This window comes from Cyphomyrmex costatus, unplaced genomic scaffold (genome assembly GCF_001594065.2).
Source record: "Cyphomyrmex costatus isolate MS0001 unplaced genomic scaffold, Ccosl1.0 scaffold193, whole genome shotgun sequence".
NCBI lineage: Eukaryota > Metazoa > Arthropoda > Insecta > Hymenoptera > Formicidae > Cyphomyrmex > Cyphomyrmex costatus.
Window position 1 is genome coordinate 1,642,756 of NW_017275965.1, and position 123,813 is coordinate 1,766,568.

Below are 123,813 nucleotides of genomic sequence, written 5' to 3' on the forward strand. Positions count from 1 at the left end.
TAATAAGTAACGCGACGTGTCACTTATGCAAATGTCAGTCTCCTCCTAAGCAGCAGCGATATTATCCACTAAATACGCAAATAAAATGAAAAATTTAAGTACAGGAAACAAATTTAAAATAAGATAAAAGAGAATAAGGTAAAAATGTAATGTAGGTACAACAACTCTGGATTACCGATCGTTATAGGTTTTTCTTCTCACGTCTTTGTGAGGATGTCTCTTCGCGCGTTTTGCGTTAATAATTCTGAATGAAATAAGAGTTAATAACTTAAACTGTAGATTTAGTCGTTATTCCTCTATCGCTTATTCTCTCGCTTATACTCTCACGCTCGATTAACGTGGAATCCAAGTTTCTCGGTTGAGATTCCGAGATATCCGGCGGATGCTGGACGACCTTCCTCTCGTGCTCGTGAACTCGACCGACCAATTATTGTTTATTGCCGGACGAACGACAAGCGTTCTTACGCGCTACCTACCGTGAGGATCGTGGTTAATCGCTGTGCTCGAACAACACCAATTAAGTTAATACCCCATTTAAGAATCCGGAGACTAATGGTCGAGCCTCGATACATCTCACGCAGGATGAGGATATGGCGAAATGTTCCGTGACCTACATGTCAAGTTCTTTATTGTCGTAACACTGTTGATAAAAACTGTAGTTACGATTCGACAAAATGACATATAAAACGCTTCACTACAAAGGACTTTGCTGAATTCTTCGACAGACTTGAAATTCACGTTTCAAGATTCATGGAAGCTATATCGGCAACTTTCGCAGAACAAAGTGAAACATATTGCGTGAATCTGACGTTTCAGTTTGTATTGTGGCGTTTTTTTGCTTTAATAACTACAACTATTGATCTAATCTAATTATAAAACTATTGAAAATAAAGTTCTCAATAATTAACAAAAGCTAATTAATGAGTCCGACGAAATAATACGCCGGTTTCACACCTACAGCAATCTGTGTTGTTCTTGCGTCAAGTAAGAAAATGTGAACGCGAGATGCGTGCCAAATCAAGAAAAGGAGAAGAAAAAAAAAAGAAAGAGCCACAAGAGGAGAGGACGTTGTTGCGCAACGTTGTGCAATCGGCTAACGAGCAGCGAACGCAACTGGAACGAATTTCTCCGTTGGTAGTAACGCTAAGTTCACCGTCGCACTCGTTGCACAATGGATTTGCATTCAAGAGATAAACAGAAAGAAGAGGGTACAGAGGAGAGGAGAGAGCAGCAGCAGCAGGCAGGAACGCGCCGATGAGATGGTGACGTCGTTCCTCTCCGTGCCTTAGATATCCGCTAATTTCTTTAATTACCGCCGTGGTCGGGCGTAATTAATGGCGGCCGGGGAGTAAGTCGCTCCGGTTTCCGCGTTGCGGACTATGTAATAAGGTAAACTCTCTTCCATCGACTATTTGCTGCTCGAGGCTGAGAGCTGCTCGAGAACTGAAGCAGGCTGACGCGGAAATTGCGAGCCTCGCGCGCAAAGAGACGAGCGTGTACCTCGGTTGTTTTCTCAGCGAGACGCGCGTTCGATAACGAGGATCCATGTAACAATGTGTCCCGCGGCCTATGCTCCACAGTATTAGGAGCAATCGTTCCGGAGCGAGCGATTCCGCGCGGCATGGAATTATTAATGAACACTGGGCGTTGCAATCGTGACGTCTCGACGGCAGCCTCGTTAAATCGCGAGTTGTACCGCGGTAATTACCGTGGCCGCGCGAACTTGTCTATTTGTACAATTTATTTTATATGCACGCTCATGATTAGAAGTTGTCCGATATTATCTTGTGCGAGGTGCGTGCCGAGAGCGCGCTTCTAACTGCGACGACCCAGGAAACACAGCGGTCGCGTACAATGTCGCCCGGTGTGCGAATGTCGATGACCCTCGAAGAAGGAAGAAGTGAGGAGGTGGATGGCAGGAGCGCCAGGTAGAGAACGGGAGAGAAAGAGAAAGAAAGAAAATACAAGAGAAGATGAAGTGAGAGAGAGAGAGAGAGAGAGAGAGCGATGATGCTTAGAGGAAGGAGCGAATTCTCTCTGAAGTAGGAGACAGAGAAGGAAGAAGGTTTCTGGTCGTACGAGTGGCGTCGTCGGACCAACCGACTGGCATATTTAGGCACTTAGAAGGTCTAATGGATGAATCCTTAAAGGACGATGAGACAACGATGGCGCCGGCGGCAGTTGTCTATCTCGTGTGTAACGCCGGTGTCAGCGCCGATTTCCTGGCGCGCCTCCGCACTGCAGGGCAACCAGCAGTTAATGCGCCACGGGCCCCCGCACGCCTGACCCTTGAGGGGTCGTTGATCCGCACTACGTGGTACACGTAGTTTTAATGGGCCCGCGGGGAGATTTGAGAGACGCTCCACGCTCCGTAAAACCGCGCGTTCGTGAGAACGGGACTTTCTTTCCCGGACGAAATTACAGATACACGTATATACGCGAGCGAGAAACGTTGCCACAACGATAATTCGCGATAATTAGATGCAATGACAGAAAATTCAATATTCGGAGCTGACGTCCAAAGTAACCTATAGGGGTCTGTAAGATTTATTTAATTCACAAACAGTCATTTTATTAAAATTTAATATTTTTTCCTTATTATATTGTATGTATTAATTATTATTAATTTTAAAAATATCAATTAATCACAAAGAACTAAAACGACATAATTTGTACAGAAAAGAATAAATACCTATACTAAGTATATTTTAAAAAGAATAATCCCTGCGGATATAACATAAAGAAGATTAAAGAGTGACATTTTTGACAAATAGATTTATAATTGAATCAGTCCATAATAGACCCCGTCAGCTGTGGAGGATTAATTCAGGAATTCGGTGGACATTACCAATCTCATCAACGCCGCGAGTAGAATGTAATTTAGCTTTGCGCTGAGTCGCTGCGTTAAAGCAATTTCTGCTCGAGCCATCAGATAATTCTGAACCGTTCATTGTGTCGGGCGTAGCTGCGGTCTATAATTCTTACCGCCCGGAGACATGTCAGAATTTCTACGATAACACGTGTATGTACATACTACGCTTTCTTGTATCTTAATTACGTTTCGACAATAAAATCGGTTGGTGTTTCCCAGGAACTGTCCGAGCTGATTTTTGTCCCCGCGACGTTAGACGCGCGAGAAAGAAAGGCGAGAGAGGAGATCGCGCGCAAGATAGCGAGAGCCAAGGAGCGCGCACATAGTTGTTGCACCTGTGACCGTGCAACGTATATACATGTGAATGCAGCGACATAATCTCTCCGGAGAGACGCTTTAATATGCGCGTCTCAAGTCATACGCACCCATACGAAGCACTCGCGCGAGAGACGCTACGGAGAAAGTATGTACTTTCTACAGCATCCGCGGGACTACCGCGTTAAGTCGTTGTCAAGACGCTTCCGTTTACGCGATCCCAAAAGATTCGTCGCACAAGAGTCAAGCTGTACGCCGCGTATTCTCGACGAAATAAAAATTGATTTCCCCTAATGGATATATCGATGATTTAATAGCCACGCGCGCGCGCGATACTGTTCAATTATTTTTTGCAGCGAATCAACATCGAGTCGTGATATGGGCTTAAGATTTGCACTGACACGAAAAATATCGGTGAGAAACGGTACTCGCAAATAATAACTACCGTGCCGCTGCTTAAGAGAAGCAAACATCGTGAAAGTATTGTTGTGTCACTAAATATTAAGCAAGTAAGGTACTTGTAGTCGGGCGCGCACAGTCAGTGGTAGAACGAAAGTAAGCGATTAAGGGCCCATGTTCCCTCCGACAGGAAGATCGATCTGGGTCGATTTAGGTCGGTGCCGCGAACAAGGTAAACAGGAAAAAGGGTCAGTCGAATCGGAAAGTCGTACGAGAGAGTCTCTATATACATCCCGCTCAAAATTCTCCGATGCGCAGATCCGTTAAAATGAAATCGGATAGAAACAGATTTTTTTTAGTATTAGACTGTTCACTTCGTCGCCGTGTCGAGCAATGCCTCCGCGATATAAGTGAAGCTCCTATCTCCACTCACATACATATATAAATCCAGAGTTGCCACAATACTTAGAAAATATATATCAGGGAAATTAATTTTAAAGAAGTTTCATCACATCCACGCAGTTTTGACATACGTGTGTATCATATAGGTGGACCAAAAACAAGAACAATTCAGAATCACTTATGTCTTTCTGTCACATGCAAAATAATCGAAGTTAGTAGTTATAGTATGTTATAGAAGTCTGTGTGGTAGAAGTCTGTGACATGCAATTCGCCGCGAGTCAAATACACCCGCCAGATGTTCCGCGGAAACGGGAAACGGCAACGAGTTTCTTTGATCGCGGAAGCACGGCAACGGAACGATCGAGCTTCCTTCGGTGACGACTCTTTGTGGTTCAGAGAGCTCGTAAAGCGCTCGATGGTTTCTGCGGAAGGAAGAAACTGCGAGAGGAGAGAGGAGGAGAGGAGGAGGAAGTACGCCGCGGTGCTAGGTCGTTTTGATTCCTGGGGCGTAAAATTAGGCCTTCGCCATTGTGGACACGAACGGTGGTTCCTCTCCTTCTCCTCCGGATTTCCTTTCCCTTCTCGGAAAGCCTCGAGCTTCCTGGGGGTCGTAAGCGCGCGCGCGGATCGGACCTCCTCGGAGAGGCCACTTTCTTGCCGCGTGCAGGTATGCCGGCGGACGCTTGATGATGTTAACATCGCAAAAAGGGCCCCGACTTGCTAGAGATCCATCTTCGCTTCTTACGGAAGTCACGGGACGTCGTTAAAAATCGGTAGATGCGCGGTAAATATAGTAGCGCGGAATGATGCGGCGACTTCTCGAGAGATAGGGACTCCGTAGAAGCACGCGAGCGATTCAGAGGGGGGAGATTAACTCTGTTTCTTGATCTCCCACATTCTGAACTCAATCCAGTTTTGTACCTGAGTAACTCCCTTACCACGATACGGATCCACCTTGGATAAGGTATCCACCTTGCAATTCACAACGTACGCCCATTCTACAATTGCGTAAGCGTAGTTGTAAGTGGTCGTAGTTGTAAGAATTGACCAATCACATACAGAGAAGAATATGTGGTTGGATTAGTCACGAGTCTGATTGGAAATGGACAAATCAAAATTTTATGGTTAAATCTACTAGAATTCTAGTTACTGGAATTCTGATTGATATAATCAGAATTTTCTGGTTGGTCCATTTTTAACCAGACGATTTTCTCAGTGTACAGTTGAATGTTCTTCTCATAATCAGCTATGATTGGTAAATCTTTACAATTACAACTACGCTTACGCAATTGTAGAAAATGGATTTTACATAAATAGCTCTCGTACAACTGTTAATCTCGCAAGTGTTGTAAGCGCAATTTTCGCAACCGTCAATGAATTTTAATGAAACGTAAACCGTTGCTTTTCGGAAAGAAACCGTAAACCGTAGGATGTTCGCAACATCGAGCGGTCGACCCGGCAAATCGATGGTAATGATAGACGCTAGAGAAGCGCGAAGACGAAAGGGAAGTCGGTAGTCGTGATGATGTTTTGCTAGCCGGGGGTCATCCTTAAAAGCGAGGGCTCTCATCCTTAAAGACGCCGGGCTTAAACGCGTTCATGGCTACCGCTCAGTAACGCTCCTTACACGGACAAGCGGCGGAGATGAGGGGGCGTTTCGAGCTCGTGAAAAGCGCTCTTGGAGGATCACGGGTGCCATTAGCTACGCGGTAGTCTTTAAGCCGCCGCCGATCGGCTGGCACGGCGATCGACACATCAAAGAAGGGAATTTGCTAAATTAAAGACTTACCGACTATCGAACACTATGTTCTATGCTGCGTTTTTCGCGCACTTTGAGAAGTCACACCGTTGTACGATCTTTGATCCACGGCGGTAAATTCTTTCGTGAGCTTAGTTAGCCGTGCCCTCAGTCGTTTCCGTTAATTTTGCTTCAGTCGATACACCCGTTGACGAACCACCATGCTCGCGGAATCGCAAGCTCGCTTCAACGATAATGCATTCTGGAATCCGTTCCTTATATACCGCATCTTCTCGTTGGTTAATGAGCTGCTTTAGTCAGGATCGGAATGAGAAGATACGATAGCTCGTGTATCCTTTCTTATTCGAGAATATCTCTTATTATATGCATTATTTATTCCGCAATAGTCCGTTAATTACGGCGAGTAACATAATTATCGTTGCAAATATCGTCTTTCTGTTCCGCAAGCAAAGTGATTTGCGAAAGTATTATGTATAAGATTCAATTTCTTGTATGGTGCACGTTGCATACAAAATCGATAAATTGTATTAAGAATTAGAGACAGTTGAAATATTGCACTTCTTCGTTTTGTTGCGAACGAGAAATTGCGGACGACGATTTCTCCGTGGAAATGCAAAGTAACGTTGCGAGCAGGTAGCGGAGCCGTATTAATTCCCGCATCGGGCAGAACCCTGCGGGAATATTCCGCGAGTTCGCGAGTGTTCGAAATAGCGCTCGATAAACTCGTAACATGGGAAAACATCGCGCTCTCGTGGAGAAGCACATGTCCCCGATAAGATCTACAGTATACCCGGGTTGATTGAAATTACATTCCCCGGAATGAAATGCTCGCTGTAGCGGAAAGTAATAAAATTTTTCCTAGCTCCTCAAAGTGCTCGACGATGTACAGCGATGATACGTTGCTGCATGATGTGTATTCCGCGCGTTATCAAAGATATTCCTAAAGATCTATCTCGCAATCTGCGATCTGTAATTCGTCGAATCGAAAATTGTCGACTATTCCTGGACTAAGCTTACTCTTAATAGGTCTGGTTCTTTAGCTTAACTAGTGTATACTTTTTTACACTTAACCTTTAAGTAGATAGATGATTTAAAGATGCGGTAAGGCAAAAGTACTCAGAACACTCTAAAAACAACTTTCATTTTGCAGTTAATATTTTTTATTAGGATATTATGTTATAGTTATTAAAAAAAATTACATTAGTTATATTTTTATAAGATTAAAGAAAAACAATGAATTTTAAGATCGACTATGAACGATGCTTTTTATTTTTCTCGTCACTTAAAGTGTCACTTAAAATTTATCTACTCGCTTAAAGATTGAAATGAAATTGATATTACGCTTGATATTTGGGACAAGTGAGAAGGAAAGTTCCGGAGCAAGTCCATTTCAGCAATAGAAAACAAACTTAATGAGAGGAGTCTGAAGAAGCTCACGCGTGACTACCTTCGTGGGATTTCTCCGTGATGGCGCGAAGCGGCGACGATATACTTGGTCAAGGTTAATGACGCTTGCGTATTTAGCCATGACCTTGGTAAAGGATCGAGATGGAAACCTCGACCCGTCCGATCGTACTCTCAAGCCCTCGGCGTATCCTCCTGCCTGTCACGACCGTGACTTTCCTCGGATTTCACCCGTCCGAGCCCGCAAAGTGGTCGTCGCATGTGGAGAACTAAGCGAAGGCTAATGACGACGGGAGTGTTGCATTGCGAGTTGCAACACTCCCCACGGGAAAGATGCCGTGGAAAGAAATCAGGTTAACCTCTCGAGCCTCTCGTCGTGCTTGCACCTGTAATAGATCACGAGAATTTTCACTCTGGCAGATGCAGCTTAATGAGAGAAAGAGAGAGAGAGAGAGCGGCTAGAACCTCTCTGGGAACCTTTCGAGATCCACGACGCATGTTGATAAATAGTTTGAAATAGTTTGCCCGTGATTAACCCTCGACTATAGCAACGGATCATCTGAAGCCAAAGAGAAAATTTTAGTTGATTATACAATCTATACGATTAGTACTGTAGTTCTACGTAAATTATAGATAGAAAAACTTGGAACCTGTCTCTATCAGTTGCTGTAAAGCGGAGGTTCTCTTACACAGTCTGTACTTCAAACAGGACGCTTTAGAACGCTTAGGTGTAATAATCATATCAGTTGTAAGTGAGGGTTAAGTCTATATCTTGAAGGTAGGCAAAAATTTGCCTGAATTCTTTTATTTTATATAATAAATTATTATCTACATATTAAGGGGAACCCCCCCTTTATATAAATCGTGAAAGTTAGCATTAAATCGACCTTAACGCCGATTGCAATAAAGTGGCTCGCCAATTAATAGATTGGTACTTAACACCAATCGTAACCAGGCGTTATTACTCGCACGCGAACGTAATCTTGCAACGTTCAATCGGGTTATTGGCCGCGGTAACGAGATACAATCTTAATCTCGCTCGAACGGATTATGCGTTGACCCTATTAATGACACGAATAGCCGATGATATCGAAGGTCTTTAGTTTGAATCGGCTGCAGCTAGCCTGGCGTTAAATTACATCTGCAGATTGCACGAGAGACGTATGTAAACGCTAATAGAAGTCGTAATCTTTTGCTAACCGGCCACTCTCGGTCACATTATGTCGAATTTATATTTGCGTTCGATACTGCTGATTAGACTTTCCTAAGAGCGCTTTTGCATATCTCGTTTCGCTCCGGAAAAAGTTTCGAAATTTTAAGGGAATAACGATCATACTTCGCGAGTCATTCGAGAAACACGTTTCTTCAAGCCGAAGTCGTCATGGAGAGTTTCCATGCGTGGCAACAAAGGGCTTCATTACCGCGTCTCATCTTCGCCGATCTCGTCATTACGTACCACTCGGCTCTGAAGCCGGCGAAGGCAACGCGATGACGAGGACGTTCCCGCGAGGTCGATGCCGCAGCGCGCAAAAAAAAGGGAAATCGTTTTTCAATTTCCACGTTAGACCGTGAGCTAATGCAACGCGGATTTCCGTTTAACTGTCCGAATTGATTATCTGTTAACAGAATAATATGAGAAACTTGAGAGAAATGGAAGTTTAAAACATTTGTCCGACCTCACTTTGTTTTTTATTCAAAAGAGAGATTTCTTTATATTTTGAAAACACACCACTTGGTAAATCATTTAAACTTTTTGTTTGTCATTTTGAAAGCAGCGTTTACTGTATAAATGCGGTTGGACGATCTAAAGTTTCCGCAGCTAACACCTGCGTACCTGTGAGAGGAATTTTGTAAGCGCAAGAGTCACAGTAGATAGTCGGGTGACAGCTGCAAAGGACAGGTGGAGGAGTCGAATCGCAATTTCAAAATTTATGCAATCCGAACCCGACCAACTTCTACTCGCTAGATTAGTGCTATTGCCGCCTTGCAGATGCGGCCGTCGCGGCATAAAAAATCCAATAATTTAAGTAATATCAAAAAATTTACACCTGTCGTTTCATTAGAGAAGCTATACTTGGAATCGTTATCTCATTATAGATTTTATAAACGAAATAATATGATGTACATGTAGAATTAAACCGGATGGCAAATAGCTTCGCGATCGTTCGAATTCTTGCATATACAGAAACGGGTTTAAATTATAAATTTCAAACTAATGAGTTACAATATTCCTGGAAATAAATACAAGCGGATGATACGTTGGCAAACGGACTCGTTGCGTGCGAAACGAATGGCAATTAACAGCTCTCTTCGCTGTCAACGAAATCATATTCAGATGTTGTTTCTTGCGAGCTCGCGACAATTTCCTTCGCCGCCGTCTCGATTCGATTGCTTCGCGCAAGCAGCAGAGATTCCGTCTTTAATCGAAGCGGCGAGAAGAAGCGAGAAGAAACTTGTCTTCGGCGAACGAATTACGGGAGATCGTAATAATCGGTGGTTTTAACCCAGGCTCCCGTTCGCCGCGGAGTGCTAATCTCCAGGTGCGACGGAGCCATTAGGCGACGCTACTACGATAATAATAATCCCCGTCGTTGTCAACATTGCGATGCCGGATTTACAGTTGTGGTCATTAAACGGCGACGGAAATTACGAGCGATCCTTCTTCCCAGAATGCTGCAGTTTCTTATCCACCGCCGATGATATCCCGATTCGCTACAGCTTATCACTCGCTGATGCGACAGCTTTTCGCGGAAGTGAATCTCGCGCCCACCACTTTTATTCTCTCTTCCCAAGGGCTGGAGGAGGGGAGACTTTGATGGGACGACTCAAGGCCGTCGTTCGTGTGGAGTTTAGCGACTTCTCTTTCGCGTCATCGTGATTATGCCTTTCGCGACGTGCGAGGAGTTGCGATACGTGATACGATCGCCGGATATAACGGTTCCCGAACGTGTTTTCCCGATTAAACGCGTGTATATGTATATACACATATATATATATCATATATGTATCTATGATGTGGAAACTGGTATAGATAGCTCGACGAGCTCGCTTAGCGATGAAATCGATACGATCTCCGCAGTCTTCTCTCACGAATGGAACGCGGTAATATTTTCAGATATCCGTTTTGCCTTTCAACTATGTTACTTTCAAAAATTCTGCCTAATTACATTCCTCTTAACGCGCTAAATTGCATATATCGTGAAATGTGCATGAGTCGCAGTTAGCGTCCCTCCGAGCAGAGAAGTCGTCGCGTGGAACGAGAAAAAAAAACTTGCGATGTCTGTCAGAGATTAGATCGCTAATTGATCAGAGAGGAAATCTTGAAATCGCGAGACGATCGTTGACCCGCATCTTATATCGTGCTCGATAATCAGCATGATCATGAAAACGACTATGTTGCGGCGCGTGTTCTACTCATCTTTGTTCATCCAGGGAGACACGTTAACTTTGCCTCTGTATAACAACCAATAATTAGAACGAGATAACAACCCCGATAAAAGACGATTATTTGCTCTTAGTCGCGCTTACATTTACCAACCTACATATCAATAAGATAAATATAAATAAATTAATAAGAAAGGTATGATCAGTTTTATACATATTATTATTATTGATTAATAATTAGTAACATTATAAAAGAAACTAGTATCTTTGTGAAACTTTATTTTGTAGATGATCGAAAAATATTGATAAAATCCCGTGACTGCTTCCTCTGCCTCTGCCGTTGTCTTAAAATCTCCGAGAAACATTAGAAATTCATCAAGAAACTCTATGAGCGGCAAAAATGAGTGCAATTTTTTTACAAGAAATCTTTAGTTTTTAATGTTAATTCTAAACTTAATTTTATACATAACGATTTCTTACTTTTGCGCAAAACACGCGGTAGCATCGCTTAAGTAAAAAGAGTGTGAGAAGGGTTATATAGTATATTATATTGACGCGCGACTTCCATCCCATTCCCCATCATTGCGCTCTGTGGGATACCGCCGGATGATACAATGGCCACTAATGATGCTTACTTTGATGGCTGTCGAGCGGTCCTTTCGTGCCATCTATCCCTTGACCCGGTGACCATCTCTCACCGTCGCCTTTAACGGACCTCCGAAAAATATTTTTCCTCGCACGAGTGCCGCGTCCCTTTCTCTTTGTCCCTTAAGCGAACACACTTTCCCATTTTTGGACATAATGGATCGACGCTTCCCAGCAGGCAAGCGTTTTGTCTTGTACGCGCATTGATTTCCCTTTCGGTCGCTGTATCTACATTTATCATGTCGCCAATCCTTCCTGTAGGTTACGCATCAAGAATTAGACGTGGGAACGAATAATCGTCTCGCTTGAGAACGGTGACATATACTCGTACGTTACACGCTGTATCAGTCTTATGAAATAAGATTCAGAAATAGGAAAATGGGTGTCGCGTTCTCTCGTGTCTCGTGTCGACGCCAAAGCTCTCCGTTTCCGAGGAATGCGCGCGGGGCACTTCCTCGAGCGCGCGGCAAGCTCTTTATGTAATAATACGCACAAGTGCTTTCACTACCGCTGCTCGAATTTAGGCCCGTGAGCATATAGGTGCATTGCCCTAGCGAGTTCACTTTCTAGTGGTTGTTAGATCGTCGGATTACAGCGGGCTCGCGCTCGCGTGGGATAGCACTTCGCGCGCGCGTGCCCGATTCTCACACATTTCGATGCTCGCCAAACATTTATTCGTATCAACGAAGAAAGCGCCTCGAAGATACTTCGGTAACTCTGTTATCTAACGGCTGCACTTATAAACACAATATAATTTGCGAATTGCGCGAATTGTATACACGTAACTCTTTCGGAGCTTATGCAATCTTGTGACATCAAAGTTGATAACGGCATTATTACGAGCATACCGCTCGTATTGTTACGCGTGAAAATATCGTTCCGTGGAAAAAATGTATAGCTGGTCTGCACTGTGTTACATTTCGTGTCACTACGATTTAATCTATCGTATTTCTTATTATAGATATACACTCGATACATATAGCATACATTTTGTATGTAGGACGTCCTCGCTCTCCACGTAATTGGTGGTATAAAGTTTTGCAATCAAATCGATATCCCCGTTACGTTACGCGGAAACGTTTAATTTCACAAATCAATCTCCAATTCTCGATCGCAGTTTGTTGCCATTCTATTTGAATTTATGATAGCGATACGTTGAAAAAATTGAAAGTTTCGAGACTTCATTGTGATATTACATGTCGTGTTGCTTCGCGCGTTTTGCTTCGTTCTTTGGTGGATTGTGCGACACGAATGTGCAACCACCGTAATGTTTTAACGCGGCAGAATGAAAAAGAGGTGATTTTTCCGCGAAGAAAATCATTCGGCGTGCCTCGTTCTCTGTAATCAGGAAAGCATAAGGGAGGAACGAAGCGCGTTATTAACGGAAAAAGTGAAAGCTACGGATTATTTTGTGTGGGTGTCCGACTTCCTCGTATGATATTGTGTTATTTGCTCTTGCCTTTTCTAACGTCTTTATTAGCGATGCCGGCCGGTGGAAACGAATTACAGCAATCGCTGATGGTGCGGACATACGCCAATCGTCCATAAAGTCTCGTGATTACACCTAAAGTTATGAAACTTAATTATTCGCTCAGCGAGACTGGAACATTTATACTTCGCGCAATTAACGTTTTAAGGCTTCTGTTCACTCATACATAACTATTTCAGGTTATGACATCAGAAGCGAGAAAATACAATAAATATTTTTGTAAATTACGTTTGAATAGAAATATTTTTCGATAAAACAATAAATTTGTACTCGATAAATATCGATAACTTCTTGTTTTATATTTATGTTTTGAAAAGATATTAAATCAAGATTTATTTCTATATTATTGGATATTAATTTAACAATTTGTTAAACTTATTTCATTTTTATACATAATTTATTTCAGTATATACGAAAGGAGAGTTTTCAATATATATATATATATTTTACAAGTTGATTCTATCGATTGTAAGTGTCGTTTTATTGAAATATTTTAAATTTTGATATTAACCTATTTTGCTAGAATTTTTATTGTGTATGTTCTCATTTCTGAGGTTACAATCTTGCATAAAAATGGTGAGAGAATGAAGTCTTAATGAACGATCGCGCGAATGAATACGGTTGCAGACTGGTCGAATTATAAAAATTTAGTACAGTCATTCACTTCTGAAAGATTTCGATTTAGAATTACAAATGTGCTTATAAATACTGCCATTGTATTTTATATGTCTATTATATGTTACGTTTTGCTTCTCGGGTTCTTCGCTAGTATATCTTGTTTTGATTTTTTGTATGCGACGTGATATTAAGATTAATGTACGATGTATTTCTTCCTCAGAGGTAAATACGCAACGGTGAGGAGATGCCGCGAGAGATCCAGCGGCAGGCAGTGGGCTGCCAAGTTTCTGAGGAAGCGACGGCGGGCCCAGGAGCTCAGAGCGGAAGCGCTTCACGAGGTCGCCGTGCTGGATGCCGCGGCCCATTGTTCTCGTCTCGTCTCCCTTCATCAGGTCTTTGAGACCAACACCGAGATGGTGCTCGTCCTCGAGCTGTAAGTACAAGGACGTTTCTCAATCGCTTGTGTGTAGTTTCTCTCGTTGGATCATGTTGAACGTATCCTTCGAATACAAAATAACGTTTATCGTTTGTCGTGAATAGTAAAAGAGAGGTAGTCTATATGTGCATGAAGTTAGCACCGCCATTTTGAAAAAAAATAAAATAAATAAAATTTGTGCTGAATTGTGCTAGATTTGTGCTACATTGTGCCGCAAGAATTAATGACATAACTCAAAAAACAAAGCGTTAAATTGAAAAAAAAAACGTTTTTTTCGCCAGCACTCAGATATACTGTATCGATCACATGAAAGCACTACAAACCCGATTATGGCAGAAATTTATGGGCAAAAAACCGAACACGGAGGGAAAAACTATTTTTAGTCATAACTTTTGGTGTTATGAAAGAACGGCTGAAATCTTTGCGGCACAATGTAGCACAAATCGAGCACAACTCCGCACAATGTTTATTTTGCCGATTAAACAAAATGGCGGTGCTGGCGAAAAAAACGTTTTTTTCAATTTAACGCTTTGTTTTTTGAGTTATGTGACATAACTTATGTCATTAATTCTTGCGGCACAATGTAGCACAAATCTAGCACAATTCAGCACAAATTTTATTTTATTTTTTTTTCAAAATGGCGGTGCTAACTTCACGCACATATAGTCTATTGTTTAGATTGGTGATTCGCAACCTGAGGTCTACCGATTCAAAGCTGAAAGTATAAGAAAAATTTTTCCTATTTATTACATAAACATTAACGCGACCAGCAAGAGTAATAGTAATGTAATCGAACTATATAAATTTTCAGTATATATCGAAACACGGTCGTACTTAAAGATTTAAAAAGATTGAGTATCACTGATTTAGATAGATTATTTATTTGTGCCGTGACGAAAATCGAAATAAAATTATATGATGGACACCGACAATACGGTAACTTTCTATATATGTCGTAACAACTGTTAATTGCTCCAAAGTAGGACAGAAGTGTAAATTTGTGATTTAAGCGTACGTCGCTAGCGGTATCAGTCATAAAAATACGTTGCGCTGATTCGCCCAACACGTAGCGTGCTGTGTAAATTTGAATGAATTTATGGAACAAACCGACGCGTGAAAAAGTATATTTACATGCTAAGCGTAAATATTGTGCAAGTTGTCCGAGACAGGTAATGTTTATTGTGACAGGGCTCCTGGCGGCGAATTACAAATGATACTCGACCGAGACGAAGTTCCAGAGGAACGGCAGGTCGCCAGATTACTGAAGCAGATTTTGGACGGGATAGCCTTTCTGCATTCCCTGAACGTGGCTCACCTCGACATCAAGGTAAGTGTTTTCAAACACTCGAAACTACGTTTATATGGTAAAGGCGGGCCTAACGCCGACCGGCTGGCCAAGGTGTGGCTGTTAACATCCAAAATTGCATTCGTGTCAAAGGGATATAAATATATCCAGCGTATCGCGATTTCTTTCTGAGAAGAGAAAAGTTATTTAATTATAGTATTAATTTTACTGTTTTTTTTTTTTTTTAAATAACGCTTGCAATTCTCAATAATGTTGAATAATAACTTCCTTGTCCGACTTTGAACGTGGATTGAAAAATGATCCCGGACGAGTGTTTTGTGCAGGATTTCATCAGTGTTTCATTATAGTCTTATACGCACTGTTAAACATCAAAGGAGCAATGGTAATCCAATTCTGTGAATTAAATAGCATTTTGTTATTTTTAACTTATTCAAAAATATAAATCAATCCATTTTGTGGTTGAATTACTTAATTTCAAAGCAAACGTTTATATATTAACTCTCTAGAAATAAATCAGTGACTTTAGTACTATGTTTATAACTGATGTAGCACACACACACACACACAAATATTTACTCTTTTTCAATAACATACTGAGTAACGTACTACAGTTAGTAACACATCATACTGATTCATTTTTAGAGATTATGATTTTCTACAAATTTAATCTACAGAAAATCATAAAAGTGAATCATTATTACTGAAAAGACAGTAAATATTTGCTTAATTACATCAGTTATAAGTGTAGCAGTAAAATCAGTGATAATACACTTTTAGAGAGTATAATTTTAGTAAATAATGAACTGATTAATTTGAGTCTTTAATACATTTTCTTAAGTACAATTATTTAACTCCACTGTTTTAGTTAAATTAATGACATGTTGATGAGCAGTGGCTATCTATAGAATAAATGATTAAAAAAGTAACACAAATTGTGGGTATAATTGACCTTTTGAATTTAACAGTGTATGTCAGAGTTTTATCAGCGATAATAAATTCCTCCGGGTAACGTTCACTTTTGCGACGACTGCAAGATTGGGGAATAACCCGTAAAAACGCGAGCGAGATACTCGCCGTGATTCGCCTCTTCGGTATATCTCTAGACGTTAAAAATAACAAGCCAGGCACGATAACGGACGAAGATTGTCGCTCGTGCAAATAATTCTTATCTCGTTTTTCCGGCAGAGGAGCGCAAAGAGAACAGAATGCTTCACCTGAGGCGTCTTTTGGCGCGCGGCAGGTAACTGCAAATTATCACGATGGAAACAATAATATGAAAGAGTTGGCGATTTGTTCGATGCGATAAAGATAATTTTTATGAAGAACGATATCTCGAAAAAGACGAGGTGCACTTCTGAGTTTTATCAGTGAAATTATCGCGGCGAAGAGGAAGAAGAAACGGTTTACCACCGGTTTTCTCTCTTCCTCTCTCTTTTATCTTTGCAAAAAGTTTACGAATCGCGACCAAATACGCGTTCGGGGCGTCTTTATCGCGCTGAATCTCGCCGAGCTGTCGCTAGAAAGAAACTCTCTGGCAAGAGATCGACGACATTTCGGGCGCCTCTGGCAATTTCTCAGCTGCGGAGCTATGCACGTTCCGTATCGCAGTCTTCACGATCGACCTAGATCGTTATGTAAACGTATGCGTGCACGGCGGTTCTCTCTGCCAAATCGGCTGATCGGGAACGATTCCTGTACACCGACAGTATACAACCTTGCGTGACACGCACTACGTTTCGCAAGGCAGATAAACTTCTCAGCGTTTTCTGCGAGGTTGACATTCTCCTTGATATTGCCATGTATCTTATTACATTTTCGCGGAAATATGCACTTGTATATCGGCTGAAAAACAAGGCAGTGAACAGTGTGTACGTGTATATACATATAATATATATTTTATTATTTTTTGAATACACAAAACGTATATTTTGTAAAAAATAAGAAGTTCCTTTTTTTTGCGTATATATCTTGAGACGATCAATTAATTAATGGCCGGAAATATATACTTGTATTCAAAATAGATTTTTAATTTGGTTTACAAAATAATATATAATAAAACGAAATAAAAAAACTATATATTCGTACATATTAAATGTCCAATGGAGAAAGTTCTTTTTTATTAATTTATGAATAATTATCTGTAGTAAATTTTTGCATCTTAGCGGCTAAAAATTGAAGTTATTTTCTTTGCTGAAAAAAATCCTCTTTTACTTTCTTCTGATCTAGGAATTTATTTTTTATTCATATATTTTTTAAAAAGTATTAAAGTAACTCTATGTATAATACTGATCTCAAATGCTAATAAATTGTAGAACAATCAATAATGTACAATATAATTAATGACTTCTAATTGGAGTGTAAAAGCAGCTCAGGTCGTTTATGTAAAAAAAATAGTCGATTATACATAGTTAATCTTAGTCGGCAAACGTAATTCTATCAGTAGAGCTGTATATGGACATTTTTTCACGCAAGCATTTTTGCACGTCTACACTTTTACACGTGCACACACGCGAATCTCACCAAGAGACATAAAAGCGATAGAAAGAGCATTTAAAATCGGTCTTGCCGTCCACGCCGTTATGTCACCTGACACTTTGTGGTGGAAGAAATGAAAATAGATCGGGCGTGCATGCTTCTCTATGATTCATCTAATCCCACGCGCCTCTCCCTTCGACGTTCCTGAATCTCGTCGTAATCATCTAACCTGCGCGACTCACGCTGGCATAACTTCTTTTTTCGCAATTCGGCGGGCACACCGCATTCTATTAAAGAATCGATGACACGGGCGCGAGCACGTGCGTGGCCTACGAAACGAACAGCGCACAGCGATGGAATTCCACCACGAAATGGGCGCGAATGGCACGTTTCTGTCCCACGAAATATTTTTGTATGCGGCGTCGAGGGCGTCTGTACGAAAATAGCCTCTCGTATTTCGCCGCCGTATTATGCTCGCATCGTGACGTTTCGCGTCAAGTTCCCGGATTACTCCCAGTATTTTCCGTGAGACTAAAAATAATTTTTCGTCGCAGGCAGAACTCCATTCAAGCGGCGTGATGTTTCATAAAAGTCGCGTAATAGAGCCGCGGGGTGTCTTCCTTAATCTCAGGCGGGTGGATTTGGGAACCAGGAATAGCGCTGTGTAGGAACCCTATATAACTGGCCACTTTTGTCAAAACAAGAGTGAGGAAGAAGGCTATATACTGTCCCTTTTTATATGTATACGCTAATTTATACTATCTTATTCATTCTAATTTACTGACAAAAACAACGGGCTGATCAAAAGTTTGTCATCTCAGACTCTGTTATAGGAGGTCTCTAGAAATAACTGATTCAACGCAACGTCGAGAGCACCGAACGGAGATCCATAAAGAACATAATTGAGCCGAAGAGAGCCGTTAATATTTTCAAACGGGCGATCCTTGCGGGGCTAAAAATAGCTTGTTTATCACGCCGGGCTGCCATTGTGGCGATCATCAGAAATAAATCCCATTTTAACTTTCATACGCCTCGTTATCTGATTATTGCGTGTCGCGTGTCGCCCGCTGAAAATAAGAAAGCGACGCGAGAGCAGCTTTGATTTTTTTTTTTCTCCCATCGCATCGGCGCGGAGCGATCGAATTTGCGAGGGAGGGTTGTAACGACGACGATGAAGTTTTATGCGAGCGTGTCACGGCGAGAGCGCGAGAGACGTCGTCCCAACTGACAACCAGTCTTTCCTATTTAGCGGCGAAGATTTGCAATTTGCGATTTGCACACCGCACTCGCGTGCGCGCGTAGGTATATGAAGTACGTGTTTATCGATTATCGAGGTGATCGATATGGGTGAGCCAAGGCGAGCGAGTTGTATTAATAATGTTCCGACGGGGCGACACGCACATGTCAGGCTCTCGCACGCGTTTCAGACTTCCACTTCTTGGTCCTGAATCTCCTTTTTAACGTATCTCGCATAACGACGACGTTAGTTATACAATCCAATTACTTGGCTTTCGCGAATTCGCGTTAATCATATTGATTTATCATTAACCAATAAATACACGTCATCATTCGTCGTTTTGCGCGGTTTGCAAAAGATTTATTGGAACGTAACTATAAGTGTCATCAATTATTTCGTAATCGAAATCTTTTCCGCTGCGGTAATCACGCTGAAACATATCGCGTGTTTCTATCGACCTTTACGGTGTCTTATCGATCCTATGCCGCTGTGATAAAACCGATGATTACGCGGAACGAAGTTATTCTGATAGCTCAATGTTTTCTAACCGATAAGATAATTTCGCGCGTGAATGATACGGCGTTATTGCGGTACAACTACGCAATTTCAGCAATTCTAATTTGTTCTTCTAAAGAATTACTGGCTGTTTTCCAGCTAAGACACGCTGTGTTACATTGTGTAAAGTAATTGTTGGAACACTACTTAGTTCAACAGTGTATAACATCAGAGTTTATTACAGTCCTTCATTTTTATTTTTAAGAGTAATTATTAAATGAACAAATTTTTTAATTTAGACTTAAATTATATATAAATACATGTATTTTAGGATTAACGATTTTTGATAATTTTATTTAAAAAAAAAAAAGCATGATTACCAAATAATTGTTTAAAAAGTTGGTAACACTTGTATTTTACACGCTCGTACTTAGCTTTTTGCAGCGTCGAGCAGTGTAACATTGTGTCACAAGTTAGAACACTGTGTTATACACTGTCATCGTCTATCTTGATGGAAAACAGCCATTGTTATAATTCCAGATTTTCCCATGAGACTCAAAGAATCAAGCGAAAGTGATATTTTTGGATCGCGAATTTCATAAGCGACGGCGATTAATTAGCTCAAACGGATAATAATAATACAGTCTGCTCTCTCGGCGGCTAGCAGTGAATCATCGTTATTCAGATGTGCTCCGCAACATTTTCGATTCATTGACCTGCGAGAGCGCATGGCGTTTATTTTTCGCGCGGCCATTCAAGAACGCCGAGAAAAATAAGCCGATGAAGACTTCGACGATCGATATGTCTTGGAAGGCGGCCAGCGTCGGCTTTGCATATTGCGAAAATACATGTCGCGATGAATCGCATGCCTTTTGTCCATATCGACGTGTGACGGCGCATCAAAGCGGATGCACGACGGAATTCTTTTAGACGTACGTTGCACCGTTGGTACACAGCAAATATACAATGAGATGGATGGTAGGTTTTTGTGTGCGTGCAACTTTGACGCGATATTTATCCTTGTTTGTCCACGAGCTCGCACAGCTGATGCAATATTCTTGTTCTCGTAACGAGATGCAATAGGATGGAATTTTCATGACAAGAATACACGGAGAAAAAATTTCTACATGAAAACGAAGACGAACCACAAGAGAGAATCTGATCACATCAATTAGCACTCTAGTCGAGATGTCCAATTGTGATTTTAATTCTATTTGAGAATTCTAATTGATGGGTATTTTATAGCTATTGTGAAACGAATATTTGAATGATTTTTTTTAAATTTCTATTATCATTTATCGACGTTATCTAAATACAGTTGGAAAATTTGTATTAAATTTAACATACTTTACCAAACGGTTCACCTAAATTTTTTTGTTAACACAATATAAACATATAAATAACATAAATATTAGATAAAAAATTAACGTAAAATATGTTACAGTGTCACAATTCATTAGTACAATGTGGAATATATTTTTTTAACAAAATTAACATTTATAATATATGAAATTGACACATTTTATCATTTTATCTTAGAATTCACATACTATATATTAAATTTAAAATATCTTTTTACTTATTTATGAATTGATTATTTTAACATTATGAAATATTGAATATCTCTCAATTTAGCGCAAAACAAATAACAATTGTTAAATAAATACTTGGATATTAAAAATTTAATAGAAGAATTTTAACAAGGGCCGATTTCAACACAATACAAAATGTTATAACAACGATTATTATATTATAGAATAATCGTTTTCGCGCGATCTCAATGCCGTTTGGTGGAAATTTTTTCTGAAAGCGAATCCTGCGTTTAAGGAGAAAAGATTTAACGTTAATCTTATTATCGTGCACGAAACGTAAGACGCGCGGCTACTGTGCGCCGACCGAGAAAGGCAATTGGCCGACGAATAAGTTAACGAGCGCATTCGGGTTCATCCTAAAAATAACGCCGTGCCACGAATTCGCGCGATATGCCGCGGCTAAATATAGATTTCGCGGTTATGAATGGAAAAATGCACGCGAATTCCTTGGCCGATGTCCAAAGCGGCCTTCTTGGCCAACGGCCACGAACTTTCGGGCGCCGGTGTTCTAAAGCCGGCCTCACACCGTGCTAGTTCACCGTGCTCGAAACGGAGCAGCTATATCCGTCGACGCGCGACGCGCCGCGCCGGAGAGAAGTCGCGCGAGCGCTGAGAACACCGTCGCCGCGTGCGACGAAATAACTCGGCGTCCGCCGGCCGTGCAAATTCGAGAATTTGCACGACGAAGTCGTGTTAATTGCGGTCTTTCCATGTGTCCTCGTGCTTTCCCAGAGCCGCGAACCGATCCTAATGCTCCGTTTTGCATTCCGCCGCGATGAGTTGGCACCAAACGTTACTCACGCACATCCATCATTTAGGGAACGTTGGCAAATATTAATTAGGAGGACGAACACTCACGCTGTAGACAAATGAAACGAGAGATCTGTCTATGAATCGTGCATGTTTTTTTTTATTACATAATTTTATTTTTATAGAGACAAAAAAGTAACTGTGAGAAACTCTTTGTATTTATGTTAGCTGAACCGGTTCCTGTTAAAATTTGTGTGTTGATGTCTCAACACACCCGAGTGTTAATTTAAAATAATGTGATTGTATTATTTGAATATATTTTGTGTTCAATTATTATTTTTCATTTCCTATTACTAAAATAGGACAATTTATGAATAAATAAACAAGTATTCTGAAAACAATGTAGTTTAGAACATGAATTCTAAGATAAATGTTATTTTTACGTATTTCAAATGTTAATTTTACTGAAGAAATATATTTTCACAATTTGATTGCAAATTGTGTCAAAGTGTTACATTCTTATATTAATTTTATAACATGCGGATTTTTAATTTGATTAGGGGAAGAAGACTTAAGGATTACAGTTTAAAATACCCTGACGATTTTTTTAAAGATTTTCTCTAGTTTTCGAGAGAATTGCGCATTTGTGGGGAAATCGTCATTCCCGTTATCCGGCTTCGCGATCCATTCTGCGGCTTATCCTTTGCGGGCGGCCGTTTCTAGCCGCGGAATGCTTGGCCGTTGATTCGAGAATAGACAAGAGCGGTCAGTTCGCGCTGAGGGCACGCTCTATCAAACGGGCAGTTTGCAAAAATAGGAAATATGACTCGTGCATTTGCCCGTGAAATCTATACGATGGCGATCGTAAAACGTCGATAAAAGTTCCGTACCGCATGCTGCAAACTGGAATTTCTAGTTACTCTGTCAGAATACGGAAGCCTTCCTTTTCACGTGGCTACCAACCAAGTCGACTCGGTCCTTATTCGCGATCTTTAATTGTTGTATCACGGAAGATACTGAATGAAGGAATACAACGAACCGTGAAAAAGGATGCATCTGAATGGTTGATAACGCAATATAAGTTTTCGAGATTCCTCAAGAATTCTCAGCAGCATATCTGAAACAACGTTGAACGTTGAACGATTAAAATCAAAAGAAATAATCGTGTATTCACCTCGCTTAAAGCAGCTCTTTGTTAAATACTCTCGACGACACGGTATTTTTCTCTTGGTCGCAACCGTCAATTAGGTCGTTTGCTCTTTAATTCACTTGGTAGATCGGAGCAGCGCCTACGACAATCTTGGTCGTGCGATATTTTGTAGATGCAGATATATATCGCTACGGATTTAATGCGCCGGCGACTTGTTTATTCGAGCAACAAATCGCTGGGGCGATGATAAACGTGGGCAAGTCGCGTGTCGGGCCACGCATATTACTGCCCGCTAATAATAGACGCGCGTAATAATATCGGCGATAAAATCGGCACCGAATAGTAGGCTGCGCCAAGTTCGCGTCAAAAGAGCCACACACTATTATATATACATATGATACATATATATATATATATATAATCACATATATAAATATAATTAAAATTATGTATATTAATTTATACATATGTATAATTTTATATTTATGTATAAAATTATTTTACATATATGTATAATATTTGTTGCTTTCACCTGGTGTCATGTAGGTGTCACGAGTCAAAAATCAGCGTTCCCTTCGAATCTTACATCTCGAAATCGCCTTGCAGTCTGCCAAGGACTCTCAATTAGCGTTCTTTAACGAGCAGCTAATCCTTTCACCGCGTGACAGACCAAGACTTTGGAGCATTTACTCGTATCTTTTTTTGTCGCTTATCGTCACACTTCTCGGTCAATTAGTAGCTTTTTACGTGTCGCAAGATGAAAACTTGGTTGGCCAAGAGCGACAACCGGTAAGGCGGCAGAGGCTAATCTTAAACGACGAGTCTCTTTCTTTCTCTCCGAATCTAATCATCCGAGCAATATGCCATGCAATTAGCATGTGTCTACAGAATGTTATTAGCATCAATATTTCGTTGTGAACATAGTGAGTAATGTCGTTTCACTTTGTTGCGCAGTAGAAACTATAAAGACGAAACCGACGAATGAAATTATTTCTAAGGTATTCATATCATATTTGATTTTATTCAAATTATTACCAGCAGTATTTATTGTTTCTGTATTTTTTTTTTAGTATAATTGAGTAACCCCCCCAATATGCAAAAGATTACGAATTAAATGTCCAAAAAAATCTTCAAATCCATACTGCTACAAATTCAACTGTATTTATCAGTCGTATTTAATAAAAATGGTAAATGCTTTGTTCTAAAATCAGCTAAATTTCTTTTCCCAGCAAAACCAGTCAAGTGCATTTTATTTTAATAAATAGAAATTTGTGTTTCTCATGTTATATAATACACATTTTGTTAATGTAAACAAAGAATTTTTTTTAATTAAAAATATTTTATTGATAACTTGAATAAGAAAAATTATATAAGCTTCTTCTTTCGTCCAAACAATTTCAAGTGGAGAAACCGACTTTTTGTTAATGAGTTACTTAATTATAACAATATGAATTCTTGTTTTTTATGGTATACTATTTTTGGTTATCTATACGGATCTATGTCTAACTTGTACTATCTGACTGAAAATCAAGTTGATGGCCTGGAGGAGATAGAATAGTACGCGCTCCGAAATTTCGACATCCACGCTTGTTTGTTCCGACGAGACACATTTGGAACAATGAAGAAAATCATACGAAGCGCGCGCGCGCGCAACAAAAGCGAATGGCGTTCCCGTAACGAAGTGCTGTCTAAGTAATTGCAACATGTTTTACTGTGCTTGTCGCAGTTTCACGTGCTTGCTTTCGCTAACAGCAGCAACAGCATGCACTGCCGAGTATAACAGAGCGGAGAAGGTAATAATCGTTTGTGCCACGTAAAGCGATATTACATCACACGACCGAGTCCTCTGCGGCGACGACAATCCGACGATCACGTCGGTGATCTTTGCAGTTGACGAAGTCGAAATGTGAAGCTGAATTGTGTGCAATATCGACTCGGTTTCACGTAACAACGGAAATAAATAGTAGCTTCTCTGCGTTTTGTACGATTAAAAACGAAAATGATTGTAAGTCGAGACGCGTGCGTCGCGTCAACGTCTTTCTATGCATGCACGATGTCATTTATTTCTCTTTGTCGTACATCGAGTGATTAATAACAGAGTCAAGAAAATATATTGCTATACATATTTCTATTTTAATCCTCGGCTATATGTAAAATCTTGTACCTTTCGTCATCAATTTGGACCTTTAAGCTTTAGTACAGATTTTTATATTGTTCCGAACTGTATAAAAAGAAGATCTCAAAAAATTCATGTTAAAACTTTGACAACGAGAATTAGTATTTTAAAAATCGCATTATATTTTACTTACTTCTTACAGATTTATTGTATCTACTAGAATTTGCAATCAGTACACAGAATAGTTTTGCTGAAATTACTTCCACATAAAGATTATGCCTTCAAAATTTAATCTGGCCGGTGGTGGGCAAGAATATCGTCTGCTCGTTGGACTCGTGTAATAACAATTCTCACTTCTTCTGCGTTCGCAGCATCTACTTGAGCGCACTGGTGCCATAAAATCGTGCCCGCGGAGTTCGCTGAATCTATGGGGTGGCACTCGGGCATGCCATTAAAAGCTCGGTGAATCGATTTCATCGAATGCACTGCCGCGCCGTGCCTAATGAACAGACGGCGATATACACATATATTTAGATCTCTTTCAACCGAGCTCTCCATCGTGAGATGTATTTAGGTTCCTAGTAAAAGTTCTATGAGGCCAACGAGAGATTCATTGATGAATCTCGCGAGTGGGGTCAACTGCCTCTTTTCCTTGGAAAATCCGATGAAAAGCGACGGATGTTCGATTTGCTTTAATTAGGCAATTCGCGTTTAATCGTCCGTGGAATTGGAGAGACCGAGCGACTGGTTCGTCGAATGAATTCCTGCAAATTATCGTTTGTCATCATATTTCTGCGTAATGCGAGCCAATCAATTACACGAGGAATTAATTACCTATTCGTAATGTAATGAATATATTATGTAGTCTCCGGGTGGATAAAATCCAATACTATTGATAATTTAAAGAAATTATATTCGGAAGATACTGCAAGATGTCTTCATTCGCATTTATTAGGCTATTAAGACGCGAATTAATGCGTACTTCACGCATCACGAATACAATGGCCAACGAGTTTGCTGAGAACGAACAAGCCGCGTATTCTGCTTTATTACCATAACGCGGAGATAAAACGTGCGTGTCGTCGCGATATATGTTATCAACCGGCGTATTTATCAATTATTACCACACATATTCATTTACGCATGCAGCGGACACAGCGCAAATAACTGCTTAACATAAAGTCTATTCATTCAGTTGTTCATTAGGATAATTAAAGGTAATGAAAAACGATATATAACCTTTTATATTTTATTATTTATGAAAGTACGTTTTCTTCTACTTAATTTTTTTTTACTTTATTCCTTTTGATCTAAGATTGTATGCAATAACAGCGTTATAAATAGTATACGGAACGCATAGTTTTGCTAAAGTATATCTAAAAATTAAATACAGATCCGAAAAAGGATTTTGTTGAACTATCAAAGTAATTATGTGGGACGCATGATGAGCATTCGGTTACATACATATCTGAAAACAATTTTGTTGGATCATTAAAAAACTTGGATGTTCAAACTGATTGTTAAAGTGTCAAAACTTTTTACAATATTGCTTGAAATCATCCTGCTTGAGCATCATGCTTGAGAAAAACGCTTGAGATTCCTACTCTCTAAAACTTTTAGAATGAATTATTCTTAAGAGTGAAATCTCATTCTTAAAGATTGAAAATTAAGCCACTCTTTTGAGACTGACTCAATCTTCACTTTTTAGAGTAAGATTTCACTTCAAAGAATTTAGAGAGTATGTAATTATTTTGATGGTCTCTCTCTCTCTCTACAATATAATTTTCAGATTTGTTAAATTTTTTGTCTAGCTAGGTATTTCAACAAAATCTTTTTCTTGTATGTATTATTTTTTTTATTAAGGAATCCCATTCAGGGAAAAAATCTCGGGTTGAGCAAACGGGAAATTCCATTGAGTGCAGAGTCTGAAAACTAAGGAATGGCAACGTAGGATTTTTGGAAGGAAACAAATTAACGCGTGAAAGGAGGCAACGAACCGTCTACGGGGGCCCAACGCTTTTTAACCGACGGATTTATGAGGATACGTCTCTCGTTCATTGAAACTTCCGGTGGCCGAGAAAAGGGGAAGGCGGGCAGACCGCGCGTGCGAAACTGTTGCGTGCGCGTATGCGTGCCCCGGCATATTAGGCACGCAATCGAGTTCGAACAAACAAGAGAGAGAAAGAAAGAAAGAGCGAGAGGGACACAGGCGGCGGAGGGCTCGAGCAGTTATCGCTCGGCGAAAGGATTGGTTTGTGCGTAATGAAAGTACCGAGACGCGGATATTGATCGTTCGTGCACGAACTCGCCCGACGCGACGCGTATTTTAACAGCTGCACTTTACCTCATGCGAGAAGTAAAGAAAGACGTTGTCGTTGGAAGGTGCGTGTTCTAATTATGCTCTAGTCAATTATCGCGGTCTCAATTGTTTCCGAGATAGAACGTCTTCTAAGGTTGAACCATCCTCATTTTTTCTCTTTTTCACCGTTCTTTTAAAAGTGTGTATATCCGGATTTACAACAATAAACTTTAAGTTGTAAGAAATTCATCAATATCGCAGTCGAATGAGGAGAATAATTGACTATGATTTGTCAATTTTTTACAGCTTAAAGTTTATCTATCTACACTTATTCGAAACTTTGCTCTAAGTGAACTAACAATTAGATGTAAAATAATTATTCGTTGTTTGGATGAATTTTCCTTACATTTTTGTACATGTCCGGAGCACGAGTAAAATATCTGAGTTTTTTAAATTGTAAATTATATAGTTTAGATCGAAGTGGCGGACTTGCGCTCGCGGTGAAAAGCGGGTAAAGCGACCAGGTCGTCTACCTTTTTCGTAAGCTCACGCTTCTAATTGTCGTTTGCTCACGTACACGAGCCGGCTCACGAAGTGTCACACATTGTTAAGCGGATCGGCGGGCTAATTACGAATCACATGCGCTCATTGACACGCCTAATGAGTGCGAGATGCGCCAGCGTAACTACACAAAGGTTCCCCTTTCCCGGCCCCCCCGCCTTCTTCCTGGTGTTGCGCTGATTGAATATCTCTCGCCCGACTTTTCGTGCACGCGATGTCGCATTGTGCACTGAAAAGGAAACACATTTGAAAGACGGAAGACACACCGTTATTCCGCGGATGATTTCTTACGTTTTGCGGGGACAATGTACTCTTTGCCGGATAATGACGTGAAGATTTGCCCCGTTAACTCCCCGTGAAATCTCGCTTTCGCCATTTCGATAGGCACGGGCGTGTAGAATTTAATTGCACAAAATGTATCTAAAGTAATTCTCTGACAAGATATTTAGATATTAAAAGAACAATGGTAATTTAATACTCATAAGTTAAATGACTTTGTTATAAGTTTGTTATTTTTAACTTTCATGTGCCTCAAAATGTAAATCCATTTCTATGGTTAGTTCTGAATTATACAATGTCCATATTAACGTAAGCAAATATTATAATAAACTAAATTTGAGTCAAATACACTTCTCAAGTTAAATTGTATTTAACTCCATTGTTTTAATTAACGACATACTGAGGACGAATAATGGCGATTTGTAGAAACGATTAAAAATAATTCAAATTGACTATAATTTGACATTACATGAATTCAATGCCTTTTGCCTATTTCTATCAAAGTAAATTTTAATTTTAATCTAGATTTAATTTACTTTATATTTTTTTTCTAAGAATGGGATAAAGAGTAAATTAAAATGAGATTAAAGTTAAATTACCTTGGTAGAAATGGATATTAATCACATGGCGACACAGTTAAAATCTCATATGGACGGCCGTGAGAATTGTCGCGAGTTGTGATTTTTTGTACAGACGCAAGATGAATAACGTCGGCTTCGATTTAATGACGCGCATCCTTCCTGCAAATCGTTTTTGCGCGGGTCGTGGCACTTAAGCGTTAACATCCGACAGAGATGCCCGCTGCGAGGCGCAGGAACACCTGTTACAATTCGCAAGGGTGCATTCGATCGATATTTATGTCAGGCACGCCGCGCCAAATAGTCTAGAAGTTGTGCAAGACCGCGTAAGAACGGTAAAATAGATAGCGTGTTGCAGTCGTTGCAGGAAGCGTGCCTATTGCGAAAAAAGAAAGATGATTGATTTGATCCAGTCACGCTTTATTTTCGTCCGGGGATCTCGCTCGATGGTAGTAATCAAACGAAAGCTAGTATATATTTCCGAATTTTATATATTTTTATTACGACCGAGACTGTTTTTACGCATCTAGGAAGCTGTTGACATTGTTGTTAGGGAAATGCTGAGTTCAAATCGATTAAAGATGAGTAGTGATGTACAATTAGATATATTCAAAAATATAAATAGCTATTGGAGAATTCTTGGATTTTTAATTACGAATTGAACATTTAAAATATGTGTTGAAACAGCATCTTACCTGATGAAATAAAAAGAGGAAAGTGAATCTGATTGCAAGAGAAGTTAAATCCCTGCTTTTGTAGAGAGAGAAAAGTACATAAGAAGTAAAATGCCTACTGTTGCAATGCAGTCATGTTTAATAAAACAGTCAGCCACTTTGATCCGAAATCAGCTAAAATCCTTTCTCCATCTGCAAAACCAGTGAAGTGCTTTCTATTTTAATAAATAGAAATTGTATTTCTCGTGCTATACTTACGTTTTGTTGAAACAATGGATTTTTCTTAATTAAAAAATCTTATTAATATCTTGAATGAGAAAAGTTATAAATTTTTTGCTGTCGCTGTATAAAGATTTTAAATGGATATATAATGACTTTTGCCAATAGATTACTCAGATACGAAGTTTCGAGCGACGAGTTGGCGAGCACCTTGTATTGAAATACGCGGGGAATCTACGTCGCGCATCTCGCGCTGTTAATTAAAAGCGAAGTAAGTCTGAAGGAGACACGCGGATCTGTGCTTTCGCGATGAGGAAAAAAATTTCGAAGCAGCCTCGCATCGGTCTATAAGATAGGAAAAAGAGCGAACCGACGACGCACACTCGCGTCACGATTAATTACCTCGATTACGTGACGAGTGCGCTCCGTCGGAATCATCGTCGTTTATTGAACGCGTTAAATTAAGTGGCGCGAGATTGCCGTCGAGCGTGTAATGGACGCCGAGACCGACGTGTGTCCCCTCGAAAAATGCATACCGATGCGCGAGGTGCCATGTAGGCTGCATCGAGCCTGTCATTACCGAGAACACGCTCGTCGAAGGCTTTCCGAACACGCTCTGTGTCGGAAATTTTACATGAAAGGGATCTTTTGGATTTTTTTTTTGCAAAATCATTAATGGTCTTGCGAAAGTATCCAAAAATTTAATTAGATTTGAATATTTTGTATCATGAAAATATAATTATGTAGAACAAGCTCAAGTTTGCTGCTAGAAAAATCATCAAGACTTTCTACAGCATTAATTATCGTGCTCGAGTCTCTTATATAATTACTTTAATGACCCGACAAAATTATTTTTAGGTCCGTATTTATAAGTTGAACTTTTAAATATTTCAGCAAAGTCACTTTTTCCGTGTATGTAACGCGCCCGTGCGTCACTTTCGCGCAAACTAAACAGGATTTGAATTGCTATTCAAATGACGACATTGACGACCGATTCATTTGCGTGTTCATGTAACACGCTTTCGCACGTAACGAGATGAATAATTGAAGATCGACAATTAAAGTTGGGTTTAAATTTGGTACGCGCAGCAAAATTTGGAGTGAAGATTTACCGGACAGCGAGCGTCTCGCGTTTGTAAAAGGATGTGGATGGAACAAAGGCACTCGACACGCTCGAGGATTCAGTTTGTGTGTTACGTTTCGTTAAATCAAGTTACGAGTCGAACGTGACCGGGATTCATCATGCGCTACTTGACGTACGACGAATAATGCGATTCAAAAACGGCTCTGTAACGCCATGAGATTGCAGGTTGGTTTTCTTTGTGTCAGGTTTTGCCTTTGTTTCGAAATTTCAACTCGAACGACGTTATCTTTGGCTGAAAAAACGCCATCGTCCTAATTTCTCAATTTTTGTGCGTCCCGTCGTTTTTACAATTTATGCGCTTATTCTTATTCCACTTACTGCATCCTTTATACTTTCAAAGAGGGAATGCTTAATTAAGATTTGTATCTGAGAATGTTAAAATTAATAAAATATCCGTTGATCTCTATACGGAAACAATAAATCTAAGTTTTGCTGATAAAGTATCTAAAAAAATTCAGCTATAATAGATACAGGTCTGAAATATTATAATTTTGTTGAATTATTAAAATAATTATGTTGAACGGTTAAAACGTTGATGACGCACTACTGCAAAATGTTTGAACACTCTAGCAACTAGTTTGAGCATCCTATATAATTATTTTGATGGTTAAATAATATTATTTTCAAATTTGTGTCTAGCTAAATTAGATACTTCAGCCAAACCGTACTTTCCGTGTATATTTTTATTAATATGCCATTTACTCGTAAGATTAGTGGTATAGTAAGTTGGTTATAGCAAATTCTCACTACGCTGTTACGAGATTTCGCCGTCTGGCTTCCGGATAATCGACACGACTAATAATTTCTCTGGAAACCGGAAAATAAGAGTCATTCATGGCTCCGTCGCGTTCTCCTTTCGATGTATGCATGCAGGTTGCGTAGGAATCAATCTCGAGCTCAGGCTTCGAGTTCAGGAAGTGTCTCTAATAAGGAACAAAGACATTTCCATAATTAACTATTACGCGCAAAGTTTGCAGCCGGGTTTCTCGAGCGTCGACGTCGGTTCTCGGCGTTGTGATTGGACGTGGGCGAGTCGATCGATTACCATGAAAATTGTCCTCGATCGCATCTCGTATGCATCGTGCACCAGCACGATGTTCTCCGACTTCGATTCCGGCAAGTCTCTGCGCTGTCACGTGTGTCAAAAATTCTGCATCGTGGACTTTATTTAAATTTATCGACTTGGCGTCAGAGAGAAGGAATAAGTCATGAGAGGCTGGGCATGAATTGCAATTTCTTGCGTTCGATTCAACAAAAATAGTATCATCGATCACGCGAATTCTACATCACCCGCGATAAGGATAATGATCTTATTTGAATTTGTCGTTAAGTCTTCAATCTTTATTAACCGCAATTCTTAATGGACGTTTATAAATCAAATAAGGATCAGTATGATCGAGGCTAGATCTTGGTGTAATACTATACTATGGAAATTTTAATTGTACATATAGTGATATGTAATTGTTGATTTGAAAATTTTAAATACATTTTTCAGATATGTAACTGCGCGCCGCTTACTATTGGACTTGTAACGCAATCATAAACTGAAGCTGAAGTAATAACAGATGTCACAAATTAAAATGATCGTCGATTTAATAATGATGTTAATAAGCGCATTTTTAAATATTAAATACAACAAAACTTATTACAAAAAATATACCCCAGCCAGTTTGAATCTTTCGATTATCCGGAGCGAGCTTTTTTTCGAATTCAATCACTGCGGAATGATAATATTTATTATAATCCGTGTTATATTCAACGTATCATTGCTTTCCTGTAATGTGGCAATTTATATTATAAAAAAATTATATTAATATCAGTTATGAGCTTTCGATAATTATCATCTCGCTTGTCAAGTCGCAAGATATGTAAGAACATAAAGTGGCGTTTTACTTAAAATAAATTATTCACAGATTTACGCTGGTTGTAAATCGTAATAATATACTTATACTTTTGATAATCATTATCCTGTTTGTCGATTCGTGAAACGTATAAAAGCATAAAAACAAAAGTAATCTTTTACTTAAAATTGGTTATTCACGGATCGATGGTTGTCGGCTTATAATAATATTTATTGTACTTATTATATACTTATCTTACAGAAATACCGTGTTTCGATATTTCCAGTTTTTCAAGTTGCGTGCTGTTGATACAAATCGCACAATATTAACAATACGATAATAAACGAAAGTTGAATAGGCCTACATTTATCCTCACGACCGTCTCACCCTAATCGAGGTAACTTTTTAACTCCTTTTTTCTGTGACTAGTAGGGCCGACAACTTTCATCACTCCCATGAGCGTAATTGTGTCTCGCACTCTTTCATTAGGCCCTTCGCGAGCTGCATGGCAAACATCTGCGCATAAACATTCGAGTGAAACGGAGTTGTAGTCGGCTATTTTCTGTCCCCAACGGCTTCCTTTCTTTCGCGCGTATCGAAAGGAGCAAGTGACGTGATAAAACGTGATCGCACTAAAAAAATGGTGTAATATCGGCACGATTTTAATTAAAAATAACTTTGTTAATTTAGTAACACTATTAATGAAATCTTGTTTTAATAAAAGTTTATTCGTTTCATTAATGTCGTTGTTAAATCAACATTACTTTCAATTAAAATAATGCCATTGTTACATTTTTTCAGTGCAAGTGATTTTACTACCGTATATTTACCTTAATAAAGCGCACCGATAATAACTTTCTTCAGGAACCGCGACCTAATACTGAAGATATAATTCTCGAACAATCTAAACCAACCATGGAGCATTGACGATGAATCGGCAACGAGCTTCCTCTCGTTTTTCGTTTTTCTCGTACGATTCCGGGCCTCTATTCGCAGCAGTTTCGGCATTGTTCGGCTATGTGAAGTTGGCCCCCCCACTATTGCAAATCTAAAAATGACCATTACCATTCGTTTGGTGGTCGTTTGGTGATGTTTGGTAGTCCATTACGGACGTTTGGTAGTCAAAGATATATTGAAAAATGTCAAAAAAAGAAGAACGCGCGTGAAGTTAGCCCCCCCATATCTAAAACTCGGCTTTGCAGACTGCAAATGCAATAATGACCGTAAGCATTCGTTTGGTGGTCGCTTACTGACGTTTGGTAGTCCATTCCCGACGATTGGTAGTCGAAATTATAATCGGAAATATTAACAAAATGATATACGCGCGTGAAGTTAGCCCCCCCCATATCTAAAACTCGGCTTTGCAGACTGCAAATGGAATAATGGCTGTAAGCATTTGTTTGGTGGTCGCTTACTGACGTTTGGTAGTCCATTCCCGACGATTGGTAGTCGAAATTATAGCAGGAAATATAAAAAAAAAGGATATATGCGTGTGAAGTTAGCCCCCCCCATTTCTAAAACTCGGCTTACGGCAAACGAATGCTTACGGTCATTATTGCATTTGCAGTCTGCAAAGCCGAGTTTTAGAAATGGGGGGGCTAACTTCACGCGCGTTCTTCTTTTTTTGACATTTCTCATTATATCTTTGACTACCAAACGTCCTGAATGGACTACCAAACGTCAGTAAGCGACCACCAAACGAATGCTTATAGCCATTATTGCATTTGCATTCTGCAAAGCCGAGTTTTAAAAATGGGGGGGCTAACTTCACGCGCGTTCTTCTTTTTTTGACATTTCTCATTATATCTTTGACTACCAAACGTCCGGAATGGACTACCAAACACCACCAAACGACCACCAAACGAATGGTCATGGTCATTTTTAGATTTGCAATAGTGGGGGGGCCAACTTCACATAGCCGCATTGTTCGGTTATTTTTCGAGAAAAGAGTTGGTGCGAAATGTGAGAGGAAGAACCGATGTCATGTGGATAACGAGAGTTGTACCTAAGCCACGGCGACGACCTTTCTTATCGCGGAATCGTTTACGTCCAGGCATTATACTTCGCGCGAGACGCCTACCTGGACTCATGTTATTGTTGTAATGTGGACGTTCGTTGTCTTTCTTCCACCTGATCGTCAAAAAAAAGCATGCCTGGTGCGTTACGTATGTTCCGTCTTTTCCTTTCTCCGCCTCGCCCTTTCTGATGATTAATCATTCACCAGCGTCCCGGCAAAAATCTCATCGCGCGTAGTCGACGCGGAAGTTATTATTTTTCAGAACTCTTATTCCAAGTGGCGGTGTATCGGACGGTCTTTCGATAATTAGGACGTGTATTAAAATTCCGCCGAGATGTGAGATCGGCTCGAGGCCGCGCCGGCTACAATTAAACCGCAAGTCGTGAACTAACGATATCGCATGAACGTATTTCTCTACTCCTTAAAGGTGGTTACATGGCTTATAATTATACCCATAATTATAAGTCGTGTAATTCACTGCTATATTTACACGGTGGCGCCGAAATTCCTGAGATGTTGTACGATGTAGAAAAAGTGTCTCGATCCGCTTGCGTGCTTCTGATAATTGACCGAGACCACGAAAACACCTGGGGCTGCTTTGTCCGTATTAACGGCCAACGGAGAGAGAATATACCAGAGAGCAATCATCATGCGACCGTCCTGAAAGGAAGCTTTACTTTCTCCATATTATCTCGCGGCAGGAAATTGGCATTGTCGCGCGGACATTACCGCGAGATAAAACCTGCTCGCTCCTTTTTCTTTTCGCTCGCGTTTTACAAGGCTACACCTTGGACCGCCTTTAAGCAAATTTTGAGAAATTACAAACGCATGATATATATATATATATATAAACGTATGGCTAAAACAGTCACGATCTACTCTGCCTGCGGCAATCTTATTTTAATAACAGCCTTTTTTCCGTCAATAACGTCGAATCGCTCTTTATCTCTTGCCTTTTTTGATGTTTCAGCCACAGAATTTGGTACTTACTGGAGAATTTCCGGATTGCGACGTGAAGCTATGCGACTTTGGCATATCGCGGTACATCAGTCACGGAGCGGACATTCGAGAAATTTTGGGCACGCCTGATTATGTCGGTGAGTACTTTATTCTAGAAATCCTCATATAAAAAATTGACTAGTCCGTTATAAAAAATAGAATGTGAGATATCCATGCTTCTTATTCTCCATTTTATATCTTATTCTATCTTTAAGACTCCTGGATATGATAAATTAAAAATTGTCTAAATGGTGGCCAATCTTTTACTTGAGTATCTTTACTTTTCTTTACCCTATACGTCTTTCACAAACGCAATTTTATTTTGTTCTACTTGAGTAATAAATGTCAAATATGTCGCTCGTGAAAAACCGTAAAACGCGCGGACGGTGAGATTCTCGCACCAGTGATAAATACTCGGGAGTTCGCACAAGAATCGTTCGACACCTGCGCGTTTCTCTAGCTTTTTGGAGCTGTGCGTGTCACTGAGGATAACAGACCACAACCCTGATAAAGCGAATCCGTTTCGACGCGACGCCTTATACAGACGGAGAATGTGTGCGTGTCGGTGGTTTCCGGCCTCGAAGTGCGACGGGGTCGCACCTTCGTGCATTCCACGTTTGTGATCTGTTTGATGCTAAGAAATCGCCGTGTTGTGTAGTTCCATTAGGGAAACAGGCATGTTGCATAATTGGACAGAACAAGTTACTCCGCGCTTAATTGTATTAAGTTAGAAAACCGCACGTGGTCAGTTTTGTACACTCGATTGGCCATTAGGATCCTTTTACGATCCTCGTAATCGATTACATTGCACTATCTAACAGTCATGTCCTAAGTGGACGAAAGTGTTAAGCAATATCAAGACAAGATAATATTCTCTCACGGAGAAGATCGAAGAGTCTGTTCTTCGACATTTACAAAATAAAATTGTCCTGAAAAAAAAAAATAGGAATTATTGCTTCACGAAGATTTAAAGAGTAATTTTAAAATCGTACACTGATGGAAAAGTTTCTGACAACTGTGACTATAATTACATCGCTAAAACAAATAGTATTCTGTAATTCTCATCCTTCCTGTACTAACATTATAGCAACAATAACCGTAAAAATGGAGCTCTTAACAATAATTATGTTACCACGTAATTATAATCGCAAATACCAAAAACGTTTCTTTCAGTGCATATCGAATAAAAAAAAAAAAATGAGATCAGCTTTAATTGAACCGATCGTTATTTCCTCGCCGGTGAGATTTAATCGGTTAATTAGCATCAGCTCTGAGATCATTCGCAGGAATTAGTGAAACCGTTCGCACGATAAAAAAAACAGCTCGTGGATCTTTATAGCGATTAAGTTGGACGGATAATGCCGAGGGCGTGGAAAAACTGTAGCGTGATTCGGTCGGAACAAAGCCGATACAAAGTGGCCGATCCGAGCGCGCGACTGTTACGCGATGAACGAGCCAACCGCGTTTCCGCATCGTCGGTGATTACCTAGTTCGCGCTCGGGGCCTAATACATCCGTAGTTACAATTATTATTATCCCGTTGAGGAACACGCGTGGCTCCATTAAGCAAGCGGTCGCGACGACGTAATGGCAGAAAAGCCGGGGGAAAGAAGAGGCGTTATCTCCTTTTTTTTTCGAATTTAATTACCGAGATTTACGCGCGCGCGCGCGCGCGCGAGCACACACACACATATCTCGCGAGCATTAGGGTTCGATGTACCACGGAATCTCGCCACGTTATAATAACGGCTCATCTGCCGTGTGTGTCTCAGCCCCGGAGGTTCTGAATTACGAGCCGATCAGCCTGGCGACCGACATGTGGTCCGTTGGCGTGCTGCTCTACGTGCTGCTAACGGGATGCTCGCCGTTCGGAGGAGACACCAAGCAGGAGACGTTCTGCAACATCAGCCGATGTCGCCTGGACTTCCCGGACGATCTCTTCGAGGACGTCTCCGAAGAAGCGCGCGATCTTATGCGCAAACTTATGGTCAAGGATCCGAAGTAAGTAATAAAGAAATTTCTCAGCTCTAATCATAATTGTTACTATATGGATATTAACCTAATTGTGTTATTTTAATGTGAAATTGAAACACTTCATTATAATATGTAATTTTCATGTACACGTATATAACGGGTTTGCTGCAAAGTTTAACTAGATATATACGGATTCAAAAATAATTGAATTCCTCGAATCTGTCTTTTCTCGTTTACTTCAACTTCCGCATTGATACGCGGAAAGAACGGTTTTGCTGAAGTATATAAAACTTTATCTATAGATACAGATCTAAAAATGAGAATTAAATTCCTCGAACCTGTCTTTTCTCGTTTACTTTGACTTCCGCATTGATATCCAGAAAGAACGGTTTTGCTGAAGTGTCTAAAAATTCAGCTAGATACATATCTGAAAATAATTTTGTTCAACTATCGGAATAATGATGTGGCACGCAACTCAAACTGGTTGCTCGAATGTTATAAAACACTTTTTGCATTATCATTAATGCTTAAGCGTTCTACTCGATTATTTTGATGACCTAACACAATTATTTTCAAATCTATATATCTAGTTAAATTTTTTAATACTCGAGCAACACCGTTCTTTCCATCTACATGAATGCGGAAGTCGAAGTAAACAAGAAAAGATAGACTCGAGGAATTTAATTCTCGGATGCGATTAGAACACAGGCCGTGAAATATGCTCGTAACGTCCGCGCGGCGACGCAAATTCACAGCGAGATTCATTGATCATCATGGCGAGCTACTCGCCATTTATCTTCATATACTCCACTTGATTCGACGGAAAGATTTCCATTCGTTGTCCCGCTGTGATCGAGACGTCGTCGCCGTAATTTATATATTGTACGTTACGCACCCACATCATAATTCCCGCACTCGGTATCGCTCGGTCGATCGACATTAGTTGCCTATCCGGTTCGCCGAGGCGGGTGTCGGCGAGCGCCCGTTACCGAAGAACCGGCGCGAGCATTCCTGGACCGGTGAAAACAATTCTTTCGCGGAAGACTGCGGCGATCTACCGAGAATGCCCGGCGCTTGCTTCGAAGCGAAAGAAGATAGCCCGTGAAACGCGGCGCGTCGATTACATTGTTAGTTATGTCGGTATGTCGGCCGATTTCCTAGAACGAAAACAATCGTGTCACGTAGACGTATCGTTGCGCAGGCGGCGCGGCGCGGCGCGGCGCGACATTCCGTGCTGTAACCGAGATGATGACATCGCGCGACGGTAACGATTCATCGGGGATCGTTACCGCCGTTAGGAGCGATTCGGTATCAGTGGGTCAACGCTGTCCATTGATAGTTGCATTCGGGGGAAAACCATTCGCTTGCGAGAAATTCGCAACTCTTGCTTTGCGTAATTCCCTACCCGAAGACGCGTTTCCTGTTTGTCGCCTTTTATTTCTATTAATTTTATTCTATTTAATTAACAAGATTTACGTATCAATTAAGTGTTGTTATTTTTGGATCTATCAAATAATATCGATTCTAAAATCATTACATATTTACTATTGAAAAAGGAATATCTTACTTTTAAATCAAAAATGTTCTATTTTAGAATGAATGATACAGATCTGCAGGTTAAAAAAAGATTTATTCTATAAACGCGTAAAAACATATAATAAACTTAAGTTTATATATACGTGTCACTCTTGTTTCTATTACAGTAAATCGATCTTGTTTAATTCGAAGGAGAAAATTTTCATTTAATTTTAATATTATTTTATTTTTATATTACGTAAGATTGTGCAGCAATAAGATATTAAGTACTTCAAGAGAATATTTTTTGTTTCGATATTAGAAATTCTTTCTGAGACAGTATCAATATATTATAGATTAATTTTAATCTCGATTTAATTCACTCTTTTTTATCTTTCTCTAGTGCCTATTGTTAGATAAAAATAAAAAGTAAATTAAAAACCGAGATTAAAGTTATAATTTATATTGATAGAAATGAACGTTAGATTCTTAGCCTCATCTTTTATCGTATGGATTTCTAGGAGCGAGACACATCCCGTAGCCTCGGGTTTAACTTTCATCGTGTTATTGCAATGGTTTCGTCTTTCATTCAATTATACGAGACGTAATATGAAAGCGAATAAAAATCGCGAGCGTACATTTAATAAATCAAACGGATGTACGCGCAAATTAATGCGTTTCGGATTAAATTCTGTACGTCAATTCCCGGTTTTAATCGTGCGATGTCTTCTTCGAATCGTGAAGGTCCATCTCGCTGTTTTCTTTTAATAATTCACGTATTAGCCGTGCACAATGGCGACATTGTGATTCCATTGAGATGCATTTATTAGCTCGTTTATTCAGGAATAAAAACTATCATCGGTCAATTATCGAGCTCATCGTCGGTCGCGAGTAACATGAGCGGGAGAAAAACGATCGGCGCCACGTCGCTTCGTGAGGTGGACTTTCTTCGAAGCGGGAAGAGCGACGTCGAGGAAGGCGAGTTCCGCTGTAAAAAAGAAAGACTAAGAGACCTCGTAGGTTTCCTTATCGCGCGGACAGCTGAGAGGAAGTTGCTATCCGGAATTATTCGCGTCCTTTTCCTCTCCGGCAAACATAGGGGGTCTTATCGCGCAGAACCCGCATGACTTATCGTCATGTCCTACGAAGTTGAATAGCAGTCTTCATCGCTGATCTGCAAATTAGCATATTTCGTCTCGAGGAGACTGCGAACACGCATCGCTGAAAGAAAACTTTGCAGTTGAATTTATGTTTGTTTATGCGTCATGTCATTTGCAATGCGTTAAAATTAATGTATCTTAATCATGCTCGTGCATTTTACGCGTTTAAACTATGCAAACGATCGCGGAATTAATTAACGTTATTACGTTAATGATTAACAAACGTGATCTGTACACAATAAAAACCTGTGTCCGGTTCTTGTTGAAATTTTTGTGTTGAATTTATCGGAGTGTTAATTTAATATTATAACGTGAAGTTGATGTTTCACATTTCTTAATGTTAAAATCATTTATGAATAACAAAATAAATATCAGAAAAATCATGTAATTTTATAACATAAATTCTAAGACAAAAAATTAAGCTACGTGTTAATTTGATATATAAATATTAATTTTACTGAAGAAATGAACTTTTACAATCTATTTCCAAATTATGTCAAAGTGTTAAATTTTTTATATCGATTTTTATATAATGTTTGTATCACATTCTAATATATTCATCTCGTATTATTATAAATCAATATTAATAAAAATTTGGGTGAGTCGTTTGAGATATATTAAATGTATTAAATAAAACACAAATTTTTTAGTTGTATAAATCTACTCGCTGTAATCACGATTTAATCGTTACGTAAACTTCATCAATAACTTACGTATTTTGCCATTTTTTTAAATTAATTAATCTATTCAATGAAAAATTTCGTCTAATATTTTGTTGTTTGTTTTTATGCGCGATTGGAATGTGCGATAATATAAATGCGCGAATAACATGGAGGAGTTAATAACTCCTTTATATGAATATTTTTTGTTCGGGACTTTTTTATGGTCTCAGAATTAAGGGGGGTCACCTCCTAAAGTACTTTAGTATCTGTTACATGGAGCGGCATTCCACGGCGTTTACGTGTTACGCAATTCTTTGCTCCATTATTGAAGATATCCTGCGTCGTTCTGCATGCCGGAAGTCGGCCGATACGTCAGCTAACATAATGGTTTTTGCGCAGACCGTGCGATACGCGGATGGCATACACGCAGCATGAAACAGCCACGTGAAAACGTCCCGGCGGGACCGCCACGATGATGGCCACCGTCGATAAATGCTCCGATCCGCCTAGCGGAGGTCGTTTATGCGACGGGTCTCTTAACCCTTTGACTCTGTCGCTCCTCGAGTTAACGAGGACGACGAGAACATAGTTGTTCGCGGAACGAGCTTGTTGTTAGGATATATTTGTTCAAGAGCACCGCGTGTACTAAAGTAACCAATATAATCGCGTCAAGTCTCTTATCTTCAGCGTTCTAACGGGAAATCTTTAGAAATACGACATCGAATTGAAAGCTTAACCCTTCGATGCCTTTGAACGGTTTGTCAACGCACTGCGTTTCCGCAAAATTATCGCGTAAAAATAAATATATTAACAGAGTATTTAATTCCTAAATAAATATGGAATTTTCAGGAGATTTTTTATCGGTACTCGAAAAAATTTTTTTAATTTTATTTTTAAATTTAAATTCAGTCTTTTTCTCTGAAAATATTCTTTCTTTGATTATTTTTTCCCCGATGATAATATAAAACGTTGACAATCAGCATACAACATACATATATTCACATACATTCTCGTTATTATATCAAAGTTGTAATTGAAGTGAAAGAAAACTATATATGCCATAATGAGAATGGTATCGTAAGGTTAATTCTAAAACAATCTTGAAAAATTCACGAGAATATTGGAAACGATTTTCTTCAAGCAAGCGACTCTTTTCTTGTTCACAGTGAACGTTTGACGGTGACCGAATGTCTCCAGCATCCCTGGTTCAACATGTTCGAGCAGCCGTTGGCGCCCTTGACGACGTGCCCCTCGTCGGACGACAGTCCTGCTGCTGTTCTCGACTCGTCGACGATACCCCCGAAAGAAGACAGCGCCTCGTCGGAGCTGCCGATCGCCAACCAAGGTCAGGTTTCGTCTACGCCGAAGAACGACGGCGAGAAGCAGCAACGGTCCTCCACGACCGGTCTATGCCATAGTGCGGAAATTTCCAAACCAGCAGCTAGCGCTCGCGCCGTATCCTCGCATACGGAGAACCTCTACTCGGCTTCGAGATCGTTGCCCAAGCCCATCAGATTCGGGCTGAGTCCGGACCGTAGGGATACTTTCAAGAGAAATATGGACTCACTGGCGCGAAAGTTCTCCGGCAGTGTTCTGCCGGAAATCGTCATCATCGAGTCATCATCGTCAAATGCCAGCGGTAGTATTCAGCAACGTCGCGCCACTGCTACCCACACGATGCCAGCTGGCGGCGGCGAAGTGTTCAAGTGCACGCCCGTATTTATCCTCGGCGAGATCGAGCAACAGTGCAGTGATAGCGGTAGCGATACCGTGTCCGAGATCTCGACCGACAGCTCGAGCGATCGCAGTAGCATCTATTCGGACGACTCTCTCGATTTTATTCTATATGGTAAGAGTCAAGGTAGAGCGAGTTACCCGTTCACTGCCTCCGACGCGACCGCCGACAGATGGGAACAGAGGCATCATCATCATCACCGTGCCACCAGAGTATGGCCACGCGAATGCAGCGGCGTCGTCAGCAAGGCGCTCAGCCGTTTCACGTCCGAAACCTCGTCTGGTGTGAAGATCGCGAAAATCCCAACGACGACGCCACCGACGGTGACGGCGTTGCGTGGTGGCAGTGGCAACAAAGCCGGTCTTGAGGCGCTCCGCGAACGAGGCGGCAACTTGGTAGTTATTAGGGAACCCGTACGTGCTGGCAGATACACCAGGTACAGCGAGGTACAATGCGAGTCAGTGCAAGCGCGGATTCGGCGGTTCCAGGTGCACGAGGCCTCGTAAAATTGTACCGTCCAGCTGTGCGTCGACAGGTGTCGGCGTTGAATTATATTCGTGCACAGGTGGACGGGCATCTCTGGCAGTCTCCTCGAGGAATTGCCGAGGGATCGGAAGATCGAAAGTTGTACATATCGCGTAATATATCGTGTGTACAGTGACGCGAAGAGTATTGAAGGGAGGTTTTGAGTAACGAGGCGTGCCCGAGAGATGTACGAACGAAGGATAAGGTGGGACGAGACGGGCGAAGTTCCTCGAGATTTGCGAAGGCTGTGACGTCAGAGAAGGTTCTTAGGAAGGTTCAGGATTGCGCGTCTTTCTATAAGGACTATGAGCTTTGTGAAAAATATATTCAAATTCGCGAATCTTTTGATTCTAGAATGATAAAGAGCAACATCGACGTCATGCGACAGTTGTATGTAAAAGAAAGGGATTACTTCTGAATTTATTTTTCGTGAAGTACATAATGCTGTGATAGCGTCAGGGGAACGTGAAATGATAGCATGAGAAATGCGGTGTGTTCTTATATTATTTTTGCCGAAATTCGGTAAAGGCGACGTGTCGTTAATACGGACAAAAGATTTTGCAATGCGGCATCCTGTAACTCAATCGCGATATGTATATTATTAAGCAGTATTTCGTAGCGAGAACAAAAAGTTACGCGTATCACACCAAGCCTGATCTCCAGAATCCTTGAACAGCCTCTCGAACAGCTCCTGTCCTAACTTTCGCTGGTCTTCTCGGGAACCCGAGACCGATTGTAAAAAGTGTGCGCACGGTTACGCGGATCGTACGACGTAGCGGCGTGTGATGCATGTCGCACGCGGAATCCTACGTGTACAATGCCTTTCTACATACGCGTGCCTTTGCGAAGGTGCCGACGAGAGATCGTAGCTTGTATCATATCAAAGCGAACAAACGGCTGTTGTAAATACTGTAAGAGAGCATGTGAATGCGTCTAGGAATGTATGCGTGCGTGCGTGCATGTATGCAATGACTCTTCACGGAAGCGATCGGCTTCGAAGAGGGTGGTCTTGATGTACATATTCGAGTAATTAAAGAATGTACTAAGCGATAAAACAAATCGCGAGTGTGCGTGGCTTGCGAAAAGGTGCTCGCGGTTGCAGTTGCGATGCTGACATAAGATAGTCTCGCACCGAGGTGACGACGGCGGAGATCCGAAGGAAAGATCGTACGGAGTCATCACGACATCCAGCGTTAGATTCTAGCTATGAGTGGAACGCATTCCGCCATATATACGAGAGATAGTCAATCCATCGAGACTCCATGGCGATTTTTCGTCAATCCTGACGGATTTCGCCGTCACTGCCCGACGAGGCGTAAAAGAGAAGGAAAAGAGAAGGCGTTCGAAATCAAGAACTAGAGCGAAGTTCGAGGCGAAGTTGGCTCTTCCTAGACTGCCGTTATCGATAGACTGATCAACCGTCCTTTTGAGCTAAAGAAAACTCGAACTGTACCGCGTGCGCATGCACCGAGACGCGGCGTGTTACACATTTATCCGTAACATCATTGTAATTCCGAGAGGCCTACTTTTGAAATATGATTTTTAGAAACAGACACTCTCTTATCAATAATAGATCAATAAAAGTTGTGTTAGTTTTAAAAATGTTGGTAATTCGAGCGGCCGAGTAAGTTGATCACGGGAAAAATTCTGTAATCGCCTACAATATTGTATCTCGGTGCATCGCACGCGATTCCGTCGAAACGAATGGCCATATCAATCGGTTGTTGAATTTAACAACGACCAACGACAATCCAAATAAATACATTTCGGTGCCTTCTTTAAAGAAAATCACGATGCGTGTGCGCTAATATAATGCATGTCGTCAGTGCCTATGTTTACTCGTCCGATACACGCGACAAGGCTTTTCGAGTCACGAGACAATGATGCACAGCAGGGAGAGATCGTACGTCTGAAGTGTGAAGAGTGCCTTAATAGCGCGCAGCTTCGCGAGAAATCAAAATTGAAAGCCTAGACAAGCCTTCTAGGCGTCTCTAATTCTGGTTAACTCGAGAATACGGCCTCGATGGAGGAAATTAACAATTCAGGATCGAGCTCTTCAGATGTCAGTGAACTCGAAAACTCTCGGCTCTCATTACACGTTACAAAGAAGGGACCATTTTTCTATGAGCGGTATATATCATGTATATATACATTTTCCCTATTGTTAAATATTTTTTCAATCATGCTATTAATATACTTTATGAATCTTCCTTTTCTTTCGTTACTTTAAAATTGTTCATTGTTCGTCACGCGCGAATAGACAAAGAAAAAGAGAATCAAGACGATCGACCTCGTCTGCTTTCTGGACTCTCGTGGACGCGCAAATCATAATTGTACATACAAACTTATTTATCCACAGAATTCATCATTGCGGCACAAATTGAAACGCGTGAGTCGCTCGCTCACTCGCTCGCGTAGCGCAACGAATGCTAGTCATAAACACGTTCCGTCCTCTTTCTCACGCTCGCTCCCCCTTTTTTCGCGCTTCTAATTTTCGTTCATTTCGCCGCAGACACACGCTCGTTGGCGAGACGCTAACGAGCGACCTGTGTCTTCGCCGAGCGAGACGAGAAAGAAGAGCGGACGAGAGAACGCTGCAAAAATGACGGACTTGGTTGGCAAGCCTCGGCTTCGAGCAGCACGAGAGGCTCGTCCAACCGTAAATTTGTACCATCTCTTTGTACACAAATCCACGGGATATTCGAAGTCCTGGCACTTGCCAGTTAAATATATAACTGATGTTTTTTAACGCAACGAAATTTTTAGCAATATTCCCGAATTTCTTTCTGTATTGCAAACAGAATCGATGTAATACGGTTTTTGGTGGTTCTCTTCGAAGTTAAAGAACACACTTTTGATACGTTGACTATTTCGAGGACTTGTACCGTTTAGACTATGAAAATATAAATTTTTCGCCGAATCTTAGTTCATCAGAGATGTGAAAGTAACACCCTTGGAATAACTCATGAAGCGAAAATCTCGTGATGTTTAAGTCTTCCCTTCGACGGCTACTTCAATCATCGCGCGTGGAATTAAATCGAATCGGAATCGCGAGAAACACTTTTGATCTCGTGGATCCAGGCGATTGTTTTCAACCTCTCCGACTATGGTGGTCTGGTGGTCTGATCTATTGATACCACCGGATGTTCGTTAACAGCGAACATCGGACATGTAAAGCATAATGCATCGAAGCGCAGACGAACAGGCCGCGTACACGCACAATTTTAACGCATTTTCTCTCGAGATACATAAATGTGGTTCAGAATGCGTCTCCGAGAATCAAAGAGCGGAATAAAAATGTGTAAAATATAATTTTGCTACGACGGGCGAGGGTGGCGCGACCCGGGAAGGGTCGACTTAGCTTCTGTCGCGGTGAATTCGCAGTTATTTATTTTTTTCTTTGTGATATCATTAATCAGAATTAATCAATTTTCGCTTCATTTTTTCGCGTTAATTAAAATCCGTGGTAAAAAGTGTCGGCTCTTGCCTTCCGTGCGACTCGGACGCGCCGCGCTGCCTGATATATTCTTTATTATTATTATTATTATTATTATTATTATATTATTATATTATTATTATTATATTATATTCTATAGAATTATTATTATATTATGCTATTATATTACTACACAATTAATAATAATTAATCGCGAAGATTGCGATCGCGTATGTAGCTGCTAAAAACCTCCTGTAAATACTTCTGTCATTGTATTAATTTTAATAATACAGTACGAAATAAACGCAACAATACATTCAAACCCACGTGTAAGTTTCTTTCTCTCACCTCTCTTTTTGACAATGCTGAGCGATCCGTTTTTTATAGCTTAACTATAGTATACACTGTTTGTATTTAATTTAAATAAAATATAGATGTGTGTTCGAAGTTTGTTTAAAGCAAGAACGAATGTTCTAATTCTAATTTAGTGCAACAATAAAAAACAAAACCTTTCAATGACATTCTCGCTTTGCGTGTTAAATGTCAATCTCTTGACGTGCAATGATGCTGAACGGGTTGCCTAGTCAAAGGCTACTTTCATACATTACTTTGGAATTACACGTATCGTAATACGAGAGAAAAAGATTTACACTCAAGAAGCATTCGCTTATGCATTTCGTGCCGTTTAATTTTCAATTCCCGTTTTATCAATTATTCCACTTTTATTTACAGGCGCAACATCCATTGTATGCTGCGCCACTTAAAGTTACTCGGACTGAAGATAAGGGAAACGTTCTCTCACGACAAGGATAAATTACGCGCTGAATTTGCATTCTGCCGTAAATAACACGCGGAGCAAGACTTCCCGAGACGTCCTAGCGTTACGTGCGTGGTCAACGCACCCGGAGCAAGAAACAGGGAATCCGTTTCGCGCATTAATGCCGTCGGTTGTTCCTACCGGCGTTATTATAAATAATTCAACGTCTTCTCTCGCGGACCACGCGGGACGACCACGGGGTGGAATAGCGATGCGATCTCAAGTTGGGATGCCGTGGAAAATCTCCGTCTGCGTTGCACGCGTGTTTGTTGGTCAGTCGATTAAAATCACGACACATAGCGAAGACACGATGGAAGGAGAGAGAGCCCTGATTTCACGTTTGCTTACCGATATGGTGAATGGAACACTTTTTCCGAGAACGTCGTCACTTATCCTATAAATAGGCGTACATTAGCAACGGCACAGCTGCCACGATGATTCATCTTTAAGGAGTTTTCTGCAAGATCTGGAAAATGTCTCGACTTTCGGAGAGGATTGTAAGATAGTTTACTTTATAAAATAGACCAATTCTTAGACAATTCTTAGTGCTAAGATATAATGTATGAGTGAGTAAACACAATTAACTTAAAAATAATATATTTGATTAGCCGATAAAGTGTCTATATCTAAAAATTATAAAAATACAAGATGTTGCAATCCTTAGATTCTTTATCTCCCAAAACAAAACGTATAATAGAAATAATAGAACTTATAAATATAATAATATCGCAAGAACATTATTATGCTCTTAATTTTAAGATAAATAAAATGTATTAATTTAACATATTACGAATGTTAATTGCGTTGAAGAAGTATGTTTCCATAATTTGCTTACAAATTATAACACTGTTACATTTTTGCATAAATTTTTTAACACTTATGTTAATTATTAACATATTTATTTTCTGTTGAATTAATACAAAAATTAGGTGGATCGTTTGAGACAAGTGTGTTAAATTTAACATAAATTTTCCAACTGTATACGTTTTCACGCCCCATGAATCTCTTTCCTTCTCACTGCGAGGCAATGCAACAATCGCTTCGTTTCAACTCGCGGTCTATTTGCCGAAATAACATCGGCAATAATCATGAGACGAACGGAGAAGCCGCAGCTGTACATTAATGCGATTGTGTCACCGAGAGACTACGTAATCGGTCGATACAGCGAGATACTGCCATTTTAATAGATAATCACAGTGCGCTCGCTATAATCGCGCGTTTTGCAATTGAATGAAACGTGATATAATCGCGCTCAAAACCGCGCGGCTTCACCTTGAGATGCCCACGCGTCTGCATATTCAAGAAATTCAGAAATTAACCGCGTGTAGCAAACTCCGATCTTCCGTCATGAAATGGAAACAAAATTGTTGTGAACCTTGAATTATATTCGCATTTCATTAAAGCTTTTGTAAATAATATCAGAATAATATCTCGCGCAAAACGTAAACTGCAAATAGTTTTGCGTGGTGAAAAAATATTAACGTAATTTGTTAAATCTGTGAGAAAATTGTCGTTAATTATCGACAAAGAAATTTTCCTCACAATATTCGCTGAGTCGGTTAGTAATACAAGGTATACAATTGTGATTTCCCACGCTTTCATACATGTCGCGTCGAATTTGGCAGGAAAACGAGAGACGACGACAACGGTGGTGGCGACGACAACGGAGGCTGCATGTCTCTTTCCACTTTATCCGCCGTGACGACGGCCTTCGCGAACTCTCAGCCTCTCGGTACGCCGATAATGGAAATTGCCGGGGGCGACGAGCGATTACTTGGCGATTCGTGGCGCCTAGAAATTGCTAAATCAACGCCAGCGTGCTGTTCGTAACACCTGGCGCGACCAAATAAAGTCGCGCCGCCGCCGCCACCGTTGTCGAATGATAATTCGTTAATTAGCGCGCGGGTCAGGGTGCGAGTTGCCCCAACGCGATGCATGCTGTGCGACTACCTAGAAAAGAAAGGAAGAGAAATTGAAAAAGATAAAGACAGAGAGAGGGAGAAGGAAGAGGATTTAATGCACGCGGAATCACTCGAAACGGACGGCATGAGTGTATATCTAAGGCAGACCGATTTTCTTCTTGACGAATTTAAAGCCGATTCTCAACGTATATGCCGCATTATTAATGCAACGATTAAAGTTGTTTCTAATCTCTCTTGATAATTAAAATAATCTGATTATCGTAAAACTCGAGAGATTAAGAGATTCTAGATATCGCTGAATTTAGCTAAACATATAGATCTAAAAATAATTATATTGAATCATTAAAATAATTGCGTAGAAGTATCTAACAATGTGATTAATGCAGCAAAATTCAAGGCAATGTTTTGACATTCTAACGATTTGACTGTCCTACGTAATTATTTTGATAGTCGAATAAATTTATTTTCAGATCTGTATGTACCTTTAATAAAATCGTTCTTTTTGTGTAAAATTGTAACATTGAATTTTAAAAGAATAGTAACCTCCATGAAGAAAGATCTAGTGTCACAGGATTCATAGAAAGTTAGTTTGAAAATCAATACTAATTATGTACTAATAATGAAATTCAAGTAAAGCAAAACTGCAAACTCGATGTTAATTTATAAAAAGATACCCTAAAATCGAGTTTTATGTTAATTAAATTATTAAAAAAATTCTATCCGCTATATATTAGTCAATCATTTTGAATTTTTCATTTTTGATTCGAATAAAGTATTATAAATGGAGCGAGCAATTTACAAAGTAAAAAGGGATGGCTGATTGCCTGTTCACAAAGAGTTAAAATTCAAGAAACACAAATTAAGAGCAAGTCAAAACGACTTTATTCGATGACATCATAAAAGTCAAAATGATGATTCTTGTTACAAAATTTGACTATTTATTGACGTTGAAAATCAAAATAAAGAGATTTCTTGACTTTTATGTGTTCCTTGGGAAACGGCACATACTTGCAATCGCAATGCAGAATTTGCGAGCAACGCTCGCATTGGTACAAGCGTGTCGAGCGTCAAGTCCCGTCCCGTATACGGCGTCAAGCCACGATTATTAGACGCGAGAGTCGTTTCTATTGTGTCTAATTCTAAGATCGTAAATCGTGGAGAACCCGCACGTGCATGCAACACACGCACGTAGTGCATTTACGCGCTTAGTGTAAACAACCGTGCCGCTTTTCCTTAACAGTAGTCAACAATTTGCATTCCTCGCAATCACCGCTGTCCCCTACGTTGTGCAAATAACATTCGGGCCTTGGGATTCACGAATTCAATGCTCGTGCTTTTGCCGAACTTGGTATATTCCGTCTTAACAAAGATAATATACGACACTCGTATATAAAAAGTAAAAGTTTCTTTTTCAACAAAATTCTTTAATTCGTGCCAACATTTCAGCGAGGATGATTCAGATTATTTATAGCTGTCGCTCGTTGACCACTCGGTATAAGCCTGCACTTCGCCGGGCCTTATCGTTCTGAGATTCTAATTTTACTCGTGTGCGATAAAAGTGTCGACGTTCAAAAGGAGCCACGTGTTCCGTGCTTGAAACGGAAGGCGCCCGAAGCTCTCTCTTTCTCGCCGGTCGGCCGGCCGGTCGCGCGTCAAGCTCGTAAATCGCCGATAAGATTTTTCCCCCGAGGCAGCCGTGCCGGAAGACTTCTTGAGGTCGTCGGCGCCGGCTTTCCGTTCCCGTTCCGTCCCGTCTCGCTGCGTCGCGACGCAACTCGGCGCTGATGCGATACGAAAGTGAGACGTACCGATTTTATTGCGCGCGAAGACGTCAACGTATCGTGCCGAGGACAGTGCCGCAAATAACGAGCCATCAAAGTCAACAATGACGCGCGGCACGAATTTATCGCATCTGCCGCTCGCGCGTGATGAAGGTAGGCCTATAAACAGAAATCATTAAGCGCGCCGACCCGCGCTTGATACACCATCCCCGGGATAATTGATTTCGAACGGCACACGATAGAGCCGACCTCGCAGAGTCACGTCCTGTCTCTCTTTTCCTCTGCAAATGGCACAGCTTTTCCGAGTTATCCGATCGATCAGCCGCGATCGGCCGCTGGAAAGTGGCGATTTGACCTTTCGGACACCGCGAGGTGAACGTGTATACGCGCGCAAATGCGGGGGATTTGTGCAGAATTAACCGCGTAACGCTGTAGTCCACTGCCGTGAAAAAGAAAGAGAGAGAGAGAGAGAGAGAGAGTTCGATTAACGAGACAAGCCGATCTTCGGACACTCGCGCTTCTACGGATTAGATTAGCGTTTTGCGATCTTTTTCAATCCGTGAGACATTAAATTAAGGCTATTACTTTTGACAACTTGAAAGATCAGAAGCTTTAATGTGAAAAAATTCGAATTTTCGAAATTAATTTCGAACTTTTAAGGTGAAGGAACTTTTAAGGTGCCTCAAAGCTTCGAAATCTTCGAAACACGTTTTGAAGCATGTTAAACTTGAAAGTTTGGAGTTAATTGTTAAAATTTGTTCTTTTAAAGCTTAGAATTTCAAAGATATCAAAAATAATAGCCCTAATTGACATTTTTTCGCCTTTGGGGTGAAAAATGACTTCCCGGGTTAAGATGAGGAAAACGAAATATATATATAATAAAAATTTTATTCAATAATGAACAATAAAAATGTATATGTTTCGACCCTTATTCGGATCCTCTTCAATACAAAAGAAAATAAATTAAATATAAAAGTCAAACTTGTAAAAATAAAGTACGAAATAACATGATGGTAATGCGCTAATTCAAGTCAAATGATTATTAAACTTATTTGATGACAAGATTTGATTTGAATTATGACATTACCACCACGTTATTTTGTACTTTATTTTTACAAGTTTGACTTTTATAAACAAATAAGAAGAAAGAAACTAATAACGGTCAAAGCTGGATCACAAATGCTTATTAAAATTATGTGTGAATTTTATATACTGCGTATGTAGTCCCCTTAATCGCGTACCGAAATTTTTTCAGACTTACAACGCAACACTGAACAACTACCGCAGTAATATCACTTTTAGTTAAATTGACAAGCAATCTAACAACTTTTGTAGCATCTTATTGGATCTTAATAATATGTTGAAAGACATATTAAAATTTAACGATGTAATGTTAAAGTAATGATAAATCAAAATCTGTGAAAATAAGATTGCGAAGAATATCACGTAATTTTTGGCGTTTCGTCCCGTATCGTAGACGCCTGTTTAAGTTATTAAATCGAGATTCTATATATACAGATATACGCGTATCTCAGCACTTGCGAGAAATTTTGCGAATATCGATAGATCTCTGATGGCGGGTCGACGTAGTAATATTCTTCGCAATATTTATCTAAAGTATAGTAATAACGTCTTTTTTCAGGCTGCGTAATTTAACAAATACTAAATTATTACTGCTCAATTTGAACCGTTTTTCTTTATACTTTGCATTGCAAAAAACGAGTGAAATCCAATTATTAAAATATACAATTTAGATAATTTCCAAAATATAATTTTTAGAAACTTTTAGAAATTTTCAAGAACAAATTTTTTAATATTTTTTATTTTTCACCTCACTTATTTTTACTAATTTAGAAAATTTTTACATTTTGAAATCTCCTTTGTGACACTCCGGTTGAAGAACTCTGGATTAGATGGAACTCCCTTTAGACTGAACTTTCGAGTGCAAAACTGCGTTATTCGCGCCTCTCCTCTCCGGCGTGCTCTTGATGACAGTGACAAGCGCTGACGTCCAACATCGCGAAATAGAATCTGCGTCGGCTAAAGTCTTCCCCTCGCTTTAATACCTGCCGGCATCCGTGAAAGCTTCATGAATAATATTACCGGTGCGTATCAATGTAGGTCTTCTCGCCTCCTCTCGGACATATATGTACATTGGAAAACGAGAATTTAGATTTTAAAGACCGATCCGACTACTCTCTCGAAGCCATTTCTCAGGTGGGACAAGCAAAATGTAATTTGTCCACAGCACTTGTCAGCAACGTGAGATAGATCGTGGATATTTTAAATATGGTCGTGAAAGCTCTCCGATGAGGTTTCTCCCGGTAAAATGATTAGGCTCGGCAACTGTTGGGCATTTTCTTCTTTGAGATTAGGGTTGTCAAAATTTTCCAAACCAGAACTTACTAAAAATTTTGAACACTAAAAATGCGTGTAAGTCAGTAAAATTAACAGTACAATTGTTGTATTAATTTAAAAGATTCCCTAAAACCCTGGATGCTCATAATTATCCTGGACACCTTCAGAAATTTTCCCTGAACATCCCCGAATGTCCTAAAAAGAAGTGTCTAGGAAAAAAAAGGTAAATGGCAAGCCTAGCTGAGATAAATATAGATGACTATTTGTTTATAGATCTAAAAGTATCCAATCAGTGCACTGAAAAAAATTCTGATTGAAAATGAACGAACCGCAGAATATTCTAATCATACCAATCAGAATTCTGATTATCTCAAATAAAATTATAATGGAATCGACCAAAAAATTTTGATTTGTCTATTTTCAATCTGAATTAATGCAGCCACACTTTTTTAGTGCAAAGAAAAGTGTGAAAAATATTCTTGTAAAACAAACATTCTGCTTAACGCAGTCAGTTACAACATTCTTTTTCCGAGAACGCATGAAAATGTTAGGGTAAAATGTTAAATTTGCGCGAGGATCATTTCGCAATAAGTTCCCAGAGATCGCTTAAGCCGATTTCCTCCTAAATCAATATCGCGACATTGGGATTCCGTGAAGACGAAGGCGATCTCCGTGGGATCTCAGTCGTGTGATTATCCGAGTGTCTCGTGTCCGGAGAAATAAATCGCCGAGGACCTCGGCAGAGAGCGACAAAGTGGCAACGGCCTCCGCTTTCGCGCTCGCGCGTGAACGTTTCGCGTATCGCGCGCGTAAAGACCCATGAGACACCGTCTGTGCAAACTTTCGCGGAATGTTCTTTGTCGGTCCTTTGTCGGAATCGACAGTCATCGTGTCGCTTATGCGACGTGCCTCGTATCCCCAAGAGTATTCGGTGTCGTACGTAGAAGCGAATACGTGCGAGTATCCCGGCACCGCGACGAGTGCGGTGACAAGCAATTAGTACCGGCAATTAGCACCAAGCGAGATCGCCACCGCTGGCGCGGATCGTGCCAAGGATATGGGTAGCCACTCGTCTATTCCCGATTCAAACCTACCTTTGGCGACCAGCTCGAACCAGTTCTTTTTTCCTTTCCTTTCAGCACACCTCAACTCGCGCGAATGACGCGCGTCTGCCATTTACGCCAGCATAGATTTTCGCCCCGATAATCATGAGAGCCTTATTCGACGCAAAATATAAAGGATAAAGTTAATTCCTCAATTAAGAAAAATTTATTTCAATTTATATACGGATAAGCGGAAAGAGAAAGAGAGAGGAGAGAGATATATACATTATATAATAGTTTTATATTTTATCGAGAGTCGTTAATGATTCGGGTATCGAATTCACAAAGTACACACATCGGTGTACTTGATACAAGGCTTTAGAGCATTGGTTCAGTCTTGCAGCATCGACGGCAAATTCCGTTGTAAACAGGCGTGGATGTTCCTCTCGATCATGAGCATCCGCAAATACAGCGGCACTTTCTCCTCAACGTCTTCTGTACATCCAGAGGTCCAACCTAATTACCATTAGTCCCACGCGATGCATGGCGTTGAACTCAGCTCCACTTTTCCATGACGTTATGAAGAAAACTGCACTTTCGGCATTCTTGACGAACGGCCTAACCGGTTGTTCCAGAGATAGCCTGCGAGATATTAAAGCAATTTCGGGTATAGTTAACATAATTGTACTAAAATAAGTTATAATAACCATTCTTATGCTAAAAAATGACAAATTCGGAGACATTTAAAGAAAACAGGAGACTTTCCGGGGACACAGAAACAGGACACATTACGTCTAATAATCTTATTCTAGTGGCTTAAATAGTGGGAAAAAATAAATTGAAAATGAACAATAAGTAACAGAAAGAATGACCTATCTGTTTCAATATTGAACTTCTTATAGTTTTCAAGCAAAATGATAAAATTTTTTAATTTTTATATTGTAATAAATTTTTGTAAAAAAATCATATTTTTAAAAATATCAAACCTATAATCAACTATAACAATATGAAGTATCTGTTGTAACAAAATTCATATTTATACTTCACTGAAACTAAAATCAAATAGTTTTTTGTTACTAATTGATAAACAAAAAGATTTGAAAAATTTGACGTGATTCGAGCACCATTTGCGAAATAAATGAATTTTGTCGATTCAATTATTTCGAAGTATTTGCGATAATCCACGCATTCCATAACGAGCGACAATCGAATTCATTGTCAGATCGACACCTCAGGTACATTTCCGGGAAGTGATGAAAACTTCGAAGGTGAGGCCTCCTCGCGCGTTCATTAACACATTGACGCTTTTACAAGCGCGCTTATCTCTCGCGTCCGGCATAAAGAGCGAAAATGTTTGCGCCAAACGCGAAAAATCGGCCGGCCTCCGTTCTCCGACGGCGCCGAGAACCGTGCGTGTTTGTTTCTCTCATCCGCAGTGGTGCGGGAATGCAGGAGTTGATTCACAAAAAGATTGAATTGAGCTGATTCTTTGCGACATCAGCGAAGACTTTTCTCTCGACTTTTGCACCTTTTTCACGTGCTTGAAGAGCGGAGTGGATTATTCCGGATTATCCTCAGCGATCCTGCGATTATCCGGATAAACCCATCGCCGGAAAGACACTTGTATATCCATTTCTATGTACATAACTTTAACCTCGGTTCAACTTACTCTCTTCATCCTTATCTATTTTTAGAACTAGAAAAAGATAGAGAGTTAATTGAACCGAGATTAAAATTAAACTGCATTCATAGGAACAAACATTAGTGCTCCCGACGCCAATGTGGACGCATTTTTGTTGGCGCGCTCTCGAGAGCGCTCTCGTGACCCACCATGCGCGACGACACGGTAATTTCCAATTACTCGGCCCTTCGAACAGCCTCCATTATTGTAACAAGAGAAGTTAAAGGTCGATCCGGTTACACGGATCTCTTCCTGAAACGGGCAGAACTCCTCCTCCGGTGGAGACGCGAATAAAAAGATGATCTATTCCACCTCTGGCGAGATATTTAATCTCGTTACAAACCAATATCTTTTGATTGTCACGAATATCATTTTAAACAAATATCAATAATCAAATTGAATTTTTAACTAAAGAGATAGGAGAATATAATTTGAGCTCTTGTTTCAATATATAAAAATATAGTACAAAATTTTGAATAGACCGAACGTTGTTGAATCTGAAACTTGAACTTTAAAGAATTTATAATTGTGGCTAGAACTTTTAGAAAAATACTTTTTTCATAATGAAGCTTATCAGATTATATATAGAAAATTTAATTTGTAACTTCTCAGCATTTGAAACAAAAAGTTTTGGACGATTATACTATCTTTATGATACCCGTGTGAAGCTGGCCCCCCAAAACATAATTTTCGTATATCTTTTGAACTAAGGGTGAGCAAACGAAAATTTCAACTGAGCATTCGTGAGCAAACGATGAGCAAACGAATGCATGAAGAAATAAATCGTTTTTTTAATATTGGGGGGCCAGCTTCACACGGGTCTTTATGATTGATAATTATATTCTAAATATAATTTAAATTGTAACGAAACTTTTTCTTCTTCTTCCATTTCTTCCTGAAGTGGATACGAATTGTCGTCATTGTTGTTACTGCTCCTTTTAGTTGCACTCGCAGCGTCATTTCTGACAGTGCAAGTGTAGTAGTGATGACGGTGACGCTGTGGAGTGTCTTCTCTGACGTAGGTGGAACTCAGTCGTACAGTGATCGGTAGCACAGATGTCCGGACGCGAGTCCATTAGGCATGTGCATAAGTTGCACCTTCAGGAGAGTACAGGGAGAAGAAAAAGAATTTCTGACACGCAGCGAACCGCTTCCTTTCTAGGTCTCACGCCGAAATGACTCCTGCATGCGCGTCGATTGTAACGCGATCGAGGATGCTTCTTTATGCTGACACTTCCGTGAATGCCTAGTTGTAATATTCTTGGTGTCTTGGATTCGGTCGACTTGCGAACGTCGCGGCTTGATAATTCCCGACAATCATAAACTGTTCGAAGAATCAGCCAAGCGGAAATATCGCGTAGGTATAGACGTCTAATTAAACACTGTTCATTTTTAAGGTGTCGCGAATAACGCAAGCTCGGAAAAGTAGGACGTTTCGAGATGAGTGGGCAGTGGGACACGCTATTTAAAAGTAACGCATATTATACAATAGTTGGCTCTTATTCTACGAATGGTCGTTAGTCCGATTGAATAGATCCTCAGCTCCAAGCTACTTGAAATGTAGCGCGTAAAAGTTCGACCGAGGGATTCGATCATAAAAACTTACAGTCTCGGCGCTTTCACTTTATGACCTCTACTCTCTATATGAAATCATTTTTAATATTTTGTATTATATATAATATAAGTATGTAATATTAGATTTGTTTTTTTACTCTTGCACTAGATTACACTAGAATTTTCTTTCCCGCTTTTGCCAAATATCAAACATACCTGTCTCACTTTGAGTTCCAAAAGTGTACACTATTTCAACCACAGAAAACAGATCTGTTGTATTTAATTATAATACAATAACAACAGATAATTTCACTGCACGAATTATATACCTATATATCTGCAATTGGCAGTTAAATTGCAATCGTCAAACCACGAGTCGCGCGTCTCTTTCTTTCGCGCGAGAGAAACAATGAGTCCCGCTACCTTATTTACATATTGAAGCGCTATTTCATGTTCACCTATAATTACGAAGTTAGACCGCGAGGAGGATTTCAAGCTGACTCTGCTGGAGAAGGAGAGTCGCGGCCGAATACGGGAGGATACGGGAGGATCGAGGGGAGATTCAAAGAGACGGCCGGAGTGTCGGTGTCAGTGTCGGACTCACAGCGTGCTCTTCGACGCGCGAAGAAGGAAGAGAACGAGTCGGAGAGGAGTGCGCGGAAGGAGATTCGTGCTCTCGTTGACTCCGGTTCAGCAGCGGCCAGTTTCAGACTCGGCGCTGGACCGTGAGCCACGCGATCTCTGTCTCTCTTCTCTTTCTCCCTCTCTCTCTCTCTCTCTCTCTCTCTCTTAACGCGCGCGGCTGCAAGATGTGAAGATCGACATCGATCGCACAACGAGATAGAGTCGTTGCCTTCTCGATGATAGAATGACACCGCGCGCTTCGGCTCGCTTCGTGTGCGTGGCCGACCGAGAGGAGATCGAACGCGGAGAGTGCAGGCCGTAAGATCGAGAGCGAGAGTGCGGATCGAGATCGCGGGTCTGCGAGTCCGACGGAGAGCTTGGACGTCGGAGTGGCACGGTTGGATAGATTGCGCTTGGATAGATCACTCGAAGTTTGCGAAAATTTGCGAGAAAGAGAGAACCGCGAGTGCGCCAAGCGTTGAAGTCTCCGCTGCGTATATTGCATATATATATATATATATATATACGCGTGTCTTAATACACGATACCAAGTCCACGATCCAGCTGCCATGATCTATCAGTCGAGTCATCAAGCGCCCACAATGTCATCCATGAGGAAGACGTCGCCCGGACCGCAACGTCGTAGTTTGCAAGCATCCCCAGCGAAATGCGCGAAGACGAAGCGGACGAATGATCGAGCGACCAACGAGGAAAGATGCAGAGGAAGATGCAGAGTGCAGTGGAGTGAGAAACACGTGAAGGAGGGATTGGTCCTTGTCCAGGAGGCGCAGTTAGCCAGGGTGGTCAAGACGGGACCTATTACAGAGCATTACGAGATCGATCCGAAACCGTTCGCGAGGTAAGTTGGTTCGCGATACGATTCTCAGTACGACTCTTCGGAGTCGTGAAAACTGCGAGATTTTATCTAATATGTGTTTATAAAATACTGCTGATTGAAAAACGTATAGTATATGTAACTGTTAATATTTCTTTACATTTATAATATATAGACTAAAAAGAAATGACCTCTTTGAAGCTAACGTATAAAAATCTGTAACATAATTATCGATGCTGAGTTTCCAATTAATTTATGCTAATTAAGAGACACCGATTAATTTTAAGGAACCAAAATATTCAATAGGAATTAATTTTCTCTTTTGAAGAATCTTATAAAATTTTTTCAAAAAAGAACTTTTATGTAATAAGTAAATCAAATTTGTTTTAATTTAATAATCTTGAATTTTGCAAAAACAATCTTAATTAAAATTAACGTACTAGATTTTAGAAAATATGAATAAATTTATTGCTTGTGATGAACCTAAATTCGTGGACATATGAATTTTGGAAATGCCTTAAACAAGTAATTAACGTTTTAATACGGAATGTATTTTTCTGTGTGCACCAAATTAGTTCCAAAGGGTTAATAATAAATTCGGAATGCGCTGAATTTCCAAATGAACTTTCCACAAAAATCGGCTGACGGTTTCGCGAGTCGCGCTTTATTTACTCGCGACGCTCTTCGTCGCGGCTCGCATCGCATGCAACGAGCCACGCACAATGATTAATCGCCCTCGGATGCGACGCGTAATTTGTCAAAGCTTTACGCACGGTAGCAATATACGCAACGATACGTGACGCGCGTCGCGCATTAATCATATTTATTGCATCGCCGCTAATCGCCACGCGAATTAGGCTCGTAATGATCGCCGACGATCAGTAGTGACGGGGCGTCTGTAATAGGGCAACAATTGTCCAACCTGCAATTTCTCTCGCGCTAATAATTTAATTTAGAGTCGCACGAAATGCGCCTGTTGCACGCACACAGGCGTTTACGGGTGGAACGCCGTTCGTGACTTACTCGCGTGTCGTTATCCTGTCGTCGCGCTTTCGTTTTTATAAAATTGATTGATTTAATGACTCCCGCGTATGCAACGAATATTTTCTGAATAATAATGTCGAATTTGTCTTAACTCTCCGAAGCTGACAGTGGATCTATCAGATCATTATAAATCTCTTCCAAATTCGGCTGTGGTAATATATATATTTTTCGCAAAAATCCTTAATAAATGTTTTAAAGATGCTCATTAAAGTAATCATATTAAATTGCTTATGAATTTAATTTGTACATGATATTATATACGTCAGTTTAGGACTGTGTTTCAAGATCGATAAATGATTGGTACGCAATTTGCTTGAACTGGAAATTCTCACAAAAAAAAATCATTGAACAGCAACACTCGCAACACTCGCTTTAACCAAATTTGGTCTTCGCTTATTTGTATAAATCTCTTTGTTAAAAATGTCAAGCAATTTAATTTTTCTGTATTACATGAGCAAATTTAGATTATTCTTGTTAAAATATATTTAGTATTCATTCTTTGTTGTACAAATTATGTTATTTTAGTTTTTTGAAAATAAAATTATTGTCTTTTAAGTAATATGAATTAAATAAATAAAGCTTAACAGATCCAGCGTCAGTAACCGCGTTACAGATTTTGACGTCGGTGGATTAAGCTTCGAAATGTAAAGTGCCGATTATTATCATTATTTGAAAACTTTAAGTGTGTCAGAGCAGATTCAGACTCAAAGCAGTTCGCTCAGATCGTCGTCGCGTTTGCACGTCAGTATGTCTCAACGAAGTGAATAAATAAATAAATCAATAAATATGGGGATACAACGTCATAAAGAGACAGTACCGGTTTCTCGGCGGGGTATTGATTAATCGGGACGGTATCGATAGCACGGTTATTAACCGAAACCGATACAGTGGCCTCCCTTTCGAGGTGTGACAAGAGAACGCGCGAGCGAGAGGCGCGAGAACTCACTCGTGTGGACTTTAAGACTTTTCATATTCATGGGTATGTTAATGCGTCGTTTTAATTTCTAGTTAGCGTCGGTGTGTGTGCACTGATAACTCCATGCCCGATATCAGCGGTCGCGATTTTCTTGCAGCGCGTTTGCATCGCTAATGAAGCTGATTTACCTGTTGCTGCAGCAAGCACAAAGGCGTCTCGCATAATACGTATATAAATAGCCGCTGGACCGAGTTACGGACATAATCGCGATGTTTGCGGAGATATTTGTGTGTGGATTTGTTGCGATTATATCTACGTCTTACGTGTCGGCCGTATGAATTCCTTTTCCCTTCCTCTGTATTCTTTTTATGTGTATAATTAATAATAAAAATTGACACTTCTGTTGATTAATCCTAAAACGTTATCGATATTGAGTGATAGTATTACTATTGATATGTAAATCTTACTTTCGAGGAAATAAGCCACTCTTAATTAACACACACGGAAAAAAAATAGTTTTCCTGAAGTGTCTAAAAGTTTAGCTAAATACAGATTTGAAAAATCATTTTGTTTGGACCATCAAAATAATTATATACTCTCTAAATTCTTTGAAGTGACAATTCACTCTAAAAGTTTTAGAACAGGCCGCTCAAATTGGTTACTAGAATGGATTTAATTTAGGTTTAAAATATCAGCAACTCGAAACAATTCTCGGCGACTAAGAAACTTTTTATCATACATCTACGTTTACAATTGGCCGAAGCGAAAATTAAAACTGCCTTTCGGGGGCAATAAATTTTCATAAATTATTTAGCCGCATGTCCCCGCTTGATTTTCAACACTTCCTTCATCGCCGGTCATTACACGAGCAATCGCTAAAATCCAATTTTCTATGATTACTGCCCGTACCGATCTTTAATAATAACGAATGCTTTAATCGTTGTGCCGTATACAGCGAGTATTATCCTGGCAGCTAGGCGTGTCGATTCAACTTTCGGTGTATATGTGTGAGCACGCGTTCTTTGATACCCACTCTGTACCCGCGGTAATTACTTTTGGAAACGAGCCTTGAGCCCCGAGGTAAAGGGCAGGAAAAATTACGGCGTATATTCGCCCTCTCCGTCTGGCGTCGCTTCCTTTGTTCCTCCGTCTTGCGCTTTTACATCGAATATCTCTCCGGGATCCGGGAGGGGTGGAGAAATTCAGGGTACACCGGCGCGCAGCCTTAAAATTGGAATCGATTAAAGTTAATTGCGCGGCGCGCTATCAGATGCTCATTATCCTTATCTTCGCGACCGCGAAAGGACGCGAATATTGCCGCGGCGATGAGTCGCCGTCAATTTGCACGCGAGGCATGTTTCACGTGGCAATTTTCTGGGCGCGACCCCAACTTCCGGCTCTCGATCTCACAATTAAACCCGATAAAATAACCCTTCCTCTCCTTTAATTTAATGATTTTAATTAATCTGTTATACAAACAAAAAATATAAAAAATGTAACCATAAATAAGTTTCTCAAAGAATTCTCGTTTGTCCACTTTTATAAACGGATAAAAAAAATAGAACATCAAGATATTTATGACTTCAATGTAGAAAGTTAATGGTATAACCGTCTATGATTTTATCTTACGGACTCACCGTCGTTTATGTAACACACTCTCCCGTGGATGAAGGCGCTTGCTTACTTGAACACGGGTGAAAACGTGAGGTACGCATTACGGGCACAGCCTTGCCAGGCGCCGCTGTGTCGACCTTGCCGAAGAGACGACCGGAATCCTCGACGGCGAGTGCGAAATTCTTAGCACGATGAAGAACGCGCCCGCGATTGTAAATAATATGGATCATTCCGTGATAGAGCACTGCGAATAGAACATTGTCAAAATAGCGAGATGAAGTCGTCGAGATAGCAAACAAAATTTTCATGAAATGAAAAGAAAACATCAAAAGGTACCCGCGATGGACGTCGAATGGAAAATAAAATTAATTTAGGATTCCGCAGAAAATATTCTGTACAGCAAATTGGCGATAAAAAACTGAAAGTCTTCTGTGAAAATAGAGCGTTTTCGGAAAGTACGAAATCGCGAAGAAAAGAATACGCGAATGGAAGAAAAGGAGAAGAGACGTCACGGAGAGAAAAGTATTCGAGTAACGAAGGATGCCAGAGAGGAGAAGGTGGCAACGTTCGGGCATCGACTTACTTTTCAAGGATAGAATGAATTCATCGTGAAAACGCAAAGCCAATCGATGTTAAATGTTGAAGCTGCATCGGAACATCCGATCGAACGAGCAACAGACAATTGCAAATATATAAACTGTACCGTCACTCTCCATCATTTCACGCTTTATTTTTATCCTCGCACGTGCGCGCATCGTTTCATATCTTATACAATTTATCTCCGGTGATTTTTCAACTGTTGATTTGAGATTAAAATATATGGAATATCGCAGGATTACATTTTGCTGGGGAGGGTCTACATTTTTTTCACTTTCTTTTCTTCTCGTATAAATATTAACAAAGGATATGTTATATTTAACAGTGGTCAGTGGGCGAGAGTCTACCGCTGCAGGTCGCGATCGACCGGCACACTTTACGCAGCCAAGTACTCGTCCAGGAACCGATTCAACGCCGATTGTAGCGCGGAACTGAGACACGAGATCGCTCTATTGTCTCTATGCTCGCAATCGCCACGTGTCGTTAGGCTACACGATGTCTACGAGACGCCGAAGGAAATTATCTTAGTCATGGAATAGTAAGTACTGCGTTTTCATTCCTTTCTACTAGAATAGATTTGGTATACACAAATAGTTACATACATAATAGGCGATATTAATTATTATTATTGTTAGAGGAACAGCCCTATGAAGTAGGAATATAATATAACGATCACTCTTTGCTTAGTGATTTCAGCATCAAGTATCATCCATCGCTGACATTACTCTAAGGAACGACGATTTCTTTTTCAGTGCGCCCGGAGGCGATCTGCAGACGCTCATCGACGGCGATTTGGTGCCCCTTGAAGGTGACGTCGTACACTTTGTGCGGCAACTAGTGGAAGGACTCGCCTACCTCCACGAGAGAAATATCGCCCATTTGGACATCAAGGTAAGTTCGACCCATAAAAGGTCGACGCGAACTTGTCACGTTTCTCTCATGTATCCGGATCCCGGAATCGATTGAGCCGCCAGAAATTTCCTGTTTTCTTTCCGTGCTTGCACACAACGAGGAAGCACGAGGAAAATGCTGGGAAATTTCATAAATAACTCGATCCATATGTGATTTCTCGAATTGTCGTACTGTTCCACTTGACATGATATCATTGACTAATTTTAATAATCAAATAGTTATCGTGTTGACAGTTATTTGAGAAAGATAGAATTCAAGCTACGTCACAACTCTGTCTATATCGACAATGACTACTTCAGGAGAATATGTAGTCCTGTTCTTATTATGTCTATTATGTCCGATTTTAGATAAAACGGACATTCTGTAAAAGCAATATACTCAGCACGGCGATGGAGGAGAGTTTCAATTGCGATCGGTCACGTTATCGATCGTGCAGAATGACGAACGATAAACTCTTGGAAACGATTGCCATTTATTGCTATGTACAGAGAAAGGTACACGTACAGTCGATATCGATCATAGGGCCTCCTCGATCGCGATTCAACGAAGAGAAAGAAAGAAAATCACCACTCGAGCACAAACGAAATCGAATACACGGGCGACTTCGCCTCGTTTTCAATTTATTGCAAATGCGACGGGTTGTTTCGATGGAAATCGAACTTACTTTTACAGGTTCTATAAAAAAAAAATAAAAAAAGAATGCGCTGTCATGTTCGCTACGACGAACGAGGATGGAAAACGGAGCTGAACAAACTCTCGAAACTTGAGACACCTCCTCGAGCAATGTTTTGCTCCGAGTCGACGGTGTTGATTTCATTCGCTGTTCATCAGCGAAAAGAAGCCTGCGTTTCTATGTATCCATATAAAGACATATCGTGATTTCAGCATAACGTTTTCATTGATGTTATAACATGAATTAATCTGATATTCTTCTTATAGTAAATTCGGTCATTCACACTACACTGGATTACTATCTATTAAAGACTTCTTTGTATAAAGTATCTACACAGAAATAACGGTTTTGCTCAAGTATTTAAAAATTTAGCTAGATCTAAAAATAATTTTGTTTTGAACATACAAAATAATTATATAGAATGCTTAAACTGGTTGCTAAAATGTCGAAATTTTTTACAGCATTGTGTGTCTCAGGCTTTACACAGATTTTATTTTATCGTTAACTTACTAATCAAAGAACACGATGATCAACACCGAGCCGGATTAGCATTGCGAGGTGAACGTGTGCCAGGTTATAAAATCATGCGGATATTCGCGGGAAAAAAATAAGCTGTCGACAACAACATGCTGTGAGATGCAGAAGCTTCATACCGTAAAGTGCATTTTGATTCGACGAGGTCGTCGGAATCGCTCGTTACGGATAGGAAGATACCTTCTCGTTATCCTCGCGCGAATGGCTCGCGAGGGAGAGAGAAAGAGAAAGAGAAGGCGAGACAAAGAATGAGATCGTCGAGCCTTTAGCAGCTCGAGCGACATCCTCGAGTAAAGTAGCGAGATACTCGGCGTCGTTCACCAACGTCCGCCTTGTAATTTTTTTTATTTGCGATCTTCGTGCGCAAGTATAAGGTCGATTTGCATTACACCAAGCCGAGAGTTCGATTACTCTCGTGCGAAACAAAGAGTCCCGGTCGACCAAGGGTCGACCGATGCGATTAATTCAAAGAGCGAAATTAATCGCACGAATCAGTTGTGGGTCGATTGGCGTTTATCGCGCGAAGGGGGTGACGCAATAAATTAACTTTGACCTACTATGAGCTGCTCGTTGCTCAAGTTCCCGACGAATGGGTACCACCTGATTTATTTCGTAAGCGCTTCGGTGGAGTGTACGTACGTACGCGTCGTTGCGTACGACGTGAACATTATTCCCGCGCACCATAAACACGCCGCTGCCGTATTTGGCGGTGCGGCATATATAGCACGTGAGAGGAAAAGAGAGAAAAGGAGCTCCGCTGTTGAGTGCTCTCGCATGAACTCTGAACGAACCGTGCTCCACGTGCGCGATTTCTTCTCTAGACTTGCGAACCGTTCCGAGAGAAACGGAGATCCTCGAAAATAAAAATCGGAACGTAAATCGAATGTACTCTCTAAAATCTTTGGAATAGAATGTTTTCAATTCTAGAAAGTGTGACAAAAAAGTAACAATTGAGCCATTGGTGAAAAAGAGCGGCTCAATTTTTAAGAATTAAATTTCACTCCAAAGATTAGAGAGTAAATAGAAGATGAGAAACGAAGCTTTCAGAAGGTGAAAGTTGAGATAACGAAAATTCGAAGCGTTTACTCTTCTTTTGTGTTTCGTTGTCTCAATTTTTGCCTCCTGCTTTATTCACCTACTTCTGTTACTTTCCTCTTACATTGGACTTTTACGCTTCAATTTTTATTTTCGTCAGAGAAGCCATTTAACCTATATTATAGAACTATTCGAAATGGGATATCCGATCACATTTATTTCTTAAATTAATTTTTACTGAAATCCATTCTAAATAATTTCATAAAGAATTAAAACCGATTATTAGAACAGATGGTTGGATTTACATCTTAAGGTCATCTGCTCTTTTCAGTTGAACTTTTTATACCGTTAATTTTTCTCGTTTTCTCTCCAACATTCATCTTTCTTCTTGTTTTGCAACGTGGAGAGAAAAAGAGACAAGATGAAGTTGAAGAGTTCAGTTTGAAAGAACAGACCATTGATCTCGTGTCGGATCATCGCGGGATGCCACTTGAGTCTGATATCGCCCACACTGCGACGTCCACGGGAGCGCGCCGCAGAGATATTGCACCGAGCGAGAGATCGCTGCGAAAGATCGCGAAGAGTCTCGCGACGCGGAGGAGAGGTAAAAAAAGGCAGAGAAAAAAACGGAGCGCGCGACGCCGCTTCTCGCACTACTGCAGTGAACGACGACCACGCCCTGCTCCTTCGTCGGTTGTGCACACACTCTCGGTGATTCACCACCTGGTTTCTTACCTTCTCCGTGAGATACCCGTGTCTGGCCTGCCATAACCGGAGCAACTCCCGATAACTCGACATTTCGCGCGCGAGGAAATCGCACAATCGCACGCAACGCGGCGCGGCGCAGCGGACCGAGAGTTCGGATAAACCCCTATAACGCAGAGTGTCTGGCCACAAACACTTTTGTCAAAACAAGAGTGAGAAAGAATATGTACCGACCCTTTTCATGATCTCTCATTTTAATTTATATTATATTATCTTACTCATTCTAACTTACTCTGTAGGGGTGAGCTTTAAAACTCAATTCTGTCAATCTGAGTATCATTTTATTGTTGTTATTCTGCGAATGTTGAACAAGGTAATAAAAGATACTCGGAGTTGATAGAGTTAAGTTTTGAAACGCTTCTCTGAAGTTGACAAAAATAATGGACCGCAATCAAAAGTTTATTATCTCGTGGCTAGACTATTATACGTATAGAGTCTCTAGACTTGGATACATTGACGGGTATTTTTACGTCTGCAGTAACACCTGATGGCATACAGTTTTATATCTGAAATATATTAGCATGCATAGATCTTTCGACCAATTTGGTCCAGCCAGGTGCAATATATTGACTTATTTCACGCAGGGCAAATGGTTTCGATTGAACGATCAGACTTTGACGTATCGCTTGAGCCCACGCGTCTGTTTGATCAACGCGAAAAGATTTCGTCGCTCAATCTGTGTGGGATTGCCGATCGTATCTTTCTGGAGAGTGCAGAGAGCTGATCATCGGACCAATGTCATAACGCTAAAAGAAATTGATTAACAAAACGCTCGAGGCGATCGTTGAGATCAGACTCCGTATCCAGTTCGTTTTTAGCAATTTGCGAAATTTATATAGATGTGTGATTAATTAAAGAGTCAAAATGTATAGTTTCAATTTGTATATATGAAATACATGTTCATGTTTTTTTTTATGTTAGCGTCATACGATATTTTTATTATAAATTGAAGAGCTTATTGCAACAGTGGGCTAATCTACATTTTTACAAAAGTATAACTTACCAATGTCATAACGCTAAAAGAAATTGATTAACAAAACGCTCGAGGCGATCGTTGAGATCAGACTCCGTATCCAGTTCGTTTTTAGCAATTTGCGAAATTTATATAGATGTGTGATTAATTAAAGAGTCAAAATGTATAGTTTCAATTTGTATATATGAAATACATGTTCATGTTTTTTTTTATGTTAGCGTCATACGATATTTTTATTATAAATTGAAGAGCTTATTGCAACAGTGGGCTAATCTACATTTTTACAAAAGTATGTATTTATTTAAATTTGTTCCAAAAAATTAAATATAAATTTAATTCCAAGAATAAAATCTTTTCTATGGATTCAATATCGTAGTGTAAATATTTGATTATTATTTCTGGGGCATGAAGAACATTGTATAAATCACCTTTCCTATTTTCATCGCAAATTGGATTCGCGTACAACGCGCCACATTCGAGTTTTTGATCGCGTCATCCGATCTCTCTGAGTTCGCAAGCAGCAGGCCAGCCTGAATGAGAATTACTTCGCACTATCTACTTAATCGACAGTTGTTTCACGGAAAAACGCGAGATCTGTGGCGGAAAATAAATCTCTTGAAAAAGGCCACGAAGCGAGAGGACTGAGAACGGCAGACGAAGATGGGTGGCATTTGCCGTTTTGATTAGCGAGCGCGATTGCGAGTCGCGCATTATTCTTTATAGTCTTCTCATTAGTGTGGTCTGCTTGTCATTCGGTTGCACGTATTTGCGAAGCTTCTGTGCGATATTATTGCGTTCATGCAAGCCCAACGTGCAGAGAGCACGGCCGCGTAATATTCCCGCCACGTAATGGCCCCGCTGAGGGAATTACGTATCTCCGAGGGCCGGCGAGATTTATTTTTATGTCTTTTGTCATTATTTATTAGTCGCACGCGTGGCCAAGAGAAACTTTGAATATTCAGGCGCGCCTACGTGAAAATGCCCAAGGCTCCTCCCGGTAAAGTGACGATGATGCTGAACGCCGACGACGCTCGAAAAAGGGTCGTCCTCCGTCGCGCTTTGTCTTCAGACGAGCTGAATGTTCGATAAGCACGCTCCTATTTACCATGAAAAAAGAAAACGATCTGATCTTTATACATCGACACCTACAGATGGCTAATTGCCGTCCGTTATCGTCTTGCTCAATCGAGTTGTTGCTCCATTTGCGAATATATGCAATGTACCTACATGTACTGCTTAGCTCGTTCGCTGGAAAAAAGTGTTTGATGTTTGTAACTGTAATTGCATGATAAAATAATTATAGTTATAGGAATTTTATTTTTATAGTTATTACTCTGCTATAACGTTACTAATAATTCCAATTAATTGAACCAAACATTTTTCTTCGTGTACAAATTTATTCAGTAACATTGACATTTATTTCTTAAAGTAAAGGCCATCATGTTCAATAATTAATTATTTGCCACTATGACCAAATCCGGCAGCTAACAGACTAGTGGTGAATGATTATTGAACATAATTATTTTTATTTTGAGGAATAATTGTCGTTGTTTCTGAGTAAATTTGTACGTAAAAGTTGTTTTTCGTAAAAATCGAAGGGTGATATTCGCAACTTTTTTGATAACTTTATAATTATACAGTTGATATCGAAAATTACCGTTTGAATTGTAGTTATATTTTTTGGGTATAAAAAATTATAAATACAATATAATTCGAGTGAAAGATGAATGATTTAGAATTTTAGTCAAATTTACTAGAATTTTATAGATTTAATCAGAAATCTACTAGTAAACTTAACCAGAATTCCCCCCAGTTAATTCAACCAAATATTTTTCTCCGTGTATGTAAAAACCAAAGGGTGATTTAGAACTCTTTTACAACTAATATTTTTTTATATATAAAATTATAAAATATAATTATTATTGCTAACATTATAGCAATAAAATTATAAAAAATGGAATTTCTAATTGTAATTATTCTACAATTATTTTTAATGTAGTTTTTAGTGTTATAAATAGCAAAAGCCATAGTTACAAATACCGAACATTTTTCTTTTAATATTTGATCAAACGAATTTAACGATTAGTGAAAGCCACGATATCAGTCGATACCATAGATTATAAAATATGTCAAATCGAGATTGTTCTAGATTATGTCAGCAATTATAATAATGCAGCCTTCGGTAGTCAGCGACCTTCGTTACACGCCGGTTACTACTGACGATTTATGGTAATTGGATTGCCGGCGTGTCTTTGAACAGTACGATCCGCCGCAAATCGTTAGCGCAGTAGTTCGCATGTTTCTTACCCTTCACGCCTGATACGTTTTTATAAATTATCTCGGGATAATACTGTGTCAGCCCGATGTCTTTTGCGACTAATTATTTCCCTCGTTCACGACTGATTTGGTCGCACGATGAATATAGCAACCCGGTTGTAACTGACATCGAGATAGGATTTATATTGACAGACAGAGAGACGCCTATTTACTAGAACGTTGCAAGAACGGCACATCTAAAGATCCTTTGATAAAAGTCTGGACATGAGCTGCAGTTTTATGTACGCAGAGTAATCATTTTAACAAAAATCTGTGAGAGAGAAGAACATACATTTACTATTCCTTTCTCTATATTATTCTGTTCTTCTATCTTTCTCTATTTCTTTCTCTTTGTTATTCTATCTATTTATCTCTTTCTTTTTCTCAGGATTTGGTAAAATTTAGCAAACCAATCAAAAGTAGTTTCAGACTTTTATTAAAGGACCTGTAGGCGTATTAAAGGCAACCAGCAGGGTTCCGTTGAGTCGCGCACTGTACTCATTGAACTCTCCTCTGTTTCTCTCTGTCGCAAAATATATCAGAGTCATTTCCGAAACGAACATGGAATTCAAAGTAAAGGACGATAACCGGATGCGGAAGAATGCACTATGTATCTTCGTGCGCATCTCAGAAACGATCGTCGAAGCGCGGTCACAGCATCGCGATTCCGTAATCTAAACGACACGCAATACACTGAAATTCCATTCAACAGCGGAACCTGCAACGATATCAGGCGTTCTGTAATGTAATATAGAAATCGCTTCCTCACACCGTTAAAATGCTCGCGCGCCCTTATCTACGTGAGCATGCGGAAGACCGATCGCATCCCTTTGGTTACGACCGCAATAAAACGGGCGACAGACAGTGAACTGCGAATGCGAGCCTCACAAAACTACGTATCTGTTTCGCGAGATAAGGCATAGGTGATTTAATTGCACGATGAGGCAGTTAATAGTTTAGCTTGTCAGAAGTTAAACAGATCAACTTTGTAAAGTAGAAAAGTAAGGAAGTTAAAAAAAAATTAAAGAAGTTGTATTAATATATTAATTTCACATATCTATGTAAATACATAGCGTTTACTACCTGGAAATTGCAAGAGGTATCTTTCTCATCTTCAAAAATTAAAGATTTTGGAATTTTATCGATACTCTGCATCACCAGGAAAATTTTTGGAATTTTAAATTTAAATTCTATGTTCTTTTATAACATTATTTCTATTATCTTTTGTTTTTATAATACAAAATGTTAACAATTGGTTAGCAACAAGCTTGATATACACGATTCCACACATTCCTATTTTTCTCATATACGTGCGTACGAGAAAGTGAGAAAGAGAGAGAGATAATTTTCTTAATTTATATATATTTACAGCCTCAAAATTTGGTCATGATGGGCTCCTTCCCGGATTGCGACGTTAAGTTATGCGACTTCGAGATTTCGAGAGTGATCCTCGAGGGCACTGAGGTCCGAGAGATTCTTGGTACGCCTGATTATGTAGGTGAGTGATCAGCCTTCTAAAATTCTTAATACTTACTATCTCATTTATTTACACATTGATGGGAAGTTTAACTTTTTTTAAATGGCACACATAAGTTATCGGTTCGAATGTATTTTATAAAAAAAATTTATACAGAGTGTTCCATCTTAATTTACCTCCAAATTTTTTTAAATTTTTGGTTGTAGAAAAAATACTCTAAACAAAACTGATGTATGAAAAGAAGCAAACGATGGTAAAATCAATTTTCGAACAAAATTAATTTTATAAGATTATGAAGGTTATCGAATTATGATTATACCGAGTAAGAATATAACCTTTTATATTCTACTGCGACGTATTAAATGTTGATACTAATGTCATTTAAGATTTTGAAAATTTAACACGGTTTATAACTCTTTTTCAAGCGCACAACAATTCGAGTTACTCGGTTAAGAGATCGCATTGAGATCAGTGCTGATAACGGCTTGACAAACTCCCTTAATCAAAAATATAAAAATATAAATTGCTACATTATGGTTGTCGAGAGATAGCATGCATCAGACATTATTCGATGCCAAGGAGTCACCGTGACGTCGTTTTGAAGGGGAACTCGTCCAGGTGGTACGTCCGCGCTCTTTGCTCTTTGCCGCGCGGCTTAATTGCTACCGATCATTATCTGGGTCCGCTAATTGACGATCACCGTAGCGAGATCGCAAATATAATCGATATTAATTGACACGTTAGCCTCATTGCTCACAGACGTGCGCCCTTAATAAAGCTTGGGGGCCCCGTTACGCACACGCACACAGCGATAGCCCTCTCGACCCCTCTTTCCCTTCTGCTATAATTGACGTCGGTCTCTTCAAATCATGCCGTTTCCAGGCAAGGTAATCGACGCGTCGTGGCCTTTACGTCGCGGAACGAAATAAATAACAAAGTCAGACGGTCGATTTAACGTTCTTCCTTTGTGTGAGATCTTTCCTTTTCTCTCCTTATCTTCGTCTCTCTTTCGTGAAAATTGAGATCTCGCGGGAACAATACTTCTTCGTCGGGTCCGTCATAAGTCCAAATACGATTTGCAATTTAAAGTGACGCGTTCCTTCGGACTCGCCGAAAATTATTTACCGATTAATCATTGCCGGTGTCGACTTCAATCGGTTTCGCCCGCCCACTTATCTCATTTTCTCACTCGTTATATAGCGAAATGTCAAGCGGCGAGATATCGGAGGTGGTCACCGTTACGACAGAGTGCTCCAAATCCGTCTATTTAACAGGTAGAACCGGTAGACACTATACTCGCCGTGTGATTTAATTTATGCGTGTCGCCACCGCGCACGATCGCATACTGTCTACGAAATAATAGAATCAGCGAAGTCGACAGTGGGTAGTTCAAGATTGTATTATCAGCTGTGGCAATCGGTCTGCCAATCTGATGGCGATAGACTGAAACAGTTATTACAATCGTGTCTCCTTTATTCAAAGCATTTTGCTCCTGTTAAAGTTTTACGGGGGTTTTACGCAGAATGAGATAGCTATAATGATAATGTTATAGCGAATTTGATTGGATGCACAAATGCGCGCGCTCAGTACATGTTAAAATCATTGTACACAAATCGACGTACACAGATATAAATAAGTTTAATATAAACGGACAATGATGCCTTTTCGGCATCGCTAATTATTTCAATATTTTTCCTTTTGTATTAAATACATACTGTCAGAATATATTGAAAGTATATGAATTTAATACGAATAATTTTCTAATGCAATAATATACAAATAATATCAAAATAAATTTTCGTTAATCGGAAACAAGGATAGGGAATTACAATTAGCACACTTGCGCAGTTTTAGCGGGATAACATTGGCGATTTTAATGTTAAATTGCAAAATCTTTAATATATTTTATTATACTATTTGGTAAAATATATATTATATAAACATTTTATTATTAGAGATACTTCACTTTTGACATTCGAATTTGATCAGTGTACAATAATTTTAATATACATACTAATGCGTCCAACTAAATTCGCGATTAAGCGATAAAACGCCGAAACCCTGAAAGTCCAGTACGTAGAATCACCGTTACAGCATTATCCCAAACGCGGTTCGTCCCAATTCTCATCTGGTCTTCGCTCATCAGCCCACGATTTTCATATGTAAATAAAAATTATTCTTGCGAATCCACGTAACGTCACGATCGAGGTCATTGGACACGAAATAAGTGTGGACGTTGAGGAGAAACCTCGGCACGTGAATCCGATGAATGCTATTGTTCGTACATTTCCATACATTTAATCATGTTTACATTTCTCTTTCAGCACCTGAAATACTGCATTATGAGCCGATCACGTTGGCAGCCGATATGTGGTAAGACCAAATGCGGTGTGTTTCGTTACCCTTTTCGTACGGATGCCTTCGAAAACGTCCTTTTTTCCAGGTCACTCGGTGTCACAACCTACGTATTGTTGACGGGTTTCTCGCCCTTCGGCGGAGAGACCGATCAGGAGACTTTCCAAAATATATCTTTAGGAGAAGTGGATTTCCCTGAAGAGCTGTTCGAGGATGTTTCGGTGCAGGCGAAGGACTTCGTCGCGAAGCTTTTGGTGCTAGACCCAAGGTAATCACTACATAATCGACGAACGTTTGAATCCTTCTTTCGAGAGAGTTCAAACAATTTTGTCATGTAAAAACTCGAATCGCATTCTTTTCATTATTAAAAATGATCAATTCTGAAGAATCTTGAAAGTTTGAGATATATCTCGAAACAACGGAACGGTTTATTACGTTGCAAGATAACTGCACTCAATATAGCTTAGTAACCAACATAGCCTACTTATTGTTTATAAATTATCTACATGAATAGTTATAATTCTGTCCTTTTATGTTTCAATTTATCATTATCTTTATGACTGATGATGACTAAGTTAATTTTTTTATTTTCTAAGTGCACGGATGACCGCGAAGCAATGCCTGCGCCATGACTGGTTGCGTGGTGCTCCAACCCAGGCGTCGCCGCATCTACGAAGGTATCTATCAAAGTCGCGGGAGGTTCTTTTAGAGCGCGTAGTCAGTCGTGAGAATCTGAGGAGGGCCGCGCTGATGAGCCAGACAAGTCTCTGCCAGGGGGATGTGCAAAGCGATCAGAATTATCAACAGCATCGTCAACAGGGCTTACAAGACTGCATGCTTAGTCAAAGCGAAATGTGCCTGAGCCATCGCCTAACTGGAAGTCACTCGAGTTTAATAGGTAGCGAGGGATTCGCCAGCCCGGCGGATTCTCAGGCAAGCTTGAACTCTTCCAGGACTAGCTTGAGCTGCGCAAGCCAAAGCTGTCTGCTGAACCAAGAACAAACTCAAGGACTGTTGAATAAAGCTCAGAGCCGATCTCAAGCTAATTTAAATCACGGTCTGAGTCGCGGTATACTATCGAAGATACGCAGTCTGAATCGCGTTCAGTCTCAGGCATGTCTACTGAACAGATCTTCGGTGATCAACTGCGAGCGAGCCGGTGCTGTTGCTACGATGAATCTTGTAATTAGTAAATCTCGCGAGAAACTGTATGGCTTGAGATCCTTGTCGAAGTCTCAGGGTGTCTTGGATATCTATAGAAGTCTAGAATGTTTGAAACGGCGAAGAAAGAGCTATCATCGTGCGAGAACCGAGGACATGTTGCCGATTTTCAAGCAACTCGACGTCGAGATTGCGTCTTCTATACTCACACCCTCGATCAGTGACGATCATTTCATCGTCGATGTAAAATCGAGTATTGATTTAACATCCGATAAGATCGAGCGAAAAATTAACCAAAGTATGCCAATCATTTCGTCGACAGAAGTAAAAATACCAAATGATTTCAGCAGTAATGATCGAAATCGCGTCAAGTCTAGTAATGATTTACAACCAGCAAAGAACATAGAATCGCAAACTTCGAAGAAACTTACCTCGGAATCCGAGGAGAATCTAGATTCTCTCAAGTCCGTCGAGTCGGATACTTTGACTGAGGATTCAGACGAGATGCCGTTGTGTCGCAACGTGATACCCGTCAATGCAAACAAACGTCCTTGCGAACGTCAACATTCTGACGTATCCAGTCGTTCCAATAACTCGGCGGCGTCCGACGATAAAGAAGACCGTTCAACGGAGTCAGAGAACGAGGAGCCAAAGTATACGGTAGCGCAATTAGTCTCTGCTTTCAACAAGCATCAGGAGGTGGCCACGAAGACAAGTCTGAGGGCAATCATGTCCGAGAGGCGGATCAACGAGATGACATTCCCGACCGGCACGAAAGCATTGCGTCTGTTTATCCCGGACATCAACATCACTGAGAGCAAGATCGTCAGGCGAAAAACGAGTTACAAGCCGCGAAAAAATTGGGAGGAGCTTAGAAAGCGCAACGAGAAAAATGAGGGTATCTTGAAGAGTTTCGATAACGATTCTGGCAACGAGGACGATGACAATGAGGACGAGACTCACGACAATACGAAGAACGATCCCACGAAAAATGATAGAGATTCTATGGAGAGTGTTACCAATGTTTCACAAAACTTGATTCAAAATGAAGACACAAATTTATCCTTGGGTCGATGGTCGCTCTTGCGACCTGAGGAGAGTAACGAACAAAGCATCTTCATCGATAACGTGGATACTCAAAACAGCCTCGATACTACAATAAACGAGAAATACAAGCAATGCGTGAAAGGTGCTATGTCTGGCAAGATGGAAACGTTTGAGAAAGTGAACAGAAATGAAGAAAAAATAAAAAATGAAGAGAAATATCCGAAACTATTAGAAGTGCAACCGAGGATTACCGTTTCAGTACAAAAGGAAAGATTACCTAATTACATATATTCGGACATAAATGTCGCAACCAAATATGACAATCGTAAAACGCCGAAAAAAAGTATTATCACTACTAATAAAAAACCCGGACCTAAAATATCTAAGGTAGGAGGAACCAAATCGAATTTTGGTACTGATCCCGCAAATGTAAATCTCAAGGATATTCTGCAGCGAGTGGACAATTCCCAGAGTACCTCCAAAGAAAATCTAGAAAATTTAAGAAAAAGGACATCGATTGCAAAGATCATTTTAAACGACAATCTCATCCATGACAATCAAGGTAATAGTCCTGGAGACTGCAGGACGAATTCTCGCGCGAAAAGCGAGCCACTCTCGAATGACAGTCAATCGGAGGAGCAAATGAAGCTGATAGTACCACCGTCTTTCATTCGATCCTCCTCCTTGTCCAGCGACAGCAGTTGCCCCACGCCATCCAGCGTGCAATCTGACGTAAATATATCGTGGGAGGATGTCCAAGTCGCTACGGGCTCCAGCACGTCTCTGGAGAAAGAGGATGTATGTAGAGTCACAAAGAAGAGCGACATCCAACGAACATGTAGCGAAGGAAGAAACAGGCAATGCTCGGAAGACCGGAAAGTCTGGGGACGAATCTGTACCGGCTCTTACACCAGGGCAATGGAAAAGTTTAATGGCAAAAATATAGACGCCGCGAAGAAGTCGTTGAGTTCAACGAATCACATGCAACAGATGGAAAAGACTAGAAGAAAAAGTAGCCCTGCAATGCCGCAATATATAAATCCTTAAGAATCTTAATTTTTAGACTTTAGACTATTTAAAATAAATGCTGCAATATAATTTGAATAAGAAATCTGAGATCATAAATGTATTCACTTAATGTTTCTAAAGGAATAGCGAATTCGAAGCGATAGAGTGCAGTAGCGCGGAATCCAACAAGGTAAAAGAGAGATAATGCTCTTGCAACCTTGGTAGATGACCGTGAATACGAACCTTGAGCGATTCACGGGCATTAGAAATTCCATTGCAATACCACACTCCGACATCTTTGATCAAAGCATATCGATGTGGTTTAATGACGTGGAGACACGTGTCAGCGATTCTATCGTCTGTTATTAACATCCCACTCGATTGTCGAGTATATAATCGATGAGCGTTACCCTTTAGCTTAATCGCCATATTAAGGGAACACTTATCTTTATTCACGTTTGCGCACATACATACACCACCAGGGTGGTGTCAATAAATGTGGTGAATATTTTCAGAAAAACAAAGGCATAGTGGATAAAATAGTGTAGTTACTTCAAGATTCTGACATATATCGTCTCAGTTACGCATTATGTTTCTTTTTTAATATTGACAAAATATTCTTGAACTTTCTTTAATGTTTTTTACAAGTTCCAAAGCTTTGATAATTTTAAAATTACACATATAGATATTGAATTATTTCTTTTTTTTAATAAAAATGTATGTATCGTATTTTCTATACATGTGTAAATTGTTATAATAATAAATTGAGATTTAAAAATAAAAACACCGTTCTTTTTTTTAGCGTAATTACCGGAAGGATAACCACGATCACTTTTGCAAGATGTAATTAGGGGTACAAATTTGAAAGGATTGCTGCAAATACACGATCATGGCCACGGCTCTTTATGGGATAATTATGGAGTGATTCACTCTAAGCAAATTGCGTACGCGCACTTTTAAAGATGCGATTACAGATCGATACAGGAACTGCACGCAGTCTGTCCGTAAAATTGCAGTAAAATAAGAGTAACAAACAAATAAGGTTATAAGCTAGGATCGGATCAATTGGATTGATGATTAGATATCAGACACGAGTTTGGAATAGCGATAGCGTTTTCACACAAATTGGTAAAATTAAATTTTATTGTAATATAAAACAAGTTTCAGTTCATTATCGTTTCGTTATAATGTATATACTTGCTATATAATATGCACAAATAATAATACACTAACTTGATCATTCCCACCGACTTTTTCGCACTCTTTTACGCTCCAGTCCCGAGGAATTGGAAGCTTCGTTTTCTTCGGTTGCAGGTTTCGGTGGCGGAACAGTTGGTGGAGGCGGCATTATCACGGAAGGTGGAGTAATCGTTTGTTCCCAGGTGTGATCTGATGACGCTCGGAACTAGTGAATCAAGGTTATATTAGAAACATTTTTATCTCTAAATTTAACTTTATGAAATATATTTTATGAAAGTAACTACACGTATCTCACCTGGGAATTATATTGACTTCGAAAAGCAGCTTTCATGGCAGAGAGCCTATCGCTACCAGGTCCATGTCTTTCTAACTTTTTAACTACCTCGCTGATATCTTTGGATGCCTGCGACGTTGATCCACCCTAAAATACAATTATTCCAATTTTTCTAGAATATAGATAATCAATTATATAAATTATTGTTGTGATACATACCGAATTCGACGAATTGGGTCTGCCTCTGAAACCAAGTCCCGCTCCACCAACATTTAAACTTTTTCCTTTTCCACCTTTAAACCTTGATTTTCTGAACCATGCGCTTTGCATAGCCAAATCCATCAAGCTCTTTGGCACTTCCTGATTTGCTCCCTCTAAATTTCTCACTAAATGTCCAGCAAACTCCTTATCTTTTTCCACCACAAGAGTATATGCCGTACCCTTTTCACCGGCTCGTCCTGTTCTTCCTATTCTGTGTGTATGTGTATCGATATCTCGTGCTACGTCGTAATTTACGACAGTCTTGATATGTGGAATGTCCAAGCCTCGCGCTGAAACATCATAAAATGAGAATTTCGCATATACATATATATATATATATATTTAATAATTACCTGCTACATCAGTAGCGATCAAGGTACTGACTTCCTTCTTCTTAAAAGCCGTAATCACTTTATTTCTTTCAATCTGATCCATATCACCATGCAAAAGTAATACATCAAACTCTTTCAGTTTGAGATTGTTGGCAAGTTCTTCCGCGTTCAGCTGATGTAAGGGAAAAACATTAGATTACACATCCCTTTCATTGTACTACAATTATAGGGTGCTTAATTTTCGCACCTTCTTAGTGACAAAAATTAAAAGACTGCCAGCACTTAGAAATTCAATCAAGTTCTGTAACAGCCAGTTCCATTTACCACTAGGATTGTTATGGAACATAATAACATGTTGTGTCACGTCGGTGTTTGCTTCACCAACATCTCCTTGCACTATCCTAATGGGATCTGTTAAAACGTCTCTAGCAAGCTTTTCCACTTTCTTTTTGAATGTTGCGCTAAACAATAATGTTTGTCTGTCAGGTCTCACATGATTACATATAGATCGTACTTGCGGTTCTATAAAAAAAAAGGAAAAATAGATTTGACAGTTCGATATTCTTTCACAAAGAAACTTTGTGTCAAATTCTGATTTTAAAAATAAAAACTTTGAATTTTAAAAATACATATTTAGGCTTATAAATTTACATAATAAACACATTTAGAAAATGTTAGTTGGTGCAAAACAATTTTAAGAAGTGAATATATAAGTAAAACGATTTTTTATTAATCTCCTTTTTTTTCCATTAATCTCAAAAATTATCTAAGATATACAAAATGTTCTACAAATGTTTTATAATAAAATTATCTCTATTTATCCATGTTAATTTTAAAAAAAGTAATTATTTTCAAAATTATTTTTCTAAATAAATATATTATTGAATTTGACACTCTCCGCATTTTTCTATTAGTTTATATTATAGTATGCGTTTTCTCACCAAATCCCATGTCAAACATTCTATCAGCTTCATCCAGAACTAGAAATGTAACTCTAGTTACATTCGTTGCTTTCATTTTAACTAGATCGATCATTCTACCAGGGGTAGCAACTACAATTTCTGCGCCGCTTTCTAATGCCTTGCTCTGTTCCCACTTGCTGCCACCTCCGTAACAGCAACATACTTGAATATTGTAAACTTTTCCAAATTTCTTTGCTTCTTGGTAAATCTAAAAAAAAAAAAACGTTCACACATGGTAAACTCTTTGAACATTTTCTTCTATAAAAGAAAATAAGAATATGATACCTGTTGAGACAATTCTCTCGTTGGTGCCAAAATCAGACCGATTGGACCATCTCCAGCTTTCAATTCACGTTGATCCATAATATGTACTAACATCGGCCAGATAAATGCCGCTGTTTTACCGCTACCAGTTTTTGCTATACCTATTATATCCCGCCCGCTTAAGGCAGCAGGAATCGCCTGTGCCTGAATAGGCGTGGGCTGTGTGTATTCGTTTTTACGGATAGCTTTAATCAAAGCATCGTCAAAACCAAAATGACCGAAACTCGTTACCGGATTCGATGGAGATGGTCCAGATACTTTTATACCCAGAGTTTTTTTTAAATCATCAATCTGCTGTTTACTTAAACTTGCAATTTCTTCATGCACATTGTAAAAATTTTTCTCGAACGGTTCATATTCTATTTCACTATGATCAATCGGAGGTAATGGATCGATCTCCTTCTTTTTTGGTGGCGCAATGGGATTGCCGTCTTCATCATATTCAATTTCTTGATCGGATTCTTCTTGTTGCAAGCCAGCAGTTGGATTTTCTTCCATATACCTTAAGGAGCAAAACAAAGACAAATTGTATATTTTATCAGAATTTTACGTTTAATATGCGATTGATAATCTCTAATAAACTTATACCTGTAGTAACTTTCCTCATCGTCTTCTCCATCAATATCTGCCCGAAATCCTTTAGATTTATCTTCTTTACGATTATCACCCTGCTGAGCCGTGTTACTATTCCGCTTCACTTCTGCATCAATACCTACCATGAAAGCATCCAGAGTATCTTCCTCGCTGTCGCTGTCATCCTTTGTTACCGATTTCTTCATCAAGTCATATGTGGGAGAACCAGGCGCCGGTATATATTCCAACGATGAAGTTGGAGGATCATCATCATCCTCAAAGTATCTGAATTTAAATAGAGATCATAATACTTAATATAGATAATCATTTTATAACATTGATTGCGCTCAAAAGACAAACGTGTTTAGGAGAAAAAGGTTTTGCACAACTATTGTAGGAATTTTTTAATATAATCGATCTATATCTAGTATAAAACTAGGTACAAGAATCACTTATATAATCTTATAATTATAAAGCTGCTTTTTTTTGCAAATATGTTATTTAAATATGAATTATACTAACTCTTCCTCGGTCTTGCTACGCTTCTTAGGCATACCCCAACATGCTGACAAGGCATTTTCTGTAATGGCATTCATCGTGTGATAGCCTTGTTTGCTCAGGGTAGAGTTTGGTGGAGGTGGAGGTATATTGGTACCGCTTCTTTTTGTTCCAGACATTTGGAAACCACTAAAGCCAAAACCTTTTGGCTTGTTACCATTTCCTCGATGATAACTCATTGTTTTGGCTTTAATAAAATAAATGATAATAGAAGCTAATTAATACTTTACCTATTGCTATTGTAATTGAGTTATCTAATAAAGAATACTTTCCAGCCAGAGACAATGATAATACAATGTAATACAGTAAATCATTTATCTTTATTTAATATTGACAAACAAGGATATAACAAAATATATTTTTTATCTCTACAATAGACTGTGCTAGATATTTTTCTTTTCTAATTATTTACATGTATATTTAAATGTCACACTGAAGATGATACAATAAAGGTGTCGAAATGTTTGTAATTAATTTTATTTAATTCAGAAAGATTATATAATAATTTAGCAAAAACATTCAGCATTGGTTTTTTATGCTTTTAGTATCAAAATTGATTTTCTTTTCCACTTTTGAAAATATCAAAACATACCTAGGTATTATAATTTAAATTCCAAAAGTATATACTAGTTCCGCTATACAAAACAGACTTATGATACAACACAGTTGATACAATTCTATCTTTCTTGGCATTTAATGAATAATAAAAAAAATGATATTAGTGCCAACTGTTGGTGCATTCAAGAAAACATTAGTGCTATTTTTGTCATTCTATCTTTGTTGTTTGTTAGATATAAAACAAGGATAGAATAACAATAATAGCATCTTCCCAAACACACCTAGTATCTCCTAAAGGAAAAACAACTTGTGTTACACTGTCATCTGTCTCTTATGTCTCATATGATGGTTCAGTCAGAGTGGATGTTTTTGCTTCAATTTGAGTATCATATGATCTATAAACTTTCGTAAGTTTCCGACTCAGTTAATTTATGCATTTGTACTTTATCCTTTTATATGGTTATACAGTAAAACATTAGAGATAAAGAAAAGTGGTTGATCTCAAATTCCGAGTTTGAAAATAGGGTCATCCAATTAGAGAAGACAAATAATCTGCGTCTCTTGGTGGAAAACACCCATAAATAGCCATTCGGATAAACAGGTAATCTCTGTCGTGCGATAAGACAATATTAAAATTGTTGTAGAAAACAAATTGTAAGCGGCAATGTTCATTTTGCATTTCATCTAAAATATTCGAACGATTAATACATGAAATAAATACAATAACAGACTAAACATCTCATGAGAGGTAATTAATTCGAAGATTAAAGGTTAGGAGTTCTGGAGCACCATTATCGTCGCGGAGTCCATTTTAGTTGGTTTCTCTCCGCTTTATTTACGATGTGTGATTGTAGAAATCTTAACTAGACAATAACTACCTGTCGCACAACGAATTCACGAATCCATTCGCAAAACTTATTTCACTGCCAAACTAGCCGAAGAATACGATTTTCTGTCACGCAAAAAAGCGGGTCACGAACTATACGACGTCATTACTGGCCATTACGTCGCGTCGACTCGTCGAGGGGGCCTTTTCGAACTGAAGCATAAAACTTCTCTCTCCTTTGGTAGATGGTGTTGCTGTAGACAGCCGAATCGATCAGTTCGTAGTTGTGCCGCACGATGGCGTTCCAGGTGGCGCGCGCAACATGGCGGCGCGCGTCGTCGCCGATGAAGGCGCTTAGGCTCTTTCATTTTGTCTGATGCCTTCGTCGAACTCTTATCGAACAGCTCGAACACTTTAAACGTGTAGATTCGAACCGAGGAAACTCTCCTATCTTGGGGCAGCACGAGCGGGCCGTAGAAAAATCGAGAAGGAGAAAGTCTTTGAAGGGCTCGGTTCGCAGGCGGTAGAGGGGTTGTGGAGGGGTTAAACTGTAAACGCCTTTAGACGTATATACGGTGTCGTCCAGTCATCGTCGGTGTTGTTTCGTGTCGCAAGAGAGCACGTCAAATCACGTCGCAAGACGCGAACGGTGCGCTTCCTGTAAGAACGTTACTTCGTTATTTTCGACCCGCCCTATACGTGCTTGTGTGTCGTGCGCGCGCGCGTGGTGTGTGTGTGTGTGTGTGTGGCGAGTGCGTCGCGTGTATGTATGTATGTGTGTGTGCGTGTATGTGTGTGTGTGTGTATATATATATTTCTGTGCGCGATTCGTGGAGGGCTACGATGGAATACGTGCAGATAAAGGATATCCGTGCGGGGCAGAAGAACATCAACGTAGTGTTTATCGTTTTGGAGGTTAGCCACCCTACCATAACCAAAGAGAACCGCGAAGTTCGAACGTTCAAAGTGGCCGATAGCACCGCCTGCATGAACGTCTCCATCTGGGACGAACCTGGGCAGCTCCTGATGCCGGGTGACATTGTACGGCTGACCAAGGGTTACGCGTCCATCTGGAGGCAATGCCTGACCCTTTATTCGGGTAAGAATGGTGACATCCAGAAGATTGGCGAATTTTGTATGGTGATCAACGAGCAAGTGAACATGAGTGAGCCGAATCCGATGCTGGTGCAACAGCTTGTTAACCGGGATCAGAGTGGCTCGGGCCCGCCCAGCAGCAACGTCAACAACAGCATCACCAACAACGGCAATGCCAACAGTATCTCGGGTCAACCAGGACGGCAGCCTTTGGTACATAACTCATTAAGAACCGTGACGATTCCGTCGGCGAGTCAGCGCGGCACTGCGCGGCACGAATTTTTGTAATTATTTATTTCGCTTTCGGTTGAGTTCTTTTCATTGTCCTCGTATTAAATTATACTCGGGACACATCGGTGTTTTTATATAATAATTTACGATGTTTATAGAGACAAGAAAAATGATACAGAGCGATCACCTTGACACTGAATGATGAACGCAGAACGATGTTTTGCACAGCCTTTTTATAGCTACTTTTTAAAAGGCAATGCTGGAAATTAACATTTAATGTTCTTATTTTACATACACTAAAAGTTATTTAGATATGTATTTAGATAGCAACATCAAATGTGAAGTCTAAAGCCTATCTACAATGTACTTTTTGTTTCCCATTTCTTGCTATTTTTTATATCTTGTCTTTTTGCTTCTCTTATTCTGTTTTTCATTTTCTGTCGCTCGAAATAAAAATAAACGAACTTTGGAAGAAACGGGAAACATATAGCAAGAAATATAATTGTCAATAAAACGATCACAAAGATAAAAAAAAAATAGATAAAAAAGCAAGAAACAGGAAACAAAGAACACATTGTAGAATAATCCATAAAAATACTTTAATCCATATTAAAGAACAGCGTCACTACCTATCATGGAACAAAGTCGGAATGGATTCCGATCGGAATTATTCCACGCGTTTTCTCAAAAAAACAATAGAAATCTAGGGAACAATTCCGAACGGAATCCATTCTGACTTTTGTTCCATAATAAGTACCCAGATCGCTTATTCGTAGCGCTTTTGTTTAATCATTTTAATAATTTCAAGCTTTGCACTTAGAACTGTCTAATCGGTGTCTATTGTAGGTAGATGACTTTAATAAACGTAAATTAAAAACGTAAATTATTAGGTCACACTTTTATCTCCTTATGTGGAGCATAGGACGTCTATAGGCCTCTTCCTCTTTGTCCGAGGTCTATATTCGTTTCTCGAATCAGATTGTTTTTCGGATTTGTAGGTGATTGATCCACAGAATCCTCAGTCAGATATTAGAGACAAATATCTATAACTGATATGTATACTGATGTATAGGACCTACCAGTTTAACGCCGAATCCGAACGGCGCTGATGATCATAGATCTTTTGATCACCAGGTGGAGCCATTTTTTGGCTCATTAAACGCTAAAAATCCCGTTTGGGCGCACGTGGGATTGAACTCGGGTCTACAGATCGCGAGTTAATCACACCGAGCGGTGAGCCACTCGACGCCACAAGCCACTTATAATATATATTAAAATTTTTTTATAATTCTGTTTTGTTTTGTTTAACAACTTGCGATTATTTTTTCTGTGACATTGTTAATGACCTAATGTCCTAATAGAAACGTCGAAACGTTTGTTGTCTAATTAAACTACGAAATTTTAACCAAATGACAATTTTTATTTACTAACAATTGTATATTTTAACGAAGAATTTTTTGGCTCGTAGTCCTTTTTCTTTTTCATTATTTAAATATATATCTAAGCCACTTATAACATATATTAATAATTGAAGAATTAAAGGACTCTTTTTATAAACAATAATTAATACGTTGAAAATGGCGAATAAGAGTCAATCTACAAATAGAGTCACTACAATACCTTACTGATGAGTCCAGTAGTGGAAGCCGGGACGAAACGCCAAACATTACGTGATATTCTTCGCAATATAGAATATTAGAATATATTATCAAATTTAGATTGACTCTTATTCGCCATTTTCAACGTATTAATTATTGAACATATATTAAAATTTTTAAAAAATATTAAATTCACAGAAACTCAAAAAATAGCGGAATTGAAAATAGAGATTTTAAGCTTTAAAATTTTTTAATTTAAATTTTGTTCATTTTTAACGAAGTTACGGCTGCGATCAACGATAATATGGCAAAGGACATTTTATACTTAATGACCTAACATTTTTCAGATATGAATATACAATTGTTGGTTAAAAATACAACGATAAAAACGAAACTGCGTTCTTAAATTCAATATCCGGAGAGATCGTTCTGTATCCCTCACCTTTGCTAATTGTAAATTATTTTATGAAAGTGCTGATGTGTCTTGAGCTAATTTGATACGAGAATAACGAATCATTATTAATTTTATTATGTAATTAATATTTTTTAGAGAGTTTATTTAAAACATTTATTTTACAAATTATATTTCTTTTAGTTACCAATTTTATTGTTTACTAAAAAACTAACACGCTAATTATGTAATAGAAAAAACACACCATATAAATTAGGCCTAAATATTATATCGAATCTAATTCATGGAACATATGAAAGAATGTAACTTGAATATCTCGCCATCTCAATAACACCGAGCACAGTTTATTGCAATGAAGTAAAATACATGTAATTTGTCGTAGGCAAGTCAAAGTAACACAACAACTCCTGGTAGCGGATCCGCGGCAAGTTCGACGACCGCAAAGAGCGGAAACGGCGGTAGTGGAAGCAGCGGCAACGGCGGCAACACCACCAGCAGCGGTGGAAGCAGCGGCGGCAGCAGCGGCGGCGGTTCAGGACTATCCGGTACCTCGGTGCGATACTCCTCGTCGGACTCGACGACGAAGTCGGCGCCGACGACCAAGAGCAACTCGCGCGGACGCGGCAGCTACAGGAACGGCGGTCGTAGCGACCGGAGATAACACACGAGAAGGAAGCGGGTGATCATATGCGTGTAAACGAGGGAACGAACGAATAAAGCGCGCGACAGATCTGTTTGACTTGTTATACACAGTTTTTCTGTTTTTTTTTTTTTTAATTTTAGGTTTTGATGCGCGTTTTTTAAATCAGGAAGTTACTTACATGTTAGTAGCAGCGGCTGATTGTCATATATTTCGCTTAATAGCGAATATCGCGAAGTTTTGTTTGTTTTAGTAGTGATGTGCATTTGATTCTATCATCGAGCGATTCTGCTATTGTGGTTTTTTGTATTGTTTTATAGGCATATCATTTGAATCCTTCCAGAATTAAATAAAAAGCTTTTATTTAAAAAATGATAATCTTAACAATGCAAAAAGTTTTGAATTTTTCGAAAACTTTGAAAGACATGAACGAGATTAAAATCTCTTGTGAAACAGAAGTACATACTACATATTGATATAAGTATTGCATATAGTATATATTATTTTTTGAAATTTAAATTAAGTTATAGAAAACTTTATATAGTTAATGTGTTTTATTAAAAGTGTTATATTCAAAATGTTATATTGTATTATATTTAAAATTTTAAATATTGTTTATTTTTAAAACATTTAAGAAATATATTAAGTATTTTTTGAAATGTTCTAAAATAAAATTCTTCAAGATTTTAATAATTGTTAAGATTGTTATAACTTAATTATTTTCAATATTCACAGAATATATTCCCGATATTGTATAATATTTTCGAACAGTATGTTAATAAACTATTAACATCATCACTAATTCATTGATGGTTTGAAATTACAGATTATTTTTATAATTGAAAGTGTCTCATGCTTCTAGCAGATTTTTTCAACACATGTATATTGGATAAAAAAAATCTTTGTGCTCGTGATATCTTTGAATGTAGGGTGATGCTTAATTACATACAACAAGCAAAGTATATTCTAAACAAATGTCTTAAAAATTAAGATACATTAATGTATGCAAATTATTTAGTATATTTTGTATCAAAGATAAAATATATGTCAATGAGAATAGAAATTACTTTATTATTAGTAATTATTTTGTATTAATAATGGGATCAAATTAATTACTATAAAGGAAAGACTTTCTTGTAAAGAAAGAGAGAAGAAGAGAGAGAGAGAGAGAGAAAGAGAGGTCATACAATGAAACTAAAATTTATTCGGATCAACATACAGATTCTAGTCATACATCATTTATAATAGTTCCTTATTTTAAGCGATTATTCCTATTAGGAAAAAAAATAAGTCTTGTAAGAAATGCTGTTACAGCTAGATATTTAGGAAAAATTATTATTTTTGAAATGTTGCATATTATGCATTTATTTAATGTGTATTGTATGTGATTAAAAATCACCTCTATTTTATATATATATATATATATACACACACATATATGATATGTTTTATATGATCTGTCGCGCGAATGTTTGTACTCGAATGTATCGAATACTTCAATTTCATTCATGATCAATCATTAAATCTTAAATGACGCGAATCAATTATTCATTATCAGTAGTTCATACATACAGTCGGGACCGGTAAGTTATTACAACACACTGTATAATAATAATAAAAAATTGTATGATGAAAATAAAAAATCAAAAACTCTGAATTTGTAAATTCCTTTTTATTTGTCTGACAATTAATTTGTTTAATAGCAACTGATTTATTAAAATAAGAAAAAATTATGTATGTGAAGATAAACTAAGAGTTTAAGAGTTTTTTTTTTACCCTTCTCTACTTTTTAACTAAAATATCCTGAGTACGCCTATGTAAATGCTTATAAAAAATTACGAATTATTAAATATTTCAAGATCATAACAGTTCAAGTGTTCTATAACGAGTAAATTTTGTTGTTAATTTTTTATTTCTTATTATTTTAAATTATTTCGATATCCTACAGAACAGACCATGATCAGACTGACGACCTAATAAATATAATAAGTTATCCACTGAGAATATGTGGGTATAGCAGAAACTCGCACTGTATCCATTTTTGGCGCTATGATTTTATCGACAAGGTCATAAAATGAGTGTGCTACGTAATGCACATTTTTTAAATCGATATAATGGCGGTAGTGTACGTGCAGGAGATTTCGTCGGAAAAAAAAGGTTAGGATGTCCTATTGTCCTATTGTCAAGCGTTGTCAGATTTCTGCATTCTATGCATTTTATGCGTTTGATACAAGAATCATTAGTTTAAAAACGTAAAAGTTTGCACAACTTTGCGCATATATAATAATCAAAATGGAGCAGGTATTACAGCATGTATATAAACTACGTTCAATATGTGACATGTTCATATATTATAAATTTTTAAAGACAATTTGTGCATTGTTAAATAAAATTGTGCTATTACTAAAGCACATGTCTTGCAGACTAATGCTTTTTTATTTGTTAATTACATGTTTCACTCTATATATTATATGTCGATAATTACGTCTTTCTAATTTATAAAAATGTATAGTTAGCTCTGTATTCTTTCCAGATTTTTGTAACGTAGTTATATTCGTAGTGTTTCTGATACCTCAACATTACATCTCAATTTTTATTTTTTTTATTGATGATTTGTAGTTAAAAATAAAGATTAATATTATTTTATATATCCTTTAGACAAATACAAATTTTTTCTTAATTGTGAAATTTGTGTTAAATATTATAATGTGTATAAATAACATCCATACATTTAACAAATTTGTAAGGTTAATTAAGTTATTTTGAGTAGCTCACACGAGTAATGAAAGATTAAGAATGTAATAATTGAATTGCTGTTAATTTCAGCAATTTTACTTCTATTAACCCTTAGCTGGCACACTTCTTTAGAATCGCATAACTGGTACAGTGGGGCGTAACTCAATAATAAAATTGCTTGCTGCAAGTAGGCTATTTGTGATATTTTGACTTGACAAAAATTCAGGATATTCTTAAAATATTACTTTAACAAATGCTAAAGATTATTTTAGTAAAATTTAATTTTAACACACAGCATTACAAGTTTTTAGTAAAATTTAATTTTAACAGACTGCATTAAAAGTCCCATTCTCTAACAATAAAGAGCCTTTAATTTAGAGTTGACATATGCTGGGGTGTCTAGTACCCCATGGTGCCAGTTAAAGGTTAAAGTTAGGAATTATAAAAGCTGTTAATTATGCTGCTAAGTTACATATTTAGAATATTTAATTATTTGCTTCTAATTGTTATGTCTGTTTATTTAGGACTTAAAAGCTAAGATTGATCATGCTTGTCGTACTGCAGAAGACTTCACAAAGTTGTATTATGAATCTTTAGACAAGCGGAGATATGTAAGTAATAATAATCAGAATAACATTGTCAAATGTATTCATTCTGGATTATGTTATATTAATATAATAATCATACAAATATATTTTAGCTGATTTCAAGAATGTATATGGATACTGCTACTCTGATATGGAATGGAAATGGTTTAACAGGCAAAGAAACTATACAGAAATTCTGGACAGATTTACCACCTTCAGAACATACTGTTCTTACTCTTGATGCTCAACCAATCACAGGTAAGATTTTCAATAACTGCACTGTGATTAAATAAATTATAATAAACTTGTATTTTTTTACTGTAAAGGTATCAAAGAAATACAAGTTTATAAATATTAAATAATATCGTACATTAATGTATCTTAATTTTTATAACTTAAATTTTGATAGAAGTTATAAATAAATTCTCAATCGCATCTAAATAAATTCTCTTATTATAATTGCACATTTATTTCATCATATAAATATTTATCTTAATAATGCGCAAAATCAAAATTTTCTATTGTTATGTTTGTACTATGTTAACAATAGGTCCAGAGATAGCCGACCAATTAACATTTCTTGTCAAGATCGGTGGTCAAGTAAAGTACGACGAGAAGAATTCAAAGCCATTCAATCAAACCTTTTTAATTACGGCTATAGGCGATAAATGGAAAATTGTAAGCGACTGTTTTCGAGCACAAGATTTATTTGATAACAGTACAAGTTAGATAAATTAAGTAGGTGCATTAAGATAATAAACTGATTTTATACTATAAAACAGTTCAATACTTTAAGAAATTTCACTCCTGTAATATGTATAATATATGATGCATTTAAATACATATATATATATGTACATAGCTATATAATATATATGTATATTTACATACATATATATAATAAATTCACAATATATGTATGTATTTATTTATCTGACAACATAATAGCGAAGCTACAATTAGACAAGTGCATTGCTATGAAAGATAAAACTGAACAAAACTTAATTGAAAAAATTTGATAATTTTTTTTGTAATTTTGTATTAACGTATAAAAGAGAGAGAAGAATGTAATATTAAAGTTTTGTATTAATGAATTGATATGTTGGTTGATTTTATGAAAAAGATTATAAAAATACAAGACACAATATACACAATTAAAATTATTATAGCAAAGGAAAAATAATAGAAGATCGAATGAAAGATAAAAATCGAATTTTTTTTTATTGTACAGAATAGAATTTTCTATTTTCAAAAATGTATTTACACAAAGAAAAATAAGTTGCTGATTTTATTTCTATGACCTATTAAATGTTTACGAATTTATTGTGATATTTGAAACATTGTTAAGAACCGAGTATAAAAATCATTAAGGTCAAAAACAATCGTCAGATATAATTTGTCTTTTGTTTCGTACGCAATGAGTTATCTTAATATCGAAGGGAACATCTGTTGATCGTAAGCTCATCAAATCTGTAAAAAGAAAAAATTGAAAGATAATATTAAAATTATTCAATTGCTTTTAATTTTCTTGTATTTTTTAATTTTTTGATACAGTACTATATATCGAGTGTTGTATACGTTCTTTTAATTCTGATAGTGCATTATCACTACGTACGGTACAAGCAGGCAGATAATTTTACATTCCAGTGCGGTACGTATTTCTTTTCTAAAATATTCCATAAATTGATTGTTAAGTTTGAGCACATGCAACAATTTGCTAAAGAATGATATCATGGATTTATGCTTATAGAAAAAATATTTTATTATCAATATTATTTGTATAATATTTTGATAAAAATTATCTCAAATTTACAAACTACTATGTATGTTATTTAGAATTGAGCAGTTTATAAAAAGAATATCACATATTTTAAGTAAATATATATTCGATTAAAATTGCTTTCCCATACACATTATTAGCGCCACTATCAATTAATGTCAACCATGTAAAATTGAATATATCGTAATTATCTATTTTATTAAAAATAAATAATTTTTATGTGTATTATAGGATATTTATATCTTTTAAAAATGGAGTACAAAATTCTTTTCTTATCGTCTTTTAATGTTTTATACAAAAATAAAATTTAGATCTTGTCCTTTATTTTTCAAAAATTAATAACAAAATGTTGTAGATATATGTTTATGTAATTGTTTGAATTAAATTGTTTATTAATTTACTTGGCTCGTTGCCTTCTTTATATTTACACTGTGATATTACAAAGTATTTTATATATTCAATAATTATATTTGAGTTTTAAATTTGTAATTATTTAGTTAATTTAAATAGATATTCCAAATTGCACATTTCTTGAATGATATATTCATTGCCATAAAAATGTCAACGCTATACATAGATTAATTTTTATCTCCGTTCAATTTACTTCTTATCTTTTTCTGATTGTGAAAATTAGAAAGAAGTAAGCAGTAAATTTAACTGAGATTAAAGTTAATCTTATATTGGTGGGACCAAGCTTTAATCATACTGAATATATATGAACCAATGATAAAAATTCTTCAGTATTATCGAACAAGTAGATATTGATATGTTGTAGAAACTCAAAAGAAATGCTATTAAATATGACGCGGGCCAGAGTTTTTATTCGCGAAGTCAACAGTCTGCGTTTTCCATTAAAAATGCAGTTCCGCACAAGATCGATCAGAAATTATCCGACAGAATCTAATGAAATAGGAGACACGAGTATTAACTTGCGACCGACCGAGGATATTCCTGGTCCAAAAGCATTACCTTTGATTGGCAATTTATTCAGATTTATGCCTTATATAGGTGAGTTATTTTACTGATGCCTAATATAATGAAATCTCGTTAATTATTATTATTGAAATTCAAATTTGTATCTAAAATATGGAAGTAAAATCGAATGACATACAATTTCGTATATAGATAATAAATAATGAGATCTTCAGATTAGTTATTAATTAATAAGCAAATATGAGCTAAATATATAATTCTAAGTATCGGTACAATATTTTATTTTTATTATTATATATTGTTTTTATTTTAATGTCCTTTAAACGCATAAAGGTTTAGATAAATATTACCAGAATGATATAAGTTAAATAAATAATGACAAATAATCATAACAGATAACAAATAGATTCGAGTCACTTTATATATTTAAACTTTTATTTGTTATTTAATATACGTAAACTTTTATAAAAAGAAATATTCAGTCAGAATGGATTTTAATGCCTAATAATATTTTTGTGAGAATTCATGTATATTTTCCAGTTTATACAAACTATATATACTGATTATTTGTCAATTTTGAATATATAAGTTTATGAAGAAATATTATTATCTAGTTAATTAAGATTTATTTTAATCGAGAGAATAAGACACTTTCCGGTTATTAATGTTATTTACATATCCTTTTCACTTATTATTAAATATTCTGAATGTCTATATATTACATCATTCATCTACATTTTCTGGTTTATTATTAATTCTTAGTTTAAAAATTTTTTTTAATATTGAATTATTTTTAATGGAAGATATATTTAACAAAATATAAATAAGATATTCAAGATTGACAAATAATCAATGTATAGTTTGTATAAACTGGAAAATGTACATAAATTCTCGCAGAAATATTATTAGGTACTAAAATCCGCTCTGACCGAATATTCCTTTTTATAAAACGTGTATTAGATAATCTATTGTTATAGATTTGTTATCTTATTATGCATGAAACAAATGTATTCAGTATTTAAATATATTTTTTCTTTCTCTTGATCTTTTTTATTTATATAAATCATAATTATTTGTATAAATTATATAGGTGAATACTATAATGTGAATGTTCTGACACTTATGCGGATGCTGCATGAAAAGTACGGCAATATCGTCAAACTTGACGGTTTAAAGAAACAACCAACTATTTTTTTATTCTGTCCAGAATTATGTAAAAGTATGTATCAGTTGCAAGGCAAAATTCCAATACGAATTGCCATGGAGCCCTTGCACAACTATCGTAAAAATAGAGAAGACATTTACAAAGGACAGTATGGTCTCACAACAAGGTCAGTAGATCATGGAAAAGAATATAAGTAATCAAACTTCTGTATATATATAATATATATATATATATGTATATATGTATGTGTGTATATTTTTAACACATCTATGTCCAACAAAAGCTCTATTTTTAAATACTTTTTTCTTTTATTTCTTTCTTTTACTCTCGCATATCTTAACAAATTGCCTAATGTCAGCCTATAAATTAAGTAATTTTCTTTTCTGTTAATAAAAATGACTTTCTGCTTTTAGTCAAGGAGAACTGTGGAAGGAGTTTCGGTCAAAAGTTGGTCCACATATGATGCGACCAAAAATAGTGAAAATGCATGTTGCACAAATTCACGATATAACTAACGAGTTCGTGGATAAAATATCAACACTGCTAGATCCTAAAACGCTGGAATTGCCAGATGACTTTATGAACGAATTATACAAATGGAGTGTAGAATGTAAGTATGTATACATGTATGTGAGATAATTGCAACATATTTAAGCCGTCAATGTTTTAATAATTCTCTTTGAAAGCGAAGCACTGAAAAAAAATAATATGAAAAATATTAATCATAGTTAATAACTTATTTTCTATATATTTTTTACAGCGATGTGTTCAATAGCATTAAATTACCGAATGGGGTGCTTAAAGTCTAATCTTGCCATAGACTCAGATGCGCAAATAATGATTAATTGTGTAAAGGAAATGTTCGATCTTACGTATCGTATAGAAAATGTACCATCTCTATTAGAAATAAATAATAGACGGAATTATCAAAAGCTGTTCAATGCATTAGATAAAATTAATGGGTAAGTATAAAAATTTATATTAATTATACTATATTAAAGGACGTACTATACTTGCAAACATTTTACGAATTTATTACTTATTACTTTTATCTTCATCTTCTTACATATACTTCTTCACAGGGAATGGAAGAGTTACTTTTACAGTTATCATTACAGTCATAAAAAATTGCAACATTGTTATAAAAAGTAACTGCAAAAGTAATTATAAAAGTAACTCTTCCATTCCCTGCTTCTTCAACATCTTTGTATAACTGTAACTGTGAATAGTTGTTATAAAGAAACGCTTATATTCTATTTTTTTTATTGTTAGAATGCTAACTGATGTTTTATTTTTACAACTTATCATTGTCATAATTAGTAATGCTTCTGCCAGTCATAGTTTACTTTTATTTATAATATAATTTATATTATGATTTCCTTTAGAATTTCCGCGAAATACATCGAGAATGCTAAAAATAATATTTTGAAGACTGCAGACGCGGATAGAGACTATAGTATACTGGAAAAACTTTTGTGCATTGATGAACAAACGGCTCTTGTAATGGCTTTGGATATACTAATGAGCACTGATACGGTAAAAAACGTTGACTTTAATCCAATTTTTATTTGTGAATTATATAGAAATTGTACAATATTTTTTATAAATAAAATTAATCTCTCAGTACATAAAAATATTCCGGCAAATAATAAAATAATATAAATAATAGTTACAAAATTTTCATAACAATTGTTCTAAACAATATGTACATATAATATATATATATATATATAAATATGTATATATATTTATTTATGTGTATACACAAACACAGGATATAACATGATGTGTATACTTAGAAATTTGCAATGTATAATATAGAATTAAAAAACCTTATTTAGCAAAAATAATAAAATTATTAAAATATAATTAAGATTGAATAACATTTTTATAGACAAGCAATGCGGCTGGTGCTTTGCTATATCATATCGCAAATAATAAGGAGAAACAGGAAAAATTGCGAAAAGAAGTAATGTCTGTATTACCTGACAAAACAACACCTATTACACCTGATGTTTTGGAAAAGATACCGTATGTTAAGGGCTGTATCAAAGAATCTATGCGACTGTTTCCCATCACCAATGGTATTCTAAGAAATATGCCAAAAGATGTTTCTTTGGGAGGATACTTCATACCAAAAGGAGTATGTCGTCTTTTAGTATTTTTCTAAATTATATAGATTAAGTGTGTGCGTGCGTGCGTGGGTACGTGGGGGTGTGTGTGTGTGTTTTTGTTAATGGCTTAGAATATATATCAATTAAAGCATATTTCAAGATTTTTAACCCATTTTTTTGCTCTAGATTGAAAATTTGCAGGGAATGGTCTTCTTACAGTTAATTCATAATCATATATGTATAATAGTTTCTTATTTTAAAAATTATTTTATAATTCTTTATTTCACAAAACATAAGTGAAATTTTATATGTTATGAAAAATAATGAAATAAGATCGCATTTTTCATGATTTCTTTCTTCATATCATTAGACAAATGTGATAGCTTGTCACGCAGTCCTTTCGATGGATCCTAAGTATTTTGCGTGTCCTATGGAATATATTCCCGAAAGATGGATACGGGATAGTCCTGAATTTTCATCACATAAAAGTATACATACCTACGTATACATGCCTTTCGGTTATGGTGTTCGCGCTTGTATTGGACAAAGATTCGCTGAGATGGAGCTCGAGATATTACTCTTGAAAGTTCGTAAACTTTTACTTTTTTTATAATTTCTAACATCAAATAGCATCTTAATGATTGTGAATCCTCAAGACTAAACAAATCTCCCCAATTTTCGTTTAGTTGTTACGTCCACAAAGAATTCATAAGTACATTTTTCTATATTCTATAATAGTTACACACGTATATGTATGTAATAATTTAAAATGAACATGATTACATGTTATATCTTTTCATATTTTCTTTTAAATATTAATTTTATAATTTTTATTCTAACAATAATAAGCTAAACGTTTAATTTGTTAACACAATTTTTTGTACAGAATTTAATGATCATTGTTTCAATAGGAATCATGAGCTGAGGAATTATTTTTAAATAAATTTCATTAATTTTCGAGATAATTCTCATGCAGATCAATTGCAAGAATATTATCCATATTATATTTTTCAATTATTTTTGTTATACATTGTAAATGGAAAGAACATATAAAGGTATATTTGTTTCATATATAGGTCATACGAAATTTTCGGATTGAATGGCATTATGGACCACTTGAACACGAGAGCCAAATTGTAAATACGGTGAAATCACCGTTGCGATTCAAGCTCATCGATTTGTAGACTCAGATATTATTTCCACAGCTCAATCATCGTCCCATCAATACCGAATTGTACTAACAATGTTTTTTCTAATAAAATATTTAATCTAATAATACATTTTAAAAAAATAATTTTTTTTAAATATGTTATTAGAAAAAACATATTAAAAAAAAATAATTTTTTTAAATATGTAGTATATAGTATACATATATATGTACGTATGCTATATTACATGTTCTTGATGTTACATACAGGGTATTTATTATTACATATCTATATATAACTATATACCTTTTAAAGATAGAAAAAAGTGAATTAAATTATAATAAAAATCCTATATATCTGGCTTTGCGATTTACGTGATAATTAATGAGAAATTATAATTAATAACAAAGATCTGCGAATGTGTGTGTGTATGTGTGCGTGCGTGCGTGCGTGCGTGCGTGCGTGCGTGCGTGCGTGCGTGCGTGCGTGCGTGCGTGCGTGCGTGTGATGTGTGTGTGTGTGTGTGTGTGTGTGTGTGTGTGTGTGGATATTTGCGAAATTTAGTGAGAAAAGGCAATGGCTGCGTTCAGCAGAGAAAGCAGCTTTGCAACTGTTGTAAAATTCTTTAATATGATTGGTCTTGCCCTTATTTCCTCATTAGATCTAAATGTATAAGCCAATCATATTCAAAAATTTTACAGCAGTTGCAAAGCTGCTTCTTTTGCTGAACGTAGCCAATGTTATATGTCGTTTGCTAAAGGGATGAATGTATGTTGATTTGCATTTATTAATAAGTTTCTCATTAATTATTACAAAAATTGAAAATAATACAAAAAATTTGTCTAATTATCCACTTTATTTGCCCATAAGAGGACGAGTTATGTGTATTTATTAGACAATAGATACCCTGTATGAAAATATATATATGACAATTAATATACTATAAGACAATATAATACTATACAATATAAGACAATGGGTGCATCCAGAAGCACGACCGCTCATTGACTGCTCAGTGAGCTCTTGTACCTGTTTAGTTTATATTTTTAAACCTAATGGAATATGCCAATCAGATAAAAAAGCTCTGTTTTGATGCTGAAAATGAGCGTTGAACATCAGCATGAAGAGCCAACTTTAGTGATTATCACCTGCCAAATTTGTGGCTCATTGAACGCTTAGTAAGCGGTCGTGCTTCTGGATGCACCTAATATATGTGTACTATATAATATAAATAAAATACACATATATAAATATAACATTTTATACTTTTATACTGTAATTGTAATTTTTAATTATTTTGACAAGATAATGATACGAATTATACATTGACGATGATATATTTTATTATAGATCTTATTGCGATGCTAAAAAATGTAAGTAAAGTGCAGATTTGTATTTTGTATTAGTAAATATTTTTATATTTTGAGAAATAAACATTTGTATGCAAAAAATTATAATTGTTTATGTTAATTTCCTATAATTTAATTATTATATGTTAATATAATCAAGAGAGATACGATATAATGTCTTTTGGCGCTAAGACATATTTCAAATGCTTATTTTTCGTGTACTTATATATACTACGCAATTGTTTAAATTGCAGTTTCGCGCCTCTTCTGCATCTGTATGCGTTCGTTCCGAAACTCATCAGGAAGAAACATCGTTTCAACAATCGGCATTTTCCGCCGTCGGGCGTATCATATGCATGGTCGTGGGGGTCGTGGGTGCGGGGTGCGGGTGCGTAAATATATATACTATTGTTGTGCGGCGTGGCCGCTACGTAATTTCCGAGCAGGTGTAGAATGTGAGAACGTTGGTGCGAATTGACGCGGACGCCGCGAGATTTCAGAATTAGAGTTAGCTTCACAAATTTGGTAGGTGATAATCACTAAAGTTGGCTCTTCATGCTGACGTTCAACGCTCATTTTCAGCGTCAAAACAGATCACATGATCATGTAATCTGTTTTGATGCTGAAAATGAGCGTCGAGCATCAGCATGAAAAGCCACCTTAAAGAGTGGTAATCGCGACGGTGAAGAGACATAAAGAGAGAGAGAGAAAGAGAGAGTGGGCGGTTCGCGTCTCATGTCTCATCTACAGGTCAATGGGCGTCTTGATTTGACAACGAGGATCCAGGATGCTGAGGTTCCTGTCGCGACGGAGGGCGCGTGGTGTCAGCGGTCAGACCACTTCGTCACAGATCAAGAATCAGAGACTACCCAGCAACAAAAATGTTGTCCAGTGCAGGGTGGTATTGCTGGATGGCACGGATCTACCTATAGAATTGTCGGTAAGTTTTTTCTTCTGTTTCTTTTACCTTTAATTGTTGTCATAGTCCTTCTAATGTTTTTTTTATCTTCATATAATTGTCATAAAGATAAAGAAAAAAAGCATGAGACTAGAAAAGAATCTATAAATCAGACTAGAAACTAAAAAATGCTTTTTACATATAATAGTTGCACTAAATATTATATCATTTAACACATTTAATTATCCAATTTCCAGGCTTTATAATTAATATTAATTTTGTAATTTTGTTAAATGTTATTATATAGCAAATGTGTAACATTTTGTGCTCCATTCTGTAAATTCTGTCTATATATACATGTGTTATTTTGTAATTGTTGGTCTTCTTTTGCAGAAAAAAGCATTGGCTAGTGACTTATATGAACAAGTATTTTATAGCCTTGATTTAATTGAGAAGGATTACTTTGGACTCCAATACACAGACAGTAATAATGTCCAACACTGGCTAGATCCAACAAAACCAATCAAGAAGCAAGTTAAAAGTATGTATGTTTTCTAAATTCTTTCAAAAGCAGACAAACATAAGACTTACATAATTTTTTATTTAGTTGGACCTCCGTACACACTTAGATTAAAAGTAAAATTCTATTCTTCGGAGCCAAACACTCTACGTGAGGAGCTGACGCGGTACCAGTTCTTTTTGCAATTGAAGCAAGATGTTCTGGAAGGCAAACTTCACTGTCCTCATCAAGTTGCGGTTCAGTTAGCTGCTCTGTCTCTTCAATGTGAGTTTATTCAAACAGTATTTCTAATCACTTTGTTGTTATTATTATTAGCTATAATAAAATTGTAGCTGTTATTGTGTGACAAATGATGTACCATTAAAAGGTAGAAATCTTATTCTAGCTGAATTAGGAGATTATGATTCTGCTATGCATACTGCTGCGACTGTGTCAGAATTTCGCTTTGTACCAGGCCAAACAGAACAGATGGAATTGGAAATACTGGAAGAGTACATTAAATGTTCTGGTCTCACCCCAGCCCAAGCAGAATCCGCATACCTTAGCAAGGCCAAATGGCTAGATATGTATGGCGTTGACATGCACATTGTTCTTGGCAAAGATGCCTGCGAGTATTCTCTGGGCTTGACTCCGACTGGCATCCTGGTTTTCGAAAGCACGCAAAAGATAGGCTTGTTCTTCTGGCCGAAGATTGGTCGTTTGGACTTCAAGAAAAAAAAGCTGACACTAGTAGTCGTAGAAGAGGACGATGAAGGCAGAGGCGAGCAGGAGCATACTTTTGTGTTCAGATTGGTGAACGAGAAGGCTTGCAAGCATCTATGGAAGTGCGCGGTCGAGCATCATGCTTTCTTCCGTCTACGCGCACCGGTCAAGGGCACCAGTGGTCGCCAGAATTTTTTCCGTATGGGTTCGCGTTTCCGTTACAGCGGCAAAACAGAATTTCAGACAACGCAACTGAATCGGGCACGCCGCACCGTACAGTTCGAGCGACGACCGAGTCAGAGATATGCGCGACGACAAAGTCACGTTCTTCGCGAAAGGCAGCGTCAACAGCAACAGGTAGAGCAGCCACAACCATCTCCACCTCCAGGTGAGCTGAAATATACGTTAGCATAATAATTGGCAATCTTATATATTTCGAAATCTAATATTTTATCATTAAACCTTGTTTATTTAAAAAAAAAGAATTTTTTACAAGCCGCTTAAAAATGCGAATAGACAATAAAATATTGTATTTTAATTTATTTGAACTAAATTATATATATTTTGAAAAAAATGTTTTATCAAAATATTTTTTAAATATTTTTTAGATCTTGATAAGACAAATGTGATATTCATAATTAAATTTTGACACATAAAAGATAATATAAATTATTAAGAATTTTCTAATCGAGTCGATCCAGTACAAAATCTTCGAATTCCTCGAGTGTTCAGGGCACGTCATCGCCTTTGGTAGATTCTTTGTTGAAGTCTCTCGCCAAAGATCAACAACCACTGGAGGCCAGGAACCAAACGACGGTCGGCAGTAGCGAGAAAGAGTCAGAACCAATGAAGACCAGTTTGACGGTTGAAACTATCGCCAATCAAGTGCAGCTAGTGCCTAATAATCAAGTGGGTGGAACGTCGTCGTTACCTCCTCGAACACCGATCCCACCGGAGTCCCTAAAGTGTAACATACTGAAGGCTACTCTTGAGCAGGGGAAAAACTCGAATTTGGTCTCCATCACGTCCACAGAAAGTTCTGGAGTGATTGCAAAGAAAAATCAACACTCAGATGCAGCAACTATCGTTTCTGTGGTGAGCATCGTTATCACTTTCATTTATAATTTTTCCTATTTTTATAGTTTTGTCCTGCTTGAATCATTTACCTTATACGCCTTTTGTGTATATGATCATATTTTTTTATATTTTATAATTTTTAAAATTTGAGGTATCTTTGCTTAGTAATATTTAACGTATTTTTTGCATTTTTAATTTTGTCAAGATTATTCTGTTGCTGTTTATGTTTATATTTATTGTGTCTGCTTTTTGTTAGACGCGAGCTATAATGTGTTTGCTTTCTTGCTTTCTTCATCAAATAGGGTGGTGACAAATTGACTCTCTCTGTGAGTGGTGCTACGACAGCAGTAAATCCTTCTATGGACGATGCTGTTACTGTAACGCATTTTTCATTGGATAGTTGGGGACAGATCGAACAAAAAACTACACCGTTAAGCCCAAAAGTATCGAATCAGTCGCAAAATCCTTTCAATCCGTTCACTAATGATAGCATCGACACATCTAATACGCCCGAAACTTCCGAGGAGGAAGCGAAACCGGAAGACGACAAGAAAAAGAACACCAATCCGTTCATAGACTCGAATCCCTTCTTGGGTATTCTCAATCCTTTCAAAGATTTACAACCGGTTACAACAGAGAAAAAAGTCGAGGCGGATACAGAAAAAGTCGGAGCACGAGTTGTTAAAACTGAGGAGATACAAACGACCACTACAACACTTACACACAAGGTCAGTCACATTTTTTACGCTTGCAGTCCAGCGTCTCGTCTATTATGTAAACACTCTTCAGTTTCACCAAGAATGGAAAACTTACTTTTAGAATAAGTCTAAGAAACTTATCATTTAGCGCTAATCGTAAAATAAAAGTAAGATTTTATTCTGTGAGAGTAAGTTCAATCTGTTGGTAAAAGCGTAATAAGAATTTGCTTTGTGTTTCACGTGAAAATTGTCCCTCTGTGTGTATGTGAATAGTAAAGTGTATTAAATATTCTTTGAGTTCATAATTTGAACCATTAAAATTTGACTATTATAAAGATAGTTAACATAAATAATCAAAATTATTAATATTCTGTAAAATAAAAATTTTTTTTAATAATTATTATCAATCGATAAAAATTAATTTAGAATAAAGTATTAAAATACGTGTTTTGCAGGATGAGAGTCAAGCGGCATCAGACATTAGTCCTTGGCTAGTAGCGGATCCGTCGCAAAGTCCAGCACCTGATCAAACACCAACTAAGCATACAATAATTACGAGAAAGACGGTAATTACCACACAGTTATAAAATATTTATTAAATATTATAAGGGGAGAAAAATAATGTCGATGTACAACGCGCGAGAAAGTAGCATCAACGTACGACTATATATATTTACTTTGGTCTTCCTCGGACTGCCTATAGCTTTCTTTTTTTACTTGCTTTACAAAGTGCGTGATGTTAGTCATGACAATTACGATAATCGTAACAATTAAAAAGCATGTAAAAAAACTACATGTTAAAAAATAATTATGAAAAGATTTTATAAGTTGTACTTAGACATAAAAAGCAGAGTACCATTTTGGGAAGGCATTGCTTAAGTCACTGTTAGAATATTTTTCAATTAATAGAATAGTCGTTTTATGCCGACTAAGAATTTGCATAATGAGATAAGCTTTCTGTTTATAGCATCATGAACATTTCTTAATTGTACAATGCATTTATCTTAAGCTTATTTGTTGATGAAACAAGTGTCCTTATAACCTGCCAACATGTATTATAAAATACATATACAAGGTCTATTCGCGTTAAAGACATTTTTTACGTTTATTTTTTGCATTTTATGTTTTTTTTCTATTTGCAAAGAATAAATGTACTTTATTTAACTTTAATTTGGAGTGCAGCTAAAATGAACAGACCTACGTATTTCGTGAGGCAATATGTATTGCTTCACGTCTAAATATGCATTTATAAGATAGCATTTTTGTATTAACAGCCATTGTGCCTTCGAATTTAACGTACGATGGACAAATATGCAATTATGCGAATATTAAAAACGAAAAAATCATATTCGCTATGACTGATTAAAAATATAAGTATTACATTCCCGTTATATATACAATAATATATAAATTATATAAATAATTGTGCTATATAAGTAGAGTTGACCAAAACTTTTGAGAACAATTTTGTCAATAAAAAATTTTAGATTTGATGTAATTAATCAGGTCAACTAATAATGTTGATTCCATCTACTCTTTTTAGATTTGTGAATAATGTATTTATGTATTATAATAAATAAAAGAGACAATAATCGATAGATAAATAAAAAAAATTAATACGTGAATCATCGCCAGTCTTAGGTAAAGCACAACTTGTGCCTCATACACATGCAGCTATAAAGATATTTATATCTATTATTTTATGCCTACGAAACTATTCAATCAAATTTTTATGTATATATATATATATATATATAGTATATATGTCTTATAATATTATTAGCCTGAGATTTTTTTCGTAATTTGTTCCTTTTTATCTCGTATATTTTCTTTTCTACATGCCATAATTTTGATACGCATTAAAATAGATATATCACCATGCTATGTCATTATTTTATATATGTATAGAGGATGTTCCGGTTTTTTAATTTAAACCTGTATGATTGTAACATTCCATTATCTGATACAACAAGGACATAGCTGCCGCTTTGACGTGATATACCACTCTCTCTCTCTCTCTCTCTCTCTTTTACGTAATACTTATTGCAAACAATGCATTTAATTACAAGTGGAACTATCCTTGTATTTAATTTGCAAATATTTGTTATAATGTAGAGAGGAAGCATTTGTCCTCCTTAATTGGTTCAATTTTATACACTACGTTTCTCTCTCCGTTGATCTAAATGTATTGTATACAGTATTTAATATTATATTGCAATATATTGTATTTGATCGAATATATTTTATTATATTTAATGTCAAGTAATGAGTGACGTGTGTATATATTTATATACACTATATTTTCAAATTAATATATCTATCAATCATATAATATATATATGTATAGATATGTGTATATGTAATATATATGCATATGTATATACATATTTACAATATTATAATGAATGATTAATACCCTGATGTATTCCGTCCTAAAGTGTCCTAAATATTTAATGTTATGTAATTGCAATTTTTGCCTTTAATAAAACAAATTTATTATTAATACATTGTTTACGTTTCTCTGTAATTAGTAATATATCATAAATCGATAAAGACACAAATATACCAAAATTAATAAAGAAATATTAAAACGGCGAATACTTTTCGATTAATTAAGTGTCCATACTGCACACAATATTCTAATAAAATTCATTGTAAAAACTTTTTGCTATGGAAATAAATATTAAAGTAATATATAAATAAAAATTTCCGTTTGTATAAATTATTTTGAGACATTTTGTATTTTTTGTTTGATAAAATTATAGGTATAATTCTATAAATTATACTAGATATGTAGTCTAATTAACAATCATGTCGTTTAAATGATTTCTTCTTTAAAATATTCCCTTCTGTATTTATTTTAAGTCACCTATATTTGCACTGGCATTACGAATTGACTCAAATTGATTACCGGGAACAAGGTACTTTGGTATATACTGTACATCGGGAAATATTCCTCATTTCCCACGTTCCATCACGTTTCAGTACTAATTCAGTATAAAAAGGAAAATGTCAATAAATATTTGCATTAGTAAATGCATTGATTAATATTTACACGGAATGTCGCATCGGCATCATATATCTTGAGATCGTTTGGCTAAACTAAGGATTGTTACACGACTTGCGCGAGAAGGCATCATTCGTTCTCCAAACCACTAAGCAGATGAACACGTTTAACATTGTAGCTATAAAAAATTTGCTCGTTACATCATTCGTTATTTACATAAAAGAGATATCTTATCGCGATGCTTATCATCAAAATAGAATTACATCGCATAAGTTTGCTCAACAGATGCCAGTCATCTTCATCACATTGGTATCTACATCAAATAAACATACAATGCGCAGAATTATCGCGTGTTATCGCGTGTTATTATATAGAAGATGACAGGTGTCAGACAGGCGTCTCTGTGTCGTCCCACGTCTTGACGTTATGCCGAGATTGCGATTGAGCGTTCGAGGACTCGTGTATCACAAGACTCACAGTATCAGAGTAATCTAGGTTCATCCGACGTTCTCCATCCCGTGGTAGACTCCTGTTCGATGACGGCGAACTGCTATTCTCTGCGCTGCAGTCATGTTTAAACACGCTGTCCGATTGGGAATGCGTAGGTGTGGATATTTCAGATACTAGTGGCGTGGATTCGTCATCGCTCTCGCCACCGAGTGCCGGGGATCCCGCTGTCGGCGCGGTACCAATTAAACGGTCCTTTAACCTTGACAACTTCTCCAGGCTGGAAGTAGGCACCGATATCACCACTTCATCATTAAACGTCGAAGATGAGCGTCTCTTGATGGATACCGATGATGGCATGGTCTTCTGAGATATGTTATTTCCCATACACTTCTCGTCGGTTGACTTCGATCTAATCGCAGGCTTCGGCGATGAAGGCGGGGAAACAAATAGCGAAGACGGTCTAGTGCTAATGTTGCTGCCGCTTCTTTTTAGGGTCTTATGTGAGCAAGCGGATCTCGTACTACGTTGAGATGTAATGCTGCGCTGGGAGTTGGTACGTTGAAGGAACATGGTAGAGTCGTCATCCGAGCTGCCCGGCTCGTCGCTAATTGGTATCCAGTGAAACAGCGGACTGGCTTGAAGCAGTACATACTCCGTATCGTGTACCGAAATGACAGGTCCTAAAACAGAAGCTCATATAATATCTGCTTATCATGTGTTCTGATCAACTATAATATACATTATATGAAGCCATTTAATTCCAAATCATAAAATAGATATATTCCTTACAAAGGTTTTATGTAAAAATTTATCAAGTTATCGAAAAAGATATTTATGAAAATAAATATTTGTTTTTCAATTTTTTAAATAACTTTCTTATTTATAAATTTTCGTTCTTTAAAACGCTTGGTCATGATTGATAACGATAATTGAAGACTTTTAGACGCAAGTTACAAAGAAGGTAATATCAGATATGGTTTCCAAGAAAGTTTTATTGCCACTTGCTCTCGTAATAACATAATACTGTTCATAACATAGTGCTAATAATCTAGCAATAATGTTCATAGTGTACACATAGTACAGGAAATAACGTAGACCGGAATAATGGGACGCAATTTTTAATTTTATCGCCAAATACCATCATTTTACATACAACAGTTTTAAAAATATAATACATTGTTACACGTCGTCTCGGTTAGCATAAACATTTTCCATATGAGATATTTTGTCAACAATGCGTTATCACAGTCTTTTGTACATGAATTGTTCACAGAAAACACCAAACGATTAGCTTTGAGAGTAGTGCCTCTGGTATTTTTTAAATATCATATCATATTATATTATTATAATAATGCTTACAAATGCAGTAGAGTATGTTCGTATATAATATTACCGACTAGGTTTTTTTTTATAATGTAATCCTTTTTTGTTCAATATGGCATTATATATATCGACATTAAACTACACTGTTAGAAATTTCGTAATAAATTTAAGTAACATGTAACAGAAGTTTACTGTTACGAAATAACTGAAAAGTAATAAATGATTTAACTGTAAACTAAGTTACAGTAGTCCTAAAAGTGTATTAAATTTTATGTAAATCCACATAAAATATTATTAATATTTTATATTATGGAAAGTACATTAAATTTCATAAAATTTGATTAAATACATTTCACGTACATGTATACAAATACACTTTTCAGTTACAAATACATTAAATTTAATTAATTACATTAAATTTAATGTAATGAAATTAATTTTAATTTATGTAAGTTAACAATGTAAATTTCATGATATTTTTAACAGTGTAGCTTATAAAATGAGCATCATGTTAAACTAAAAATCCTACAAGTACGCATACAATAGTGATCTTATTACAATCATTAAATGGCTTTCATTTTGTTTTTCTTTTGTGCGATATGTATCATTGGTTTCTCGCATTGGCACGTGAGTACTTTAAGAAAATCTGTACATGTTTCTACAGAGAATAGCCTTTCATTTTATAAGTTACAAATGGCCTTATATTAACAATATATTTGTATTTTATTTGGTTTGTCGACTGCTATTGCGACTATATACATCTTTTGTTGCTAATACTGTCAAGTATTGTTCTACGGACATACAGACGTATAAATAAAACTATAAATAAGATGAAGTATGTCCTTTTAATCTTTTTTTCTTTTAACATCACAAAATGGTAAGCACCGTCCTTGAATGCAGTGATAATGATGCCTAGTCGTTGCACATTTCGATAGAAGTCACGCCGGAAAAATCTCTGCTTTTGTCATATGCGCAACGTGAGCGATTTATTTGATGGACATATACATCATCCTATAGTCATCTTATTTCAGATTTGACTAAACGTTAACACTGTATTCGGCGGAGGTGTCACTGTTTTGGTCAGGCTGCGGTGGCTCTTGCACTATTACCAGAGGCAGTGTAAGTGGTAGGGGAGTAGGCTCACCTGAAGAAAGTGAGTCTGTCGTTGGTGCCACCGCTGGCGATGGCACATCTAAAACATCCTCGCAAGCTTCCTCATTTAAGGTCTGCAGTGCTCCGCAAATCATTTGCTCCTCTAATGTTACCTGAAACGTATAAGATTATATGCATGTTCACAACAGTATTTTTTATGTTGCATATATAGATAAATAAAATTAAAAATTTTTTTATTTCTCTCTCAAAGTAACTACAACAGCTTACCTGGAACTGATACCGAGTGCGTATGTAAATAAACGAAAATGTATAATATTTTATAAGTTTTCAGTTATAATATCAATTTGTAAATTTATTTATGATTATTTTTTATAAACGCATTTAATAATATCTCATACCTGTTTTTCCATAATAGATTGCTTATTTTGATCACGACGAGTTGATCCATCTGTTCTCGATGTTCCTTTCTCTTTCTCCACGTGAGTAGACACACGTATGGAATTATTTGGCAAGGCGTGATCTATATAATGAATAAATGATCCACTAGTTGAATCAAATAAGATATGAGAGATAAGCAGATAAAAGAAAAAGATCGAACGTACCTTTGCGTAAAACTTGTTCAGATCCTACGGTAAATCGAACACTTCGACCTTCCTCGTATGTAAACGACGAGAGTTCCATTTCCCGTAATGATACAATTACCATGCGAAATAATTCCCAATCTCCAAAAGTCATTTTAAATACCTAAAAAATATTTAAAAATATATATCTGTACTTAAAACTTTTTTTTAAAATGTAAAAATGTAATACTCCAAAGGTTACTTTTTTCAATTCTTGCAAATCGCAGTGTAATAAAACTCGTCCATTAATATTATTCTCTTTGATAGCTTGCTTATATATCGGTGCTTGTACCGAATTAAGACTTTCAATTTTGTCGATCAGATCACAAACTCCGTTCATTGATAAGGACGATAGTTTTATTTCCAAAATTTCGGACTGCAAATAAAAATAAAGCAATAAGTCATATCTTTTTAACAGCAAGAAGTATTCGTACAATTAATTTATAATGTACCGGTAACGTAGTCGTTACGGAAAGTGGTTTTGCCATTGGTTCCATGAAAGGCATTTGCATCCAAGTTGGCGGAGCTTGCCATTCGAAACTTGGCTGATAACCCCACGATGGCGTTGGTGGCACGGATCCCTGCAAACTCGATTGCTTGACAAGTTTCGCATGTCGATTCGCAGACATGTTTTTTTGCGGAGCCCACTCAAATGGAACACCGTGACCGTGCCAAGTACCACTTTGTTTATGAAATAGATTCGTGTCTTCCTCTATACTCTGTTGCTCCTCTTTAATTTTTTTCTTAATATATGGATCTAGATTAATAGTGAAAGGCAAGAATATTTTCATATCACTAATGAGTAAGCTGGACCGATGGAAAGTGAGAAAAACATCCAGCTTGCGTTCGTCTCTATCTATTTCGAGAAGTGGTTGCACCTCTTTCAGTACCGGAATTTGCGGTCGTACTCTAATAAATATAAAAAAATAGTATATAATATAAATATATGTATAAGAGCGGTGTAAGAAATAGATAAAATTTTATTACAATACATATTATATAAGATTCACGTACTTATCGTAAAGACTTTTAAGTGACATATTATCATCCATAGTCTCCTCATACATGTCGTAATGAAGAATAAGCCAAGATGTCCTAAAAGGCCATTGCTCGGTAATGTTAATCCAACTAGCTAAATGATACCAGTTGAAGTCAATCTGGAATGCTTTAAGTAACCGTCCTGGAAAAGAAAAACAGATAATGTATATATAGGATAAAGTAAATTTATATATTGCAATATTATATGACTTAATGTATTACCGGTAACATAAACGACATTCATTAATCTTCTCATACTACGAGGATTCACATCACTAAAGTAATCATCGGTGAGCAGCATCTTATTGAGATCTTGTGCGCCGCCCAGTCGGTTCAAATTGCTGCCAATACTGCTAGCGATCGATTCACTTAATCGCATCTTTCTACTGCCCTTTCTAGTTTGGGGTTTCAATTTTTCGTTGCTGTTCATTATAGCCGATTCCGTGCTGAGTCTTCTACTCGATACAGAGTGATGCATAGTGCTGGTTGCAGTATAGTTAACACTCTCCTCAGCCTCCGTCCATGCAGTCTTTTTGTAATGCTGAGCAGTCTGTTGCGCAACCTTGACTTTACGTAAACCGCTATTTTGCAAGTAGAATGGCAAATGCACCATATTTCGCAAGTAATCATGACCACCGATATTCGATTCCGAGAATAGTCTTCTGCTATTTACTTCTACCGCCTACACGCACAATATCAAACGATAATTATCATTAAAATAACATCTCGAAAATTGATATTACGATTTGTCGATTTTTTTAAACATTTGTTGCTCACCTTAGATATAATATGTGGATCAATTGCGAGTATTACGACAAAAGGATATCCGTTATCGCTAAATAAGGCCTGTATAGCATCCAAAACGAGTAGAACTTTATCCTGTTCGCAACTATCCAAACCGTCCACTATGACAACTAGTCTACTTTGTTGAGCCATGAAACTATCCAAGCACTTGACCTATTTGAAATCGTGATTAAAAGCTACATTGCTGCAAACAAAGTTGTAATTGTTATTTTAATAGATGAGTAATTTACCATTTCCGTCATTAAATTGACTTCACTTTTTAAAGTCTGAATGAACCCTTCGCTCTTTAGAGTTTCTAATTTTGATATACTACGTTGAAGATGCCTCCTCTGTGAAAAAAACAATGCCTGCAGTGTTCTACTCCACGTGTACAAATTTGCTATTATACTGATGGCCAATACCAAAGCGATCGATATCATGATAATGTGAGCAGTAACTCGCTCTATCGTGGATCTAAAGACATAATGATATAAAATAAGTAACATAAAAGTGAAGAGAGAATACTCATATCCGGCATATAATTACGTACTCATCGTTGGAAAGATCTATGAGGTACACCGTAAGTATCGAAATACCGACGAGCAAACTGCATAAGCAGAATTCAAATATGACTACGTAAGGCAAGCAGCATAAACGTCTCCATTTCCACGTAGTGGTCGATTTATCCGGTTTTGGTCGAAATGCTCTGTATAATCTGGTAGGTAGAGAACCGTAATCATTCTCAATGGAATCGTACAATGAGCCCACCATTTGCACAACCGCGTTCTCACCGGCAGCAGTCGTACCCACACGGGTTTGATCTGTGAAGTAAAACTTTATCGGCTGCACTGCTATGCCATCGTGACATTGGCTGCCTGGTGGGTGACAAAAGATCACTTGTAATAGCAGTTTTAGAGCGTTCAACTTGGTGGTAAGCGCTACTGTCAGATTATACGGCCAGTACCAATCGTATCTATTAGATTAGAGATATTCGATAAGAACATCGTATGTGAAACAAATAGAACTTTACTTTTTGCTGTTTTTCGTAAACCTTACCTCTTGTTGGCATACCAGACGAGTATCAGAAAAATATAAATGACAACTAGTAAACTTATTCCAGATGATAGACCAATGATCCACGATTGTAAACCGAGGCCAAGTGTGATACCCACAAGTAAGGATACGTGAATAACTACTAAAAAGAGTAAGGAAGAAAATTGGAATACTGGATCGATCCATTGTCGTGCAAAGTTCTTCATTTCCTCTGAAAAATAATCGTTAATAGTTTTTCACAAAACTCAAGTGTATATCTATAGATACACTGAAAAATAATACTCAGAAATCTAATTTAAATTGCCTAAATCTAATTTAAATATAAAATAACATCTATTTTACTTTACATTAAATTAAATTTTGAGTTCTTTAAATATTTTTTTAAAAGGAAATTTAGTTTCAAATTCATCAAAGAATTATCAGTTCATAGAAAGAATTTCTGTGATATTCCGTAAAATTATTAAATAGCAATATAATAGCATATTTGATAATACCTCTTAATTTGTTTAGCAAAAATGATTTCCCAGAGCCCCATTTAGCATAAAGACCAACAGTAATTGGTGTAGAAAGCGATGGTTCACTGAGAATGTCTGCCAGTGCACTGCTGTATAAATCGTAACCCAGCATGTTTTCATTGTCCTCGTTAGTATTTAAGCGCCCTATAATGTTTATCAAATTTTCTTATAAAATGAATTAAAACATTGAAAAAAAGTATGTTTTTCACATATCATAAATTAAGTTACCAATAATAATGCAACACAAATAAAAGCATACGTGATACTTGATTAACTTACGAGCACCGAATATCTGACCAAGCATCGTCTTGGGATGATTGACATCGATGTTGTAGGGGGTTTCGCCTTGTCTATTCGGACGGTACAATAACTGGCTATTTTTTGGATTCCTCAGTAGTATCTCGACGATCGCTTTTGATCGCGCGCGCATCGCTATGTGCAGTACAGTGTCGCCCTTCTTGTCCGTAGCCGAGACCTTGGCTTTCTTGTCTAAAAGCAATTGCACGATTTCGGCGTTACGCGACCTCACCGCCCGTAATAAAGGCGTGTCGCCGTCTTTCGTGGCAATCTCCAGGTCTGGGTTAGCGTTTAGTAATAATTTGAGTATTGGTATATTGCCTTTCTCTACTGCTATGTAAGTTGCGGTTTTTTTATCCTAAAATATATACGGATGGGGTCGTTAGTTCGATTTGAACGATTCAAAGTACTCGCGGGGGTGTCACGAACCTAGCTCGAAGTAGCTTAGGGATACCACATGGACCGGATCCATTACCATAAGATCTTTTTTTATTAAAGTACCTATCATACTTGAATATAGAGATTACTTTAACAAGTTTCACATATCTCACCATGTTGAACTCGACACGTGTAACAATTCGGAATGATCAACAATTGGAAACCGCAATGCTCGGTGAAAAATATAATTTTTTCCAAGTCGATCTTCGAGGAAGATACGCGGGTATTAGGAAGAATAAGTTGAATTACGTACCTTTCCAGCAATGTCGACGTCCGCATATTTCTTTAGCAGCGATTCCACCACACCCCGATGGCCACCTTTAACCGCATGGATCAAATTCGTGTCACCAGCTCGATCCTGAATATTAACGTAAGCGCCGGCATTTAAAAGAGCGTTCGCTATTTCGTGATGGCCTTCACGGCAGGCAATAGCTAGGGCGGTGCAACCATCCTTGTCTAGAGCGTTGACGTTGGGCTTGTGCTCCAATAGTAGCGATACCACCTCCACGTGATTGCCGAGGGTTGCCACGACCAGAGCAGTCCATGAATACTACAAAGACAGTCGTTAAAAAGACATAAATATCACAAATTATCTTGATATCTAAAATTAGAAAAGTTCTTAAATATTTCTCATTACATTAAAACGTTACTATTTACGATCATTTTACTGTATTATTTTTCATCAACTTGAAATCCATCACTTTTTCGAACCATTTTTCATTATGGTTTATCGATCTTACCATGCCTGCTGTGTCGACATTGGCCCCAGCTTTAAGAAGATTATCAACGATTTCTATATTTCCCTTGCGCGATGCCCATATAAGTGCCGTTGTGCCATACTGAAAAAATAATGAGCATGAGTATCCCAAGAGTAAAGCATTGGCCATCGATTTATAGTATGCCCGCCGACTATTACCTTGTCGCCGACATTGACCTTTGCTCCATGAGCAATGAGATCTTTGACTATATCAATATAACCCCTGCCAGCGGCCCATACTAACGAGGATATATGAAAATTTCCATGCGCGTTGACGTCAGCTCCGCGCCCCAGCAACATCGTCACCGTCGCCGACTTGCCCTTGTACGTCGCCCACATGAGTGCTGTCCATCCACCCTGCAATAAAAATGCAATAAAAAAAAAACCTTCGATTTTTTATCAGCAAAACGCTAATTTTTTAAAATAAAGATATTAATATAATTAAACTCTTCCACATTTTTAAATTTTATATATCTCTGTTGAAAGCTAAAATGTAACTTGTTCAACGAAAAATGTATATAATGGTATTAATTATAGAAAATATCATTAAACAATGTTAATATGTGATATATTAATATGTTAAACATTTTAATAAAATTATACAGGGTATCTTAAAATTTGTGACTCAAAATATTGTAGCAAGAAATTCAAAAATTTGCTTACTATAGTATTCTTATTTTGAATTTGTGTGTATGAATTTTGAAATACCCTTATATTTTAATGGAAATAATTTTGGCAAAATAATTTCGATGAAAGAGAGAAAATAGCATAAAACTCCTGATATGTATGACGAAAGAAGATAAAATTTTTACAAATACATATAATGCTAGTTTGAGTTAATAATGGCATTATGCCAAGCTAGTAAGTATGCAACTTCTTCTGACCATGTCTCGATGTTCCAAATTGGCGCCGTGTTCGAGCAATTCGAGACAAATTTCGGTGTGGCCTTCCTTCGCTGCACACAGTAACGCCGTCCAATTATCCTAAGAAATTATATACAAATGTAAATATACTGAAATTTTTATTTAATATACATATATAATTAAACGGATACTAACTGCGTCTTCAGCATTAACATCCGCTCCATGATTGATGAGCTCTCGGACAAAGTGTATTTTTCCCTTGGTTGCTGCAAGGATGAGGGCGGTACTACCGTTCTATTGTAAGAGAATAATTTGTTAAAGAAAAAGTTCGAGAATTTAAATACGACGATGAAGCAGGAAGAAATTTTATTCATGTAACCATGATTTTCATTATACATATATAATTTAATTAACCCAGAGAAACTATCTTATATAAATTATAATTATCTCTATATTATTATTTATTCTTCAAAAATTTTCTACCCTATGAAACTGAGACTTTTATTATTTATTTATATCGATTGCTCTATTATCATTTTGAAATTTTGTACACATCTTTGAATATCTTTTCGATCGATTCACGCTCACTTACTTCATCTCTGTCGTCGACCTGCACTCGCTTATTTTCGAGAAAGCTCTGCAGTCCGACGAGATTATCATCTGAGATATAGCTCGCGAGTGATCGGTAACAAAGCGATACCATCGAGTCAGTCCGATGCAATGTCTGTGGAAAAATCAAGAGAGATTGTCGTGAGATTCGATGCTGTGTCCAATTTTTCCTGCTGTTATTAAAAATCTGTTAGGAAAACTCGGGTAAAATTAGGTAAATCCAATCGCTGTTTATAGAAAAAAACAAATATACATATGTGAAATATAGCAAATTGCACCATTCAATTCCTTTATTCAGAAATATCATAATGGTTAAGTATAAAATTAAATGATCTAAAAAATATGTTTGGATCTCTCTCCTTTTGAGTTTATCTAAATTTTATCTTTTAAATTTAGATTTTTTTTCATTGTGAAAACTATCTAAACTCTGTACATATATATTTATTCCTCTATTTAATCCAGTTTTCGATAATACATTATGCTTCGACGCAAATGGTGCAGCTGGACCACCAACATGTTACAGAAGTAAGCTTTCGAGTTATCGAAATGCGCGAGCAGCGAAGCAAGCACCATAATTTTGGATCGTCGATAAAAGGCAGTCTCGCAAGTATTAATCCAAGCAAATAAATCGAAAAATGTACCTCCCAAGATTTCTGAAATTCTGATTCATACTTCTCGGTTTCCTTGTTAAAGCTCGCGCCTGTAAATGGCATCCGCAGTTTCAACTTCAAAGTAAAATAAAAGAACGCATTATCGCTTCGATTCTGCATTGAAACAGAGATCGGTATTATGCAGCCGAGTTTTTCCTCTGTTCCCGAGCGATATTGGATTTATGACGTTTTGTTTTAACAGCGACAGCAATGAGTACGTGAGAGAATTGCGTGTTATGTGTATTAACTGTAATCGTTTCAATTTAGTTTGCAACTGCACGCGAAGTGTTCTCCATTCGCGATAAAAGAATTAGAGAACGCCGCTTGTGTTTCTCAATCTTGCGGAATGGAATCTGGGTCAGCGATAATGATGAGGGACACACATGAATGATAAGGGACCATATGTATGGAGAAAGTAGTGAAGCTGCACAAAAAGTTGGCAATGTTACTTGTAAATTTTAGATGCAAAGCAGAATAAAAGAAGTAGAATCATCTTGTCATACTTCATTCGCGCGAACTAACTTTAGTATTTATTATTAATTGTTTCCTATTATGTTAATTATTTTTAATTATAGTATGTCAATTAATTTTCTATTTTTATGATTGTATACATACGTTTCTCTCGTTACAATTTTTTGTTTTGTTCAAAATAACTTCATCTATTTTTCTTCTTATATTATTTGTTCAACACTCATATTATTCCTCATGCCCAGCTTATATAAGTTAATTAGTGACAGAAATTTTGCACGCTCAGGCAGTACTTACGGTAAAATCCGATTAAAATTATCGCATTTGTTGTAATGTTCTGTGCACCGACTTTTACATTGCGAAATTGGATACATATACATGTATCAGATGTTATAATATTTTAGATGTTACTACCACAAATGTAGGTTAAACCTCGAACAGGGATATAATCCTGTAGTGAATATTATACGTATTTACTTTTTTTTAATTGAAAGATTCTGTAGCTACAATTTAATGACATTTCGTCGACGTATATATTATCGATGAAATCTATGCAATTTAATGCGCGTAAATCGACTTGGCATTTACAGTATGTAAGAGGATAATTCTAATACACCCCTTGACGAGATTATACTTGTAATCCTTCGATGCGAAAGTCCTGCACTTCCCTCGCGTAATGGTGATAGTAATAACCATTAAACTTTGCTACAAATTATATTGGAGTAGAACAAAAGTTCGTAGCGCTATACAAACTTCAAAATTCGAGCAATTATAACTCGATAAAAATGAACAATTTATATATAAATATATAAAAAAAAGTTTTAAATTTTAAAATCTCTACTTTCGGAAAATCACATGTCTTTTGAGTGTTTCTGGGAAATTAGTAACTTTTACATTTTTTAGAGATATATATGATATAAATGAAGTAGGTCGCTACGATCCAATAAATTACACAAATCACATAAACTCTGTCAGTGTTAAATTCAGATATTTTTAACAATTTTGTTGATAATTCAGATTTACATTTCTAACAGAATCGTCTTTCGTATTCTTTTATCAAGCATTTATTCGTATTTTTAATCTAAAACGTGCTTCGGCGTCGATTTTCAAATCAGATTTACCCTGAGAAGAAAAGTGTCTTTTTTCGATGTCTAGAATCGCTTACAAGGATTATAGCACCATTCGTCTTTTACTACGGTCCGAACTCTACTGAATAAAAATCCGATGCGAGCGTGAAAACGCATACAGGCACACACACACGCATACACACATAGAGATACATTAGATCAGGTCTATTTCATGCGGTTGATTTTGTCACTATGCTGAAATATCTGGCAGTGGCATGACTTGGGTATTATATGCACCACAGTAAATGATACTGATGCGTGTTTTGCATCGAGATGAAATCAGTGTCACTGTGTTAATTTGCAAGTGCCGGCGGATGTGGCGCGAGCATTAGCTGTCAAATCGATGAAAGAACCGAGTCGGGCAAGATTCCACTATGTGTGCACGTGACGTTTGCTGTTATGTGTCTCCAAAATTTTCTCTGACACGTGGCACTAATACATTTTATCATATAATTCATATCACAGATATTAGTCTATATATATATATATATATATTACATATTATACATGTATATATAATGCATTAAATCTATCAAATTATATATAGTCATACAGTTCGTCATTAAGTAAAAGGTGGTGGTTTTAAAATCATAATAATTTGTTAAAAATTTCTGAAATAAATTAACTTCAACTAAATTTTGAGATTGAAAAGTGATGCGTTTATAGAGAATTTTAGAATGGTAGAATTAATATGTTTCATAGATGTATATAATATAATCGTCCAACTTTTTAACTGTAGTAATTTTTTTTTGTAATATTTTGTGAAATTATTTAATTCAAATTAATATGACGTAAGACAATAGACGATTCAATTAGTCTAAGATAATTATTAAATTATCTAATAATTATCTAATTATGGCCATGATATTCAGTTTCTACTTGTAGATTAATTATCGCTATAAATGCAGCAGGTCCGATAAGATAAAAATTCAAGTTATGACGGAAGCGTTGACGTTCTTCGGCGGTCTGCAATTGCAATAACAATTAGCATTCTATTATTTGTAACGAGAGCGTTGTCATCGTTTTAACTCCGTTCGATCTTAAACAGGCGTGTCGATGTAAAGCGTAAATTATTTTCACCAGAGCATGTGCTAGTATACGAATTAATCAAATCTAATGTTACAGAGTCACTTACGTCAACGTCTAATCAATATGACACGTGATATCATCGCGCTTGAGTTCATGCTCGGTAAAAAAAGTAACAACAAAAAAATTTTAATTTTTCTCATTTGTTCAATTTATCAGTACAATTTGGTTATTTCACGCCATTTTTTCAATAAACATTGAAATTCATCGCTAAAGACTGTTATACATATATAAATGATTTAAAGGATTCAGGCCAAAATTCTATTTGTACGATCTCTTTTAACTCATGCCATAGTGCCAGATTCGAACAGGTAGCTCTTAGGGGTATAACGTCATATTTCGAGTAAGTGTTATGAACTAATAAATCTATATTATCTATTTACATTAGTTTCTAAATATTATTTGTTAATATTATATGCTATGTTAGCTTCTTACCAAATCAAAAATGTTTTACTTGATTAAAAGAAATAGCCAAACTTTTCAACGGATTAATAAAAAGAAAAAAAAATGTTAACAAAACTGGCGAAACGACGTGCATCCTGACTCTACACTAACCGCCTGTGAATGCCTTCGGATGGCGAAGTTAAATTTGCGACCGATACCATCGGTGGCTGGCGTTGTGAAGGTGATGGTGGGTACGTGAATGTGCGGGAACACATGATGATGATGATGGTGATGATTGTGCAAATGATGATGGTAGTCCTCGTCGTGCCAAGTCGTGGGATGCGACTCAGGTATATGAAGACGAAGAAACGACCTTAATCTGCGACGCGTTCTACCAATGGAAATGTCGTCGCTGATGCTGGTAGAGGTGGTTGACAGATTCGACAATGTGGCACTTCGCTGCAGATTGTAATCTCCATTCGGTAAGAGAGAATTCGGCACACCGGGAATAGCTCCGAGCAAACTGGGAGCCAGACTCGAACAGATAGCTGCGTTTGCAATGCTGGACTTCCGAATTGGGTTCACGCTGGTGCCAGCTAAGATATCGTCAAAGGTCGGTGACTTCTGGCTGATCTCCGTCGTAGGGTTTAGTAAGGCTTGGTTCAAATCAGAGCTCGTCATCGGCAACGTTAATCTGCGACCACCGCTGGATTTCTCGTCGAAACTGTCTCGAATAACGGCTATCAATGGTTGTGGCACTGTATTATGTATTTTCTCGATATTCGAGCGTTCTTTCATACTTGTCGATCGTTCTGATAATGTTGAGAAACAAAAGTGTTGATCGCTAGATCTTGAAGGAACCTTTAAGAAATCAGGCATCAATTGAGACTGCTTCGATTTAGCCATAGCAGTTGATTTCATAGGAGGATGCATTGGGTAGTCTCCGATTGATGAAGGTTGAAACCTCGCGGATGATTCCTTCGTAATGACATCTTCGTGTTTGAGCGAAGGGAAGACACCATCGGAATCCGTTATCGGCACTGTCAAGCTTCGTGTTTCAACTTTCGAAATCACATCACTGTCCCTATTGTATTTTTCTTTTGCATTACGACAATCTGATATCGCGTACTCGTTCACATTGCTGGGTAACGAACTACAGTTTTCGAACGATTGTGAGCGTTTAAAAATGCGATCTCTCACGCGCGCCGCGCCGTCTAAAGAGGAGGCCGAAAGTTCAACACCAGATGCGACCACTTTTGAAGAAATCTCCGCGTTTGTAATGTTAGTCTTCCTTTTGACTTTTATCGAATCGCCATCAGAAGAAACAAATCTCTTTTCCGATTCTTTTGTTAGCGCGGCTTTGTCCTCTTTCCCTTCATCGTCGTCTTCATCGAAACTATTACGGAAGAACGCCGCTGCAATTCTAATACGCTCGTCTTTGGCCTTCCGCATGGCATTCTCTTTGAACTGTCTATTCACGAAAATTGAAAACGGCTTTCATTTGCTGTGAGTAAAATATGCACACACGTAGAATTATCGAATTTTAACACTTAAATATATTTTTCATTATGTGAAAATGATTCCATCATGAATAGGTATATGAGAACAATTCGAATTTACAGTGATCTTAATTTATAGTGAAATGTTTCTTAAAGAAAAAAAATCTACTATTTGAGAATAATATAATCCATTAATTTAATGCAAATAAATATATTAATGTTTCACACAAATATAATATTACCAGTTTAAAATATATAATTGCTTTTTAAAAAAAAGAAATACAATTTATCGTTATTTAAACGCAGTATAACGCAATTTGATTAATAGATTAGATAAGGTCTCTGTACACGGTCAGTATCAACGAATATTGACAATATTACTGATTGTGTGTGGTTAATATTAATGGATTGACGTAGAATACTGACGATGATTTGGATTTAAATACATGCTTTTTCCTTAAGATCCATGCCCCTATAGATAATAATATATGTCAAATCACGTCAAACAGAAGTAAAATATTATCAATAATACCTGATCGTATTATTGATAATATTTTACTTCAGTTTGACGTGAGATTGTAAAAACTAATGTATACTGTCAGTAATACTGACTCACAATCAGTATTACTGACCGTGTAGAGAGGCCTATAGACGTATGATACACAAAAAAAAATTCTCCCGATAAGCGGGGAATTCCTCTTAGCATTTCCTCTAAGCAAAAAGTTTTACGTGAATCAAGCGTGTATATTTATAACACGCATTCATTTATAAAAATGAGAACACGTGATTAAAAATAAATTTCTCTATAAATTATATAATAGAATTTCTCAAGAAAATTCTATTATAATAACTGGAATAGCCTTTTAAAATAAGAAAATATACAAGATATTGGCGGCACGTTTATTAATTAAAAGTTCGTCATTCACGTGCTATCGTAGCTACGTGTGCATGTCAGTACATGCGAGACATTCTTCTATAGTATTAAGAGCATTGCAATCCTAAATCCAGCACTTTATAGTTATATGAAAATAATGTATGTCTCACTGTTTAAGACGACTAAACGCTTCTTAAAGAGCTACATATAAATCTGTATTTTTAAGATACATTAAATTCGTAACTTTTCTTATCAATAAAATAATAAATTTCACTCGTTTTTTGCAATACAAATTAAATAATTAAACGGTCTAAATCGAGCTAAATGGATTTAATAATTATATATTAGATTTACAATATAAAAAAAACTAACAAAAAATATATTTAATAATTATATTAGATTTACAATATAAAAAAAACTAACAAAAAATATATCGTAAAAAAACTAATTAACAAAAAATGTACGTTTCGGGACTCACAGGTCTTTCTTCAGCGATTATTACAGATGTTAACATCTGTTGTAATATTACAGATGTTGTAACATCTGTAATAATCACTGAAGAAGGACCTGTGAGTCCCGAAACGTACGACATTTTTTGTTAGTTTTTTTATATTGTAAATCAAATATGATTATTACATACATTTAGCTCGATTAAGACCGTTTAATTATTTAATTTTCTTATCAATCATCAAAGAATTAAAACCAGTTAATTAAAACATGGAAACTAATTCAGTCAAATTCAGACGTGTATAAACATAAATTCAATTTCCAAGAATGGGTAAGAATATACGTTATCAAATACAGATTGCGATTAAGTATATTATTTTGCTACTCCCAGCATCGAAAGACCCAACTCACATACCAGTTTCAATCTCTGCCACTGTGATTAGAGTTAAATCCCTCCCCGAGGAACCGCGATCGTAAGATTATCATTGGTATACCGTGAAAAACGGACCCTCGACAGAGTGGTGAGTCGCAGCATTTTTTCCAAATTTCGCGTGGTCATCCAATTGATCGGATCTCGCTAATCGGCGGCCAACGGCTTCACGACTTCTCGCGCGACTTCTTCCTCGTCGTTAGGAGACAATTGCAGAATGTCGACTCAGAACTGTAACCGAGCGAGACACCGACGACGCCAGCAAATCGCTCGGGAACAACATTCAGCGGATACACATCACGCGACATTTATATATCGCGGTGGGATCTCTTTAACTTCGTGTACATACGCACAGTCTGAATCGCGTAACAGCGCGTGCTGTGTCGTCAGCGCCGTAAGTTTTTTGGTTCGGAAATTGTTTTTTTTTTTTTCACGCGGCATATCGCTGTTTTAATTCAATGTTCAGATTCATGAACTGTTTATAAACAAAATGTATGTAATTAATTTTGTAGCAAATGAAAAAATCTTAAAAGACAATGCAATGTTGAGATAATTTTGAAGTCCTATAATATTGATTTGATGGTGATGAAGTCTTCCAAAAATACTATATATATACATATAAACAAAGTTGGCAAATTTTTTGTCATGATTTAAATGATTCAACTTTATGTAAAAATCAGAGCAAACTTGTTATAGGAATGAATTGCTACATCTAACAGTGAGAATCTAACTGCGAATTCTTGACTTTTAGTAAAAGTAAAAAAAAATGTATTTTGCTTGTATGATATCGCTGATATTTTAAACAGAAAAATAAATGCCGTGTAAAATATATCGTTACATTGGAATCTAAAAAAATTATTCGGAACAGAATTCCGGTCTTGATAAGAGAGAGAGAGAGAGAGAGAGAGAGAGAGAGAGAGAGAGAGAG

The 123,813-nt window shown here is 37.4% G+C and overlaps 8 protein-coding genes across 10 annotated transcripts in view; 6 read left to right on the plus strand and 2 right to left on the minus strand.

Annotated features, from left to right (window-relative positions):
- LOC108772949 (serine/threonine-protein kinase 17B) overlaps window positions 1–43,705 on the plus strand; it is a 112,407-nt gene extending 68,702 nt beyond the window's left edge. The window contains exons 2-6 of the mRNA XM_018538625.1: window positions 13,508–13,720; window positions 14,912–15,050; window positions 35,427–35,553; window positions 37,227–37,455; window positions 41,932–43,705. Coding sequence (XP_018394127.1) covers window positions 13,508–13,720; window positions 14,912–15,050; window positions 35,427–35,553; window positions 37,227–37,455; window positions 41,932–43,006 — 1,783 coding nt within the window. The 3' untranslated portion in view covers window positions 43,007–43,705. The remainder of the gene's footprint in view (window positions 1–13,507; window positions 13,721–14,911; window positions 15,051–35,426; window positions 35,554–37,226; window positions 37,456–41,931) is intronic.
- Window positions 43,706–58,702: 14,997 nt separating this feature from the next.
- On the plus strand, window positions 58,703–78,111 carry LOC108772704 (serine/threonine-protein kinase par-1). Its single transcript, XM_018538298.1, has 7 exons — window positions 58,703–59,100; window positions 63,573–63,785; window positions 64,000–64,138; window positions 71,827–71,953; window positions 74,257–74,305; window positions 74,376–74,555; window positions 74,884–78,111. The coding sequence occupies exons 1-7, from the start codon at window positions 58,811–58,813 to the stop codon at window positions 77,540–77,542; spliced, it is 3,657 nt and encodes a 1,218-aa protein (XP_018393800.1). The 5' UTR covers window positions 58,703–58,810; the 3' UTR covers window positions 77,543–78,111.
- Window positions 78,112–78,634: 523 nt separating this feature from the next.
- Window positions 78,635–83,510, minus strand: LOC108772717 (ATP-dependent RNA helicase DDX42). 2 transcript variants are annotated; one of them, XM_018538314.1, is made up of 10 exons: window positions 83,424–83,510; window positions 81,952–82,174; window positions 81,445–81,714; window positions 80,818–81,358; window positions 80,512–80,740; window positions 79,818–80,092; window positions 79,592–79,742; window positions 79,197–79,528; window positions 78,999–79,124; window positions 78,635–78,908 (listed from the first exon to the last, which is right to left on the minus strand). In XM_018538314.1, exons 2-10 carry the CDS (start codon window positions 82,164–82,166, stop codon window positions 78,741–78,743), a joined length of 2,307 nt encoding a protein of 768 aa, XP_018393816.1. In that variant the 5' UTR covers window positions 82,167–82,174; window positions 83,424–83,510; the 3' UTR covers window positions 78,635–78,740. The 2 variants fall into 2 exon arrangements, with proteins under 2 accessions (XP_018393816.1, XP_018393817.1); XM_018538315.1 differs by lacking the exon at window positions 83,424–83,510 and having other exon boundaries at window positions 81,952–82,264.
- Window positions 83,511–83,754: 244 nt separating this feature from the next.
- LOC108772835 (SOSS complex subunit B homolog) lies at window positions 83,755–87,539 on the plus strand. 2 transcript variants are annotated; one of them, XM_018538471.1, is made up of 2 exons: window positions 83,755–84,750; window positions 87,090–87,539. In XM_018538471.1, the coding sequence occupies exons 1-2, from the start codon at window positions 84,137–84,139 to the stop codon at window positions 87,388–87,390; spliced, it is 915 nt and encodes a 304-aa protein (XP_018393973.1). In that variant the 5' UTR covers window positions 83,755–84,136; the 3' UTR covers window positions 87,391–87,539. The 2 variants fall into 2 exon arrangements, with proteins under 2 accessions (XP_018393973.1, XP_018393974.1); XM_018538472.1 differs by having other exon boundaries at window positions 83,755–84,679.
- Window positions 87,540–89,540: 2,001 nt separating this feature from the next.
- On the plus strand, window positions 89,541–91,410 carry Nxt1 (NTF2-related export protein 1). Its single transcript, XM_018538515.1, has 4 exons — window positions 89,541–89,648; window positions 90,608–90,694; window positions 90,784–90,928; window positions 91,221–91,410. Exons 1-4 carry the CDS (start codon window positions 89,640–89,642, stop codon window positions 91,397–91,399), a joined length of 420 nt encoding a protein of 139 aa, XP_018394017.1. The 5' UTR covers window positions 89,541–89,639; the 3' UTR covers window positions 91,400–91,410.
- Window positions 91,411–93,235: 1,825 nt separating this feature from the next.
- Window positions 93,236–97,846, plus strand: LOC108772685 (probable cytochrome P450 12b2, mitochondrial). Its single transcript, XM_018538270.1, has 8 exons — window positions 93,236–93,458; window positions 94,474–94,714; window positions 94,962–95,158; window positions 95,309–95,510; window positions 95,934–96,084; window positions 96,443–96,691; window positions 97,033–97,248; window positions 97,739–97,846. The coding sequence occupies exons 1-8, from the start codon at window positions 93,239–93,241 to the stop codon at window positions 97,844–97,846; spliced, it is 1,584 nt and encodes a 527-aa protein (XP_018393772.1). The 5' UTR covers window positions 93,236–93,238.
- Window positions 97,847–99,651: 1,805 nt separating this feature from the next.
- On the plus strand, window positions 99,652–104,126 carry yrt (erythrocyte membrane protein band 4.1-like yurt). Its single transcript, XM_018538271.1, is given in 7 exon segments — window positions 99,652–100,099; window positions 100,451–100,598; window positions 100,665–100,841; window positions 100,963–101,683; window positions 101,957–102,374; window positions 102,659–103,084; window positions 103,510–104,126. Coding segments are annotated over 7 exon segments (2,175 nt in total). The 5' UTR covers window positions 99,652–99,946; the 3' UTR covers window positions 103,642–104,126.
- Window positions 104,127–106,354: 2,228 nt separating this feature from the next.
- Arms (Ankyrin repeat-rich membrane spanning) lies at window positions 106,355–121,087 on the minus strand. Its single transcript, XM_018538582.1, has 21 exons — window positions 119,807–121,087; window positions 115,904–116,035; window positions 115,507–115,605; window positions 115,333–115,431; window positions 114,608–114,805; window positions 114,432–114,530; window positions 113,945–114,241; window positions 113,236–113,611; window positions 112,936–113,100; window positions 112,445–112,652; window positions 111,939–112,361; window positions 111,640–111,862; window positions 111,383–111,562; window positions 110,828–111,287; window positions 110,582–110,747; window positions 110,020–110,476; window positions 109,770–109,943; window positions 109,550–109,691; window positions 109,346–109,467; window positions 108,979–109,099; window positions 106,355–107,191 (listed from the first exon to the last, which is right to left on the minus strand). Exons 1-21 carry the CDS (start codon window positions 121,085–121,087, stop codon window positions 106,449–106,451), a joined length of 6,165 nt encoding a protein of 2,054 aa, XP_018394084.1. The 3' UTR covers window positions 106,355–106,448.
- Between the last annotated feature and the right edge of the window lie 2,726 nt (window positions 121,088–123,813).

Excerpts from the sequence above, each read along its gene's own strand:
- Arms (XM_018538582.1), bottom strand. The coding sequence starts at position 121,087 with ATGCGGAAGGCCAAAGACGAGCGTATTAGAATTGCAGCGGCGTTCTTC. Across the intron at positions 112,653-112,935 it reads TTTGCTAAACAAATTAAGAG|AGGAAATGAAGAACTTTGCA; the intron begins GTATTATCAAAT and ends ATTATTTTTCAG. Across the intron at positions 109,100-109,345 it reads AATCTATTATGGAAAAACAG|GTAACATTAGAGGAGCAAAT; the intron begins GTATGAGATATT and ends TATACGTTTCAG.
- LOC108772717 (XM_018538314.1), bottom strand. The coding sequence starts at position 82,166 with ATGAGTTATCATCGAGGAAATGGTAACAAGCCAAAAGGTTTTGGCTTT. Across the intron at positions 80,093-80,511 it reads AATGTTTGACATGGGATTTG|AACCGCAAGTACGATCTATA; the intron begins GTGAGAAAACGC and ends TTTTTTTTATAG. Across the intron at positions 79,125-79,196 it reads GACCCAATTCGTCGAATTCG|GGTGGATCAACGTCGCAGGC; the intron begins GTATGTATCACA and ends ATTGTATTTTAG.
- LOC108772685 (XM_018538270.1), top strand. The coding sequence starts at position 93,239 with ATGCTATTAAATATGACGCGGGCCAGAGTTTTTATTCGCGAAGTCAAC. Across the intron at positions 96,085-96,442 it reads TACTAATGAGCACTGATACG|ACAAGCAATGCGGCTGGTGC; the intron begins GTAAAAAACGTT and ends ACATTTTTATAG. Across the intron at positions 97,249-97,738 it reads TCGAGATATTACTCTTGAAA|GTCATACGAAATTTTCGGAT; the intron begins GTTCGTAAACTT and ends TTTCATATATAG.
- LOC108772835 (XM_018538471.1), top strand. The coding sequence starts at position 84,137 with ATGTATGTATGTGTGTGTGCGTGTATGTGTGTGTGTGTGTATATATAT. Across the intron at positions 84,751-87,089 it reads ACTGCGCGGCACGAATTTTT|GCAAGTCAAAGTAACACAAC; the intron begins GTAATTATTTAT and ends AATTTGTCGTAG.
- Nxt1 (XM_018538515.1), top strand. Across the intron at positions 90,695-90,783 it reads CTTTAGACAAGCGGAGATAT|CTGATTTCAAGAATGTATAT; the intron begins GTAAGTAATAAT and ends AATATATTTTAG. Across the intron at positions 90,929-91,220 it reads TGATGCTCAACCAATCACAG|GTCCAGAGATAGCCGACCAA; the intron begins GTAAGATTTTCA and ends TGTTAACAATAG.
- LOC108772704 (XM_018538298.1), top strand. The coding sequence starts at position 58,811 with ATGATCTATCAGTCGAGTCATCAAGCGCCCACAATGTCATCCATGAGG. Across the intron at positions 59,101-63,572 it reads GATCCGAAACCGTTCGCGAG|TGGTCAGTGGGCGAGAGTCT; the intron begins GTAAGTTGGTTC and ends TATATTTAACAG. Across the intron at positions 64,139-71,826 it reads TCGCCCATTTGGACATCAAG|CCTCAAAATTTGGTCATGAT; the intron begins GTAAGTTCGACC and ends ATATATTTACAG.